This window comes from Hippichthys cyanospilos, chromosome 8, assembly GCF_059441005.1.
Source record: "Hippichthys cyanospilos isolate Australia breed blue-spotted pipefish chromosome 8, RoL_Hcya_1.0, whole genome shotgun sequence".
Lineage (NCBI taxonomy): Eukaryota > Metazoa > Chordata > Actinopteri > Syngnathiformes > Syngnathidae > Hippichthys > Hippichthys cyanospilos.
Genome location: NC_142376.1, coordinates 19,696,647 through 19,818,542, shown reverse-complemented (window position 1 = coordinate 19,818,542; position 121,896 = coordinate 19,696,647). Strand labels below are relative to the sequence as shown.

At 39.2% G+C, this 121,896-nt stretch overlaps 2 protein-coding genes and 1 long non-coding RNA gene across 4 annotated transcripts; 1 reads left to right on the top strand and 2 right to left on the bottom strand.

Moving 5' to 3' along the window:
* Nucleotides 1-1,149: 1,149 nt before the first annotated feature.
* On the bottom strand, nucleotides 1,150-49,262 carry LOC148420483 (cartilage acidic protein 1-like). Of its 2 annotated transcripts, XM_088422070.1 has the most exons (15): nucleotides 49,100-49,262; nucleotides 41,253-41,440; nucleotides 38,936-39,132; nucleotides 35,533-35,669; nucleotides 25,666-25,822; nucleotides 22,269-22,403; nucleotides 18,415-18,557; nucleotides 14,914-15,050; nucleotides 10,426-10,508; nucleotides 10,129-10,229; nucleotides 9,007-9,175; nucleotides 7,342-7,487; nucleotides 7,192-7,234; nucleotides 6,961-7,104; nucleotides 1,150-5,697 (listed from the first exon to the last, which is right to left on the bottom strand). In XM_088422070.1, exons 2-15 carry the CDS (start codon nucleotides 41,432-41,434, stop codon nucleotides 5,570-5,572), a joined length of 1,902 nt encoding a protein of 633 aa, XP_088278196.1. In that variant the 5' UTR covers nucleotides 41,435-41,440; nucleotides 49,100-49,262; the 3' UTR covers nucleotides 1,150-5,569. The 2 variants fall into 2 exon arrangements, with proteins under 2 accessions (XP_088278196.1, XP_088278197.1); XM_088422071.1 differs by lacking the exon at nucleotides 6,961-7,104.
* LOC148420484 (uncharacterized) lies at nucleotides 7,383-11,246 on the top strand. The gene is made up of 3 exons (XR_015866462.1): nucleotides 7,383-7,514; nucleotides 8,416-8,576; nucleotides 11,123-11,246. It is a non-coding gene; the product is annotated as an uncharacterized LOC148420484 (long non-coding RNA).
* A 23,844-nt stretch (nucleotides 49,263-73,106) lies between the features above and the next one.
* Nucleotides 73,107-118,699, bottom strand: loxl4 (lysyl oxidase-like 4). Its single transcript, XM_088421044.1, has 15 exons — nucleotides 118,622-118,699; nucleotides 115,107-115,433; nucleotides 112,270-112,574; nucleotides 111,977-112,191; nucleotides 101,688-101,726; nucleotides 99,210-99,423; nucleotides 98,948-99,125; nucleotides 91,879-92,033; nucleotides 91,630-91,797; nucleotides 91,202-91,364; nucleotides 89,637-89,880; nucleotides 87,162-87,277; nucleotides 86,733-86,869; nucleotides 77,085-77,196; nucleotides 73,107-77,012 (listed from the first exon to the last, which is right to left on the bottom strand). The coding sequence occupies exons 2-15, from the start codon at nucleotides 115,411-115,413 to the stop codon at nucleotides 76,942-76,944; spliced, it is 2,424 nt and encodes an 807-aa protein (XP_088277170.1). The 5' UTR covers nucleotides 115,414-115,433; nucleotides 118,622-118,699; the 3' UTR covers nucleotides 73,107-76,941.
* Nucleotides 118,700-121,896: the final 3,197 nt, after the last annotated feature.

Below are 121,896 nucleotides of genomic sequence, written 5' to 3'. Positions count from 1 at the left end.
AGCTAAATTATAAATGGATTAAAATACACAAAAAAAAAGATTGTGTATTTTATCTTTAAAGGTTTACAATACAATTACAGATTCAATGATTTGTACTGGTTTTAGGCTTAGGCCAACTTTTCAGTGGATGTGTAATGAGCTGCATTTAGAATGGCAAATGTATATTTCCAGTTATGGTGGTGTGAGTAATATAAAGGTAATGCAATAGCAGTGTAATTACTTTGAAATGACAGTAATCAGTAATAAATAGTAATCCGTAATAAATAATGCATTACAGTTTTGAAATAACTTGCCCAACACTGAGTATACATATGTACCTAAGCTCATTTTCAAATCAAAATAAACCCTTAGACTACAGCTACAAATGCAATGTAAACATACCAAAAGTTCTGGTTCTATTTATTCTTTAACATATCCACTTGAGCTCATTTCCTTTCAGGAAAATCATCAGTGTACTATACTACATTGCCACCTGTATTGCTGTACTCTTGTGGTTTTCAGTACTGAAGTTGAATGTTGGCATTGTGTGCTAAATTGTGATTAAATGCTAAGACGATTTGTGATTAAAAGCATGCAGGTTGTTTGACACAAACTTGGACATTGTGTTGCAATGTTGTTTAAGTTTGCACATAGAAGCAGCTTGTTTCATCATGAGGGCATATAAAGAGGCACACACACACACACACACACATGCACGCACACCTACACACACTTTCAGATAATGGCTCCATTACACAATCCATTTGATAATGTTTTTTTGCAGGATGAAATTCCACTTGAACCATAATGTATCACAGAATTCTCTTATTGCATTGATTGATGATTTTCTGTCATTGTGTATCCATCCACTTGTCCCCTAAACCATATAATCCTTCTTCCAGATTAGTCTAAAGTGGTTGAGCAGAGATATGTGTTGCTATCATTTTCCGCTTTATATTTTCCTTGAGAATTAGCTGGAGGAAAAAAAATACTCTACACTTTGCAAAATAGGACCACTAATTTGACAAGTCTTCTAATGGATTTTCAAAGTTAGTGGCCTTTGCCATGATCCCTGATGGGATGGCTTTATCCAAGGGGAAAAAGTGCATTTAGCTAAATATTGCATTAAGTTACACAGATAATTTTAATGTGCCTTATCCTCTTCACAAATTTAACACACACATACACAAATGCCCAGTTTTGTACATAGGGACATACAAAAAAAGTTGTTACAGAATCATGCCTTAAGTAGAGCACACAAATTCCTATTCTTAAACTCTTGAGAAGACCCCATAAATGACAAGAAAAATAAAGTGGTGCTTCTTCTTCCTGCTCTCAAAATGCATTGGTGAGATGACACCAAATTCCGCTAGTTTTGCCTGATCGCAAATTTGACTTTTGTCCCACTTTGCGTCGCAACAGCCAATATGCTTCAGAAACATTCAACGTCTCACACAGGGGGCAGGAATGAATTATGGCGGTCGGTTTGCAGACAACCAAAGCTTTACAACACGGCCAGCTGAGCTTTCAATACAAAAACAGAGCCAAGAAAGCAATCACCGGGCTTGTCGAATGGCGGAGGGGGAACTTGGGACACTGGGAATGTGCAGTATTTACATTTATTTTTTAACAGCTGTTGAACTGTAGTTACTGTGCCAAGTGCAACAGTAGCAGCACATTAGTACAGTATCGGCCACTTGATTGTGACATAGAATTTGTATTTTTTTTTTTTTTCCGTCAGATGTGTTTTGCTGCAAAGCGAGGGACACTCAAGATAAAAAGGAATCAAAAGAATGGTGCTGTAGAAAAAAAGACTGGTTACGGTACATCTCTGAAAAGAAGTGGTTCACAGTGGTTCTCACTCTTTCCCGATCCACTGTAAACTGCAAGACAACCCCACCCCTGCCCCTCGCGTGAATATGTGTATAAGCCTAACGGCAGCAGTTTACACCAGGCGACCGAAAGCCGAATGAGCCCAACAAAGGGATTTTTCACTTTTGGCGAGAATACAGCATTAGCTTATCTAGGAACTACATTGTGGACTCTGAATGATCAGAGTGGTAAAACGCTCAAACTAGATTCTATTACTGACTGGGAGGAGACAATGAGGAGAGCAGAAAAACCCATATGGATTCAAAACATTGGTAATGTGGTTTGTTTTATTGCCTACTTTATTAATTTGCTTGATTATGGAATGTAGTCTGCTTGGAGAAGTGAACAGAATAAGAATTTCATTGTGTGGTATTACTGTGCATATGACAATAAAACTCTTGAATCTTAAGAACTGACATTTAAAACCAATAGAGATTTTTATTGCGCAGGCAAGAGAAACTGAACACAAATGACAGGAAAAAAAAAGATTCAGTGAAACCGTTCAGTCGCAAATGAGCAAAATATGTAAAATACTGGATTTGATTGAATGTAATCTGCACGGCCCAGCTGCTTACACTCTCTGTAACAGTTCCTTGGCTTGCAGACCCCATGACACCATTGCAGTTCTATCCAGCATCCTCTGTGTGAGACTTAAATTGTTTCAGTGCCATTTAGTTGTCATTAAAAACATCTGTGATCTCTCTTTTTATACATATATTTACAGGTGTTTTTTGTGGTTTGGATCTAGTGAGTTAACACACAAATTGATTATTTCATGCCCAGCTTTGTTAACTTTGATAAAATATGTGACGCTTTTGACAAAAGTGCACAAAATATTTAAGATGTCCATGAATCACACAATCTCATACATTTTCCTGAAGGACCTTTTTTCAAATCTTGACCAAAAACACATGACAAAGCTCTGTGATGATGGCAAAGGCAGTCATTTGCATGAAAATTGTGGGTATTCCAAGGAGATTCACCCTTGGAGAAAGTTTTGGAAATTTTAGGGAACACACCATCAACCGCTTAATCTTTTCGTCATAGTAGGAGCCAAACTAGTTATTCAGACTGTTTTAACAATCATGCAGCTATGAAGGATAGTTTCTCTTCTTGTGCTATGAATTCTAATCTTGTACTGTTAGGGGATGGGCAAACATATGTGCTCAAGGACCAGATTTGAAGAGTTAAATATATATAAAATATTTCAAATGTATTGTACTGTACTGTATTACAGTGGTACCTTAAATTAATCATTCATTGTAGCAGTTGACAATATGAAAGCACTTCACTTGTTTGCCTTGAGATGGTGCTGTTGTGCTGGTGATTAGTACAGAGAGAGCTACATTTTTAAGTCGTTTAATTTGTAAGTTTTTGGACTTGGAATCAGTTACAAGTCCACGGGAGATTTAATTTGGGAGTATTTTGTGCATGTACGTTTACTTAAGTTTAGTTTGGGGTCATGCGAAGTGCTTCATGTGAGATGTCATTGTTAAAGTGGTAACAACACGCTAACAACACTAACGTCAGACGCGACACCCCAAAGTTGTATGTTACATGTGAGTTTTTTTGTGAATATGTACTGTGGCTGATGTCAATATTATGTTCGTTCGTTCTTCGGTGTAAATTGTTCGTGGGAAGAGTGGATGACATGAGTAAAGATGAAAAGTGTAAGACCACAGTAAAAATCAGTGCAAAAAAAATCTAGTTTCTCGTTTGTGGGCAGGCTGTCCTATTAATAAATACTAAAAATACATCACATACTGTAACAAATATGGAATACATCACTGGGTTGTGATAACATATTACATTACAGTCATGTTGGCGTGAGCGCTAGTGTCTCATTTCTCATATTACATGACAACAATGTCCCCTTTTGTATCTTGAATTTTCTCTTGTTACTGGAGACAATATTTTTCCACCGAGGTGTTTCATAACCTGAATTTTTCGTAACAAGAAAGTAAAGGTGCCATTGTATTTTGAATCAATCTAATTGACTGGCCAATTATTTAATGAAAGTTACAACACTACGTGTGTTTATTTCATGAATAGTCTTAATATTTCTATGTACACAAATAAAACTTTCATTGAATGTTTTTTAAATTAATACACTTTTTTTTTTTTTAAATTTACCATTATGTTCTAGTTTGTCAAGCCAGTTTCCCGTATGTTGCCACTTTCCAACATAGCACCCACCATTCGCGTGCGCAGCAGAACATTTTGGGCACCATTCGGTATTTTGCACACTGGGTAGAAGAGAGATGTAAACACTTGAGAGACGTAAACACTTTATTTGCAAAATGAGTCGCGAATACGATCATGTTCAATTATATAGATATTGAAACGATGTGTTAATTATGTAATGTAACCCTGGAGCATAAAGCATGTGTACAGATGGTTAATCATAAGATATTAATCTTTCAAAGAGAATATTTTGTGAATTGAGTGCCAACAATTAATTACAGTCCTTTTTGTGACCATATTCTGCGACCGTTCCTCAACTAGTTTTAAAAGTGCACATTTCATGTGTATCGTTTATGCTGTCGTCATGACCTTTGTGAAATGGGCAGGAAAATTCTCCCGGGCAACATTAAATGGTCACTTTGCCTTGATTTGATTTCCAAGGAGATTTTACTTTGGGAAATAATGTTGCTTAGTAAAAAAAATAAATAAATAAAAAAAAAAAAAGAATATTATCCTTGAAAGTAATGTCTTTGAAAGTCACTCGGTGAACTATGTAAAATGATTTCAAGACGGCCATGAGGATTTCTCAAAGCAAATGACTTTTATAGTAATACTTTGCTAAATATAGAGTAGTTCTAATGGGTATGTTCAACATGCGTATAGTTGGGCTTTAGTGAATGATTCTAATGAAAGCATTTTATGCCCAAACTAACTTTCAAATACTAACAACTGTTAAATTATATCAAAATGATAATATAGTATTTCATGAAAAAAAAAAAAAGGTTGGAATTAAATTGCATGGCTGCCATGTTTTGATTTAAATGTTAAATCTATTCTAAGACATGCAGGGAGCAGCAAGAGATATAGTGAAGCTCATGTTGATGGAATTAAATATAATAAAGTGCTTAGGGTTTTTTGTGCGGTGTCATGTGGATTCTCGTAAATAAAATTCAACCTCGTGCCAACACACAACAAGAAAGTGTTCATCTTCGAATTATTAATAGTTAATGAAACGTAACCCACCACCAATGACAGATGGTCTGGCATATGTTCCCTAGCACACCCACACACACACACCCACACACAAACACTGTACACTCACACCCTCACAACTTGTAGCTCGGAGACCTGGTGTTCCTCAGCACCCCAATAAGCCCAAACGCAGAATGAGCGCGGCTTTGTGAACATACGTACAAACGGCAGCCTCAGTGTCCCTAATGAATGTGGCCGATGGAGCCGGTGGGTTTAGTGCAGCGGTTTTTAATTTGCCGCAGCCACCACTTATTGACTTGGACTCCGCTCAAATCCCACTCAGATAAATACCAGGTGATGACAAGAGTGATATACGGCTCGAACACATTTAGTTCTAGCATGCTCCCTGTAAGTTCCCGTCGAGTCCCAAAAGTGACGCATGGTTGAAAAGACGACTGAGATCACTGATCCACAGAGCTTGTTTTAGGGTGAAGAGGAGGAGGATAGAATGTTTTCTTCGAGAGTTTCTGTACATCCTTGTCAAAGCGGAGAAAGGAGGTGCTTACAGTAGTCCACTCTGGAGACGGTTCCAGATGAGAAGAAGAACGGCGATGGGTGAAAGCCATAGAGAAACGGGTGTCCATGTGCGTTCCGCAGAAGACCGCGTCTTCCCAAAGTAAGCCACCTGGGCTGCAGAGAGAGAAAAATTGGCCAACATCTGTGCCTTTATGGCTGACAACGGAATCACATGGGGCGGAAGGATTAGTCATGCAAGACGGTGGGGTGCAAAGCTCAGACCGGGCCAGAGATGTTAACACAGTTGACACCAATCCAGTATTGAGGAACCCTTGAGGTTGAAGGCCACTCATTATGGGACTCTGGCAGGCCTCTGATTTGTTTTTCACTTTTCTGCTTACTTTTTTAAAGTTGTAATACTACAAGGAGAGGGTCCAGGTGAGAAATAAAGGAGAGTTTAACGACTGGAACATTTTGAAGAGCTGTCGTTTGGTACATCTATATGAATGCTATTCTTACATTACTTAATGACTCTGTACCTACAGTATGCGTTATGTCCTAAATGTTGTTTTTGTTATAGTGGCTTGTGGCTGTAACTAAATACAATTGTGCAATAAAGACGATTCTGAGTCTGAGATTGTGGATATCTGAGAGGCTGTTGGCAATGCTTATGCCGTTCATGTGTGAATTTCGACAAGGTTTGCGTTTTTAGCCACGGATAGTCATATTTGTATCTTGCTCCGACCGGATCTCGCTTCATTCCCAGAAATGAAATATTTGCTAGGAAAGCTTTAAAGACACCGCATAGCATTTTTGTTTCACTGTTACATCTGTGACATTTCAACACAGTTCACATGCAACTTGGAATCGCAACAGAGCTAGTTACTTGGAATTGTGGTATCAGTCTAGGCCAGATTGACCTCATGCACATGCACTCAGGTCTTGTCCAGGTGTCTTTTATTTTTTTATATCAATTAAGCACTCACTCACATTTGCCGTTGACTCAAGGTGCATTCACTGAACACATCTCCAATATTATAGAAATATTCATTCAATCCATCAAACAGCAATGGCTAGTACATACGCATTGTGAGGGGTATGTATTAACACCTTATAAGTTATGTGATTTGCAAAAATCAGATCAGATCAGAAAAATATTTATTTATTTATTTTTTGCATACATTTGAAATAGGCTTTCTTAGAAAATGTTCTTTCTAGAAGGGGTCCCTTACTCCAAAATGTTTGAGAACCCCTCAGCTAAAGTATGAACACAACCACCCGTTACCATATTGACTAGCTGTTACATTTGTTCGAAATAGGTCCTGGTGAGAATTCATTATACAGCGCAGATAATATTTAGCTAAATCGTAGTGTCATGGTCTTTAATTTTGAACATCTAGTCACCCTGCTTAGGTGGGACACGCCTTGTTCACTCACCCACACATGCAGAGCCATCATCGTTGGGCTCGAAGCCCTGGTTGCATCTTCTCTTGGCACGGCATTTAAAGCTGCCATAGGTGTTGGTGCAAATGGGGCGGTCAGAGGGGCACACAGAGGGAAACTGGGTACATTCATCTTTATCTGAGGCGGAAAAAGTGGAGGGAAAGACTCTGGTCTTGATGATTTGGACACATGACCACCATAAGTAGCAGAAAGTTTTCAACTTACCGATGCAGCGTCCATTTTCATTCAGTGTAAAGCCAGGACCACACTGCAAAAGAAACTCTGTTACCCCGATGTGTAGAAAAAAAAGCAATGGAATGTGTTTTTATGCTTTAATGATGCGGGGGTTGATGTGACCATGTGGGACCACTGTACCTCTATTTCCACAGTGGGGGTGACCTCATCATCATCTCTTGGATAGTGGATCTCGAGCACAGAGTTGATCTCTGACGGTTCCAAGGGTCGAGCAACTGAGACGCCATCTGGCCAATACACTTCGACGTTTGTGGCCACATCTTTGCCTTATATGGATAAGCGCAGATCATATGGTAATCTTATATGTACTTAAGGGTAACTGAATGCTACATAGATTTGATAGCAGGTATAAACTTAATTTATGTACAGGTTCTCAGCGTTTCTATTTGGATTACAACTGTGTTTTTCCTTATCGAGAATCATTGTATATAAACGGTAAACCATGACTGTTACATACAACACTCCTATTTGTTGTTCTTGTACAACTACATATCAGTTTACATGCAGTATACCCACAAATATCACATTTGTCACGCCTGATGAAAATGTATCAAGATACTCTATGTATCGAATCGCTTTATATGAAAGGCACGTACAGTGTAGGGTTTCTTCCAAAGTCATAATGCTCTGAAATTAGTATAAAGCTTTTTTAGCTTTTTATTGTTTAGTTTATTTACAGTATGCCCACAACCAATTTAAAAGGGTGGCACATTGATGAATTTTGTAGAACTCTATGTTGATATCATCTGGCGTTTCCATTTTTCTGGGATAACAGCGAGTAAAATGGATACAAACACAACTGAACATCAAATTGCTGACTGCAACTGAATGGCATTGGCTTTGAAAGCCATGTATCGTTTCCATAGTTAGGGATTTACATCTTTGTCAGAGAGGTTGATTTTTGCACTGTCCTGTATTATGTTTTCATAAGCAGCCATATTTTCAACGGAAGGCTCTCTTCTTCCGCAAGAACGTTAATTCAAGCGACAGTTGTAGTGTAAACACAGGTTATCTTGTCAGACAGCAATCTAGCCAGCAGGTATGGCTAAAAAATATTTCAACTTTCCTTGCTCCCATATGTCACTCTGTGGTTGAGAGGTGGAGAGTGACTGATGCCTTTAGCAAGTGTGCACTTCTCTTGTGAGTTCAGGATGGTGCCAAAAGACTGCTGTTGTGGTTTGTGTTTGTATTTAGGGCCTTCCGGGGGAGGCCTTGGAGAGACGATCTGGTCTTGGGTGGGCCGAAGTGAACGCCAGTACGTCACAGAACAGGCTAGCTTCCAGCGCCAGCACCTGTCCTCCCCAATCCCAAGAAGAGATACCTCACTTTCCCTTGGGTGTCCAATCACGCTGGAGGTAAAAACCCGATGCTTTACACAGTACAAGTTGTACTTCCTGACTGCTTATTCTATTTCTCACCATCTGCACGTCATCACTGGATATGTCATCCATTTTAATAATCAACTGACTTGTTCCTGTAGGATTACATGTTTACATTTTGCCTCACTGTTAATCAGGCAGTGATGAGCTATATATTTATGCAATTAATGTTTTTCAGTTGTAGCAAGAGCAGAAACCAAGCACATGTTGTGTGAAAGTGGTTGGACACATGGCCATGAAATGGAGGACACCATAGGTCCTCAATATGCAGCTTCTGTCATTGTCAGGTGACGGGTGATGAGTCAGAACCCAGACACAATTTGAGTGACATTTAACTCATCTCGGCATGCCTTTACATATATTTTACAGCCAAATCACACTCACTTGGCAAGATCTTTCTTCTTACCGAGTCCGAAGTGTGCTACAGGCTCCATTTCACAGAGGTACCCTGACCCTCCATCGATGATACGTGTGTGTGGACCACTTCTCTTTGTGTACACCACCACTTTAGCCCCTCTGGCGAAAGAACCAAACTTGCTCCGGGGAATCACACGCAGCCATGAGTTTGTGGTTCCCTTTAGGACACACACCAGTTAGGAGGACTCTCAAAAGATTCTTGAGACATTGTGTGCCATTCAGTGTGTTATTCAAGATATTTTGGCGCTATTGACTGAACAAACTAAAATATTTTGAGTATTGATTGTAATACGTTTACTGTTTGCTAGGGCTGGACAATTAATCGAATTTTAATCACGATCATGATATTGGCTGCCACGATTAATTAAGCTGCTCCTCTGCAATATTAACATTTAAATAGCCTGCTACCTACATGTCAAATCAAACTTTCAATTGAGACCATTTTGAAAATTACGATTGGCATATATTTGGAATAAATTTGGTTTGAGATGACCAAAGATTACATTTTAACTGCTAATTGATTAAAATCCTCTTAAAAGTAAATAATGTTCTTGGTTCTAACAAGGCTTAATTCATTCGTTTTCACTCGGCAAGTAAGTTAGCTGTGTGCCGAGTTTATTATGAGTTTATTATCAATTATTATATGGGTTTTTTTATTTATTTATTTTAATTTTTAAGGCTTGTAGCCTTGGTATGTGCTGCTTGTTTAAAAAATAGACATGTTTGACCAAACATGATGAATAATCGTGTTTTTAATATCGATCAAAATAATCGCGATTATTTTTTTGGGCATGATTGTGCAGCCCTACTGTTTGCATTTGTTTTGTAAATCAGCCTAAAATGCCACAAATGCCAGCTCTTCAATTGAGCAAAAACGGAGCTTCAAACAGGGCCGTTGGGTCAAAAATAAATAACCACAACATGTATAAACGTATCCCCACCTCTACCGAACCAGGGGGTTAAGAAATAAAATAAGACACACGCATACGGACTCATATACTGAACACACATAAAATCAGAGTGTCAAAAGAATATTTGAGGGTTGATTTCCCTTTTGTATTAACGCTCACCAGATTGACTTTATAGATAGAAAGTAGTTGCGCACGCTCACCAGATTGACTTTGTAGATAGAAAGTGGTTGCGCTGCACTTTCACCATGAGAGACCAGCAGCTCTAAACGACCATCTCCATCAAAGTCTGTGGCTACAGCTCCTGCAGAAGCATCGGCATAACGACTGAACATTAATGGACAATTCACCGACCTGTCCAGGCTGAGGAAAATGGTCATGAAGTGTTATTGCCATCTAGTGGCACATGAAAGAACCGCATTTTTTTTTTTCCAAACTAAACTGCATTTGGACTACATCATCTCCCAGATGGAGCAGGACAACAATTTCTCCCGACTCACCAGTTCCGCGTCCTTCTGGCTCGGAAGCTTCACCTACATTCAGCTCCTCGATCTGGGGGTCTCCATGCTCTCTTCTGCTCACCCTGCCATGACATAAATGAGCATGCTTTTAGTGTGCTGTTGAGTGTCCCTTATTCACCGACCACTCCATCGGGGGCACCTTAGAAATTGAAGTTAGGAATACAGCAATTTCAGATTTTTCAAATTGAGAACGAGATCTGAGTCTTGGCTGATAACAATGTTGGATAGTGCAAAAACATTTAGTCAGTAAATTATGTTTTATTTGAATAAAAATGTTTAAAAACATGAAACACAAATGTTTCTTGAATATGATGTGTTTCACCAAAATGTAACACGTTTTTAGAGTAAAGACTTCATTTAACAACAGTATGTTTTTCTAACCATATTACTTAGATATAGTTTGTCACACAATGTATTTCAGTTATGGAGAGTCTATATTTGAACTCAATGATGTTTCAGTGTCAAAGTACAAACATCATACTTGCCAGGCAAAGTTCATCATCAATTTTGCAGTACAGTATATGATTTGCAGTCAGCTAAAAATGTTATGTTCCAGATAACATGGCTCGGTCGCAGAGGTTATACAGTAGCTATCTCATTTACCATAATCTAAATCGATTAAATATGTCCCCAAAACGATATTGAAGATACAACAATATCAATCTTCTCCTGACAGCTCCTGCATCGAAAGTGCGCTGTGCAATGACGTCACCCGTGGCACGTTTTGGAAAATCAAGCATGGGCCCGAATGCACAAAACCAAACAATAGAGGAAATTCAACCACCCTGTCCTCATTGAGAGCGGTCTTGTGGTGTTTTTCAAACTAGTGCGATGCACGAAAGCCACACGGCTCTGAATGTGAGTGTAAAGTTTCACTGTGATGCTAACAAATGGAGTTTGATCATCACGGACCGTTTAAGTCAGGGGTGTCCAGATCCGGTCCTCAAGGGCCGCTGTCCTGCATGTTTTCCAGGTTTCTTGCCCCGTCAGACCTGATTCAAATGATCATCTCATCAACACGCTCAGCAGAAACGTGATAATGATTCTGATTATTTGAATCAGGTGTGTGAGGGAAGAAACCTGGAAAACATGCAGGACACCGGCCCTTGAAGATCGAGTTTGGACACCCCTGGTTTAAGTATTAAAAGTGGCTTTTCTCTTATTGCAGATCCCGATCATGTTGAAGCCGTGATAAGTATTTCTACTACGTTCCAAATATGTAGATCAACAGCAACTGTCATGGTTTGTTGGATTTTGAGGTTGTGGGTTTATTTTGAGGGGTTCTGTTCCTTTCTGTTTACGTATATAGTTCCTGTTTCTGCTCCTCTCGTTTCTCCCTGCGTTAGTTCTGATTTAGTCCACCTGTCCGCGTTACCTGCCCCTCGTGTCCTGCATTCCGCTCCCTTTGCCTGTTGTCCCTGCCCGGTTGCCGTGTGTTTGTCTGATTAGAGTTGAATGTATTTAAACCTGGTTTTTGTTACAGCCCGTGTCGGATCATTGCCATATTGTCTCTGTCGCATTTTCGTAGTCGTCTTGTAGTCCCGTCTCGCCGATCGTCCCTCAGCTCCGTGTTTTTCTGCCGCCCGTCCGTTTGTGTTTTGTTTTCTGTTTTTGCCAGCCTGCCTGCGCCCTTAGTTCCGAGTTTTTGCCGTCCTGTTTTCTCCCGCTTTTGTTCCCGTTCGTTGTGTTAATAAATATGGATTACATCAAGCCCCTATCTCGACGCCCTCCTGCTTTTGGGTCCTCCTCCTCCGCAACCACGCCGGCCCTCATACCCGCCGTGCGCCCCGTGACAGAAACAGGAATAGCGTTTCGTCATGTCACCAAGACTATCCACACGGTCTCGCACTGAATTAAATGAACTAACTCGGGAAAAATATTCTAATTGAACCCAAAGCAAATGGTCCATAATCAACACAACACAAAACAAGATCAAATGCAAAACAATGAATGCAAACTCCAAAATAATTCACAAACACATACAGTATTACACACATGTATATGTAAATGAATGAAAATGCTCTCTATATTGTCCCAGATAATATATTACAATTGTGACTGATAACGCTTCCGATATGCTCAGATAAACAAACTGGCACATGTTTCATGCTTTGCCCACACTCTTAATTTAGCTGCTCACTTGAAAAAGTTTCCATACATTGTTTTTCATAAATGTACTGAAAAATATTCATATTTTTATATGAATGGGCAACAGTTTTTCATATAAAATTTGGTACTACAATTTCCTGTGAAATGACAATGTATCTAGTTCTACCTTTTTGGAATTTTTGTTTCATCTTATTTTACACTATAACAGCTAGACGATTTATAGCTAGCGTCAAAAAGTAGCAGTTGTTCGCATGCTATTTTTGTGGGAAAAGTCACGCTCCTTACAAATCAGAACTTAATATTAATGTGGAAAAAAAAAAGCAAACACAAATGACACTTTGTTGTTATTTGGTCTTGCAAAGCAGACTGAACTTGTAAGATGATTCTTTGCGCATCCATAGACTGAAACAGAAACCTATAATTAGTTGAATTGAATTGCTATGAGTTAAAACTCGTTTTGAATCAAAAATCAATTCAGAATCAAAGTGGGGATCTCAAAATTAGAATCCATTCGAATCGTGAACTCAAATATTCCCACCCCGCTCATGAAATAGTCTCAATCTCCTAGAGTATTGGATTACTATGAGCACTAGTACGACCAAACAATATTGGTTCATCCTTAGTTGCACTGGTGTCATTTTTCACTGGATCGTACTGACAAACAGGTGTAACATTGTTGCGTCTGTAGAACCTGAAATAACAACCTGACAATACAGTAAGTTGCTCTGTACATCATTTTATTTTGGGACTATAACTTCCAGTGATAACCTTAGTTGGCTTTTGTTATGGCTTTTGACCTAAAAAGCACTGTCCATTTCTCTTTGTAAAACGCAGCATTTCCATATGGAATGCACACAGTATAATTTAATAATCTATGAGGCTGAGCCAGATATTGATGGTCATATCATAGATTAATTAGCCCGGGCAAAATATGAGCTTGTTTTTTTTTTTCATGGGCTAAGAGCAGAGTTAAATGAGTTGCTTCATCTTCATAACAAACGACGAGGTAGCCAAGTGCTCCTGAGCGGTGACCCCCGTCGGAACATCACCGCATCCAAAAAGACAAATTCTCCCTCAGCGACCTGGCAAGCATGCGTGTTTTGATCCAGAAAACTGCTGGGGCTTAAACTGATTATTGATATTCCACATGTTTTGGATTCATCCGCTAATAGCAACATTCATCAGATGCTTCATTCAAGCTGCTTGGGTTTATGCTACAAAGTAAGCTCTTAACAACTCGATATGCATCTTAAGATTGTGTTCACAGGGCTCTGTTCATTAATATTATCTAGCGAGGAAGCCCAACCTAAAACTGTCTTTAATGAAAGAGTCACCCATGTGTGCAGGAGGTAGGATGCTGGATAAGGATCCTTGGCTGCAAATTCCTACTGGCTTCAAATTGAATATAATAAACATAGTCAGAGGCCACAATTTTAGGTACACCTGTAAAATCAACTTTAAAAAAAATCTATTTACAAAGATAAAAATGTTCAATGCGGACACTCTTTTAACAATCCGTCCATGTTTTTGCATATTGTTTGTGGTCTTGAACTACACTGAATTATAACTGTAATAATAATAATAATAATAATAATATGTAGTAACATTTTAAACTTCTGTTTCATTGTATATAAACATTGTGTATTGCGTATGAAGACAATGTACAAACAAACAAACAAATGTAAATAGTTGAAAGTAAAACAATTATTTATTTCTGTACTCAAAAGGAAAGCGATAATGACAGTATTTAGCCATTATCAGCAATTAAAAGCTGGTCCTTTCTCTACAATAGATTTGATGACTGAATTATATTTTATGTATAATTAGTACTTTTGAAACACATTTTGGCACCTTATCAATTTAAAATGACGTCATAAACTCTGTGCTTAGGTAGCAATTACCAGTAATCACAGCTCAGTTTACAAACATCATATGACCAAAAGCAGATAACAGGGGAAGCGAGATTGGTTGTTACCTAAGCCCCCTGAGCAAGTGATGACATTTTCAGTCAAGAAAAATTGGGAAAAATGTGGTTTTACAGGTATTAATTATTCATAAAAATGATGAAGTTATCTATTTATAGATGAAGTATTCACTTTTTATTCCTGAAAGTGGCTAAGTAAATTATGCATTTCTTTTAATCATGGGGCCATTGAGAAAAAAATCATTTTGTGGTAACGTCAAACAAATCAAGTGACTAACTAAGAGTTAGGGTTAAGACTAAAAAAACCAACAACAAAAAAGAGACAAAAAAAATCCCTTTATGTACTGTACGTGGGTACCTTTGCACCTAATTACTGTTATCACTGATCAGGGTGTAAATTTGATCAGCTTGATAAGAAATGTCTGGAAGTTTACCTAAAAAGTCTGTTGGCTGAAGGCCCCCTGTAAGCGATGTTGTTGAAGAAGACCTCCAGCTCATTGTCGTTGTCAAAGTCGGCAGCAATAACGGTGCGGACCGGGGAGGGCATAGAAAATTTCTGCGAGGCTATGTCCTGGGAAGACAACACCAGTACAACAGGACAGGAAATTAAAAGGACCGACTGAACTGATTTTTTTTTCTTCTTCATAGCGAATTTTAGAGTTTGTTGCAGCCCGATGGCTTTGATCCTGTAATGTCAATTATTTCAAATAGAAGTGTGCACTCAGCTCATTCCATAACCTTGCGCCTGCAAGGTTATTTTGCTCAGCAGACAGCATTAATAATCCAGGTCTAGGCCTTGACTCAAACACTAATCTTTCAAATGATCACTCCCCCTCTGTAAAGATTAGTTTAAGGTGGACAGGTTGGATACACAGGGGGAGTAAACTGTATCGCCCGAAAAAAAATAAAAAAATAAAAATAAACCACAAAAAATCTCATCAGTGTTTTTGGACGTGAAAGTAACAGATGTCTTCCTGCTTCACTGATGCAGTGATAAGTCGGGAAAGAATTATAGAGCAGCCCTTCAGTACCTCCGGTATTTACACCGTGTTTTAATTATAAGGCTCATAAAGCTGCCGGGGGGGTTGACCTTCTTGCTTTTTAAGGTGAAGGAGAAGCAATGGCCGACGGAGGCCATGAAGTAGGGGGAGAGGGTGGGGGGCTTTGGGCATTCAGGTAGGGGGATGATAGATGACAAAGACCCACTTTACTACCTCAAATGTGCCGCAGAAAAGATATGCAAGGATGTCATGTGTTTGATACGGTCAAGGAATATATCCATACATATCCATACAACTTGTTTCTTTCTAACTGGAGACACAGAAAAAAAAATGTCTGTTGTTTTATTTAGTTTTACTAAATTTGCATTAAGGGTAATTCAAGGATGAACTAGCTCTAGAGAAAAGGGTCTTCGGAGTCCTCATTACAATCATCATGAAAATTATGTAGGATAGTGAAGCTCCAAGATCTTACCATAAGTGGCCTTACATTTGAACACATACCAGTGTAACTGTAGATCCACTTTCTTATTAAATATAAGTTTTATGGTAGTAATATTTCTAACCAGGAAGTAAAACACCCTGTCCGCAGACATCGCACCTCTTAACGTGTGGCCGCCTCGCCCCCTTAATGACGTTGTTCAATGCTGGCCTGCCACGGAACTTGCATCCGTTCATCATCTTGAGACTATTCCAACAACGTAAATAACGGGGCCAAAAACAAACATTTTATTGACATTAAAATGTAAAACAACGTCAATACATCGCTATCACTAACACACATTCCTCCTCTCAAATCAGTTCCCGTGGGAACTCGGTATTCTTAACAATAGTTCCACCCGCAGGTGAGTATTTACTACTGACTGTCTGACTGGCTATGTGCTCCCAAACACATATTTTCGCCACTTTGGAATTTTCTATAGTAAAATGTTGTAGCTAAGAAGCTCAGCTCTGGAACCAAAATGAAGCTGTACTATAAAGTTGGCATGTGTTTAATTTTGCATAGGTGGTATGAGAGGTGGAAGGGGGGGATAGAAAATGCTTCTTTTGTCATATTAAGTTTTTTCAACTCACTCATTTATCTGCTTGGGTGGGGCTGGTGTGAGAGTGCACAATATATAAGGAATACTTAGAAATGCATCACATAACACTTTATGGGTATTTAGGGTGAGAAATCAACAATGGTTAAAAGCTCCAAAATGTTGACTTTTCACAAGACTTCAAAAATAAATGAATAAATAAAATTCATATCAGGAATTGGATTTGAGTAGTTTTGAAAATGCACTCAGCTTACCGAAAAATGTTATCAGGGACTGTTTAACTCCTTAGTCAACAAGAGAGGAGGGGGCAATTATATTTTCACAAGAGTTCAGGTAGCTTTGAACATATATTTTACAAGTTTAATAGATGAAAATAAAAAAAATAAATCACCATTTAAAAACCGCTTTCTTTCTTTCCTTAGTTATCTTCATCTGATGTCTTCGTGTGGTCTTAAACATTAGTGGGGGAAACTTGGCGCACGTGTGACTGATTGTGTTTGCGTGCGTGTGTGTGCGTGTGCATCTTTGTGTGTTTGAACAATTACAAAGAAAAGCGCAGTAATAGATTTTAATTAAAACCCAAACAGGCCTAATCTGCACTTTCCACTGCGGTGGCAAGCTGCTGTTTCAGCCCAATTTAATTAGCGGTTTACTGGAGTGATACAACAGCTTCATTATGCAAGCCAAAGGTCAGCACAGCATGCAGGAAAGTCAGTCCGGGTGGCTGAGAGCCATCTTAAATTTGTTGTGGCCTTCTGATTTAACAAGCTTTGTACGAAGAGGAAGATGAGGGGGAAAAAAAAGGAAAACATTGGGCAGCTTATCCAATTTGTCTTGTCAATATGTGTGTGTTTATGAGAACATGTATAAATGGTGGGTGTAATGTTGAGAGAATTATCTTCATGCAATGGGTCCCCTTCTTCGAACTCCATAAAAAGATCTCTGCAGACATTTACTGTATCTCCTCTATAAAGGATGTCTCTGCCAATTCAAACCACCTCATGCATCGCATACGCAATACACACACAGCTGACCATCACTTGAGCGGATGTCAATAGAATCTTTGGTCAACTATTCACACCCTCTGTCTGTATCATAAAGGTGTGTTAACTTGATATTGATTCTGGCAGCAGAACAAACGCTTACATCAGCAACTTAGGTCGATTATTCGCTGCAATGACCGCGCTTGATCACTTCAAAATAATTGCTCAGCACTCTTAATTAATTACGTAAATATCAACATGCTCGTTACATTCAATTTCAGTAACCTTTGGATCATTTTGGAGGGTTTGTCTCATGTGTATGGGTTATATTAATGACTATCAAATATAATTGTTTCCCAATATTTTGAACATGGTATTAAATATCTCAGCCAAACTGCCTAAGACATTTGTAGTTGAAACAACTTACAAAAACAAGAATGAGGAATAGAGGAATAATTTATCTTTGGAAACAAAGTACAAAACATTCGGTACAAAAAAATATGTACCAATTTAAGTTTGAATAATTAAATGTTAATTTGTTTTATGATTTGATTCCATATTGTGTCCCAACAATGGTGGGGTACTTTTTTTTTTTTTTTTTTTTTAGGGCAATGCATATTAATCAGGGCAAATGACATCCATGTTTGCAGTGTTTCTTTTCTCTTGCTTCCTCCTTCCTTGTAAGTTACTTGGAGGCAATGAACATCATGGAAGCGGCTCATTTACTTAGCTGCAAGCAGCAAATTCCCCTACTTAGGTATCCTTTCCAAAAAGAAAAGAGGAGCTCACTAGGTCTCACAGCCCGCATTGGCGGTTGTTGAAACCTTGAAGTTTTAAGACCATCATAAGCCGTCAAACTAGTAATTGGCCCATGCATGGAATATGGATGCATACGCAAAAAAGCGCGGTCTCACCTTGAACCTCTGCTTACGGTTGTTAAGTTGCATGTAAAGACGATGAGGTCCGTTCCAGTTGCCATAAACGATGTCCGTCTTTCCGTCACGGTTGAAGTCTGCAAGGGCAACGCCTCTGCCATGCTGCATTGGGTCCTCCACTCCTAACAGAACATGTACACATTGATTAAGTATTGTTCAAGTTTCTTATGACAGAATAACAATTACAAACATGGAGGCAGACTGGGATAAATACAGTACAAATATCTGGGAGGGACCTATTTGTGGAGTTAAGGCTATAATCTTCTTTACCAGAACAAGTTCTATGCTTTCCTGCAAGTCCAAACACAATTAAGCAGCAAAATCGACCTAATTTTATCCATCTTGGGAAGTGGACATTTTGTTACTGCTGCCAAAGAAAAATGACATCACAGTTGCTAAGGGCTCAGGTAATCACAGCTCAGGTAATCACAGCTCAGCTTACAAATATCAACTGACTAAAACCCTGAAAACAAGTGAACCAACTGTGATATCATTTTCACTAAAACAAATGACAAAATAGCCATCCCTGGAGGTGGATAAAAACAGTTGCAATTTTGCTGCTTAATTCATATTCCCCAAATGTAATATTTTATTGAGATTATTTATTTATTTATTTTTGACTAGCATGGGTGTGTAGAACATATTTTTGTGAAGAGCATTTTTTTGACTTGATTTCTATCATAAGCATTCTACGATAATTTAGATGCCCTTTCTATGTACCTTAAGGATTATCTTTAATACTCTGCAGCAGGCACTAAAATTCCAATCTCCAATTAATCTGAGAAAATGATCTTCACCTTTTTCCTATGCTCAATGAGCCTTTGCGTGAATAGAGGGGAGTAACTTCCGGTGAGGACCCGTGTTTGTTTACAAGGCAACTGTTTTATACAAGCCCACTTTAGATCACAATTACAAACTTAAAACAAAGTGAGAAGGCCAGTTAAATGTTGGTGCTAAAAGAGAAAATATTTTCATCCTAGTGATGTGTGTGGTAGGGGGAGGATGACAAAAAGAGACAAGCAACATCGCTAGTTCCTGAACTCTCAATTCAGATGTGAGACACTGCGCAATCTCAAAACCACTGAGGTGTGTCAGTATCTCCAGAGTAATAAAGCTGGTTGCATTTTGTTCAAAGAGGTTCAACACAGTCTTATTTAGCCCAAGGAAGATGTAGGAGCAAGCCAAAGCCATTACTTCCAACTGCACTGGGACAATTCAGGTTAATAAACAAGCTTCATGAAACGCCATGTGATAAAAATGCAATGAATCTTCAACAAAGTTTAGAAACATCTTTAAATCTGTTTGGCAACCTAGAACCCTAACATTTTGAATTACATGAGAATTACGCCTTCCGCTCTCATTCACTACGTCTTAGTGACTGAAAAGTGGCTCCAAGATGTGAGTGGCACACTTAAATGTGGTGCAAGATTTGCCGCTCATGTCCTCAGCTAGCAGACAAAACTGATGCGTTTTATACAGGGTCAAAAATGTTCAGAGAACCTTTTTGTATGAAAGTAAGAATTATGAAAAGCGCACATGAATGTAGCGCAAATTATTAACAAACAAGCTAGTCGAGAATCAATAGCTGTTTGCCCTCTTGCTAGGTGGCAAGACAAACTGCAAGAGCAACCAAGCTCTGTGTAATATCTTAATTCCCTAACTTTGAGATGCACCTGTGTACAAGACACACCCTTAATTTTGGGGTCAAACTCTGGTATTTTCTATGTTACCTGATATAAGATGCACCAAGATTTTAGAAAAAACGTAAAAACTATAGCAAAACAAAATAAATCCAATCTCCCTAAACTTCATATTGTCTTGTGTTCATATCCATAAGTCATATATTTGTTGCACGTTACATGTGATTCAGATTTCCCTCATTGACAGTGAACAGTGATCGTCTCGCCAGTGTAACTGAATGCGCTCAAAGCACTTGTTTTTCCTTTTTCCTTCGTTTTACCATTAATACCCAAAGTTGTGCAGCATCTGTGTTTCACAAAGTTTATGATTGTGTGCATATGCCAAAAGGCCGCAAATAACTCTTTCAGTGCCAAGTGTTGTTGGAAATGGAAACCGATAGAGGACCAGTATTTTTAGCATTTTCACTCACCTTTCAAGGCCAACCGAATATTACTGTATGTGCTATGCAAATATGTGTGGTATCATATGAAATATTGTCTTCCATTCTTTAATTTGAATTTCACGTAGATAATAGCTGTGTTATAAGTGTGGAAGCACTGCCATCCAAGGGTCACAATTATTACTAAAGTGCTCAATTGGCTTATATTAGGCAAGCATTAGTCAAAGGTGACAGCTCCTCTCAAAAAAAAAAGAAAAACTTTTTTGACCAGAATTGTATGATTTAGTTATTAATGTTATTACTGTTTTAAAAGATGAGAATTCTCATCCTTGGCCCTAACTGAGGTAATAAACGAGTCAAATGGAATACATTTCCGCGTTCTCTAACCAAAGTACTCAACTGCATACCTTGCCACTCTTCGTTGAATCAGCTTGAGACATTATAACTTCTGCATGATCCTCTCTGTTTTTGCAATATTTCTGTGCGTGAACACGGGTGAACTTGGGTGGTGGTTCAGTCTGCTCGCTTCTGTTATTGAAAACAATGCCATAACAACCTCATTTAACACGAGCTGCTGTTAGCTGCAACAGGCACTCACTGCTAACAGTAACCTGCCATTCGCCCTTGAGCTCGTCCTGTTTCGGTAATTATTCTAAGTAAGAATACGTCCGAAATATAAATGCACATTTGTGCATCAAAACTCGGTTTATGTGGCTGATGATCAATCTTCCTCAAATGGTGTCAATTAAAAAAAATACATCAAAAAATCTAATTTTCAAGTTACCGTTTATAGGACGCACGCTTACTTTTGGCCTTCATTTTTTGAAAAAAAAAAAAGTGCATCTTATATTTGGAGAATTACGGTAGTTTTCTCCTTGCCTTTCATAAAGCTAAGAAGAATGTGCATCCCTGATACAGTTTTCGGTGAATCTCTGGTGGTTTGTTGCAGTGCAAGCACATTAGCAAAAGTAGCAAGGTATGTGGCGCTGTGCTTATGGTCCAAAAAATCAGAGGGGGCCCACATAATACGTAACATTGAAGCGGTCTGGTTTGTATTGTTTTTTTTTCAAACAAAGATCCTCTGACTAATTATTTTATGATCTTCATCCCATCCAATTGGATGTTGTGCTATTAACTGCCATGATTGTCATTCAGAGTGAAAAAAATTGGTCTTGTAGACTCAAATTCAACATTTTCTGCTTGTTAGTACAAAGTGCAACAAGTTCCAAAGTCGTGTCAGATATATTTAAATGCAAAAAAAAAAGAAATGCAAAGGATGGCTTAAGAAAAATACATAAATAAAACCCTCCCTGTAAAACAAAACCCAACGCAACTAATAGAAATTGACAGCCAGAGGTTTGATATTCAAAGACCTACCCTTTATCATTCGACCATGATGGCCCTCAGGAACAAAGTGGATATTTACTTAACTATTCAGTGATGTTGATGAAGGTATGTTATAACAGTTACTTTTTTGCAATGAAATGTATTAGTGAAGCAAAGAGAACAACTCACACAAGTGTCTCAAATCTGAAGTCAACAGTGCGCAAAAAAATTACTTTTACATCCTTTAGCCATCAGTTCACTTAACATTATTTGCATATTAATAGCATTTGGAATTTTCCAAAGAATGAGATATAGGAGGAATTTTGACAGCTTCATTTATTTATTTTGGAAAAAAAAAAAAAAAACCTCATAGACAAGTTATTATTCCAAGTCTGTCAGGATCTTTAAACCGTTACTTCTCTCTTACCGGCCTGCTGCGCCACGTCAGTAAAAGTTCCATCGCCGTTGTTTCGGAAGAGGAAGTTGGGTCCATACTCGTTGTCACAAAACACATCAGAGTAGCTCTGACTGACGATAGGCCCAACGACCACACCTCGGCCTCCTGTGTGGATAATTACAAGAGACCAACACAAAATAAACAGCAGCTCTTAAACACTGATGAGCTCAAACATGCTGACTGCGGTTTGCCGCTTCAAGACACGTTCAAGAGCAGAGCCGTATTTCCCAGTGACATTAGTGAGGTGACTGCCCTGCCATTTTGATACACAACTGTCCCCTCCTGAAAACAGTGTGATGAAAAAGTCATCTAGTGTACTGTATATCAATCACAACTGTTTTGGCACAGCTCCTGCAGCCCGCTTCTGATGACATCTTGCTTGTAAAAATGAATGTGATGAAGATTGATTTGTAAACACACCATCGCTGAAAACTTACTTGGATGAATTTTAAGGACTTCCCAATGACGGCCTACAACAAACTGCAATTTAATTCCCAAGTGGGTCGCTTATCAAAGACAGAAATCATGGGCAAAACGGTCCACGTTGTCATTTATTGTGCAATCTTTGCAACAAAGCAAGTATCCATCAGACGCTTTCTTTGTCCTGGCAGGTGTGAGCGGTTTGTTCAAAGTGAGAGGGGAGTGAGTTAGAGGTTGTGATATAGAGAAATGGTTTCAAGGGTAAGCGCTTCTTTGAAAAGCCGTGTGTATGTAGCAGCTTTTATGACCAAGACTTAAAACAAAAAAATATATACTTTTTGTTCCTGGTATTATGGCTACACTGAAATGAAAAGAAACATAACCCAAATTGAGGAATATTCGAAGAATACATTATCAACTTGACAGCATCTTTCCTAAAATTAATAGCCATGTCTGATAAATCCGTTTCTCAATTAGTCACCAAGCGAATCATTCACGTGTGCGTTATTAATTGAATGTATTACTGTTATTATTGCACTCATGCGGTTCAATGACACCCTCTGCTTCTTACCCACTGGTACATACGGATTTATAAATATCATTGATGATCATTGTAAAAGACAAAATATATGCAGTATATGGCCAATTTATTGATAAAGCTTGATGCTGGGCCCAGGAGCCTTTTTGGTTTGATGTTACATTTGCGATGATGAGATGCCATTCTGTTTTGATGTGACTCAAAATTTAAATTGCAGCAAATCTAGTGGCTGATAAGACATATTAAGACACAAAGAACCACTTCCCTTATCGCAGCATGAAAAATAGCAGCCGATAGCAACTAATGACCACCGACAAATATTAAAGGGGCTTAGAACGTTCAAGTCCATTGCTAACCAGAGTATCTGAAGGAAACAATGCTGGTAAAATGCGTCTCAGGTAAAACTAATTAACTAAACTAATGTCATATCAAGTTACCTCCCAGTATTGCATCAATCTTAAGTTTTGTGGACACGGCATTGTTAATGATGAATTTGAGTTTTAGTAGCCTGCCGTATGATAATTGTGTTTTTAATTATTCATTCAATATTATGTATTGGATTATCCCACTCTGCCTCGGTTTTGCTGTTTTCACTATAAACTTGTTCTCATTTTTTTGTTGTTTTCACTACGACAGCTACTAACCACATTTTGCATCGATGTACATATTTCAGTCATACGGTTTAGTGTTTTGTACAAATAAAGGCCTCCTGCAAATAGCAATAGCCGTCTGCAGTAAAGCAATCAAACAACCTTTGCCGTCTTTTGCAGAAATATTCTTGATATATATAATGCTGCCTCTTGTCCCATCTGACATGTTTTATATGACTGACTGTTTGTAATTGGACTGACTAAAGGAGTCAGACATAAAATACACAGTAGAGTGAACTGCTAAGATGCCAGCTGAGGTGATGGATGTCGTCTCAGTTCGTACGTGCCGCCCTTCCCCTTCGCCTCTTCTGACTTTGACCGGAGTAAACAGCTGACGAAGAGCCGACGGACATCCTCCTCCTCTTCTTTTTCTACTCCGATTAATCACAAACATCACAGTTTATTTTTCCTTCTTACCTGGCACCAATTCAACTCTTTCATCCTTTCTTACTTCGTGGGTACAACAAGCACATGCTCCTCTGCACACGTCTGTGTAAATCACAATATGACTATTGAGGGACTGGATGATCCTCTATGCATCCATCCATTTTTTGCTTATTTGGTGTTGGATCATAGGGACAGCAGCCTCAGCAGGGAAACCACCACCTCGGTCTGCCAATCCAGAGGCTTTGTCCCCGATGTCCGCGCGATGTTTTAGAGACGTGTCAACCAGGACAGCCTTATTACATTCAGGGCCTTTACGAATCCCGGGCAGATCTCATTCATCCCAGAGGCCTTGCGACCAAGAGTTTTTTGACCACCTCGTGACTTCAATGTTAAATGGTAAATGTACTTACACATTTGTAGCTCTTAGGTACTTAATGCCCTTTACACTGACAACTCAGTTTACCAACTGATGATGCAGCAGGATGTGAAACAAGGACTCGACCACTGAGATATGCCACAACAGTTACAGGAAAGCCCACCTCTGGAAGGTTTTCTCACAGGAGGACGCGTGGTGGAATTGAGGAGGTTTACAACCACCTTACGGCAACCACTCTGGTCAGCCACATCGACAAAGGAGGCGTGGAACACATTCCACTCTGACTTAATGTCCCCCTCTTCTCCCGGAACCTGTGAGAAATTCTGGCCTGAGGTGGGAGTTGAAACTCTTTCTGACAGGGGACTCTGCTGGACATTCCCAGCAGACCCTTGCATTATGTTTGGGGCTTCCAGGTCTGACCGGCATCCTCTCCCATCATTGGAGCCAACAAACCACCCCCTGCTCCACCCCTTCTCTTTACCTGGTCCAAAACCTGCATGCAAATCCGATGACACGACCACAAAGTCAATCATCAATCTGTGGCCTCGGGTGACCTGCGGCCACATTAATGTTGAACATGGTGAACCCCAATATACAGTTGCCAAGCTAGGGGGACAAGACGTATGCCCACTCCTGCTTTGCACCTCTCTCAATGAGCAACTCCAGAGCTGTTTATCTGTATACATTTCTAACTTGCCATGTTTAGCATGATGGTGCCCACCACAGCTGCCGTCTTCTGTTCGCTGAGGTGAACAGTTTAAGAATTTCATTGTGTGATTTCGTGCTATACATGCGACAATAATTCTCTACAATCTACAATGAATGACGTGTGTGGAGGCAAGTCCTACTAAGTCTAGTCTGAAATATTCTACCTCGCACACCAGGTCAGGTTCCTTTCCTGCCAAAGAGCTGGCATTCCATGTTCCTGGATGATCCTAAAAGTCTTTATTACACACACAAATGAGCAAATATACACTCAAACACACATTCACCCACCAGTGAACTTGTTGACTCCTGCCTGCTCGGCCACATTCGAGAGTGCGATGACGCCTTGTGAAAGGTCACTTGCCGCCTCATCCATTTCTATAAGCGCGTGTGGGCCCACCGTGCCGCTGGCATAGTTAGCTATGTAGATTGCATAACGGCCCGTACCCTGCATGGGAAAAAAAACATGTTTACATTTGATAACATAGGTACAGCTGGTGTGTCAGTAAATAATACTACAAATGAGAATTTTGTATCATATGCTCCTGTGCTAGAACTTGTAATGTATGCTTGTTTGATGATGAAAAAAATAGTGGTTTAAGCATTCTACTCTGACAATAAGCAACCCAATAAGAAAATTAAAAAAATAAATAAAAAGATCTAGGAGCCATTTTTGGGTCCAGACCATATGTCTGGGAAGCGCTTCAGGATTTATTGTCTGTCTGTAGATGTTCTTTGCCAGACCCCTACCAGTGACAAAGACAAAGCAATTTTGTGATATCATTGCACTGAAAACTTCAATTTCTTTAACATTGCACACCAAAAACAATTTCCTGTTTGTGCTTGACCTCAACAATTTTCATTAGTTTTCTTCAAGGAAATAGCCCAAACAAAAAGTTCACTGAAAGGCGAACATGTGCAACTTTTGACCCTGCATCAATTTGAGCTCAATCAAACCTTGAACATCCAATGTCACTGAAGTCTGTCACAGCAAATCAAGACTACTTTGTTGAGTGAAACTGAGTGAAAGATTCCGCCTGTCTGGCTTGACTAAACTGATTATCAAAAGTCTAACTTTTAATGTTTGACATTGTTTCTATTGTTGTCATTTCCTCATGACAACAGTGGTACAGTTACTCTTCAGTTTTGAACTTCAGTTTTGAACTGTAAAATAAGTGACCACTAATCAGTGGAACATTTGAAAGTGGTCTGAAACAAAACAATGAAACTGTCAAAAACAAAGACAGATATCGCATATTTCCTTCTAGACACTGATGATGGTCGTCTCAGAAAATGGAAAACATGCTCATGCGTATTAAAGTGATCAAACGTTACAGCTCAGTTGAAACAAATCTCCTTCTGCCTTGTCATTACTTTCCTCTGCTGACAGTTTTGTCTCATCAGCTTGCACTTCAGTATGTTCAGCCAATCGGTTTCCAATTTTAACATGTGTTTCACTCAGCTGTGTCTTGTGTTTGTTATTTCACCAACAGAAAAATACCCAAATCACAAATTGTAGACCAACCGCAATGTTGTGTGTGTTAGCATTTACGAAGAAATCAGTCATCTTAAAAGCATTTTACATTTTTTGGAGTCCATCCTACTCTAATTCTAAACCAAAAGAATAAAAAAACATTTTCAATCAACCCCTTTACCCCCTCCCCCGGTTGCCGCCTTCCTTTGGAGATTAATTTCACACTCCATTATCAGTCAGAGCCCCTGCAGACACAAACGGAACCACACTAATAGACCACACACTTGATTTCAATGAGTTTTCCCACCAGGCCGAAACATATTTCAGTCAATGAGAACGCATGCATATGAGAAAACACACTCACAGTTTTACCATTTGTGACAAACCTATAAGGTATTTTTATTGTACAGTATTTTTTTTTAATATATATTTCAAAAGTACGCTACAAAAAAAAATACTCTGACTCTGCTGGATGGTTTTGGTGAGAGGCATCGGCTACACTATGAGGCACACACAAACACGCACACGCATGCCCTTACAGCGAGAAAAATGAGACTGAACTGCAATGAAAGACCTGAAGGCCTTTGGCAGTTACTTTACAAACCTAAAAGTCAATGATTTTTCAATAAGTCTTTGCCCAAGGCTAATTTCTGTCAGTGCAATTGCCAGTGTGATGGGCGTGACATGCAGCTTTGCCAAGACCATATTGGCTTTTGGCTTATGTAGCTCCTATATCACACTTCTTTAAAAGGGCTCAAAAGATGATGGCACCGTATTGACATAATTTGTATTTAATTGTAGTGATATGGTTCATCCGGTGGAAACAAAACAAAATAACAAACTATGACACACTTTCATAAAGGGTGAAACAAAATCACTTTTAAGAAACCAAATTAAAAAAAATATGAAAAAAATTTATATTTACATCTCAGAAAAAAAATACATTAACAGAAGCTGAAACAAGATCAATTTCAGAAGACAAATTACAAAAGGCGGGAAAAAAACATTACTGTTAGGAAAAGAAATGAAGTAAACCCAAAACACATTTTGATACATTATATTATCTCAAAATACATTTGAGATAAGGATATTAATAAACGCCAAAACAAATTACAATGCGCCAAACCGGAAAGAGAATGAACCATGTTGCTGATTGAAAGGATGAGACCAGATGTCATGGCCGAACTGAGAGTGTGCCGCTTTGAGCTACTGGATATAGGGTTCAGCTCATGTCTTTTAATTGCAAAATTTGTAGCTCCTCACGCCTCAAAACATTGAACGCGACCTATAAATTGATTTCACACTGCCTCAAATGTGCAATGAGGTGCAAAGATCAAGCCTCATGGAGCTACCACAGGCTAGCTTAAATTGAGGGAATCAGTTTTTACATCTACGAAGTTGTCAGGCAGTGTTGATATTTGACTTTATTTTCCATGTGGAAACATAAAGCAGGCAGGGACATTTATCAGTAAGTGCACATTTGTGGCGATGGTAATAATTCTTACACGTAAGCACCGGTACATTTGCGACACAGGTCAAATGTGTGTTATCATCAGTGTTGAGCAAGTTACTTCAAAACTGTAATGCATTATCTATTGCTGTCATTTCAAAATAATTAGTTACATTACAATATTTGAAATGTAAGGCATTACACTACTATTGTATTACTTTTGTATTACTCTCTCTCACCAACATAACTGGAAATATGGATTTGCCATTTGAAATGTAGCTCATTACACTCACTACGCACCCAGTGGAAGGTTGCCTTGAGTCTAAAAATAGTACAAATGAAGTAGTCTGTACTGTAAACCAGCGGTCCCCAACCTTTTTATTACCACGGACTGTTCAACGCTTGGAATTTATATTGCGGACTGGGTGCGCGTCACCGACTGACTTCTCACAAAAGCACATCATCCTTCTCTCTATGTAATATCAACAGCAGCCAGAAGTGGCGGCAAAAAACAAAGATCATGCCAAACAAAGCACATATGAATGAACTGTTAAACTAAATCTGGTCCAGAACATTATTTCGGGTGCGCCCATGCAGCCCGGTACCAGTTGATCCACGGACCGGCGGTTGGGGACCACTCCTGCAAACCTTTAAAGGCATGACAAGATACAATTTTTTTTTTTTTTTGGTATTTTTAATCCCTTTATTACTTTGCTTCACAGCATAGTGATGCATTGTTTATCATTTAGACAGAAACAGTGCATTGTACAATTTCAATGTTGGTATTCAAATTCAGTCAGCTAGGTTAGGGACAGACGTTTCAAAAATAGATGGTTTCAGCAGGGGTAACGTCAGAAACTACATCATCGTTTTTGTGTTTCATCTTGATACACATTGACCACAATTATTTATAGACTATTATTAATAGCAATTGTACAGTGAAAATGAATGTTAGATTACCTTGTCATTATTGCTTGTTGTTTAGCTGACAAGATTTCCAAATGCTGGCGAATCCACTGTGGAAAGCGGCAGCATATCTTCTACGTACGACATACTGTGCCACGAGTCTCCTAACATCTTAAGCGATAGAGCGCTAATTTTGCCTGCTTTGTTTCATCCCTACCCTCAATCCTGCCTGTCAGCCTCACGTGCCACTCGTTGGTGGGAAAAGTACAAGAGCCAGAGTCACAAGTGGAGATCCTGAACGTGAAGAAACCAGGTATTGAACTGCTGAAATGGCGACCACTGTACAATTAACTTCCCTGTAGGCGTTTGACTTTTCTCATCCAGCAGAATGACCAAAGTGGATAGGAAGATTTGAAAGGTTCTGTATTGCAACGGCCTTGGACAGCAAAACGGAGGAATATCAATATGCTATGGGAGATGCTGCTGAATACGTTTTAGCTGATTTGCCCTTAACTGATGAAAATAAAAAGCATCATTTAAACACCACTGTGGGACATCATTTTTGAACGAGCCCATTACAACTCCAGACGACAACAAGACGGTGAGAGTGCTGAATCGTTTATCACAGCTGTACACACACTTGCTGAAAAGTGTGGATTCAGAATGCTTAAAGAAGAACTTATAAGAGACAGAATTGTAGTTGGAATATAGGACAAAAGACTCAGCACAGCTACAAATGGACTTTGAAGTAATATAGCAATATGGAAAGTCAGGCAGTGTGAAAAGGTGAGGCTGCAGCAAACAATTCTACACAGCGATTCTGCAGAGGACAGTAAACTGATGTGGACACTATAAAAGCAAACATGAAGAAAAAAAACCTCAATCATTGCAATCATCAATAAAAGGACAAAAGTCCGGAAAGCAATTAGAAAAAGAGTGTGGCCGGTGTGGCCACGTGAATAAACATTCATGGAAAGATTGAACAACTTATGAGGTCCAGTGTAGGAAATGTCAGGTAAAGGACATTTTGCTGTAGTGTGTCACAGTGGTGATGCTGTAAAAGTAAGAGGAGTCACAAAAAAACAAAATGTTACAGACAATGAGGAATGTGTGTTTTGGGGAGAAATTGATGCTGTGAAGTCAGAAACTTGGGTTGAACACGTCATGTTAAATAAAGAAACCATCCGGTTTAATCTTGCCCAAGAAGAAACTACCAGTACTTGAACCGGCTAGTTACCCACTTACAGCAAAAAGTTACTTTCAGTCACAGTTGTCAGCAAGAGGATGCTGCACAACAAAAGATGTCTACCTTGTTGCAGGGTTAGTTCAGCCACTGTTAAGTAGACCAGCTTGTGAAGCATTGAGGTTGGTTAACAGAGTGGACACTGTCAAAGACACAGAGACAGATTTCAAAGCAACGTATTCAAGCGTGTTCTGCAAGTTTAAAGCGCCTTATCGTACTGAGATGGAGCAGGGCGCTATACCTGTAGGACTTTCCGTCCCACGTGTTCCACTCCTCAGAGAAGCAGTCAAGGAAGAGTTAATGAGGATGGAAGAGATGGGGTTTATTTTGAAAGTCACTGAGCCTCGGCATTGTTGTTGTTCCCAGACCAACAAACAGGCACACACGCTTGAACACAGCGATGAAATGAGAACGACATATTCTTCCTGCAGTGGATTAGCCACTCGCAATGATGAAAGATGCAAAAGTCTTCGCAAAGTTAGATACTCGCTCTGGATTTTGGCAAGTCCCGCTTGCTCAGGAGTCACGGCTCCTCACAACCATTATTATGCCTTTTGGGAGGTACCAGTTCAACTGCCTTCCCGTTGGCATAGAATCGGTGCACGAGCATTTCCAAAGAAGAATGTCGCAGATGCTAGAACATTTTGAGGGTGTAATCTGTCATGCTGATGACGTGCTTGTATATGGCAGAGATTGACAGGAATATGATCAGAGGATGCATGGCGTGCTCTGAAAGTACCAAAAAGAGGCCTTCACTCTGAACAAGAACTGTGAATTTGCTAAGAATGAGATCATGTTTGTGGGACATAAAGTTTCAGACAAAGGCATCGAGGCTGACCTGAATAAGGTAAGGTTTTTCAGCAGCTGCCACAGCCAAAATATGTGGAGGAAGTACGTCATGTTATGGGCATAGCTAACTCCCTTGCCAAGTTTATGCCACAACTGGCTACTATGACAACGTCAATTAAAGATCTGCAAAAGGAAAGAAATGAGTGGATATGGGCAGAGCCACAGCAAAAAGCATTCAAGAAACTGAAGAAGATACTAAGCTCTCATGAGAGTAGCTGCAGATACATCGCCATATGGTGTTGGAGCAGTTCTCACTCGAAACTCTTGTCACGACTGACACATTGTCACGCGCTCCAGTGGGAGGTCCTTCTATGAAACCTCTGCTGCTGGAGAAAGACATATAGGTTTTCGTAAGCACTGTTGTATCCTGTTTTCTGGCTACAGACAAAAGGCTGGAGGAGATCAGGTCAGCAGAGGAAAAAGATGAGCTGAGCAAGAAAGTAAAGGACTGTTTTCTTAAAGGTTGGCCAGAAAAATGCATGCTACACCCAAATATCAAGGCATACTGACAATACAGGATGGATTTAAATGTACGTAAGGAGCTTCTATTGAAGGAAGAAAGAGTGATGATACCATCATCTTTGAGAACAGACATTTTTCAACGTCTGCATGAAGGCCATGAAGGGATTCCCAAGTGCAGAGCAAAAGGAATCTGTGTGGTGGCCAGGCATCTCTACACAGATAGACAATGTGGTGGTCAAATGTGAAACGTGAAATGTGTCAAAAATGTGTCAAAAATACACATCACAGAAACGTGAACCAATGTTGTCTACTCCACTTCCAGACCGTCCTTGGCAGATGGTTGGAATAGACTTGTATGAGTGGTGAAAGAAAATGTACATTGTCATTGTTGACTATGTTTCAAGATACATTAGAAGGAGCACATTTCAAATACACAACAGCAGTAGTCACTGTCAAAGCTGTCAAGAAGACCTTTGCTCAAAATGGAACTTCAGAGACTATGGTATCGGACAATGGACCGCAGGTGTCGTCGGAAACGTTCAAACTGTTCACGAGGGAGTACCAGTTCACACATGTCACGAGCAGTCCCAGGTATCTGCAAGTCAATGAGGAGGCTGAATGCAGTTCGTACCATCAAAGACCTGTGGAAAAAAGACATCAACCTGAATAGAGCGCTGCTGACATACAGAGCTACACCATTAGAATATGGATTCTCGCCAGCTGAGCTCGTAATGGGATGAAACCTGCGCACGTCCCTGCCTCAAGTCACAACCGAGTTAAATCCTAGGTGGTCGGACTTGCTTGCCTTTGGAAGGAAGGAGGAGGATGGAAGGCGTGAGCAGGAAAAACATTACAATCAGACACACAAGGCAAAACCTCGACCACAACTTGCAACTGGACAGAAAGTTGGGATTACAACTGAAGAGTCAAAAGGAGAAGTACTCAAACTTGCCAAAACTCCTGGAGTCTAAATTATAGAGACTGACAAGAGGGTTCTGAGGAAAAACAGGAGGCACCTTCGACCGATAGGGACTGTTACGAGGCCCGGCCGAGTATTGAAGCCTCGGGAACGATTGGCTTGTGAATGATGTTGAGTGTTCAGTTAAAGAGAAAGCCACATTCCTAATTTTTATGAAAAAAAAAAAGTATAACTTGAGCTAAAAGGAGGTGCAATAGTAGGTTTGAAGAACTACATGTACCACAATGCTTGGTAAAGTTGTGGGATGCAGACTTCCGGTTTAGATTTAAGTACAAGTGTGAACGACAGCTCACCGTGTCGGGTGTCGTTATTATACAGATGGATTTACTCCATTTGTTTTCTTAAATGAAAATTTGTTTTGAATATTTGTCAGTTGTTTTCGAATATCGGTCATTTGTTTTCCGTAATGTAATTTTGTTTTCACAGTTTTTTTTTTCACAGTAATTTGTTTTTGAAATGTAAATTTGATTTGGCTTTAGTTAACCACTGGGTGTACGGGGATTTTTCACTACCCTGGCCAACTCAGGCTGACTTTGAAAGGGTCATAACATTGTCAAATCTAAATATATTTTACCTTTCAACCCCTCAAATTGTTCAATGTCATCAGCCCTATCTATATATATATGTAGATTTTATTATATTATATGTTATGTTTATTTATATATATATATATATATATATATATATATATATATATATATATATATATATATATATATATATATATATTCCAAGGCTGTTCTGTTTTGAAGAAATTTAATTTTGTGAGAAGAAAAAAGTTAACAGCTATTCAATGCTTTAGATTTCACAGATAGGAATATACATACAGATTTAATGTTGTTATACTTTGCAAAAAATAACATGCTTCCGTGCAGCAAGATGAAAGCTTTCCTGTAACATTTAGTTCTTGGATCGAAGTATTTTGTAAACTACAAGTCCAACAATGCATAGCAAGATAGCAAACATAGCAAGTTTGCTTTATGGAAGTCAGACTAAGCCAATCAATGAAGTCATTGAAAGTCCTACAAATGTGAAAAATTGTCAGCTTGTTCTCCCCTCCCCCCATGATAAATCAATGGGCTTTCAATATGTCGACAATATTTTCCATTTTTAATGGCAGTAAATGAGCCCCACATGGGATACATTTGACATCTGCAGGGTGTATCTCTCGACCTTCTGTTTGCAAGCATTTAGATGGGACGGCATGTTTAAAGTCGACATGTTTTGACAATCTATGCAATAGTTTAGCCTCCTGGAATTTTGTGTGTGCCTTTCCTTTGATGTCACTAAAAGCCAGTGTTGGGTCAAAACTTATCCCAGGGGTAAATGTGTTTTCTGAAATGTAAATTTGTTCCTTGAAAGTGTAAATTTGTTTTCTGAAAATTTGTTTTTTCTTTTTGTAACCTTTTTGTAAATGTGAATGTGTTTTGAGTATTGGCCATCGGTTTTCCGAAATGTAGATTTGGTTTCCACATTTTGTCAGTTATTTTCTTAAACATGAATTTCTTTCGGCCTTTGTTATTGTGTTTTCTGAAAAGTTAATTTGAACTTTAAATGTGTTTTGGCTTTTGTTAGTTAGGTCTGTGAAATTAAAAATAATTCCATGCAGTTTAAAAGTGGTTGAAAGTTGGTTGCTGTTTTGTTTTGCACTTTCCAGCCACCGTAGTTTTATAATCATGATTGAGATTATTATTTTATTAGTACTGTATGACCAATCAATGGCAGTAGTCCCTCTTATGTATCAATTTTATATTGGAACTTAAGTGAAACACAATCTATCTCTGTTTCTCTCTCCAATAAGAGAATCCAATTTTATACATGTAGTATATGTTACAATAATATAAATGTTCAGCATTGATAATAGCTCATAAAAAGGTTAACACACTATCTTTGTTTTCAAAATGTATATTGCTTTTAACCCCAGTAGGCACTTGTCTCTCTCATGTATCAATGTTATATTGAACCTTGAGAACTGAATTTATTTTATTTATTATCTTTAATATTATTATAATAAAATTGCAAAGCGATAACTCATAACCAAGCAATGTATAAGACCTAAGATATAAAGTAGTACCTAATGGTTGCTTTGAGACCAAAAAAGACCACATGCATGCATTAGTCATCCACTACTTAACATGGCCTCACCTTTTGTTGTCAGTTTGAATATAATTTAATGAATGCATGTTCGCCATCAGCCTTCTGGAACCGCCACGGAAGAACACACACCAAGCCATTTTTGCTGGCTCTTAAAGTATTATGCTATTATACGTGGATATCTTTCCAATCGGAATGGCAGACGCACAACCCATCAGTAGTACTCAGCGAGATGGGACTGCGGGTTGGAAGGGAAAAAATAAGTATTGCGAACCCAACTGTCCTCTCTCGACTATTAGCTTCTTTATCCCTAGATTGGAAGTCAGCGTGCGATAAGAGACAAAGAAAGACTCCGTCACAGAAAGTAAAAGAGGCGGAAAAGAAATGAAAAAGGGTCGAAATGGAAAAATAGAGAAAATGATACTGGGCAAAGAGCAGTCATCACTCATCCCCTTGTACGATGTTCTATAAAACAAACGAGCGCCGGCCTCTGTAATTACACTGCTTGGCGATGGACAGAGGAGAGAAAATGGCCCAACATTCTCCCCAAATGAAGTGTCATAGCACAAGCTGAGGAGGGCAGTGCAGGCGGGGCATGAATTATCACTGGTAAACAAACAGCAGCAACCATGCATGTACACAGATGACACGTGAATCTAATCTTTGCGTGTGTGTGCTTTTGTGCACGTGTGTGTGTTTACCTTTCTGTCCACACAGGCCACTGAGCGTCCAGCCATTCGATTGGCCACGTCCCTGTGTTCGTTAATGTCATCGTTGAGCAGATCCTCGAATCGTCCATTTCGGAACTTGAACAGTTTGTCGGTATATGTCGCACGTCCTTAACGCAAATGTAAGGAATGTCAAACCAGAATGCATATATTCACCCAATCAATTTGTGTTAGAACTAGCAGAGTCACTTCATCCGCTAGTTCAGTGGTTCTCAAAACCCCAGGGGTCTTTTTGCCTGACTGCAGGGGGTCCATGAAATAATTTGACTGTTTTGCAACTGATTTAGTTTGTCTTATTACAGTTACAGATTTGTGCCTTGGGGTCGCCACAAAATCAAGGGCACTTACGATTCTCAAGGCTCAAAAGAAGTGGTTTTGCATCATTGTTTGCGATATAAATTTTGGACTTTATGCCTTATGAGCTTTCGCTGTAGGAGGAGGAGGAAGAGGAGTCATGTCAAATGATCATGCAAGTCGCAAGTATGGGATGATTTTGGCAAGTTGAAACGAGTACTTAAATTTTATATTCCTACTTTTATGTCTATTTGATGCACATTGACAAAACAACTCCAAAATAAACACACCAAATAATTCATGGATGTCAATGCAATATAGCCTTAGCAAACTTTTATTGTTATTGTTTTTTTTTTCCTATGAGCGGTGGTTATTATTATTGCTGACAAATATTCGTGACTATATGATTTCAAAATATCCCCATTATATTAATTAGCTACTAACATGAAAAAAACGTGATCAAGGAAACTAAGAAACTGCTCATCAGTTACACTTTAATGTAATGTTGCAGTTGTGGTCCCCAGCATTTTTCTGCGTTGGTTGAGGCACGCATTTTCCTTCCACAGATTGGCAACTGCGGTGAGGGTCATTTAATAAACACAGTCACTTAATAAAAACGGACACCTCAGGAACAATAAAAATGCCTTAAAATGTGAATGTAGGTGGCTCATGGCACAGTGGTTAGCACAGCCGTCTCACAGTTCAGGGACATAAGTTGAAATCCACCTCGCCTTCCTGTGTGAAGTTTACATGTTCTCCCCGAGCCTGCATCGGTCCTGTTTGGGCACTCCGGCTTCCTCCCGCACTCCAAAAAATATGCATGCTAAATTGTCCTTGGGTGTGATTGGGTGCGTGAATGGCTGTCCGAACCAGCAAGCCTGCGACCCATGTGAGGATAAGCAGCTATTAAAAATGGATTGTCTAGATGGATGTATAATGTAAAAAAAAGAAGATTTTTTTTTGTTTTTTTTAATTATTCTAAGCGATGAAAAGGAACTTTTGTCAAAATAGCCTCATCTAGCTGTATGTTCGGCTCAGTCCGTTGTAACGACTATGTTCTGTGTAGTGTTTCTTCTTTCATTTACTGGTGGAACCTGTGTAATTCTAATTGCAAACCAAAGTTAGGAGGAAATTCTGGACTGATTGACCTAAGTCACGCACATTTCCACAATGTCTGAGTGGGTTGAAATGTTCGCAGCTGGCAGCAGGTCACATACTATCATGGTTCTCAGTCATGTTGTCACCCAGGCCTACTAATATCACCCATAGGAAGGTAATTGACAGGGGAGGACTGGTGTAGGGTTGATGTATATGCACCAAAATTGTATTTTATTTTATTTTTAAAAATTTTGTTCAGTTTCATTGTGCCCATTGTTCCCAAAGGTACAGTACCTGTACCAGGCCGCGAACCAGTGATTGGGGGTCATTGTGATATGGCACAAATCTCCACATTTAAATGTAGTTGGACATTTCAAACTCAGCTAACATTATTAAATGTAATAATAATAATAATAATAATAATAACAATAATAATAATAATAACAATAATAATAGTTAATAATGTCATAAGAATATTGTTGCAATGGTGTGTAGGTCATGAATTTTTTTACAGTTATATAGATGCATATAAATTACAATTGGCACATTATATGTGCTTCGCCCCTTTTATGATGTCATTCAATGCGGTCAGCCAGGAAATATCCATCCAGCCATCATTTTGACCTCTTATCCACAGGGTCAAGGAGGAGACAAAAACATAAATTTTACTGACTGAAATGTGAAACACTGTGGATAGATCACATTCACTGACACACGTTTCACCTATCAAATTGGTCCCCATGGGAACCCAGTATTCTTAATAAAAGTTGCAGATGACTGACATTGAATATCCCCAAACAAACATTGTAACTAATAAAGGAAAGATTCCTGTTTACTTGGCTGACGGTGCAAAATCTCTCCTATATGTTTAGGTCTGCATGTAAGGTGTAAGTCAAGGTTATCTGGTTGAGAGGGGTTAAAGTTCCAAAAAACTTGACTTTTCTTGAAAGGGCTACTAAAATGCGGCCAAAGCAAATGGTGCATTATCATGCAGTTGCACATTTCAAACGCAGAGAGGAAAAAAAAAAGCCATCACTGCATTAAACATGAATAATTGTAATAATATAATAATAATAATAATGATAATAGTAATAATTGTTAATAATGGCATAATATTATTGTTTAATTAGAAAAAACTTGCAAGAAAGTGCTGCACAAAATTAAAAAAATGCTCCTCAGATTCAGTCAATGATTCACAAAACCACCCAACAAAAAAGTGATTTTGAGCCCTGTTAATTGTAACTAACTAGTTAGTAAAGCCGGGAGAAGAAAATGTAAACAATGAATAATGTGTGAAGTATGTGAAGTACCTGAAAAAACTCACAAGCATGAGGAGAACATACAAACACCACACAGGAAGACTAGAGACAAGGTCAAATCCCAAGCTTTACAACCGTGAGGCAGATGTACAGACCGCTCAGTCATCAAGATGCACTTATAAATTCAATCTCGTTTAAAAGAACAAGTTTAGTGCTTAATTGAAGCTTTGACTCAACTGGATGCGGCTGTTGCTTCGAAACTTGACCATTAAAACTGTGGGACAGACTTACGAGCCACAATCCCTATCCATATCTCAATCCTGTCCAAAAGTTTGACCACATTTTCTAAAGACATTTTTCACTAACTTTAGTTTTCATGACTCATATTGCTTTCCTATTGTTGCAGTGAGTGGTTAAAATTATCTTTCTATTTACAAGTGGTATGCCGGAGTACACTTCAGAAGTTCAGAAAATGTATCGACTTTTTGCACAATGTAATTTGTTTTCCAATATACGTAGGTCTTTAAAACCTAGAAATGCTTATTGTTCCATTTGTATACAAAAGAAACACGTAACAAAAAATATAATGGTAAAAAGCTGAAGCAAACACACTGCAGGTCTTCAATTGACAAACACTTAAAGCAGCAAAACTTTCCTGGCACATGACTGGAAATACTACTTAAAGGGTATTTTTTTTCTTTTTCAGGTGTTAAAATTACTTTTACCCGAAAAGGCGTTATTGGTGTTGAGTACGTAAATCTCCTCCCGGCCGTCTCCATCAATATCACACGCTGTTACCCCAATAGCGTTGCCTTGGCGGTCTCTCAGGGCGTAAAACGGGGAGGTGCGATTGTCCACGGCAATGTTGACTAGCCTCCTTCTCTGCTTGTCGAACTTCAGAACCAGGTTGGGACCATTGTAACTGCCAACATGGACACAGGGAAATATGTTCCATCACCTTTTAGCACTGTTTTATTTTATTCTATTTTTTGCTGAAAATCAGACGAGTTTTGTTCTTTTCTTGGCATATTGAACTCTTGTTGTAAAGAGACTAAAAAATATCACTTTTGAACGATAGCTGATTTATTTAAAAGGACTGATAATGGAAGATTGCCTTTGTAATTACTTCTAGATTCAAGATTCAAGATTTGCATTACTTGCATGGGAAAAGAACAAATTGGCAGCATTTTGCAATAAAACTCTTGCTTTGCTACTTTTGCTACCTTGTCTACCGCCACTTATATAAAGACTATATGAAATAAAAGCAATTTTAAAAAAGGTATATGGAGCAGGGTCCACCGTGTGCCTGCCTATCAAATGTGCACGTACAGTACATATACGATACCATAAGGACAGATCACCACGCTAAATAAGACACAAATCCCATGAGACATGATGTCTCACATAATTGAGTCCACAAAAATGAGACGAGACAAAATTCAAACAATTTTTAACATTTGTAATAATGCCTAATCAAAATGTTTCCTTTTAATTGAGCAGACTAGGAGAAAAGTATCGATCCAAAAGGTCAGTCTCCTTTTCCAGCTGTAGCTGAGATAGTTCCTCTTTCTGAATAGTTAAACCAAATGCATAGAGCTTGTGTTAGATGGAGCACATGACATTATTTATTTATTTGTTTGTTTTGTTTTGTATTTTTCAAAATGTCTGTCTTACCTGCGAATATTTTACCATCCTTTTCTTGTTCTGGAAAACCAAAATTTTACCACACAGGTGATTTGAAAGTAGAAGTTTTTTTTTTTTGTTTTACCTCATTTTTAACCCCCATATTGGGGGCGTTGACTAATATCTGCATAAATCAAAACCAGACCAAATTCCTAAACATATCTGTGTTTGAATAACTTATAATTGAAATGCAAAATAAGTAATATTTTGAAAAAAATTTTGAGTAAGTAAAAGGCTTAAAATGATTATATAAACCAGTAATTCGATGTAGTATGTTTTAGCGCGTTTGCAAATGCACTTTTGTCAAGCGCGGCCTTATTGCCTCTTTGTTGTCAATAGTGAGGCTGCGTGGATAATTTGTCCGGCCTACTTTGACCCATTATGAAAATGAATAGAAGGCTTGGTTTGTCTGTTCAAGACAAAAATGAAAGAGTGATGGCATGGGATGCATGGATGTCAGCAGGCGGGGGGGGTTGGGAAAAGCAAAGAGCAACCCATCCACGCTCTGGTCTTGCCACGGTCGTCACTTGGGTAAAGAAGGCTTCAGCAAAGCATTTCTGGAGACCTCCATTTCAAATTGGACAAGTCAGAAGATGACTACACGTGGAAGAGTAACCACAATGTATGGGCAAATGAAGAGCAGGAAGGAGAGGACGTCCCTGATTTAAATGGAAGAGCTATTTGGCGGGGTTTTCGACAAATTCATATTCAAATGTGTCCCTCGCTTCCCATAACAGCAACCGCATATAATTTATTGGAGTAACATCTTTTTTTTTTTTTTTTTTAGTTAAATATAAAGTATGAGATTTTAAAAAGTTCTTTCCCCATTAATTTTGGTCAAAAGTACTGAGTGAGGAACATTGTCAACTTTGCCACTGAAGGTCATGATGTCAACGCCAGCATACAAATGAAGACTGTGATGATGTTCTTCTAATGTGATGCCCTCTCTCTCTCAGAATGGCTGCTGAATGGGACATCTTTGCAGAAAAGACATTTATGAGGCGCGGCCATTTGCATCCATCTATCTACAGCCTGTGAGGGATTCATCGCCGCTTCATTGGTTAGAAGCAAGCTTGCCAAAGCATCTCCATCAGTGGCGGTCTGTCCAATCTCATCCATTATCATCACATGAGTGAGCTCCAAGTCTTTTTAAGTCTTTTGCCTTTGTCTTCAACCTTTAGCTCAGAAAATGAAGTGCACCTCCAATCCTCACTTCGATAGCTATCACTCACAAGTTCAATCATCTGTTCAAATTTGTGTAATGGATGAAATTAAACAATGTTGGCGCCACTGTGAGAGAAGCATTAAAGCTGGAATCGTTTCCCTAAGTAGCCCACTAATTTTTACAGAGTCACTTACCCTGCAACAAACACCTCTAGGTCTCCGTCCCCATCCACATCGGTGACGGCCACGCCATAGTTGAGCTGAGTGGGGTTGTTGTCATAGTCAGGAGGAAGCACGGTCTTGGTTATGGCTGAAAACATCGGCTCTGAACGCTGGCTCCAGCAAAGTGCAGGAAGGAATAAAAGAAATCCCAACATCGTCACCTGAAGAGAGGAACAGATTTAGGTTACCAATAACGTCATTGTTTTAAGAAGCTTTACAGAAGTCTAGAAATAGAAATTGCAAATTGCACAACAAGCCGAATCAATTTCCCCAAACAGGTCGCTGCCAATTATTTAGTCAAAAACAGCATATTAAAATAAAGTGCCTCTTTAGCTTTGCCGGCTTCATCGCCTTGTTAGCAAGCAATTGTAGACACAAAATGCATTTTGACAAATTTCAAAATGATTAAATTTTGAAAAATACAGAAAACTGGTTGAATTGATTGCTTTATTGAAGAGTCATGAATGCTTTCCCAGTTTAATATTAACTGAAATGAGGACCACCGGTATAACTTACACAAGCTGAGCATTTATTGGTTAGGACTTGAGTCTTGAGCACATGTGATGTAATTTTAAGTCAGCAGCAAGTGGAATCATGTGTTTTTCAAGGTATTACTTACACAAAAAAATAATTTGGTTATCAAATGAATCATTGACAAAATAATAAAGTTTTTACTGCTAAAAAATTATAAATTCCAAAAGTACCATTTTATGGTTTGGGAATATGTCAAATAACCAGGAAATATCCTAAAGTTTAGGTTGTATCATTCAGGTTAACAATGTTTGCCCCTTTCTGGGGTGTTGCTGAATGTTATTTACATTATTTTTATTAGTCCTGTGAATGTGATTTTACCTCCGTTAATCATGATGATGTCAATGAGCCCTACCATCCCAACAGTTATAATGATGCCATCAAGTAGCATGCTAACAAAGAACAACTGGACTGACAAAGACAACAACAACAACAACTTCAGCTTATGTTAAGAATTCTCTGCGCTAGGGATTGACAGTGTAGTTGTAGCAATGTGACAAGAGCACTCCTAATGGTATCGTAAGCACAGTGCTGTTTGAGATTTGACTGTGGTAGGCATCTCAATGCCAATTTTGTAATTGCCAAAGTCAGTGTTGTGCGCAACATCTCACCGCTATTGAGCCATAATGTTCACTTTTCTCACTCGGCGCTCATTTGCATCACCTTGTATTGGAGCTCCAAAGTTCTTTCCTCTCAAATGACTTATGCCAATGGTATCTCTATGTGCTCATTATGAACGACAACATATTTCTCTGAGCAGCTCGGGCAAATGAGAATCGTACAATAACAGTAAATCGTGTGTTTGCAAATGACAACGCGCGGCCCGTGTCGCTAATTCTCCAAATCTATTATTGTGAGTCGAGCAGCGGCACATTTTTGGCCGGGCTTTTTGCTGCGCTCAGACATAAAGATGAAGATATAGCACCGCACTCAGCCGCATTCTGCAGACTTAGAAAGTGAACAACCCATCACGTGAAGACAGGCTGAGGAATTGCAGGACAGAAAATCCATACAGGGAGCAGCGTCGCAGCCAGGGGCCGAGCGGGAACACAGGGGAAACTCGTATGACCCGACACAAAAGACCGAAGGTGTTGTTTCCCTAGGGGGGTGCCGGCCCTTAAATTGGGAAGTCGTCATGGGATAACGGGACACCGTGAGGTATAAGAGTCCTATTAGTGGTCACCAGACAAAAGGAGGACTTGAACCAATTGGCTTGTAAAGTTAAGGTAGGATTAAAAAAAAAAAGTTGGGAAAGTAAACAAGCGTCCCTGTTGGGCAAAAATGGAAAGCAGAAGGTCACCTCCTTAAAGTTGAAATAAAACTCACATCAAACACACACACACACACACACACACATGCACACACACTAAGTGGCGTTTACAAGCCGACAGCTTGATTCGCCCAGCCTGCGGATTTATGCAGGCAGCCTTCGTCATCGTTCCATGGCTGCTTTACTGCTGGAGCTTCACCCTCGAAGCTCGCGTGCAGCCGCCGCGTGATTGATGTCTCTTTAACATCGGCCTCAACCATTCAATTTGAGATAAAAAAAAAAAGGAAAAAAAAAACAAATTGCACTTTGAGTAATACTCTCAAAAGCCCATCAGCCGTGAGAGGAAGCACCTCTGCTGACAGGCGCAGAACAATCACAATGGCCAACAATGCTCAGCTGTCCTTAGTCCTCGCTAGTGGCGGTGTAGCCTGTAGCTGTTAGCAAGTTAATTAACGACAATGGAGTTTCTAGATAAGGTAAGTTTCTCTCCATTAGACCAGAAGGTGATGATAAATGAGTGGGTCAATTCAAAACCATATCGGAGCATTTCATTGTCTGGCTACTAAGAGGAGGTGTGAATTAAAAAAGCATTATCAAAGTGTACATATGCTCATTCACTGTATTATTGGAGAACTTAATGCCAGCTCTGCCTGGCCCAGCTCAATTGTGTTCCGCTCACTTTTCCTCTTCATTATAGCACTGCAAGAAACTGAAAACCTTACCACCATGACTATTAGGCGTGTGCCAAAAAATCGGTTTTCATCAGAATCACAATTCTCATTTACTACAATTTGAATCGATCGCTCTTAAAAATTAAAAAGAAATTGATGTGCATCCTGTTGGCTTCCGTATTACGTGCAGTGCCATGATGTCACCACGAGATTGGCAAGCTTGCGCTGCTTGAAAGGAGTCTTTTCACTTTTACACAGCCATGAGTTTTAATGTTTCTGGGTCATTCCAGAGGACATTTGGGCTCCAAAATTCTTAAAAAATAAACTTTCACTTTTCTCATTTTCAGCTAAATAGTCATTAATAATAAGTAATAAAATATCATAGGCTTGATTAGCGTAACTTTCAATCGTGTAATTTTTATTACATGATTTATTCAGTGTTTACAATACTTGGTGCAACACTGTTTCCAACACTGAGCTACCTGAAAAAAGGACATATTTGATTTACGAAAAATACTTCCTTTTTCATTACCCAAATAAAGTACCATCCTGTCTGAATAACCATTCAATTTCACATAAATTAGTTTAAACACATTTCAAAAGGTGTCTTACTTAAATTTTCAAAAAGAACATTATATGTTTTACTTTGTCAATTTCAGTATTTATTGTACACTGTTTTGCATATGATTGCCCTTTAAAGTAAAATAGGTCTAATCCCTAAGAGCTAAGAAAAGAATTTAAGATCATTTTAAATTGTAATAATATGGTAACAGGGTTGCATCAATTAAGTAGAATAACTAACTACATTATTTTTGATTATCGATCAAAGTGACACAAAATAAAAGACTAACACACCAAAGTGTTCTTTGAATAACTTTTAATAGCTTCTGTCACATCGTCCCTAAAAAACACCCGAAAAATAGGGGCCTCCCTAAAGGGGTGTGATGATGACCTAAGGGAACAAGGTTTTGTTTCTGTCATGCAAAGTTTAATTGCAATAAAATAAGAATTTTTTTTTAATAAGAATTAAAAAAGAACTTTTTTTTTTTTTTCAAGTTTCAAGCACTTTGATGCGCTTGGTTATTTTTTCACACTGTGAGAAAAAAACAGTCATCTAAGTTAGTTTGTGTCACCTATTATGAATTGTATCTCGTCGTTTGAATAGTTGAAACATTTTAGCAGTATGCGGGGGAAACTAAATTATATCTAATATCATGTACATTTGTTAATTGAATTACAAACAATAGTTTCTAAAGCCTTCTAAAGCCTTCTAAACCCTTTTTCTCATATCAGAGAAACAGGGTTTCAAATCTACACTAATGTTAGCTTTTTCTCAGGAGTGGAAACTAGCTGTTTAGCGAGCTGTTATTGCTGGCCAGGAGGACAATCTTATTTATATAAATAAGAAAGAACATGATTTAAAAACCATTTTCTTATTCTGATTACCGGTATATGCATGACAACAGGATAATAGGGTTGCATGCAGTAAAGTGAGGCATTCAAGTGAGGCCCGCTCTTTTATAAGAATCTGAAAAATAGAAGAGAGGGCGTAATCTTGCTCTAGCCATTCTTTTGGAAAACTGTTTGATGATGTCAAGTCCAACATTTTATGTGATTTATTGATTTATTTTTCTTCTGCCATGCTAAAAAAGTTATGGTAACAGGGTTGTGTGCATGTTGCGGAACACACATCCCATGTATGTAATTATTATATGAAACGTTCTGTTTACTAAAACAAATGTTCCCACAGTAGCAAGAGACGGCAATGAAACAAGTAATACAAAAAGATCAAATTTGAATTCCAGTTGAACTCTTTCATTTGAGATTCACTTAGGTCATTACAGGGTTTGGGACAAGACAAAAACATAATTTTAGAAGTACTCCAGATGTATTCAGTATTTTTTAAACTATTTCCAAGCACACTTTTCTTTTAGTTTTTTTTTTTTTTTTTTCAATTTGGTCTCAGAATAAGTACATTTATTCGGAAACTGCGTGTTTCAGTATTTTTCATTTGGATTATTTAAAATTGGATGGGTGGGACTACAAATGTCCTCTAATTTTGGAATGAAAGTTTCAGTGAATTTGTACTTATTCTTGTTTTGAAACAATGCTTTTATTTTGCCACAAGCTGTGTAAACAGGAAGTGTGGTGAGCTTGCAAGCGTAGATGTGACACACTTGGGGAAGAGGGAAAAGAATGCTTCACATCCCTGCCCAGCAGGATGTGAAAACTCCTAAAGGGGCAACGCCTGTATATATAATGTTGTTTGTGAAATTCTTAAGAAGATATTTTAAAGCTAAAGTGATGTATGATGTTAATTTTTACGGTTGTTGCTGTCAAATTGTCAGCTAATTTAAGTTTCTCTTTTTTTTCAAGTCTTTTTAATTCACTCTTTTAAAAGTTTCTCTTTGTTCTGAATGTGTGCTGTCGAAGAACATGGCTGATTTGAGTTACCTTTTTCATTTTTAGCTTCTCTCTGCTGATGTTGATGCCAAGATGTGCATTCAAAGCTACAAACTACAAAGAGGATGTCTTGCGTCATCACATCAGAGTTTAGCGCGCTAACTCAAACTAAGCTTATGCTTTCCTCATACTATCAATTTAGCAGCTCACTTGAAAAAGTTCATTTCATATCTTGTTTTTCATAAATGTACACATAATATTTTACTGCAATTTCCTATGACATGACAACGTATCTTGTTTTACCTTTTTTGAGGAAAAAACGATTAATCAATATCTAATTGATTTTCCTTTCCATAGCCTGATATCAATCGTCAAACCATGAATTGTTATGTTTTCTTTCCTCATGAATTTGTGAGATTTATCATGTCATGCGATATCTCATCACTGCACAAGAGTAGCAATCAAAACATCATAGCGAAAGCACTCAAGTCACCAATCTTAGACATATGTCTGAAAAACAGCAATGAAGTGCATGTGGTACAGTCACAGGGATGTTAATCTCACAGTTTTACAGTATGTTTTGACACTATATATGTTTTGACACAATACTGTACTTAGATACAGTAAGTGTTACACTTAGACTTAGTAAGCCTTCTTTCATCTGATCCTTGCTGATGTCAATGTTTGTGTGACACTTAAGTGATTTTTACCTGTCTTACTTTCACTCTTATTGCCTGTGCATAGTTTGGTTTGAAATGGGATGTTGTGGAATTTTAAGAAGAATTAAGAAGAATTGATGTTCCATACATATATGTATATTATTCGATATTAGATTGAACTGAATCAGATAAAAAAATAATAAGAATAGTCAAATTGAACTCACGGGGTAGAGTGGTCGGTTCACTTGCGGCTCTGGCCTTTTTGGTTGGAGTTCTCGCATGTTTTTTTTGTGGGTTTTCTTTGAGAACTTCGATATCATATCACATTTAAAAAACATGCAAGGTATACCTTCTTTGCATGGGACACCGTATATTGTCCATGAGGGTGTTTGTGAGTGTGAATGGCTGTTTGTGTTTGTGTGCCCTGCAAATGTCTGACAACCAGTTCTGGGTGTACCCCACCTATTTTCTCAGAGACAGCTGGGATACCGCGACCCTCGTGATGATAAGAAGTATAGATAATCGATGGATGAACTCTCGTGAATCAAAATTGAATTAATTCAGGAAATGAGTATTGGTATCCACCTCTTTGAAGTACTAGGTACTATTTCTTATGTGAAAACTCATCAATGGCAAGAAAAGCAAGAGCAAGTGAAAAATAGACATTTTGGGGCAAGGCTGTTTCTAATGTTGTGGCAAAGTTTTCCCTCAAGGATGGAAATTCTTCCCTTTTCACTTAGTGTGAGTGTGCCAAAATGTTAATTAAGTGCAGAAACACAAACAGTTTTGGACTTTAATTTTGAAGTCAGACAGAGGTTGTATTTTACATTATGTCCATCCTTAGAAAAGTGTCCCCCATAATTTAGTGAATGTCCAATAGAAGAGAAAGTAAGTTTGGACAGGTGAGAATGTGAAACCACAGGAGACAGCATTGATAAAATGGTAGGGTGAAGCGTTTTCCAGTCAAGGACGCTCAGCCTGCATTCAGAACACTAAATCTCAATTTTTAGAGTTAAGTCACAGCAGGACTTTTTTTTTTTTACAAAGTACAAGAAGTCCTGGACAGTTAAGTGCACTCAGTTGTTTTTCAGGATATAACGCGTGCTTAACTGTTATCTGCCTCACATTGTGTGCAAACAAGAAGCTTTTTCTTTTTTTCTTCTTTTCTTTTTTTTAAAGAAAAGCAGTGAAAAAGCATGAAATAGCCTCGGGAAAATGTGTCGTCTCAGGCCCGAGAAATGTTTTCACTTTGTGTTATTTATACTGGCATTAAGAGGCCATTACAGCAGCGTGCAGCATCAGCATGTGCCTCGTGGAGCGTTCATGCTCAGCTCTCATCCTGATAACACTGCGACAAAGAGCCAGTGAAGATGTTCACTTTCAAAACACGCTCACAGGAATCTCTTCGCTGTGAAGGACACCCCAGCTGCAGAGCACGCACGCAGGCACGCGCACACGCACGCACGCGCATATACACACACATATACACAAGGGATTTGGACTCGTCCCATCAAATAACATTTGACTTTCATTCAGAGAAATCAACGGTCACCATTAAAATTAACGTCTAATTTATCCACCCAGGATTTAAGTGGCCCCCAGCACTTTCAAAACGTGACTGAGAAAATACTGACTAGACAATTCATTTTATTCATGATAAACTGTAATATGTAATACGTTTCAGTGACTTTTGATCGTGAATGTTATATTAGTTAAAAAAAAATCTACAATTATTTTAAAGTGTATGGAAAATATAAGTAAACTTTATGTAAAACGTTTACACAAAATCATAAGCCTAATTGAAGATTGTGTGCTGCCAGTATGCTCTTACTCGTTCAAAATAAGTATTAGCGGTAGGCTGAGTAATATCTGCCCTTTGTGCTTTTCTATATTGATGCGAATATCATGTTTTATAATTAAAGCAAACATCGTGACTTTCAAGCAAAGTTTTAAAAAGTACTTAAAAATGTTCAACCCCAACATCAAAAGAATATTTACTTTACGTATAAATCTACTATATTGATATTGAAACGGAGTTATTTAGATGTTATAGCAATATTTAACGAACACCTCTCCTTGAAATTTGCTTGCATATTTTATTCTGTGGAATAATTCTGATAGAAGCAACTTTCCTACAAAACCATTCACCGAATATTTTGATTCAACAGATTCTTAGTGATGATTGTGCATTCAGACACGTAAACTTGTTGCTTCGAGTTCAACTTTGCATTTCTGTAAGTATTCTGCATTATGTGAAAGGCAACGGCAACTGAATGAGGTACTCACGGATGAAGAGGGGAGGGGTGAAAACTCCGATAAAACCCTTCAGCAAGAGTCACTATCCTGTCTCTATTCTCCGCTGGATTCCGCTGTTAGCACGCAAGTCTTTTTCTCTCGCTACTTATTCCCTTTACTCAACTTCGAAAGGTTTTGCTTCATGAAATTTGTGGAGAGGCAGTCGGAGCCAACTAGCAAGAAGCACGGAGAATATTTAAGTAGACAGCCAATGGAAAGGCGGGGTTTATGTGGTGGGCGTGTCCTCAGGTGTGGACGGAGATGCTGTGAGCGGGGATCGGCTAGGAGGAGGTGCTCGTCCTCTTCGTTGAGCGTGTTTCAACCATGTGAGGCATACCATCATTTTTTAATTCTACTCCTCACTTACACTTGATTTAGTGAAGTAACAGGGTAATGACATGTAGTTATATGCAAACTAAACTACCTAGTCTGTCAATTTTCAGATTAGAGAAGCATTAACTGTCTTCATGAGTGATAGATAGATAGATAGATAGATAGATAGATAGATAGATAGATAGATAGATAGATAGATAGATAGATAGATAGATAGATAGATAGATAGATAGATAGATAGATAGATAGATAGATAGATAGATAGACAGACAGGCTGATTGATTGATTGATTGATTGATTGATTTGCATTGGGAGATACCAATTGAGATACTGTGGTGTGGCCTTAGTATTTTATACATCCTTGTGTGTCGTCTCAGTGTGATAATAATGTTAGTATGACAAAATGAAATTGTTGTGAGTTTTAAATATGCAGAAAACACAGAAATTCAGAAGGGGGTAAATACTTTTTCACAGCACTATACTATTTACTCTGTGAATAGGACAGAGGATAATTTGGATTGGGCAAGGATGAAATAAACGGATATGCACAAATAGTTACTATCACATATTAATTGGTTCATATTTGCTTTGAAGGCTGGATGAGAAGCAGAATTGGAGGAGAATAAGGAACAATTCCACTAGTTGGAATGTATGATCTGTGTTTAATATGACCGTTTGGCCAAAAAGAAATCAGCATGGGACTTGTTTATTACATCATACTTCAAAAGTGCATCATTTTTAAACCAGTGAGTACCCTTTTGCCAGAGTCAGTCAAACACATATTTGAGCATTTTGTAGACACCCGATCAAATGAGTGGTACCAAGAGTCAAGAGGAACTTGACCAAAATCAAGTAAAGTAAAGCATTTTTTAATACAAAAAATGAATATAAAAGGACCCAATGAAAAAGTAACTGATAGTTAAGCATGCCTTTTGCCTCATTTTCTTGCACTGCATAAACTAAATAGATGTGTGCCATTTGTAACATCAAAACATTGTATGTCAGTGATGTCATAAAATCATGACCCCCATCATTTTTTACGAACTGTACATGGCACACCTTGATAGATTTTGGAGCCTTGACCCACCAGCTCTAAATTACTGCTCAGGAAGATCTTGTGTTGTTCCACCTAAAGTATGACCTCCCTAGTCAACATCTTCTTAAATTTATCTTGTTGAACATTATTATGATTGTAAAAGCAAATTTGTCGGTCAACACTTAATGGATATTGATACGTTAATGAAGTGTCTTGAGTGTGGACAGTGGATTGTGTCATCAAGAGAAGGCCGGTCAAAAAAAAAAAAAGCCTTTGCACAATGTTCTATATTACAAATCTCGTCCACTTTTAGCCTTTACAGAGTTCCCATTTCATCGCATAATTAAGTAAATCATCGGAGTTTTTACAGAAGGATAACTAAAGTGCAGATTCACAGTTGCCGATCATATTTTCCTTATGTCATGCTCCACCAAGTACACGCTGCAGTGTGTACGGTATGTTTGTGAGTGCGCATGTCAGACCAAGCCCCCTGAAAATGAGATGTTGAGATCCCAAGGACATTTCCCACCATAATTTAAAAGTGGCCGGTGCTGGAAGGCTTCAAACTGAAAGTGCTGAGGTCATAAAAACAACGCTCCTCTATCTCCACTGTTATTGTAGATCTATTGGTCTAAATCTCAGGCTGGTGCCCGTGACTCATAAAGTGCAAACACTGAAATGTCAGTTTGATGTCACCATGTAAGGATTTCACACTCTGGCTGCAAGCTGTAAAATGAAGTTAAACACCCAAAGTTGACAGACTTTGTACTTGTACTTGTCTATTTTTCCTTGTTATTTGTAGGTCTCCTGTCTTTTTGGTATGGTCGCACAATATATTGAACCTTTAGAAAGAACACTGGTGCGTGAGGCCATCAGTAACACTGGAATCGCAAAAGATGTTATTGCACATTGGGAACTCCTAACTTCCTCAACAGTCTGGTATGATTGATTTGTGGTCTGTCTCACATTTATGGAGTTTCTAATCTTTGACACACTCACTCATGACACGAGAAACAGCGAGTGAAATACTTGAAATGGATTATATTTCTAGCCCACCATTGGAAAAGATGAAAAAACATACTGCTGAAGGAATCCTACTGTTGTATATGGCATGTTACCATGCTTGTTAGAACTGTCCCTTCTTGTAGTATACTGTACATGTCTCCAAAAAAAAAAAGAGAAACGAGCCATTGTGAAACATGTTATGTTATGCTATGAACCATGCATGTCTTTGAAATTCAAGTTTTCCTTGTTTGCTGTTAATGTGATGCTCCACATGGCTGACATTTGTGCATCTAATGTGGGATCTCTTTCAATAGCTTCTGTGTTGTGATATCAGTTGCTGTGCAGGTGCTATGGTCATGCTTCTGTCACTTAATGTCATTTTTATGTATTCATCACCCACGTCATATACTGTCGTATTTAGTTCTTCAGCTTCACTCCGTCATGTTAAGCTGTCTACCTTGTTTCTTTCCAAGTCTAGTTTCCAAGACTTTTTTTCAAGTTCCCTTTTAAAGTTTAGGTTATGAGTCTAGTTTCTGAGTCATTTTTTCAAAATTGAGTTTGCAATACTCAGTACTGTTATGTTGGATTTTCTGTTGAAAGACGTCCTAATTCGGTGTCCTGTCTGCTTCTCAGACCAAGCACTCTTCCTCCCGTAACGTTTATAAATGTGAGTTGTTATTGGTCTTGCCATATTTATTTGAAGTTTTATTTATCCAGATAATACACTGAAAAACGGTTTCTTATTTAAATTGTTGATCAAGTCTGGGCATGCCCCTTGATTAACAGGTGATTAATCATGGTTGTTGAATGCCTTTCAGTCAGCTGGGATAGCAGCGGTGCTCTGACCCTGAGCAGGATGAGCAATAGAAAACAACCTCTATTGGACTCTAATGGACATCCCTCAACAGAGGACACTAACCAGTGACAGTGCTATGTGTGACTATCAGGCACATAGTAGGTCGTATTGCTTTCCTGGGGGGGGGATTCTGAGATTCTGACTGTCTGACTTTTTCACCTTCTACCTTTACCTTACCATTCAGTTGTGGCTTCCTCCTTCATCCTAAAATAGAACTTCTTGGACTGAAGATGAGGAATGAATAAGGGTCAGTGGAAGAACACTAATGGGGAAATGGTGGGCCTCCAACCCCTCTCCCCTATAAAAGCCATTGAAAAATGTTTAGCACAGACAGCTTGATGAATACCCTCTGTGGCGCATTGGGAGAACTCTCCTTATATCATTAAGCTTCAGTAATGGTCCCCATGCCACACGTTTTGCTGGCAGGATTGCCCCGTGTTCACTCTCCAGGCTAACAGGTATCCTGGCTTGCCTCAGAGCAGACTGGCAGTGACGCACCTTGTTAGAGGAGCTAGCTGAAGCAGGACATTTCTTTTAGGCGGGAGCTATTGTTATGCGAAACACGTACCAGCTAAAATATTTGCTCATTTAAGCAATCCAATGATATTATATGATGGTATTCTGCGATGCAGTTGGACACAACTTTCAAGAGAACTACTATGCTCGTCTCATGTAACAAAACTATTCAATGCAACTCTGCCTCAGAACGCAATTTTGACAAATTCTGTTATATGATGCTAATTCTCAGCTCTGGTCCATATTTTGATTATTCCCTATTCATATTTATGTCTGATGGCACTGTGTGACCTCTGAGTGTTTGGTGTTTGATAAACACACACATCGAACATATATGAGCATATACAAATCCTAAACACATTTGACACCAAATGTCATCTGAGGAGCGGAGTTTGGACCCAGAGACAGGAAGGAAAAAAAATGAAAGCTTGAACAATTGACTTGATGATCTCACAACTCACAGTTTAAACACTGCCACACGTAAATCCAATGTGACATAATAAAGCAAACTACAGAACTATAGGGAACTATATGGGAACAACTAACACAGGACCCTACAAAACAAAGTGATCAATACAAAAAAATGACAAAATAACTGCAAACCCAACCGATATCAGAACACCAAATTCCTGAAGATTGGGGTCGCAAAGGTTCACCGGATCCCTTACCTTCTAATATTTCATTGATGCGGCAAAGTGTCAACCCTACCTGAAGCACCCTTCAGTGCATCCATCCATTCATTTTCTGTAGCCACTTAACCTCACAAGGGTCGCAGGCTTGCTGGTGCCTATCCCAGCTGATTTTGGGCAACAGGGACACCCTCAACTGGTTGCCAGCCAATTGCAGGGCACACAGAGACGGATAACCATTCACACATCCAATCACACAAAGGACAACTTAGTGCGTCCAATTAATTTGCCGAGCATGTTTTTGGAATGTGGGAGGAGGCTGGAGCCAGCTGGATTCAAACTCGGATCCCTTAACTGTGAGACGAACGTGCCAACCACTCCACCACTGAGCCGCCCCTTAAGTTCAATCAACTCAAATTTAAATACTGAATTTAAAATGCCTCAAGTGATGTAAGATGCATCTCGTATAATTTGCCGTGTCCACTCGTGTGTCTCCAAATATAACTTATGAACAATTTCCATGCAAGTTACGCGGTCTTATGCAGATGAGCTTGTTTACAGCATAGTTTTTGTTTTTTGTTTTTCCCCCATAATTCTCAGTTGTATCAAATCCTCTGTATATACATACATAAAAGAACATTTGATTTTCCGAGTGGATGAGCTCCAGTTCGCATCTTTGAACCTGTGCAGCCTGTACTCAAGCCTCCGGGGGTGCGAGCGCATGTGTTGCAGCGTGCGCTTGTGTGACTGCGGCACTTGAATACACAGCGCACACACATGCTTAAATATAGATTGAGCCAACAGGGTCCTCAATAGATCAGACTTTCCCTGACAGTTCTCTTAAATGTCCTTGGCAGCACCCCTTCCCCCTTTCCTGCACACCTTTTCCACTCTGCCCCATCTGATGCTGCAATATTTCTCTTCTGGAAGGCTCCCATCACCACTGTGCCCTGTAATGCATGACACAATCTGGCCATATCCCATAGGGTGTCACTTAGCCAAAGAGCCCACTCCTGCATTCTGCACTGAATGACATGCGGAGGCTCAAAGAGCGACAAACAATTGTTAGCCTTCTCGTCCTCGAGTCTGGCGAAAATTTTCATCATTTGCATCATAGTGTTTCCAGAATTTCAATTCTCTCCAAGCCAAAGCAACAAATCTGCCGGTGTTAGACGTCTTCAGAGGACTTTGAAGAATTGCAGCAATAAAACATTGTTTTCACAGTCCCTGACAAATATAACACGCTCCCCACATTACTATCAATCAAAATTTTTAATTTAATGTATGAATATGTGATTTATCTCGCCCGTGCCGACGTTGTAAATCTATTTTGCGTGGAGAGGCGAGCTCAGAGCGCTGATGTTTCCTTATTGATTGGCTGGCTTAATGGTGTTTGTTCTTTATAGCTGATCTCAGGAAATAAAGCAAATAAATAGCTGCGAACGAGTGCGGTCGTTGGGATACTGTGAAGGGGAGATGACAGTGGAAAAAGAATGCTTTGGGGCAAAGAGCAGGAAATACAGAAATGTGTTTGATTGATGGCAAAAGGCATGAGAATCAATTCCCTTCGCTTTTTGCAGATATGACTGTGAAATCAGGACGTTGCGTCACATTATCTTTACATCACTGGCTCTGGAATCACAAGTGAAGCAAAAGATGCCTCCAGGTATCACTGTTGTGTTCTACACGGTAACCCTTATTGACAACTTGCCACAAGTGCAAGCGCACGTCCACATTTTGTCTGCTAATGTTGAGTGACAGGCCTTCATTTGCTTTCAGACTATTTTGATAATTCACAGAGGATTTGTCAAATGGATTTGGAAACATAACCTTTGGAAAAAGGATGGATTGAGGGATGAAATGTGTCAAGTTAGAGAAAAGTACCTTGGGTCAAATGCTTTCCAAAACAAACACTGTTGGACTTCTATATTACATTTTCAAGCAAAAGTTAAAATACCTTTGCCTGATATGATATGCATTATTTAAAAAAATAACACTTTTTTTTTCTATACTGTTGGGGATCAGTTTTAGTCCAAGTTCTGGTTTCAAATCTTAGCTCTAGCCCTCTTGTGTGGAATTTGTGTACCCTGCTTCCTCCCGCTTTCCAAAAGTGCATGACAAGTCATTGAAGACTCTATCTTATCCATAGATCCAAGTGTACTGTATTCCATAATATATGCACTGTGATTATATGGCAATTAGTCAATGACAAGTGGACAAAAGCTCAACTACGAAGTTAAACTTAGTAAAACCAAGTTAAAAATTAAATGTAAGCAATTGTGACTCAGGCTTGGAAACTAAACTTGGAAAGGAGAAACTAGGAAGACAATGTGACACATTGAGAGCTTGAATAGGCTTGTCATTCTGACAATATGTCACTAAGAATGTATGTGCATAAGTACTGTCAGACATCGATTCTATATGACATAATAAAGGAAACTAAAAGCCCTTTAGTAACTGAATGGAAACATATATAGGACACTATGGCTATGTTCACACTGCAGCTAAATTCAGTTTTTTCACACATATGCAACGTCAGATCGTTTCCCCTCTTAATGTGGTCAGTACAGGCCCCCCCCCAAAATCTGACCTGGGCTTCTTTTGTATGTGGATATGAATTAGTATATGTATCTGATGCGTCTCCAGTATGAACTAATTCACATATGCATTACCACAAGCCCAATATGCACTCCACAATGGTGGGAGAGCGTACTCAGGAGACTTCTAACAATAGTTTGTGAATCTACATAGTAGTTTGGCATAACTTGTTATGGCACATTCGGCTCTTTTAAAGATAACTATTTACAAAAAAGAGACGTTTGAAAGACTGGCTCTTTATGGTATTTTTTGGTAAATTTTAAAACTCTTTATTAATTAAAAAATTGTCTTCTTCCAAAATATTGTCTGGGGTAAGTACATGTTGAGACTAGGGCCAAACATTTTGACAGAAAAGTCTAAAAAAAAAAACCCATTCAATAATGTTTTTTCCTCTTAGGAACATACAGTAACAGAAACATAAAAACTTTACAGACATTGACTAGCACACACAGGTGTGAAGTGCACTTCAAGTGAATGAAAACTCAATCAGGAGTTTTCTGGCAGCTGCTGCACTCCATCTATCTTCCCTCTCTTCTTGGTCCCCTCATGTTTTTGGCGCTTGCTCCGCAGCAAAAGACCAACTTACAACTATATGGCACTAATATGCTATGATGACATGCCCTCCAGAAATGAAAGTGGTGGGCGGTTTGGGTGGAACGAATGACTGGAGTCACATCGTTCATAGAGAAGAGCCATTCAAAAGACTCGATTTTTTTGTAAATGTCACATCCCTACGGTGTAACCGTGTTGACTTTAATTTGGAACATTGCAACATGAAGCATCAAGTTGACATTTGTGTTGATAGTAGTATTTCGACCACATAGACGGTTGATTTATCATGTGTAGCAATTACACGGCCTCTATATTAGTAGACTTCTCCATGAAATAAAACGATCGAGAAGCAATACCTACAGCCTTCTTCCACCAGGATCGCCACTCTGGTGATATGAAATGATAATCTGAGACCTCCCCCCTCCTTCTTTTCTCACTCGACGTCATGATTTGTGCACATGCATGTCACATCCACAATGCATGTGCACACAAGAAGTTGCTTTTTTTGTTATTTGAATTGGCACAAGATTGGATATAACAGAAATCGGAATTGGGGCATAACACCCTTCAATGTCAAAGTACGCTACATGAATAAGCTAATAAACACTGTGTGATTTAAAAAAGAAGAAAAAAAAATAAGATCTTTAGGTCAACAAGTAACAATCAGCACCAAAACAGTTGACATCAGCCATAATACAAAGTCCAGTTTAGCTCTCTTTTCATTCTTGTATGGTACATAGTTAAGCAACTGCTAAATTTTACTTGCTAATGATTGTTTGTTTGATTATAGCAACATACGAACTTTGGAACAGGTTTATTTATTTTTCTGTAGTTCTATGTAGAAAAAAGTATTGATTGTTTATCTCAGCTTGCAACGAGAGCTCCATATAGGTCAGGCTGTTTTGGTGTTTTTTAAAGTCAGGTTATTATTATTATTATTTGTGTGTCCTCTCTTAGAGGAGGAGAGCAGGGTATTAATCCAGCAAGTTAGGACTCAGGTCTCTTTAGTGACAGTTGCCGCCTCCTGGCTTGTGTTTTGGGAGATGAAGAAGCCTGTCAAGCCACCTCAGGCCCGTCACCCTCCCTTTACGATTCTCCAACACTAATAGCAAAATCGATTAAAAATGAGGGACGAGGGATACATGGAGGAAATAAAGTATTTGTCCATCTCCGGTAGAAGGATCGTGAAAGGGCAGGCTTGTTTGTAAAACCTCATTTAAAGACATCTCTCCACATTTTTTTTATCCTTAACATGCGCACTGGACATTCCATTCTTATTGTCTTTATCTATATCTCTACAGTGGTGTGATTATATAGTACATTCCAACATATTGTTGACAGGAATGATTACTTTTCATATCATCAGTGCCTCACATTGAGCTCAGAGTACATTACATCATCTGCTGAACTGGTCAGTGGTTGTTACATTACGTGGCCATGAATACCTGTGTACTTGCAACATGTTAGATAATAGGTCCAAATCTTCTCCATTGACTCCATATGGCCTTTGATGCGTTCAAAGTGAACATCAGCTTATTTAAAATGTCATCTCACAGCCGGCTAGTCAACCCCGAAGTACTGCAGCCTCCAATTCCCTCGTATTCCTGTTGTTCTCTCCTCAAGTAATCAGCCGTTCCCCAGCAAGGTAATTTCTGCTCAGGCACGCATGTGGTCGACACTGCGGAAATTCATTTTTTGCTTTAATTTCAGGCTCATTGATCGAGGAGCGCTGTACGGGCGCATGACATCCATAATCACAACAATGGCATGACAGTGCGTATAAATAATGTGGAAGGATGTAAGAATAATAAAAAAAAAGGGGCGAGGGGGGTGTAGTCGAGAAGAGCTTAGCTCCATCTCTTACTGCACTCTGTAATTATTCCCAACCCTTCCACTCAGAGGCCATATATTAATTTTTTTCCCAAACTTATCTGAAATCTGTTTGTTTAAGCATCCATTACTGAGGAGGCAACGCCTCCTCACTAACTATCCAGACTACCTTACGTTTCTAATGATGCTTCGCTGAATGGAGCTCAGTTATAGAAGACATAGGTGGCACTGCTATGTTATAGAAGACGGTTGATAAAAAGTGAAAAACAAAGAGCATCACAGCAAATGTTTTAGAATGTGAAAAAGCAGTAGAACATCAAATAGTAATAGTAATAGATGTAATCGTAAATACATCCAATGCCTTAAGTGACTCAGGATTAACTGTTTAGATATAAAGGTGAAACATGAAGGGGATGTGCGTAGCATTTTTGTCATGCCTCTAGTGGTAAAAGAAAGATAACCAAAAACAAAAAAAATCCAATACAACAATAAATTAAATAATAATTAAAAAAATACAAATTGATGACCAACAAAGTTTATAAACATATTATTATAAATGATAAATGAATGTTATTGATTTATAATAGAATTAATTTATAATAATGTTATAAACATCCATCCATCCATCCATTTTCTATAGCCGCTTATCCCCACAGGGGTCACAGGCTTGCTGGCGCCTATCTCAGTGGGCTACGGGCAGTAGGCGGGGGACACCTTGAACTGGTTGCCAGCCAATCGCAGGGCACACAGAGACGAATGACCAATCACACCTAAGGACCATTTAGTATGTCCAATTCACCTGCCATGCATGTTTTTGGGGAGTGGGAGAAAGCCGGAGTGCCCGGAGAGAACCCACGTGGGCTCGGGGAAAACATGCAAACTCCACACAGGAAGGCCGGAGCCAGGTGGATTTGAACTGGAACCTCTGAGCTGTGAGGCGGACGCGCTAATCACTGCGCCACCGATCCGCCACTGATAAACATATTATTATAAATTATAAATCAGTTACTAATTCATAATATAATTCATTTATAATAATATGTTTATAAAACTATAATACAATTAATGTTAATTATGAATTATTCAATTATTAGTAAGTTATCATATACAATTATTATAATAATGAAAATAATATAAAAACAATACAAAGTTGAACACCGTCCAGCACTGAAAATGAAGCGACACACATTAAACACATTAACATTCAAATTCACAAAATGGGAGTCAACACAAACACTTGCCATCATTTTAAGCGCTTCTTATTAAACCCCAAATGAAGTGAAGCAGTTCCAATTGGCTTTTCTAACATTTTTCCTTCTAGCAGAAGCCTGAAGATTGTATCCTAAAACTGACTGCTATATTGAACCGTTCATAATTCCCTTCACCTTATACTGTCTAAGGACCCTGATTCAGCTGAAGAATGAAGAGCTCCAAAGCATGATGTTGCCACCACCATGCTTCCCTGGTTTCCGTAAGACCATAAATCTCAAACACCTGGGTAAATGTGCATCTAAGATTATTTAAGTTATTTGTACTTCTTTTCTTGATATGATGTTAAGGATACAACAAATAGTTATAGGGGAAATTTTTGACCCAGCTTGGGCTTTTAGATTTTTGATATCTAAGGAAATTCACACACACAAAAAAAAAAAAAAAAAAAACACTGGGAGGCAAATATATTGCTTGGATTTTCAAAATATGTTGACTTTCAATATGCCATCCTGCCCTCCCTTCTAAATGTTTACAAACAGGAGGTAGAGAAATACATCCTGCAGATGTCAAATTTAGCCCACGTCGGGCTCATTTACTGCCATTTAAAATGGGAAATACAGAGGGCCCCCGTGTTACGAACGTAATCCGTTCAGCAGCTATCCTCGTAACTCGAGTTGCTCGTATGACGGGCAATCCAAACCTATGTTACTTAGTGAATGCGTGTAACGCATGCAAAAACCTTAGGTAAAAACATCACGACTTTATACACATATTAAAAATTAGTAACATAATCTGCTGTACAGTTAAATTAAATAACATAAATATACAAAGGAAAAATGGCATTTACCTTTGGGTCGACGTGACTTGAGCTGGTGGTGCGTGGAGGCGGAGGGGAGCAGAGACGAACCCGCAGAATTTATTTATTTATTTTCTTAAACGAGAACTTTTCTCAAACGAGAACATATCACTGGCAATTTCCTTCTCTGTAATCAGTAATAGAAGAAGCCTCTCCATTTTGTTGGTGACCGAGGTCCGTCCTCTGGCAAGGAAAGTCTTGCCCTTAGAAGAGTTGCTTGCTTTCATAGCTTCCTTGTTATTGAGAATTGCAGCGATCGTCAAGCGGTTACGGCCATACTCACGAGCAAGGTTAACAATGCGTGCGCCTCCTTTGTATTTTTTTATTATCTCCTGCTTGGTTTCTATTGTCATCATCCTCTTACTTCTTCCTTTACCGCCACTTGCCATTTTAGAAGCCATGTCTAACAGATAAAGTTTGCAAAGTCTTCACAACACACCGACCAGCTGTGCCATCAAGCTAGATGAAGGCGTTCGGCCAATAGCATATCGGCATTTCTGTGATTGACGTGACGCCGGCCAATAGCATATCGGCATCTCCGTGACTGAGACTGTGACTGTAACCTTAATCGACCAATAGCATATCGGCATCTCTGTGACTGACACCGTGACTGTAACCTTAATCGACCAATAGCATATCAGCATCTCCGTGACTGTGTTACGGCGGGACGAGAGAGGACCCAAGAGCACGCACGCACTGGTAAGGGCAATGGCAGAGTGTTTATTGAATAGAAGGTGCGGGTAGTCGTGGGAGCTGACGGGAGCGTGGCACAGACGTCTGGGGGGTTCTGGAGTCGGGAGAGCTGGGGTTTGGCTGGGAGTCGGGCAAAGGGAGCGAGACGGGAGGGGGGCTCGGGCATACAGGTAAAGACGGCAGGCTAGCGGGTGGTCAGAGGCAGGCAAGGTCGAAATACCAAGGATCCAGTCAATTCGGCAGGCAATCGGGAGGTCAAGGGCGAACAGGGTCGGACAACAGGCAGGCTGGCAGGAGGAATTGCTGGAAAGCTCGGCGTAGCGCATAGAGACGATCTGGCGGGTTGTGGAGGGAAGTGACCGGGCTTTATACTGAGCGGGTAAATGGTTGCAGGTGTTGGTGTTCGAGGCTGATTAGAAGGAGGGCTGAGCGGGTGTGGTGAAGCTGGAAGTGAGGTGGCTGAAATGGTGGACTGTGACAGACTGAGACCGTGACTGTGACTTTATAAGACCAATAGCATATCGGCGTTTCAGTGACATGCGAGAATAGTTGATGCAGCAAAGCAAAAAAAATAGTGCGGACACATTGACCAGCATGTTGGATTGTTCGTAAGACGAAAGGTTTGTGCGTAAGAGGGGGACATAAAACGCCACGGTCCACGCCGTAAGATGAAAAATTCGTACAACAGGGAGTTCGTAAACCGGAAGCCCACTGTACTGTCAATTTTTTAAATACTGGAAACCCAATGTTTTTTTCATCACTTTCCCGTGATTTTTGCATTAATCCTTTCAACAGCAGCTCGTGAACGAGTGCAAAAGAAATGTTTGTGTTTAGTCCTTAAAACCACCAGGAAACATTAGCAGACAACTTATACATTTGCGGACAACGTATGACATTTGCCTTTCAATGACTTCATTGGGTGCCTTAGCCTGATTCCCATATTGCAAAAGTCTTGCTAGGCATGGTGGGACTTGTAGTCGACAAAAGGCTTCGATCAAGGAGTGTGGCGACTTTTTCAATTGTGTCAACTGGATTTAATCTTCCAAAGAATGATTAATAATTATCACCAGTGACCGTGGGGCCTAGGTTCAACACCCCCCAACAACCCGTGTGTGCTTACTGTGATGGATTAAATGCAGATGTCAAATTCTGTGCACTGCATGTAAGAATGGTGATGTCAATAAAAGCATCTTTGAAGTGTCCTTCACAGACACACAGCTGTTTGATTGATGCTAACCTTTGTAGGAAGAATCACACACATCCCTGACATTTCTCTTCAGTAAGCATGACAGAGCAACATTAAGTCAGAGAATCTGTACTCGTGTGTGACAAACATTAGCACATGCTTAGTTAAATCTCAAGTCCTGTGCTTTAACAACACTGAGAGTGGCACCTCAGTACAAAATAGATATGACAAAGTGCAGTGCAACAGCTGACCTTTTTTTGCTGCGTGTTAAATAATAAGGGATGTGCACTAGTGCATAAAGCACGGGAGCTTGTTTTGTGTGTTTGGGAGGGGGCTTAGTATTTGTTTATCATGCAGTTGTTCTCAATTTGTACAAGTTGTATGAGAAAGGGTCATTTCCTCATGGGGATGTTTATACAAATAGCCATTGTTGAAAATCCAAATTGGCAAACAGAGATGTAAAATATTCACTCACTTTTGTTGTCTGTTTTTAAGCCAAGTAGGAACAAAGCATTCTCAATATGCATCTTGACCATATTAAGATAGCAAGTGAAACATTAAACCAAGACTCCAATAGGTGATCAGCATTATTTGTGATTTGTACCTGAGTTAACAGCCATTACGCTGTGTCTTTACGAAAAGCTAGTCACCCTTTCGTGGACATCGAGTTAAGCAGCTTCTTATCTGCATGCCCTTGGAGTACAAGCCCATTGATATGCTATCTTCTTGCCAAAATGCTTCCAATTATGCGAGCCGCTGGAGTGAGGTGGAGCGTGCTTTTTTTTTTCCGTACAATGGAAAGTGTTCTATTGGTTAATGTGATTTTTTTTTTTTTTTTTTTTTTAAACCGCCCTCAGCAGGAACGGCCAGTGGATCCATAGCGGACTTCCCACTTTTTCCACAGTGTCTTGACAGATCAATTTAGTACAAGGCTCATCACGAGGCCTGCGTACTGGCACCGATTGAAACCAGCACCTCAATACATCACAGGAGGGGAATTCTGCAGTGACGTGACTTCCTGTGTTATAAATCCTTCCACGGAAGAGAAGAGTACTCAAGGAGGATCTGAGTGACAGCAAGTGGAAGAGATGGATGCATTGAAGTGGCTGTGAAAGTTATATCATGGACATTACATTTTTGACCACTTTCTACAACCCTTCCAGCCATTCATTTTTTAGAGCCGCTTATCCTCACGCAGGCTTGCTGGTGCCTTTCTAAGCAGTGGGCGGGGGACACCGAACTGAACTGGTGCCAAGCAATTGCAGGGCACCCAGAAATGAGCGAACATTCACACACCCAATCACTATTTAGTATGTCCGATACAGCTGCCATGCATGTTTTTGGAGTGTGGGAGGAAGCCGGAGCACCTGGAGAGAACAAGCAAAGCAAAGTCCACACGGGAATTCTGGCGCAAGGTAGTTTTGAAATCGGGTCCCTGACCTGTGAGGCAGACGTGCTATCCACTGTTCCTCCGATCCGTCTTAGCTACAACCATAAATGTAAATATACCAAGCTTGTTGTAAGGGTACAGCATGTATTTGTCACCTTTTTATATTCTTGTAAATATCTCTTTGGTAACATAAGGCCATGTATTTATTGTTGCCATCCTGTTGGTAGCCTATGCTCCATTAGTTTGCTTTATTATGTCATATAGAATCGTGTTTAAGCTCTATATTCTCAGTGACATATTGTCAGAGTGTCTTCTTAGTCTCTTTCTGAGTCTAGTTTTAAGAGTCTCTTCATTCCAAGCCAAGTTTCCATGTTTTTCTGAGTTTGGTATTCAGAGTCTAGTTTCTGATGCTCGTTGTGGCTATCTTGGATTTTTTTGTTTAAATATTTTATTTAAACCTTGCTCACTCTGTTTGTGGGTTCATATTCTGCTGCTCCTCAAATGACAGTATTAATAGGTTGGAGTCAAATAACACATTAATACACATTTAATCAATTCCTCAAAAAAGAACACTTGACCAACTTAACCCAGTTCTACCCTGCCCAGAACATGTCAACACCCTGGCAGGTATTGTAAACGGCACACAGTTCATCAAGTTCTCCTCTTTTCCAGAAGAGGGCAGCATATCTTAATGCAACTGAACCAAACTGTTCTGTCATCTGAAGCTCATCTGTCTAGTTTCTTAAAAAACACACAAGACAGACGTCATCATCATTTGTGATTTTCAGCAAAAAAAAGTCACCCATGCATGCTCGCAGCCTTTTAATTGAATCATGCCCCTCTTTACTTTTTCTAAAAAGAAACTATTGGGGCTCAAATCTGCTATATGCAAATATGCTGTGATTTATGAGGTGAAACAATTTACTGCACAATACTCTCACTCCCTCTTGTCATTCTCATCATCAATCCCTTCTTCTTCCTGGCTTAATTTCTCTCTATCTCACTTTTTGTCCCCTCTTTCTCAACTACTTTGCTGCTGCTCCACCCTGTAATCAGGCCAGCTCGCGGCTCCTCTTTGGGCTGGTATATATAGCAGTAATTGTCAGGGTGCAGCACGAAAACAGGGCAGCACATGTGTGTACTACTCACACAAGGCTGTTTGCAACAAACCGTTTTGATGGGGGACGGGGGAAAGGTGTTTTCTTTCGGAGGCAAACAATGAACAAATCCTTTAATGCAACAAGAATGGGAGCACCTTTCAAGGATCATTCGCATTTGATATCAGGTGTAGGGAATTCTGGTTCTTTCAGAGCCTTATTCTGCCTGTTTTTTTTTGTTTTGTTATTTTTTATGTCTCGCTATGTCAGCTCAACCAATTCAAATGATTAGTATCGTTAAAAGGCTTTGTTTACTGGTGTGTTTCAACAGAAAATAAACATCAAAAGCAAGCAGGATTTGGCTCTTGAGGTACTGGAGTTTCCAATCATGTTCATGGCTGCAATTGGCTGGCAACCAGTTCAGGGTGGCCCCCGCCTACTGCCCGCAGACAATTGAGATAGCCATCAGCAAGTCTTCTGAAGATGAGCAGCTGGAAGCATGGATGGTTCTATATGTCCATCCATAATTGTGATGTGTAAACTCTTGGATTGACTAAATGCTGAACTATTTCTTAAACCTGACTTAAACAATCACTTTTTTTTACATATTAGGTGTATAGGTTAGGTGATAAAGCAAAGTCATAGATTTTCAAGAATTTTAGAATAGTCACCCCTCATCAGAAGCAGCACTAATGTGATTCACACTATGATTGCTGCTGTAACGGAATTTAGAATTAAGTAATGAACAGACATGTTGCATATATTTAAGCATGTTTGCATTCTTCACACCACACTCTAACACCAATGTACTCCTATTAGTAGCAGAAAATGACACAGGCCATATTTCTTCTACTCTTTGGGTCAATACAAAAAAATGCAACAGGGCATATGTGTCCTTCAGTACATATGGTAGGCATTCCCCATATATGGCCATGAGTGTTTTCTTCAAACAGTGTTACATGACATATAGAATAAAAGTGCATCATAATAAACTTTTAGGATGAGAGGTTTTTGCAAATACACGCGTCACCACACATTAACAGTTGCAGGAGATTGGGCCCGATTTGTCTTCAGTTGGCCAGCTTTTGGTCCGTAAAGCAGGCCTGCATAGCGTGCAAATGGAAAACAAGCAAAACTGGCGAACAGTCACACATTCCCATCAGCGCTTCATCAGCCTGAACAGGATTGAAGTGAACGTGAGAAGCTGAAATGCGTTCAAGTGAAGGCAGCAATCTGTTTAATCACAAACTGTGCCCCTCTGATCCCCCTACTCCCAAATGCCTGTGTGGCATACCAAGCATGGAACACTGCCTCTGAAAGAGATGACGGCAAAAACGTGCTGCGGAGCCCATTTGTTTGTATGACAGGGTGGAGGTTGTTGGGAGCTTGTATGGACAGGTCTGTCATTCACAGCATGCACAGTCCTCACATTGTGGAGCTGTCTGTGGTCCCCATCGAGCAGGTCAGGGTGGGGTTAGCTGACGGGGCCTCCTGAATAAAAACATTTGCTGCAAACAGGAAGTGGGATAAAAAGGTTTGGTCGAAGCAGAGTGTTTATGTGTGCAGGTTGTTCATTATGATGCTGTCTTGGATAATTTTTCATCAAGTGGTACAGTTTTAGATCAGATCATTATGACGGTATTATGGTATGTGTGATGAAACTGTCCTGAAACAACAAATCGAGGATATTTGCTGTTATATCCACTGCCCATAGTTGAGATCTTTAGGGACTCTCAAGAGATAGCAATACAAATATTACTTTGGTAATATTTGATTACTTTTGAACTTTGTAGGTTTACTTTTATAGGTTCAATTCACTGAGTTTTTCCTTTTGCATTCTGAAGCATATTCAAAAGTTAACACTGGAAATATCTTTCTGCTTTGCTCCTGATGCAGGTACTAATATGAGTATTCTAGCTAATTCTACTTTGGCCAAGCTCATGTAAAGGTGATTTGTTGATTCAGCACTGTTGAATAATTTAGTATGGGTGTATTATGAGTTCATAATTGTGTACATGATTGATGTATTGTGATGGCGCTTTATGATCCTCTCCATTTTTCTTGGTCAAAATCTCATAGCATCATTTAAAAGATAGATATTTGATTGATTTTTGCTATTTTCCGCTGAACTTGAGCCTTATCCCCCATGAATGGCAGTTGTTTACTGTACTGGTCACCTGTCTCACTCACTTATTAGCATGGTTGAACAGCATCACTGTCAAATACTGAATTATTCAATGCATTTTAAACTTGTTATTGTTCTCAGTGCAGCTCTGCATTGTCCCCTTATTGAAATGAAATAATTAAAGTTTAGTCTGTTCCAATAGATTTAGAGTGCATCAATTAGCCAGACCAATTTGCCTCGAACCAATATGAAATCCCTCTTCAAAATGTCTTTTTTTTTTTTTTAAATATAATGAATTAACATTTTATTTTACCTTGAGCTGTTTTAGATGTTTTTTTTTCTCTCCAATACACCTGTTTCAATGTTTCCATACCAACCGGTTGGGATGGTATTTCTTATCTGCAGCATGTTATATAGTGCTGTCTTGCATGCATTTATCCGTTAGCGTTATTGTTTGTGACAGGTAATAAGTCAATGATTCCTCAATAACAGAACCTCATGAACAGACTAACATAAAAAGGTTGGTGATCTAGGTGTTAGTCTATTCATAAAAGTCTTTCTAGCACCCCCACTCTTTAAGAAGGATTGCTAACCATACTGGCTGGATGTTGACTATTGAGGATCATTTAGTTATTTACTTACTCTTATTTTCAAAGAGAGGAAGCATAACCTCCATGTAGTCGACTCCTAACCCAATGTCATCTTTCAGATCTTTGTACATGTTGTTTTTCAATGTGGCACGCTATGGTCAATAGTAAACAAAATGAAAATTTGGTGATCAGACCGAAAGTGTAAATCAAGCCTTGGCTGGTTGTGCTGTAATTTACTCATTCATATGTTCAGAACTTATTAAACTTTATTGCCAAGTTCCAGACAGTTGTGTTTGGAGATAAGTTTAGCTCATTCCAAGGTGGGGAAATGTAATGAACCAGGTGCTACACTTTCATCCTGTTTACCAAACAGCTGTTTCATCCCGGTCTGGGAGAGACCACTTCACAGACCCTGTTTTATTTCTGGGGCGACTTGTCAACTAAGGGCAAGTCAAACAGTTTGTTATGACATTTCCCTTCCAGCCGCACACTTTCTACCTGGTTTGATGTGCTGCAAGTTTGGTCATCGCTTCCAGGACACTCTGTGTGTTTGCGTTACTCAAATAGTTTGGCTAGTTGTCTTGGAAAGGAAAGAGAAGGTGCATTTTGCAAAGGATGAATTCTAAAGCAAGTCCAACAGCTTGAAGGTACACTGTACACTTGTATACTGTACACTTGTAACTTACTTCCAGTCATCTTTCTGTGGCTCCAAAACAGCACACTAAGGTTAGATGGGCTGCAGGTGGAATGCAAATGTTAGTCAACATTCATTTGTCAGAGGTGGGCACTTTATCAATCAAATTCAATCAATCAAAATGTGTTTGTATAGCTCTGAATCACCGAAGTCTCAAAGGGCTTCATAGATGAAAAGAGGTCACGTCAAGATTTTTTTCGTTAAAAGAAGTCATACAGAGACATATTTTCGGTGTGAGGTACACACCAGCATCCCCTGTCAAAGCTCCCAGAAAGGGAAGGAAAAACTCAAAAACCCCAATTTGGGTAAATCAGAAACGTTCAGAAGGGACCACAGGTGGGAGGAGCCCCCTTCCAGGCCCACAGTTTGAAGTGTACCAAATACAGACAAATAGATACACATTACAGACAAATACAGGTACAAAATATAGATTACAGCAAGCATATTGTGCTATGTAGTGAAATGATGATTTGACAGCAGGCAAATCCATTGGGCAGGAGCCTTCCCACAGTCCAACCAAGTGGACTGCAGACGGTTGATCTCTTAACCAACAGCCGCGATGGTCGATCAGCGCAGGGCCAAATGGGGGCGGTCAACTCAACCGTCACCATCTAGCTGGCCCCCTCTCCGAGCCGGGAGGAGGGAGCAGGAAAAAAAGAAGAAAGCTGCAGACATGCCCATTAACTAAATGCTTTCAAGTATAAATGTGTTTTTAGTCGGGATTTAAACATTCTTACTGAGGTGGCTGCCCGAACTTTCATAAGTAGGGCATTCCATATTACTGGTGCGCGAATGGAAAAGGCCCTTGATCCTTCTTTTTAGCCCGTGGGGTTGATAACAAACCGGGATTTTGTGACCGAAGTTGTCGGGACGGAATATATGGTGATGCTAAGGCGAAGAGATAGGAAGGAGCTAAACCGTGTAAAATGTTATAAGTAATTAACAACACCTTAAAATCGCATCTCATGTGTATTGGAAGCCAATGCAGGTCAGCTAGAATCGGAGTAATATGATGGAACTTTCTCGTCCTTGTCAATCGTCTCGCTGCTGCATTTTGTACAGATTGCAGGCTTTTGAAGCAGGACATGGGAAGCCCAGAAAACAGAACGTTACAATAGTCTAGGCGCGACGTAACAAATGCATGAATTAATGTTTCAGCATCGCTAGAAGAAAGAATAGGGCAAATTTTAGCTGTATTGCGAAGGTGAAAAAAACACCCTTCTTGTCGTGTTATTAAAAGAGGGAGTTGAGTCAAATATCATGCCAAGGTTTTTTGCAAAACTCCTTTGGGAAATGTTACAGTTATCCAGGTGCAACGTGGTATTCTTAATCAAGTGCTGATGATGAGCAGGGCCAATAATTAACATCTCTGTTTTACTAGGGTTAAGAAGCAGAAAATTGGAAGAGATTCATTGTTTTATCACACTTGCATGGATCTGTTATTTATAAAGGCATGTATAGTTGGGTATCATCTGCATAACAATGAAAACTTATAGCACGTATAATATTGCCAAGAGGAATCATGTCGATGTTGAAGAGTAAGGGACCAAGTACTGACCCCTGCGGGACACCACATGAGACGGAGAAAGTTTCGTAGATTGCATTGCCATAAGAGACACTATGTGTCCTTCCCAGGGTGTAAGATCTGAACTAAGAAAGTGCAGATCCCGAGATACCAACACACGATTTAAGACTTTCTATAAGAATATGATGATCAATAGTGTGGAATGCGGCACTAAGGTCAACCAATAATAATATTGATGAGACGGTGGAATCCATGGTTAAGAGAAGATCATTTGTCACTATTACAAGGGCTGTCTCAGTTGAGTGGTTGGCCCTAAAACCTGACTGAAGGAGTTCAAATCCATTCATATCTATCATGAAACGCTAAGCTGTTGTGCAACAACTTTCTCAAAAATGTTGTCAATAAATGGAAGATGTGACTCTGGTCTATAGTTAGAGAGATTTTCAGGATCTAGGTGACGTTTCTTCTTTATATTTCAGCAAGCTATCGCACCAAGCCTGACAAAAACCTCGAGTTTAGTTGTTCGCCATTTACGTTCAAATTGTCTACTTAACAATCTAAACGTACACGTTTCATCTGTAAACAACGGAGTGTGCCGCATCGGTCAAGTTTTAAGTCTTAACAGCTCTATAGAGTTTAGGGAATTCAAAAGAACCATTTTGTCAGCATTGACGGTCTGTCTGTCAATCCGTCAGATGCACTCTGTTTTGGCGATAGAAATACCATTAGAATTAATTGATGTAATGTAGTTCAAGCTTGATCACACATAAAATGTCCGTCATCCATCATATTCCAACGTACAAGCATTTCCGTCAGCATACCACGCCATTTTAGATTTGCTGATTCATATTTCAAACATTTGCTGATTCATATTTCAGTGAGAGTTTCAACTGTCTTTATTCAGCACCAACAAGGTGTAAAGATGTTTATTCTACACCATTTCTAGATGTCATTTACGTCCCCAACACAGTGGCTTTTACTGGAAATTTATTTGTAGTTTTTTTTTCCTTTTTTAGTCCTGGTTTTTAAAAAAGAAAAAGTCATACTGTACACACTTTTGCCAACCAAAAAAATGAAAGTAATGTTTACAATTAAGTGTTCAGAGATTTGTTTGTGTTATTTTGCTTTTTAAATGTTTTTCATATTGACATTGCCTGCTGAATAGAGCATTCTGGGATGTCTTTCCACTTGCCTGGCTTTAAAGTAACAAATGGATCTGCACCCAAATTTGCATTATTTCTCTGATTAGCTCTTGACCAGGAAATGCAAGGTAGACGTTGTTTAATTCCCTAATTGAAGATGTTTTTTTTTGTTTGTTTGTTTTTTTGTTTTAGTAAAATGAACCTCAGCAATAATTTGTTTCACTTGTAGTTTGTTTGACAGTTGAAATGTAGGCAAATGTTTAAACCGTCTTCTATAGTTGTAGGGCAAGCAGATATAAAAATGAACTGACATTCACCATGTAGATTGCATGAAAAGAATAATAATGGTCATAAGAATACATGGTCATGAGTGAACGTGGATTAATAATCTTGATTGATGGATTGTGGTCTGAATACAAAACCTATAGCTAGTTTCGATTTTGTTATACACTAATATTACTGTGTTGTGATCCAATTGCGGTGAGACTACAATCACCGGCAGTCAATTGTCAATTGTCACCCCCAAGTGGTGGCATAAGGTTGGGCAAAAAATACACCAACAGACTGACAGATCGACGCCTGCATTTATGCCTGGCTTGAAAAAACGATGGAACGACGATGACGGAAAGGGGGCAGGGCTCTGACGAATGTCGGACAGGCAAAAAAATGTAAGTTTGTCTTGTTCAATTAGGAGAAAGGTAAACATCCAAATATGCTGCATAAATTAAGAGAAACAAAAGGACAACTCAGTGGACAGAAGTTTGGTTGATTGAAGTCGTGACGAACGCTGATTTAAAGTGGTTCAATCACCGTTTGGCTAAATGGATTTTCAGATTTTTTTCGATTACTTACAATGTTTTTGCTTGATAGCTTATTTGCCTGTGTCATATTTAAAGGTTTTCAGCAAAGTAGGAGAGTCAATTTGTCTCAATTCCAACACAACAAAAAAAACACAATTTGAAATACTGCTGCTTCCATGCATTCTCTTAATGCTTATCCTCACGAGGGTCGCGTGCATGCTGCAGCCTAACCCAGCTGTCTTAAGCCAGTGGGCAGGGAACACCTTAAACCTGTGGCCACCCAATCGCAGGGCTGGATCCTACCCACAAAGAGGTTTTATGTGGTCCACAAGATGAAGCAAAAAAAATAAAATAAATGGGATAAAATCAATTAAGTCTGCTGTACATAATGAATGGACAAAAATTCTTTCTTTTACAAGCAATGCCTAGATGAGTACTGCAACTTGCAAGCCAAAGTGAACAGTTGCCATCCTTGTGCGAAACCGCTTGCTGATCGCTTCAGTGACAGAAATTGGAACACATCACTAGCATTCACGTTAGCAATAGTATTTAACCATCATGCTTCTGCTCAGCGCAGGTAATGTCTGTGGAACGTCTGGGCAATTACCATTCCATTTTAGTCTATACTGTATTAGAAACAATAAGTCTTGTATTTCTTTTTAACACTACTTTATTTACAGCTCTGTATTTAGCACACGGTGCTTCTGTATTTGATGTGGCATTGTGACTTCTTTGTGAGTTTTCAACTAATTTTTATGGATGCCATTATGTGGATGTCACCCAGTGTCCAAAGTGAGACACTACAGCACCTTTTTATTCTGTTCAATTTTCATTTCACTGTACTCCTTGAAAATGACTTGTACAACCACTAATTTTGATTGAGGCATTGTCCATCCACTGGATATTTGTGTTTCACTGTTTGTTTATTTATTGTTCATTTTGTCCGTTCTCTACAAAGTATGTGTTTTATAAACACATGAAAAAAGAACAGTCCATAGTGAAGTGTTGGGCCAGAGGCAAGCCCACGACCTCCGCATGTAAGGCAGACGGGCTAACCAGTCTGCCAGCATGTCGCCTCGTATAACCTTTCATGTTTACTTTTATTTTTCCTGTCATATTGTAACTTGTAAAACCGACTATTTCTTGTGGTAACTTTTTGTCGTTAAAAACAATTACAAATGTCTCAAATGTAAGTCGTTACTCTTGAGTTTGGATTTATAATCCTTAAAAATGCATACTTTCTCCTGAGTATGTTAAATTGTGATATTTGTCTGAAAAAAAAAACTGGGTTACATATTCAGCAGAAATCAAGAAGAGAGAGACAGCAACTTAGTAGTGTGTGACATTGAAGATTTATTAATTCACAGTTAGGATGAACAAACGGATGACGATTTGTGAGTTAGCCAGTGTTTTACCCACACCTATCCACTGTTTCTGCAAGCACAAATAGTATACAATGGTCAGCATCATCCATTTGCACCAGAGAAAGCAAACGTGGAGTCCAGATGGTGATAATTGTGTGTGTCTGTGCACAATATATGTATGCATCACAGCAAAAAGCAAGGAATCACATGGACTCATGTTAAATGAGGTCTAAGTCCCTGAGAGCTCAGCTTTCTATGACAGAAGATTTTAAAGAAGCACCAAACACTCTAACATCATAGTGTTGCTACACTTATAGTGGGGGTACACAAAGTCATGTGATGAATATGAACCCACGTGATCTACAGAGCTGCATACAGTTTGAAATAACACTGAGACTAGATTATAAACATAGCAATTGTACAAAAGCACAAAGCCACAGCAAAGTCTCCTTTCATGTCTGCTAGTTTGCAATGTCGCTGTCTTTTAAATGCTCACAAATTAAGGGTGATTTTAGAAAACCAATAAAAGATAAGAATGAGTGCTACAAAAACTACTTCTCTTAAACCAGTAGGATTTATTTTTTAATGAAGAGCACTGGAATGAGTAGAAACTTGACAAATGTTTGGAATACAGTACTTGTTTTTTCTTTGTTTCATTCATGGTGACAAATGTGGTTCATGCATTTTAAAATTCCTTTGTAAAAGTTTGGACGGCTCTTACTAATAATTTCCATGGTTATTACAGTTGTGCTCATATTTACCATAAATGCAGTTGTGCTCATAAGTTCATACGAGTAAATTTTAGAGCACAACTGTATGCAATGAGTTAAACACCAAATAATTTAGCAATTTGCTGTTAAACGACTTAAGTTTGAAAGTACAGTGGACCCCCAGTTTACAACGTCCCTGGGCTACGTTTTTTTCACATCATGAAATGGAATACAAATTTTTGTTGTCCCCTTTACGACATTTTTACCGCTTTACGGTATCAACAACAATTACAAAATTCAAATTTGGCGGTCAGTGTGTGTGCGTATGACCGTGCAAAGTCACACCATGCTCATGTCACTACATGCGTCAATGCATACGTCACACAAATGCTGGTCTGCTATTGGTCGGCGCCGCTAAGATGCTCGTCTGCTATTGGCTGGTGTCACAGCATCATTAAGATGCTGGTCTGTTATTGGTCAGCGTCACTAAGATGCTGATCTGCTATTTGTTGGCGTTGCAGCGTCACTCAGTGTGAGTGCTTATATTATATTGTATTTATTGTGCATTTTAGTGCTTAATTCAAACTTGAATTGGTTAGCCATAGGTCCCATGATTGCTAGTGATGTTAAAGGGAGAATACGAAGATGATTACTATGCAAATGAAGCTGGAGATAATTATGAAATACAAAGAAAGCACGGCCTTCGACGGAAGGGAATATGGCCATAACTAGCTTAAAGGGATACTGTGTATATTTTCATATGCGCCTGTGGGAGCTCGACGGGCATTATGGTAAATGCAGGACCTGTTTCTGTCCGTAGCTATAACAGACATGGCAACCTCCGGAGGAGTGCAACCCCCCATGTACTATAATTTCATGATAACTAGACCTATGACTATATTTAAAACAAACTGTTCATCGTTAAGAACACATTTATTTGCAAGTTTCTGGAATGTATAATAATTTAATTTATTCATCTAAATCATAGACAGTCTCTCTTTAAGTCATGTCACTCCAAAGGTAAATAAAATGTTCCTTTATGTAACTTTTATTCATGATGCTATTTATTTATATGCATGAAGATCATTTATAAGTAGTACTTAGTATACGATTTCATTAATTTGTAATACGTATATAACATTTTGATGATTTTACCTGGGGTATTGCACGCATTATCTAATTACCATTGGTTTCTAATTCCAGCCTTACGACGATTTCGCCTAACAACTCCCAAAACGATGCATTTTGTTTGCTGGGGGTCCACTGTAAGAACAAATTCTACAGCCGCCGTGAAATTAACAATCGCTCATTTGAACTATGATGAAAAATAGGTTGTATATTTTAGAGAAAAAAAAGTAGTTGGCAGTCAACATTTATTTTTCAAAATGCATTTAGAAAAAAAAATGTTTTGTTCAAAAAAATCCATTACTCATGACTTCTTATAAAATTGTGGCAGTGACTTTTTATTGCTCAGGATAGTTCAAAAATTACATTTTTTTCTGATAGTATAGGCTATGTGTATTTTTTTGTGAAAACAAGAGTATTTTTTAATAATTTGACTTTATTTCATAATACTTGGACTTAAATCTTATAAAACTAGTTTTTTTTTTGTTTTATTTGTGTTTTAAATTTAAACTGCTAAACCGTGGGTCCCAAATACACATTCATATAAAATACAGGTATGAGCAAAACATATCAAAATGTGAAGTGAGATTAGTGATCATTTATCTCGGCCCCCCAAAAAAAAAACTCTGTTTACAACATCGATGTGTTTGTCTCATAGGCAAACATGGTATTCTCTTTTTGGACAGTGCACCCGTCAGCTGTAGGGCTTGCCCCCAAAACATCAATCCATCCACCCATCCATTTTCCATTGCTGCTTACCCTAACTAGGATTGCTGGCTTGTTGGTGCCGATCGCAGCCGTCTTTGGGCTCCTTTGGTCATTTAAAAAGTATATCTGCATTTGGCATTGTCATTTCTAAAAATGAAATCATCCATTTTCTTTTCTAAATCAGACCTGACAGCGGCTGTTGTTTTGCTTGTGACATTTCTGAACATACAGTTTTGAGTTTTTCCCGAAATTCTATCGGCGGCTGTTCCACAGTGTGCATAAAAGCGCACAGAATAGTCTTAAGCCTAACCTTAAAACTAATCCAAACAGGCATAATTAAAAGGCTTTTTGATATATGTATACATTTATATTTATACATATATGCTCTCGCTGACATGCCCGCCACAAATGTGGTTGTGTGACGCAGTTGTTCCCTCCCATCCATAAAGCTGGGAGAGAAAATCCTTACAGTTGCAGTTTAATAACCATATTTTAAAAGGAATAACTCATCTGTATCTTGCCGTATGGTGGAAGGATAAAATGGAAAAAGAAAATCTCTATCTTGAAAATGAATACGTTGTGTGAATCCTCTGAATAAATTAAATATCAGCATAAATAGTACACGTCATCTGAAAAAAAACAGTTTTATATTTCACTGCAATTATAAAAAAAAACAACTATAAAGCATATATGTACTGGGTAGGTTTGTATGGTAGCTAACTGAAAAGAAGATAACAAGAATACTGATGTAAAAAATATAAAGTGCTTTGTTACATAAAATTCTAACTATTGAGATAATTGTTCTGCTGTAAGTAATAAATTAAAATGAGTGTCCCAGTCCACTGTTTCGAATAAAAAAGTTTAACTCTCCAGCATTGTCTGATATACTGATGTAAAAATCCCAAAAGTATTTCTAAAATTCCTCATAGATTTTGATATAAACTTTCCCCAAGTACTCAAGAGATGTATTACTATTAAATGTGTGCACCTTTTGAAAATCAAAGTAGTCCACATCCACGTAAAAAAAAAAAAAAAAAAAAAAAGCAATGTGTTAATAACATACCTAACTAGGCTAATGACAACCAAAATCTGCGTAAGTCGCTCTCCGCGCTTGTGGTTGTCTGGTCTAGATGAGTCTCATTGATGTGACGTTTGTTCCACTGAGAAGCCAGGCTGCTTTGTCCGTGTTTTCTTTTCAGTTGTAGGTGCTACTGTGAGCTTCCCGAGTGCCCTGGAGCTGTCAACCTCTGCCCACCATCTCTTACACAAAGTTGTTGGTTATTTGCCTCTGGTGCTCGAACAGGTCTTCGATCTCTGCACTGTATGCGTCTCCTTGAAGGAAGAAAAGATGGTCAGGCGAGATGGTTGAAGGAAGGGAAAACAGTGGAGGAACTTGGTGCTAACCTGCATGACAGCCGTACATAAAAGCTCTGTGGCCGTCGTACTTGCAGCGGCAACGCATGACGTTATTCATGAAGTCAGACTCGGCCATATCCATGGAGGGGTTGACTTCCACCTGACAGACAAACAAAAGGACCATCAGTCTAGACTGCTTCAATCTGGTGTTGTACAGTTTGACCTTGTTTTGAATTCTGAAGGAATTACTGATAAGATGACCATGAATCCAATCCAATCCAGTGTTATTTGCTAAGTACTTCAAAACAACCACAGCTGACCAAAGTGCTGTACAGAAAAATAAAAACATCGTAAAAACAAACACAACAACTCAAAGACATAAATGCTAAATCTGATAAGACAAATGAGTAAGGGTCAAAAATAGAATAAAATGAAGGATAAAAAGAATAAAATAGCGAATAAAAATGATAGGGATACAAGAATAAAGGAATAAAAGAAAATAAAAGTAAAAATCCACTGTCTTACTAAGTGTTAAACGAGAAGATGGCATCTGTGTCCGAGTTCTTCTGTCCAGCTTTTGGCGTTCATCATCATAATAGTTGGAGCTAACCAGCAATCAGTCAGGCATTTCCCTAGGTTTCTGATTTTCTATCTTCTGATTTTTTTTCCCATTGATTTTGGCTTCACACTTAGTATAGTTGTATTTAAAAGCATACCACAGTGATCCCTCGCTACTTCACCCCTTCTCTCAGTGTGTCGAAGATGTTTTTTTCTCATGAAAAAGAAAAGACTGCTGCAGAGAGACACGCTGTGAAGATTCCCTGCACGTCAGATAGGCAAGTTAACTGTAAATGTGAAGTCACGGGCACTAAAAAAAAATAGTACTGTTCTCAGACTGGGCAGGCAATCTGTCAGTTAGCGATTGGCTCCTGGCGCGACAATCGACCAATGAGGGCAGGAGTTGTAACCCGGTCAGAAGTTGAAATAGAGTCCTTTAAATTGTTGCCAACACAGTTAGTTAAGATTTTATGATGTACTCTGGAAGAAATCAGTCCCATACTTTATTGATGCTCATAATTTCTAAATTTGACAAGTTGCACAAAGTGTGTTGTTGTCAAATGAGGGATCCCTGTAAACAGTATCTCAAGCAAGTAAAACTCCGTTTTCCAAGCCATTTTTGAGATGAAGCAAACCTAAAAGATTCATTTAATTAGCCTAATAGCATGATTGCCAAAAGCCATCTTGAACCTCCTGCCACAGTATCAAAAATACTATGCGTGATAGTGTTTCACATACGATTATGTAAAGTCTCAGTCATCCAGGTTAAGGTAATCACCTGTTTCATTTTTTTTACTTTTGAAAAATGGCAATTACACTCAAATGATTGTTTTTAGCTTTGCAGTCAAAACATTGGAAGTTATTCCAACCAAAGCATTTTTCATGCTTTTGCACTGTGCATTTAAATAACTGTCATTTGCAGCACAAGTCTTGAACTGCTGATACGACCTCTTTACGTGACAACGGTAACAAGTCATTTACAGTAATAGCTGTTCTGTAAAAATGCTCCACCCACTTTAAACACTGGTTACACACAGTTAAAGGCAGGACGGCGGTAAACTACAAGACAGAATTCAAGGCCACCGGATTTGCAATAAAACTGGAAAGAATTTCATTTTGGTTTTCATCCCTTAAACAGTTGACAGTGATCAAACGATCCCATGCAGTTCACTTGGACTTGCAAAAATGCTTTTATTTGAATACCAGGCAAATACTTTTGCAAAGAAATATTGCACAAACCTTGCTGTATGCAAGTGATGCGCCTCAGCTGGATGGAAATTCACATTTAAGGAAATTATAAAGGTTCCTGCGGTTTACCATTGCTGGTTTGATGGCAGAAACTTACCATGCATTCGTAAAACCATTTGTCATTCAACAACTTTCAAGTTATTTCAGTTTGAACCGTTTGAAAAGTATGACGGCGAATTATTAAGATCTTCCACTGCTGTCCTTGTACTTTTGGTCTTGAGCACGAATCTTTTTGATTCACTGGCAAAATGATATTAAGACAAAACCAACTCCAAACGCATTTTAAGACCGGTTGTAAAAGGATGTTTTACAATTACTTCTTACTCAACAACCGCCTCTTAATTGCCCTTGTAAATTAGCGAATTCAAAACTGTGCGTGAGTGGCTTTAACATGCTGTTGTGTTGATTCACTGAAAAGAGTGTTTAGCTTGGCTATAAGTGGCTATAAAAGTTTGAAAAAAAATTGCAGGAAATCCTTAGCGGCAAATTAGCAATGTCAAAGGGGAGGGAGTGGGAGGCATAGAGGGAGCTTCAGGACCAGTGAGGTAATCGTTAAACTTAGGTAATTGGGGTAAATGGGACAAGACATGAGACGAAATGAGATTTTTGCAAAAATTGTAATATAAAATAACGCCTAACATAAATTTTCCAATTTTCAAAATGTTTTCTTTTCCTGAGCAGACTGTAAAAAAAAATAACAATCTTGGTCTAAACATTTCCAAATACTGAATACTTTTAGCAAAGAGAATACAGCTCCTGTTATTTGACATCCTTTTTTTCGAATGGAAATCCAAAACATCATCACAGGGGATTTGAAGGTGATTATGGCATCCTGTATTTTTCCCGTAGGGCTGCAGATATTGAGACTATGTATTAATTAAATTAATACTTCAAAAAAAACAGATGAAGACACAGAAGACCAAATAGCACATTTCCACTCAATTATGAATGACCAACATTTCTAATTGTTTTCATGATTGTTTTTTTAGTTTAAAGTAAGTAAGTAGTTTATAGTAATATAAACTAAGAATTTAAACAACCTCCACATAAAATTGGTCGAGATGAAGTGTCAAAAACAGGGAACTCACATTTTTCGGCCTTGTCTAGATGTAACTGGCTGATTTAAACCTGCATTTTCTCCCCTTGTTGTTTATTTAAAGAAAGCGCATCAATACGAATCTGGCACAGTGTCGTTTCATTTTTCTGCATGCATGCCGATTTCCTGGGCGACATTAGTGTCGCCAAATTCTGCCCAATCAGAAAGAACTTTCGCCTCTGATGTGTCGAATCAGAAAGAACTTCCTTCTCTGACGTCACCATTATCTGCGTCTTTGGTGGAAAACAGAGTATCGTGATGATGCAAATCTCCAGTTCAAACTGCTTATACGCAACAGCGAAACCGGGGGATAGGCCAAATTCCTATTTTGGCCGGTGGTTTGAAAAGAATCGGTTTTGATGACAAAAATATATCGATGAAAAAAAATTGAAAGGTAATCTGAAAGCTCTCGAGAGCCGATTCAGACTGAGTGCTACTTAGCGAATATTTCATTGAATAGGAGGGTTAGACAAGTCCAGTCCGTTAAAGCCGCGCCTGTTTTTGATGTTTCCCCTCAACCACCACACAAACGATTACCTCACCATCAGCATGCTTTTCAGAATCCTGCACGATATACGACCCTGATTTGAATTAGGTGTGTTTGTTGAAGGGAAACATTGAAAACAGGCTGGATTATGGCTCTTTGAGAGCTGGATTTTGCTACGCCTGTGCTAGATGCTGGCAACTATCGTAAAATAGCAGTGCAATTGTACGTACGTAAAATGGCACTGCGACTGTCTCAGTCGGTCGCAGTGCCCTGAATTGGCGATTGAATGTGTTCAGAAAAAAGTTTTTGTTTTTTGTAATGCGTTATGGCTCTTATGACTCAGCAACAGGTTATAGCGTATAAAGTAAGCCAAAAATAAAAGACTTTGTGCCAAAAACAAGCGTTTGACCGTCCGTCCATACATTATTTGTCATCATTATACATTATTATGAAAACGTTTATTTTGTTTCTCCCACTTTTGGCTGTGTGTTTTACTGCATTTAACAAGAATTCTTGTGTATACTCCATTGCTATTGCTGAAAAACCAGCCAAAAGAAAAAACACTCATGCTGTACAAAGGATGAGAAAACTTGTGCTGTTTTAATCCCATGAGATCTTATTCCACCCCTAGCAATTGGTGTCTTTCATTAGCACAGGGTAGCTAATCTGTGCTCAAAAACCAGAAATGTCAATTTAGCTATGTTGAATACTCCAATGTTAAATAGCCTAATTTGCCTAGTCACCTCATGATTTCTCCTGAAGACTAAATTCTTAGAACTGAATCTCTTAGCTTAATTTCTATGCACCACATAGATCATAAAACTATATAATTTGCCCCCAAAACACTCAGCCAGCCCTAAAAAAAGGTGATGTGAGGATTACACATACATTAAGTAAATGTTGCTCCAACAGACAAGTGTAATTACAATGAGTGAATGTCTCAGACAAACATTAGTAATTAGTAGCAGCCAAGACACGACTGCAAAAAATATATGGGATGGGTACGTCAGCGAGAGCGAGATGGAGGATAATGACGAGCTGCACTCCTTGATGTGTTTTACTCGGATGACCGCAGACCTGATGGACTGGCTGAGGCTCAAGTAATGACAGAGAGAGAGAGGATGGTTGCGCTAGATTGGGAGGTCAGGAAGTTAACAACAAAAATATATGCACAGTTTTTAACCAGCAACCGAATAAGAGAATGTAGTAAATAGCTTGTGAGAAAGGCTAAGCATGAAATGTCACAATACAACAGTATTTGCTGTGCTCTCTCAATGGGGCAAGTTACATTTTAAAATATCGAATTTATAGTTATGTTGTGACTAGGCATGGGCAAAAATATTACAGCAGCACAATACCGTCGTATTCAAATTGCTCTAAAGTATATAAAAAAAATGTTTATTTTGCATATATTGGCCAAGATCAAACGGGAGTAAGTGAATCACTTTGCGATATGCCCATTGGTTACTTGAATGAAAAGGCATCCCAGATTGTTTTGCTCAACTTTGTACAAGGAATTTATTTATTCAAATCATATTTTACATAACAGCAAGTGTCTTAATACTTAATTCTAAAAATTGCTTTTTACTTTAGGTCTGTGCAATGAATGGGCAGAGCAGTATGCAGTTCAGTTCTTAAAACCATGACTCTGAAACACAGTGCAACTATTGACATCCCAGCCTTGCTGGTTACCATCAATGAGGAGAAAGTGTTACTCAGTGGAATACATTAAGGGTTCTCAATAGTACCAGGTACCCAATTACTGGTCCGTGGCCCTGTACTGGTCTGTGGATCAGTTGCTGCGGCTCTAATACTCAGCTAATTGTTTCTGGGTCCATGTATGTATGCTTGTTGCCAATTTAGACGGTATTCGGAGTGTCCAATATACCTATTATGCATTTTTTTGGGAATGTGGGAGGATACTGGAGTGCCTGGAGAAAACCCATGTGAGCATGGGAGGAACAAGTAAAGTCCACACAGGAAGGCCCAGGCAAGCTGGACTCGAATCCAGGTTGCCAGTTTTGAGCCTTATGTGTCGAATTGTACCGGCCCCAATTGCCAGCCCCAAATCTGAACTATGAGGAAGACGTGCTAACGAGTCTTCCATCGTGCCCATTCCCATTCCCAACTATAGGGCAGTTTACACGTTTCTCTGAAATTTAGAAGATTTAACTGGGTGAGGTGACAAACCGTTGCCAACAGTGACAGGCGACACAGGTGGTACCAATTCCAATGATGGATGAAAATGACAGACCAAATCTATTGTTCTGTCGGTTTTAGTCCATCATCAAAAAAATGTCTCATCCTCCGGTGATCCGGTGGTAAAACAAATTTGTCAGTATCGATAAACTTCCTCACCTCTGCCCCTTAATATTATTAGTTTCACCACTAGACACTACTAGTTTATAGCTAGTCGCAATATTCATTTTAAGGCATGTAGTTATAGTTATGTGTTGAATTGGTCAAGTGGTGGTGATTTCTTAAATGCCACATTGTGTTCAAGGTATTCCCTCCTTAGGCAAACACTGTTTTGCAGAAATATTAGAGGGTGGGATAGCCTTTTCCCAAGCTGCCATGGTCAGCCGCACTTTGGCGAAAGCTGAAGAATTCCCAAACAGTTGATTTAGTTTGTTTGGACAGGGGAAAAAGTTTGAATGGTTGGGTCCTTCCACTATCCTCCAGCTTGCTTATCGCTTGTGTCCTATGTACTCATATCTCGAGCAACTGACATGAAACGCTTTAAAGACACGCTACTCTCGATAGTTAGCTACACCACAGTAGCGAGGTTATTATTTATTGGTCCAGATTCAGAATCCCACAAAGTCGGAAGTGGACAACCCCAGCTGTCATGTTGGTTGACAGCTGCAGCGGAGGAGGACTCACATGAGATACACAAATTATGATGCTGCGGCTGCACACTGCAGTTGCCTGTAAAGGCTGACAAGTCAGGGGGAAAAAGAACTTAGCAATTTTGGATGGTTTAAAACAATCATGAGTCTTCCAACCCATGGTATATCATCAACACAGTTATCGGGCCATGCCTAGCTGTGACATTGGTAATATATTAGTAGTTGTAGCAGACGAAGAAGAAGAAGAATGCAGAGGAGAGGAAATGAAGAAAAAATAGTCGGCTCTGCCTCGTCAGCAAGAAATCTATCAGGTATCAAACAAACTCTAAGATCTTATTGTGATGTTGAAATTGTGAGGAAATCAAAAATACTCCATTTGTAGCATACTTGGTCTGATCAATTGTCAAACAAACATGAAAATATGGCTGTCAACCGCAACAGTAAAGAGTATTTACTTTTTTGTTTGAATGAATCGATTGATTTTTTTTAATACACTCTATACTGATACCAGGTTCAAATAAAATATTCTGAACGAGAATGACTTGCTGCTTCCATGTCTATCTTTGGAAATGTACGCAGACTTTAGCCTGATGAGTTTCTTATGACACAGTTCCAATGTAGGACCTCAAAAGAAAGAACACTACTCACTCACACAGTTGACTGTAAGTGGGTTCAAAGACCACTCACACAGGGACATCTCATACTGTATATCTATAGAACTACTCATTCAATGCACCATTCAGCATTGACTGATATGTGAGCACATTGCAGAGCCGCATATCAACACAGGCCAAACGATGAATTGCATTTCCATTATAATTGCGATGTGATACAACATGAAATCTTCACAACAAAATCTGTGATTTAAATGGTCTGCTTGGAGATGCTTATTAGACAAAAGGAGGATAGAGGCATCAGACTGGGCCAGCAGGTAGAGATACGTCATCTCTCAGGAAACATTGCACCGAAGTGAATTTTCTTTCTCAGTGTTCGATTTTTTTTTGCGATGCAAGGTAAAACAAAAAATAACTTCACTGTGCGGTTGCCATAATGTGCATGGTGGAGTGCCTGTATGCGTAATCAAGTGTCTGGCTTATGACTGTCGTGAGGCTCCACAATGGGCTGACTCTGCACATGTAAAATAAAATGAAAGAGTTGACTTTGACTTGACTGATTTGACGTGTCTGATTATTGCGATCAGGCGCTACTGAATTGTAACACCTCCGATCAAATGATGTAAAAATGTACACATACTGCTTAGTTGTCATACATTTTGAGTTCATGAAGAAAAATTATGAAATCATTGAAATCATTATTGATACTTGGGATTTTATCAATGAGGTGCTGATGATCCTGCCACTCTTAATGCATGCTGCTGGTTTACGATGAGTGAAAAATATTTGGTCATAAAAGTATGTTTGTCTTGACCCTTTAGCATGTGTGATGTTACTGACTGGAGCTTACTAAGTTTATTTTATAGGCCAGGGGTGTCAAACTCATTCTTTTCGAGGGCCACGTTGCAGTTACAGTTTCTGTCGGAGGGCCGGGATGACTGTGATAAAATACATTTTGGGTGTATTTGTCACACTTCCAACTAGTTTTGAAATCAGAAAGAGGGTGAGGGCAAAAAACCCTTCCTTTTTCCTCCAAACAATTTCAAATTGACTTACAGATGTGATATTCTGCCCGGAAACTTGAATTGGAAAGGGCGTTTTGCGGGCCTCGTGAAATGATGTGGCGGGCCGGATCTGGCCCCCGGGCCTTGAGTTTGACACCAGCGTTATAGGCTATGCACATTGTATTGATTTATTGATCTAAATAAGTGAGTGTTTAAGAAGTAGAGCCCTCTTAATGTTTAGAATGTTTGTAATGTTTCATACAAAAGTGGATATATTGATGGATTAAAGCCACAAATTGGTTTTCGTTTTTGTTACAATCTTCCTCTGACAGATTCCCAATGAAGTATATGTGTATTTGAAATGTTTACGTCACACATATGTGTCACAGTTATGTTGTGATGGTGACACGCTCACAACTACTCATCAAAATTATTTTAAAACAGTAAATCTGAACCTGCAATTGTAAAAAAAAACTATAACTATTTAAGTTAATATATGCTTTTTTGGACACAAGTTTTAATATACTATCATCTATAATAGATCAAATATTGATTATTGTGACAGATTTATTAATTGCTGATTTGACTAAAAGAAAAAAAAACCTGGGAAAACAAAAGATTGCATACATCACAATCACAAATTTTACTTTAGTGGCATAACAACGGCACCGAAAAAAAAAAAAAAAGATTGGATACTGGTAGCTTGTTTAGTGCCGCTGTTTTAGCATGGATATACTGTAGAAATGTAACTCCATTATGGTTATTATATACCAGATTTTTTGGACTATAAGCCGCGACTTTTTCCTCATGCTTTGAGCCCTGCAGTTTATAGTCCAGTGCGGCTTATCTGTCTAAATTGAATAAGATTATTCTGCCCTTCAAAATGCAGTACCACCTTTGTTGTTTATGATTTGCACATACTTCGAAATTTTGTTTTTCTCAGTAGACGTGTTATCCAATGTGGCTGCACGCAAAGACGACAGGTTAATGTTCGAGGATTGCTGATCTTATTTCTTTTGCCTTGGACGACAATTGTCCGTAAGTACACAAGTTGTCAAAATTATGACACTGTTCATCTGTTTCATTTATCGTTAGAGACGTTCGAAATAAGAGTATTTTTTTGTTGTACAGCTTGCTTGTTAGCTTGAGTGGTGCTATGTATCATTAGCTGATTACGTGTTTTATTTTTCTAGTTTTACGGCGACCTCAAGAGGGGAATGGTCAATGGCCATTGTTCAAATAAAGCAGAGCAAAAGGAAAGACAGTCTGGTTGTTTGAAACGTCGTTATCCAGCTGTCTAGCTGGCGAAAAACCAGACGCTTCGGAGTAAGGACGGGATAAAGATATTGTATAAAAGTTTGTGTTTGATATACAGTATACAGTCTCTATGATTGTATTTATAATATTATGTTTGTTTTTATTATTTATGGGCAGTGTGTGCAATGTTCACTAAATTAATCTATCAATTAAACAATGGGAGACAGAATGCTGTTAAAGAGAGGATGTTGCAGTTGGTAGACGATTTTTAAAAATAAATATAAAAAAACAAAAAACAAATTAAAACTTTCATATACCATCTTTTTGCATAAATATCTGATGTTATGACCAGCAGTTTATAGTCCAGTGTGGTTTATCCGTGCCAAATTTTTTTTTTTTTTGGTCAATTTTTGCTGCTGCGGCTTATATACCGGTGTGGCTTATAGTCCGGAAAATACGGTAATTACAATCATATAATACTGTACATCATATTTCAGAATCTCAAGTTAACGAACATTTTACACTAACCCGAGCTTAGACTATGTTTAGAGCTGAAGAAGCATGTAAAAAGGGGACTACTAACTTGAAAGATGTAATCTCCAGGCCGGACGTCTGTCACATCAACCCATTGACAGTCAATATCATGGCGGTAGGTATCCCAGCAGCCTACAGAGATACCCTGATCCCCCATGTTGTAACATGAAAAGCGCTTTTGGGCACCTAAAACATAGAACAAAAAATAAATAAATAAATAATTAAGCATCATGTAAGTTAGCTTAATATCTGTTGCTTTGTGAATAACATTTTGTTATGTATGCTGCTTTTTCACACAAACTATTTCATGCATGATATAACAACCAAATGGAGAGTGAACAAACAAGAACAGTGGCGATCTAATACATTAACCACAAAAAAATCTCCAAACAGCTGCTTAAATATTAATATTAATGTTTTAATATTAATGGAAAAAGTGCTGATTTTTTTTTTTTTGGTGCACAGTGTTGAAAATTACCATCAGGGCAAAAGGTGTCCTCTAGACAAAAACTGGCCTTATGGCCCTCAGCAACCCTGGTGCCATTGAGAGTCAGCAGGTCATAATGTGTGAAAACTTCAATGCTGTGATAATGCCTGGAATAAGAGAGAAAGATGGAGAGACCATGTAAGAAAGAGAAAGTGTGTCCCCATAGTATTACTTACACTGTAAAAATGACTTAAAATGCTAAATTAGTAATGATACAAACTAAAAAAATAAAATACACCTCATGAGTATATATATATATTAGCATTTTAATTAGTCAACAAGTCAGCTTTACAACTCAATATCAAGGTTTTAAGCATGAAGTCATCTACATCGCTCATCACATTCTCAACATCCTCTTTTCCAATCAGCCAATTTAGTACTTTTGACCTGTAAAAAATAACCTGTAAGCTGCCGTGCTGAACTTAAGCGCTCCGTTGAGCAAACGTCCAGCCAAGAATGTGATACATAAATACTGTACAACTCAGCTCCACGAGTACAAAAACCAGGTAAATTATAAACCCTTGGCTTTTTTCAAATCATGTCTGGTTTGACAAAGAAGTACTACAATATCTGTTTTCAAATACAAGGAACAAAAGCAAAAGGACTTCAGAAAAATAAATATGCATGTATATAAACCTGAAAAATCTACTCCCAGTAAATACATTAACCAAGTATTTGTAGTTCATTACTTCCCACCACTTAGCATGCATTTCTGTTTGCCCCGATTGACATAGTATGAACACTGTGGCCCTATGGCGTGTAGCCTCATGACCTCATCACTTGAACATGAGCAAGGGTGTCACCATAACACCTTTCACAGAAGCTTTTTTTAGTGCCAGCGTCGTGTGGCCTGTTTACCCGTGCTTGCTGAATGGAGGTCTTTGAACGGCACGTCCGTGGCACTAATGTGTCGTTGAAATAACCCACAGCCACGTTCGCTGTCCTTTGTACCCCTCATGACTTTGCTAAATGGATCACTTCACACGTGCATGAACACGACAGGCGTTTCATGTTGGAGATATGACCACGTACATATTCTCTAAGGTCAAAGTCAAGTATTTTCTATGTTTTCTATGGAGCTGTTCAAGGTTATATGGACAATGCATCGGGAAAGTATTCACAGCGCTTCAGTTTTTCAACATTTGTCATCTTACAGCCTCATTCCAAATTTTATTTTACCGAAAAAATATATACATAATACCTCATTATGACAATGTGAAAAAAATGAATGTGGAACAGGAGAAAATCTTTATGAACAAAAATCAAAGGTAACCTCTCACCATGTGCCTGCCACACCCCCTTCATGACATTGTTTATTGCTGGTCGGCCACAAAATATCCATTTATTCAACATCTTGACCACTTATCCTCATGAGGGTCGCTAAAGCCTATCGCAGCCGAGTAGATGAAGGAACCAAAGTAGACGTTTTACTGATGTTAAAATGTAAAACAGTGTCAAGTGAATGCACTCACTAAGAGCCGTTCCTCCTATCAAGTTGATTCCCCTGGGAAACCAGTATTCATAACGAAAGTTCTGCCTGCAGGAGAATTATTTACTACAAACTTTTGCACAAATTTTTGCCGCTTTGGCATTTTCAACAGTAAAATAATGTAACTAATAAATGAATCGTTGCTGTTTATTCGGTGCAAGATCTCTCCTGAGTCCCGGAACCAAAGTTAAAACATGTGGTAAAAGCTGGCGTGTATTTACTCCTGCACGGGTGGTATGAGGTCTCAGTATCCTCATCAGGCTTCTTGTAAGTCATGTTTATCTGCTCGGGTGGGGCCGGTGCTGAGAGCGCAAAATAAACAAGAAGAAATACATAACATTTTGGGTTGTTTAGTATGAGAAATCTCCAAAATGTTTAACTCCTATGCTGCAGGCCCTTGAAAGACTTATATCCAATATCAATACCATATGACAAAATAGAGCAAACTACAGGACCATGGCAAATACTTAGCAACTTATACATATGATAACACTACCCATATGTCAAAGGTGATAGATAAAAATGACAACGGTGGCACATACATGACAACTGATGTCAGTTGCTTCTGCTTCTCTCTTAAACCCAGTGTTACCCAATGGATACAGAGCTTGCCGAGTGTGCCAGTGGAATGACGTTCACCAAAACTGGCAACCACTCTTCATCTTTTCACAGCAGCTGAATAAGTTAACAAAGATTCTTGTGTGAAACCAGTGGTCTTGCATGCTACCAGCTGATTCCTTGTCATAATCTACTTGTTTTCTTTCCGGCTGGTGATTAAATTAAATATAACTGCAAATTACTCCACATAGAGGCCATTAATGCGTGTTTTCCAAAACCCTCAACTAATCTGTGTCCAGGAGCCTCTAAAATAAATGACCACATGCTTAACCACAACATCACACATATAGTAAAAGGTTCTTTCCACTGCAATAACTCTCTGCAACACTTGCAAATGACCGCTTGCTGTGATGTGGTACCTGTGACACTGATGCCATGTCCAGCTCTCTCTTGTCGCTTTGGGTCGGAAATCCGAGCGTCCCAGGTTCATGATGCGCGAAGAGAAGCGCAACAGCCGTCTGTGGCCATAGGGCCAGTTCATGCGGGCGGCTGAGGAAGATAGACAGTTCTCTTCATTGGCACAGCTCAGCAAGTGGAGCGGTCGGTCTTCCAGGTAGGCCGTCTCCTGGACTAACTGGGCATCCAGAACTAGGTCGGGAGCCGCTAAAGCAGAAGAGAAGAGAGAACATATTTGAATATCATTTATTTCATTTTATTCCATCCATCCACCATTTCAACCACATATCCTCACGAGGGTCAAGAGTGTGCTGGAGCCTATCGCATCTGTCTTCAAGCAGTAGGCAGGGTAAATCCAGAACTGGCTGCCCGCCAATCGCAGGGCACACAAAGACAACCAACCATTCACATACACAAACATATGCAACAGCCCAGAAAAAACCCACACAGGCATGAGGAGAACATGAAGACTCCACATAGAATTGGGCAGAAGCAAACCGGCCTCTGCACCGTGAGCCGTCAGGACCTTAAAGGCCTTCACTGCAGGTCCAAATACTATCAGGCGCACAGACCGACAGGTACAACTTACATGATATTGTAATAATTTATTTCCATCTGTCTTTTGTCTTCATAGCCAAGTCTTGTTTGTGGTGCTTCCACTCCTTTGTAGGTTTATTTGTTTTTTGTTTTTGGTCCAATCAGTTTTCAACTTTGATGTGCTGCCACCCACATTTCCCAACGCCTGCAAAATCTCCAGTGCAGACTTGGATCTCTCAAAAAACAGTGAAATCACTGGGTCTTCTTCAAGCCAATCAGATTTTAGATTCACCCCTGATTTTAGATTCACCTCTCACCGACCAGAGTTTCTCCATCTTCTCATTGGTTCAGCTACACATAGCTTCTGATTGGTTGAGTTCTGGGCCCGTCAAAACGTAATTTACCATGCAGGATGGTAACAGTCCATAATTATAATTTATTTTCAAGGAACACTTTTCAAGAAAAACTTTTGAGGCTATTTCGACTATTTCAGTACAGAAATTTTGTTTTTGGGTTCTTTCAAAGTAGTTACTGTATGTTTGAGTGGAACAATTAACTAACCTACAGACAGACACCATCTGTATTAGCATCTCTGGTGAGTGCAATGTGATTTCTGAGTTTTTATTATGAACCAAATTTGTCTTATCATTGGCCTCTTTCACATGTGTATAGAACTCGGATATTTACTGTACGTTATCAAAAGCCAAACTGTGAGAGAGGTGAGAGCGCTTGGGGTGAAGAGAGTACACTGACATTCGTCCGCGAATCTGCAAAGTTGTTTGTAGTAAGAGTTTAGGAATGCACCCTACAGTGTCGATTTAGTCGTAGTTAAATTCAATTTTTTGTACATCATTATGTGACATGATGCTGTACTGAAGAGAGTGGATTAGGTCACTAAATACGTACTGAAACCCAGGTCTAAAACTTACCACCTTGCCACTGAAATATACCACATACATATGATAAATATTAAATAGATTTCTAGTCATACTCTCTGAGCAGGTGACCCCAGCTGCCTTCGGTCCTCCGCCTCGTGGACAGTGCATGTGGTTGTTACGGCGACATTGTTGAACTGAGAATTCGGTGCCGACACAGTGGGTTCCGCTGAGGATCAGCTCAGCTGCGTTTGGGTCGCTGGACCAGTACCAGGTGTCCTGTCGGAGGCAAGGGGATGCTTGTAACTCATTGTCCATCAGAGAAAATTAAAGGCTGTGACTATAGATTGACCTCCATTTCTTCATTAGTTTATTTGTCTTTCATTAACACCACTGACAGAATAAAGAAGCGCTACAATTCATCAATGAGATGGAAATGGTCATTCAGAGCTGCTTGTATTAAACATCCAAATAATGGAGGCATTCTGTTTTGTTTTGGGAAAATAAAACCTGATGGACTGATGCGGTGTCACTTTCAAGTTACCTGATGTGCACTCGCAGCAAATCCCAGGCCAAGCTGTCTGCACACCACCATGGCCTCATTGATACCCCAGTTTTCACTGCAGACTGAACCCCAACGCTTACGGCCGCCCACTTCCATCAGAACTTCCACTCGGCCCTCTGAGGGAACCCGGCCACCAGCCAGACGTACCTGCAAATATGCTTAAGCTTATTCACATTTGAATTGTGCAGCATGCATGCTAATGGCTTACAGTGTTCGCATCCTTCGTACCGTGTACTCTGTGCCAGTTTTAGGGACGTTACAGCGCACAGAAGCATCCTGACTGTGTTTGAAAGTCCATGGTTGAACCTCCTGGAAAAAGCAGTCGAGGATAGAGCGCTCTGTTCCCGTGCATTGCACACTATTCATATGGATGGGTCCAGTACCTGCACAGGTCAGAGAGGTTTATTTTTTTCATAATTTGCTTCATCTAGTCTAAAACGAGTCAACAGCCATATTGGGCGACAAATAGTAACACTACCAAAAACAGCACTCAGCAAAGTTGGTATTTGTTTGTGATGTTAAATAGTATTTGGACAACATACCACACTGCTGTACACCAACTCATCACTCAACACACAAGGCATAGTAATATTCAAACAAAAGACCTAATTTCCAATAAATCCCCAGTGCAGTTGATTATCAAGAGGCATAACTGAGTGAAAATGAAATGGATCAAATCATTGAGATTTAAGATGTCACAGTGTACTCACTGTCCCGGGCAACCCAATATACTCATTACTTACGCTTATCAGCTAGCATCTGCCTTTTTTTTTTCTTTGAGTGTTCCACCTCAGAAACAATGAAAAGTTCATCTCCATGATGATAAAATCCTATTGCAAGGCAAGGAAGAAGTAGCTGCAGCATCGATTTTCAGGATCTGACATACCTCATTAACAAGCCTCCATTGCTCTAGGCAAAACAACCATTAAAGCATATGCTAATTCCATCAAACAAGTGCAAACAGATGTCAAGACTTCATTTGGTATTTAATGAAAACCAGAGTCTCTGACATGACATGAATCAACTGTAAAGTCAACATAATGACGGCGTTTTACAAAACCGCTCGCCCGGTTACGCTTTAGTGTTTTCTTCATGCATAAGATGTAAACTATGAACCTGGAAATGGACAAGTATTTCAGCGAGTGCGACTTTATCCACAAAAACCAAAGGAAATAGATGAAAATGCCAGATAGACACAGTAAATGAAAAATAGCGGCGACGACGGGACAGAGAATGCAGGCTGGCTGGCTATGTCAGTGTAAGATTGCAGCCCTGCTTCCCCGTTGGTTACGCGTGTGGTGAGAAACGCCGGAAAAACACATATCTGCCCCATTTCTGCTGCTATCGCAATGGTGACTCCCATCAGCTACAGTAGATTTATTGTGAGAAGGGTGTGTAAGTGTTCACATGATGGATTCCCCCTGCTAAAGAAAAAAAAAAAAGAAAAACACACGAGTCACAGCCTGTACTTAAAAAAATGTGTGAAAGAGTAACTGCACATTTCTGATGAACATTCATGGTGTTTTCCTCCCTTGTGTGTGTGTTGAGTAAACTCAAAGCAAACACACACGACGGGGAAAATTGTTAAATAAATACAATAAAAGAAAACTGTTGGTTGAGAAATAGAAATGTCCTTTAATTTAGCTCTATAATTTTGAGATGGGTTGTTCAATGTTCAGAACACCAATTTCCACATCATGGTCAATGTGATTGGCTGGCAATGGGCCACTGGGTGCCCATCCTCTTTCTCAAAGTCATTTACGCATGACTTTAGTAAGGACAAGCACCAGAGAAAAGGAATTAAATGTATGACATTAAAGTAGCCCTTTAAACATTCTACATTTAAACATTCTTCAACCTACCAGAGAAAACGACAGGGTCATCAGACTCTGTTGAATACATTTTGATTGCACTCGTATTGATGTTTAAAAATAACACTGACGCTTCATGAAGCTTCATTTTCCCATCGCTACCAGCCAGCATTCAAACGATTGGTGAGTTTTTACCCACATACACGGGAAATAAATATGCTAATGAGTAGCACTTATGTATATATATATATATATATATATATATATATATATATATATATATATAATGTGAGGAGTCTGATGACCCTGTCGTATATATATATATATATATATATATATATATATATATATATATATATATATATATATATATATATATATATATATATATATATATATATATATATAAAATGTGAGGAGTCTGATGACCCTGTCGTTTTCTCTGGTAGGGGCTGACACTAAGATTGCAGAAATCATCAGGAATCATCAAAAATGGTGGAAAAACACCACTTTGGGGGTGTTTTTGTTGAGGAAATAAAATTCTAACATGTTTAAAAGCGCCGGAAAGTTGAATTTGCATGATACATGCCTGTTGCGGGGCCTACAGTATGTCATGGTATTTTAAGTGTTCCATGGTTTAATATGCATATAAATTAATATTACCTTTGGCACAGTGGAAATTCAATTTCTCATCAAGTAGTTTTTGGTGATGGATTTTTAACTAGGATGTGAAACGGCTTGTTGACTGAAATCTCGCCTCTCAAAGGGGTTGTTGCATCTCACTGTGTGGCTTCTGTACCACTTCATGAAATTATTCTAATCCGAACCGCTATAACGAAAGAACCAACAACAACAAAAGCTAACATTATAGCAATCAGTAATGGGAGTCAGCGGCGGAGTGAACGAAGAGTTCAATATGACCCCGAAGCGTGAATATTTATTCAAAAGTGGTCAAAATCTCAGTTTTCTGATTGGAAACCCACTGAAAAAGTAACAAAAGGAATGCCTAATTTAAACCTGTATGTTATGTTTGTTTTCTGCAATAGTAATAACATAATGGGTCAATTTGACCCTGAGTGATTATCCAAAAGTTTCAAAAACTTTTTTTTGTGTGTGTATAATCCTGCTAACTAACACATCCTGTGATTTCTTTTTTCCACCTAAGAAAAAACAATAATATTTTAGAAACATTTTGACCCATTTTTGGCTTAGCAAAATTCTCAAAATGCATCCTAATGATATTTGGAATGGATAGGTTTATTATATATAAAACATAAGCCAAGCATTCTCATACTGGAAAACGACATCTTACATTTACTTTAACTTTCAAATGGGTCCTCCAGGGATACTCAGGCGTGTCCAAGGTCGTCCCCAGGGCCTTCCCCCAGTGGAACATGCCCAGTACATCTCACACAACCCCAAGGACTTAAGTGGCCCCATAGAGCTTGTTTATTTTAGGTCAAAAAGTTGCTTGTACAGTTAGCTTTGGTATAGTGTGAGTATTCTTACAGGGTGATTTAAAGTGGTAGACGCTGTTATAGGTTTTATCTTATGTGAAAGGTGTCTTTAATGGTTGGAAATTGGGAAACCTTGGCCCCATTCTTGTTGGGAATAGCACAAATAGTTGGTTGTGCTTTCAAGGAAAAGCCTGTTCTTTTCCTCGCTGAAATTACACTCCATTTCAGGCACTGAAATTAATGTGCTGTCCTTTTCCCCCCTTTCCATGAAAGATGTCTGAGTTCGTTTTTCTTAGCCAAGATTGTGTTAGTTGGGTAGTAATCTGCCCTGTCTGCGGCCGGCTAGATCCTACAAAGCACGCCAGAATCATGTTGCTCCACCAGTGAGATTCCAAACATGATTGAACAGCTTGAAGCCAATATGCCACTTTATACAGTGCGATGTTTGTTTGCGTGTGTGTGTGTGTGTGTGTGTGTGTGTGGGCAATATCTGACTGGGCACACTACAATCTATGAGCGTTGAAGCGCATTCTTTATCACATTTGCTCATCATAAACAAGTCAGCCCGGGGGGTCTTGTAGCTGTAGACTCAACTGAAAGCTTGGTTGGAAATGACACAGACACTTGAACATTTGTGTAATAAGTTAACCCCCGTAAAAACAATAAACACGGGCTATCTGAACGGAAAACCCGTGATGACACGCAGCGCTTTGTTTGTCAATCTACTTCCTTCATTCCTTGCGTTCGCCATCTCCAAACGGGTTGCGGTTGCTTCTTTTGGGGCAAGTGATGCAGAAAAAGCCAAAAAAACAAAACAGAATTAAAGATTAAAGTCTCATGAGCTACACTGAGGTGTATATTCCTAAATCATTTTTAGTATCTAGGACACGTGTGACAAAACAAATGCAAAAAAAAAAACAACAAAGAGATCAAAACACACTGAGCTGAACGAAGTCCCACTCGACGTCCAAATTTAAAGATAGCCAGGACCGACGTCTGGATGTTACGTTTCTAGTTTTAGGCTTATCATCAAACTCTGTCTTCTCTTTACCGCAGAAACCATGTGCGAGTTTGGAGGTATATTTTTGGTCAAATTTCAAATTGTACGTCACGAACGTCAGAGGTTCCACTGTATATTATTTCACATAGAAATTAAACATCTACTAATTAAATCTTTATATAACTCTACCCGAAAATCCTTCTTTCTGTACAGAGTGGGAGTTTGTACTCCCTAAAGAGTCTAATTTAGGCGTTTTCAAGCAACGTAAAGGCCTATGGTTATGTGGCACAGCACATGTAAAATTACAGCTTGCAGCCAAACGGCATATAGTGAATGCCATGGAAGAGGGAGCTGTGCTCTGCACTTTCGAGTGCCATCGAGTCGAAGTTCTACGGTACACTGAGACCTGAGAGGGAGAGTGTGCGTGTGTAAGTGCAGGAAGCACGTTTGTGTGTGGCAGTGTAATGTAGACTGCCAAACCTGGCATTTGTCAGGCTTAAACTACAGCCGCAGAGCCACATGTCTCATCTGAAAGAAAGCACTGTACATGCTCAGATGTGAGCCCAGTTAACCACGTATGTGAATGAATGTGCTAAATGAGAGCAGATCATCAAAATGACATCACCAGCAAAGGTTAAAAGGTAAAGGTTGACTGATGTAACACAATCCGTTTAAGCCAGACAAGCAAACGGTCATGCAGCATTTCGCCTTGATCAGCATGAGGGGAGAACACACCCTGGCTTGAAGACTTTTGGGTGGCCGTTCCCACGTCTGCTTAGGGTGGGGATGCCAAGTACGTGCAGCTGGCTAGATTGAACACAGAAGAACTTCTCAAAAGAGCACGTAGTTCTTGCAAAAAGTCGTACAAGTTGTATATAGCAGTGGTGGGCCCTCAGGGCCGGCAAGAACTCTGCTGGCCTAACATAACCTGACATCATTATCCTAATTATAATAAAAGTCCATTTTTTTTTTTAAAAAATTTTATAAAGTATATATAATTATTCTTCATATTCGGTTTTCTTCGTGTCATATCCATTTGGTTACAGTCATTCCAGTGTTGTAGTTTTATCAGAATTTAGCTAACTTGTGTCGCCAGGCTTATGAAACTTGCCCGAGGCCTTCAGAATCAACAGTGCGGGCATCTGTGCACTGGAGATGAATGGACCCATGCAGTTAATAGTTGCGATAACCAATCAGATCACGAGTTAGCTAAGTCCGGCAGTCTGTGATTGGATTTGTGCTATGCAGATCAACCAAGCTACACTATGTAGCTTAGTTGGTCTGCATTAACGGTGTAGCCTACACCAGAGCCAGACGCAGGTACCTTTAGCAAAAAAAAAAATCAAATATATCTACTTGCTTTTTTTAACCCACATTGGCTGCAGGCGAGAAAAATCTCAACCAAGTCTTTGAACTCTTCTTGAAGAAAGAAAGAGACTAAGGTTATGCAACATCTAGTAATGCCTACGTATGCTTTTGTGTATGCCGCCGTGTCATAAATGATGGTATTATGAGGGTTATTTATTTGAGTAGGACATCACTGAAGGCCTAAGTGTGAAAGAAACAGACCAGCACTGGTATATAGGGAGGTATGGGACACAAGCAAGAAGAAAAACTCCACATTGTCCATTTAGGATTGTGTAGTTTCTCTTTTGTTTTTGTCACACCAGTGTAAAATACCCAGAATTTAACAATAATCAAGTAAAGTTTTTGTCATTGTGTGACTGGACCACCGTGAAATAATTCACCTGCTTCATCCAGATCAATCCATTCAGCACCAGTCTTTTACCCAACGGAAAAACTGTGTTCCTATCGAGAGATTTAGGATGTAACTTACAGTATACGGTGCTGTATTCATTTTTATTCGGCTGCAAAAACATGCAACAATTGTCAAGGAAGAAACATACGCATTAGACAAAAAAGCAAGATCCTTGGAAATTTGGGGAGAAACAATCAATCGCCCTATTCACTGACAGCACCGCGTAGCTACAGTAGATGACAGAGACTCACCGCGCTTTGCTTTCAACCCACAGGTAGCGTACTATACATATGGAAACATATTTAGATTGTCTTTTCTTTTTTTTTTGTTTTACCTTGGCTATATTTGAAAATGAAATGTGAACTCGCAAAAGATCGTGGCTTAAGAGATTCATTTGAATTTTAAAAAATTAAAAAAGGTCACATTTTATGTTAAGGCAAGTTCGTTAATCAAAATTACTCATTTTTATATTTAATGGAAATTTTAAAATGTGTTAAATGAGATGATTTTGAGAAGACAAAAACACCTAAATTCAACTTAAATAAAAGTTGGTGGAACTCACAATTTGGCCCGTGCTGTTTATGTGTTTGCGATTTACTTCTTTTACCACTTGCAAGAATGCCGTAAAATGAGGCGCAGCTATACTTGAAATCATCTCATTACTGTCTCAACTTTGTCATTAAAATACAAACTTTCACTTTCATATTTTAACACTTTTATGCGAGTTAAGAATGTGACTTAAAACATTGTATATGCACTCTTTTCTAAAAGGATTTCATGATGGCAACAATTCCAACTACTGACAGTTATTATTATTGGTAATATCATACTTCATTAGAAACAATATAATCTGAGAAAATCTCATCTGTTCTGGCACAAATTGTGGTTTAATTGAAGGACTCCTTTATATTTGACTCAGCGCCTCAAGTGAGCAAATGAAGGGTACTTTTTGCTATTTGAGCCCCCAAAGCTTAAACAAACCAATGCGCCCTAGAGTATTAGACGTCATGTGTACATTTCGCAGAGGATGTGTGTGCATTTGACCACCCTGGATGAGAACACACAGGTGGAGATCCAGCAGCGAAAACACAAGCAGCTTGCTTCAAAGTATCACAAATAGATCTAATCTCATCTGATCTGTCAGGGAAGACTGCTTCTGACTTGAGATAAAACATGTTCTGCAGGTTACCCTATCTCGTCGGAAAATCCATCATGCGTGATCAACATGTTTTACCCGCAGAGCCAAAACATCCTCATTGTTTATTCTCACCTTGACCCATATAGGCCCCTTGCAGTGCATCCTTGGCTGTACCAAAGCCCAGCTCTCTGCACACCACACTGGCCGCCGTCAGCTCCCACATGTGGTCCACAATCGTTCCCCACTTTCCGTCTCGGAGGACCTCCACGCGACCCTCGCCAAGCCTGGGGCCAGCTTTCAGACGCACAGGCTGTGCAGAGGCACAGGAAGGGAAGTCAAAGTGAACACCACATGAAGTCACTCATGTGGTTTGACATATGTAGCGCCTCCTTACCACAATTGGGTACGGGGCTTGAGGTCTTCCCGAGGAAATCCTGGAAAACTGAGGTCCCGGAACACATTTGACCACAGCGTGGCGTCCGTTTTTACAGGGGGTGGGGCTGCGGGGGATTGACAGCTGACCATGGCACTCGGACAAGCAGTTCTCACTGCCCAGGCAGTTGACCTTCTCTATCCAGAAGCCTTTCTTCCTGGACATGAGGCTCAGCCTAAAAGGGATGAGTTGAGGTTCCAAAATTAAATTACCTACAGCTTGTTGTGGTTACGAAATAAGCTGGGTCAAAGTTGACTCATGAATTTCCTGGGTTAAGATGCTTGACTGCCAGGTTAAATTCATTGAAGCTGCTGCGCCATTTCACACTCATTTTTTCCGACTATTTTATGTAAACTGCAGGCATGAATTGAGGGACTAAAGTTGACCTGCACATTTCCTGGGTACAGAGGTATAAGAGTAACGGGCCTGCAGCTATGACGCGCCTTTCACACTGCCTAGAAGAACTGCGGGCCCTAATTTGGTAGACAAGAATCATGCGGTGTTGGGGGAATCGGCACAGGTAGTGCGGATTAAATTTTGGTGGATAAGAAGTAGGTGCAGGTGGACAGAGTCCATGCTCCATGTGTGTATGGATGGCATTGTGGTTAATACACAAATGTATCAACGACATGGAGAAATATATGCAAATCATGTCCCTGAATAAATTATAATCATGATTGAAAACATTTTAATAGCACCCTTGCACAGTGGGGGAAGAAGAGGAGAGCTTGGAGGTGGGTGTACACCATTTGACAACTGCGTGCATCAGTAATCCACTGAATTATTGTGTAAACAATTACATGAATTATAATAGTTATCATTTGATATATTTTCTAAAAACTCGTCATGCAGCCACTGCTTTTGGAGGGCAGGGGAGAGCAAATGGCAAACAATCAATCCTTTCCTATTAATAATTATCCTTAAAATATTGTATTCCATGTACAAGTTTGTTTTTCCCCTTGTTTTCTAACCCCATATTAGAGAGTCAATTTATAAGCGCATAACTCAAAACAGACCAATTTCTTTTACATATCTGTGTTTTGATAACAATAATTTGAATCAACAGTCGTCACTTGGGTAAAGAACATCCCAAGTAAAATGATCAGCAAATCATCTCCGAAGACCTCTATTTCAAACAAATTGGACGGGTCCAAAGATGACTACCCGTGGAAAAGTAACGAGTATGTTTGCGCAAATGACGTGTGGGAAGGAGGGTCGATTTATAAGTGAGGTTGACTTGTACTCAAAGAAATACGGTAACTTCATTAAATGAAGGTTGACAGCTGGTTCTGTCTCATCATGGTGCACAGCAACGCAAATGACCTGTTTCACCCAATTCTACCATGGGCAAAATCTAGCAAATTACCACAAGAGAAAACTCCACCCAGGTGCATTTTATGATTCATATAAATTGGATGAAGCACACTTGTGTCACAAAAATGGCACGTTGGGAATGCTTTTGTACCAGATTGTCAAATGAAAATCTGGAATTAAAAAAAAAAAAAAAAAAACTCACCTTTAAATTGGAATATACCTGTATGATCGTTGTTTTTTAAAATTCCCGTCACTCCCTCCATTTTGTCTTTTACTCAGGGAATCCCCTTCTCTGATTGGCTGACAAGTTTCAGTTAAAAATGTTTACAACTTTTTTGGAGTAGGCCAAATTTGCGAGTAGCTGTGCCAAAATTAATGTCATTTTTCAAACGCAGACATTTGCCCATAAAACTCAACATAACAAGCGTTGATGGCAAATTACCGTTGAGAAACGAAGTGTGGGCAAGAAAAAAGGCTGTGTATGAAAGCAAGCAATTTTTTTGGGCATGTTTATTTGTTATGAGGTATTACAGAATCATTTGAAGTGCTCATTCCATTTTTGGGGGAAAATTCCGCAAAAATGGTGACCACTTGTCACATTGCTAAATAGCCATTTTCACATCTGTATAAGGCTCAATGTAGTCAAGACCAACACAGAAAGAAGTTTCGACCCATAATTTTCCGAGCAATAGAGGTAGTTTTAGGGCCACGCGAGATAGAGGAACTATGTGATAATTGCTCCTTTAGAAGTTGGCAATATTTAGGGCTTTTTTTCATGGACTGCTGTTCTATGTGAACGGCACCAACAAGACTTCAGCAATCCTGTGAATTTTCTGTCTTCTCAGGTAGCAACACAAGTATATGTGATTATTCTGTAGCCTTTTATAAATAGACAATTAAAGTCATTACTGTTGCTTTATAGTCCCCTTTTTTATCCAATTTTCCTGGGCCACTGTTGTGTCCAATCAGTACAAGACATTGAATTAAGACTTTAAGTCGACCCACAAATTTCCCAGTTTTACCAATAGCGTGAGATGCAAAAGACGTGGGATAACACTATTATTATGTCTCTGATGTAGATATTCCGTGTGATCTCTATGTGAAGTAGGTCAAAGTATTACTTACCTGGTTGAAGGATCTGCTACCTTGGTGTCCCATATTTTCCTGTGAAGATACAAAGAGAGGAAATGGTTCGATCAGGAGTGTGCATCGACTGTGGTCTCACACAGACATCAACCTATGAGGGTGACCTCGGTGACCCCCATTTTGATGCAACGTAATAATGACTAAGATATACTGTGTTCTGGCTTCTGCTGTTTGTTTTCTGTGGAACTTGGCCACACATGACCGTGGAGCAAAAGCACACACATGCACATTGCGTGTTCTCATTTGGCAGCCAAAAATATTCACCACTGGCAATGGCTGTTCCAAATATAGCTTTTGTATATTAAACAATGGTTTTCGAGCAAGGTTTAAGTTACGGATAAAAATTGTGCTGGCTGGGAAAAGTTCACTATTCCTTAAGCAGCTATCTCTTCTGTATTGATTTCTTTATGGGCCTTTTCAGAATGTGAACTGACTGTTTTTTATGTTTAACGAGGGAGAGAGATAGCACTGAATTAGAGGTTTCTAGGATGTTAGGTAACAGCACTTTCTGAAATACCGACCTAAGACATAAAAAATAATTATTGCTTTTTCTTTGGCCTTTTTTTTTTTTCAATCCCAAAAAGGACCAGCCCAATGGTGTGTTAAGAAAAGAATGTGAACCTGGGTCATGGTCATTTGTGATTACCTCCATTCATTTTCCGTAGCAGCTTATACTCACTAGGGTCTCTGGTTTGCAAGTGCCTATCCCAGCTGTCTACGGGTAGTAGGCAGGACACATTGAACTGGTTGCCAACTAATTGCAGCGTACATAAGGACGAACAACCACTCACTCACCCAATCACAGCCAAGTACAATTTAGACACGTATCATGCATGTTTTTGGAATGTCGGAGGAAACTGGAGTGCCCGGAGAGAACCCAAACGGGCACAGGGAGACCATGCAAACTCCACACATATTGGCTGAAGCTAGCTGGAATTGAACTTGGAACTCTGTGAGGCGATGCTAACCACTCTTCCACCGTGCGACCCGTATCTCATCCAGCCCAGTTAAAATGAATTTTTGACTTCTGTAGTTGTCAATAGCAGTAAATAAACCACTGCACTAAAGTTGAACTTTATAGCTGTCGTTTGGCACAAATAAGTTTAAGTTCCAGTTGATTAACTGTTTAAATGTTTTACTGTTAATGTACGGTGATTGTTTTATTGTTTTTATATTTTGCAGTTAATGTATGGTATCTTAAGTTTTGATCCAAAAATAAGAAGCTTTATGAAACATAGCAGCATAACACCTTTGTAAATAAAGCTATAAGAATAATTGTCAAAACAGGAAAAAGAAGTGTTTTCAACTTTGGTGGTTCCTCTGTGATTTTTTTAGTCAGCGAAGCCTCCATGTACTGTAAATAAAGCGCAAAATTGCTCAACAGCAGCATTTCTGGGAAAAAACCAAACTGTTTGCTGCCAATTGGAGTTTTATGCAGAGTGTGGCACAGGGTGCAGAGGGAAGCCTTCAACTTACTGGATGAGCATGCCAACATGTCACAAACAGAGTGTGCCGGGAAGGCTTCCAAACCTTGTACGGGCAAACAGAATTACAGACGTTTACATTGATTATGCTATGTAGCAACTTATCTAATCTTGCTACAGCCTGATGGGAAGCTGTTTTAATGCCAGGGGGAAATTTTGACCCAACTTGGGCGTTTTGATGTGTGATATAAAAGGAAAAACAAACGAAAAAAAAAAACCACTAGGAAGCTAAAATATTGCACAGAATGTCAAAACATGACGACTCTCAATATGCCACGCTGCCGTCGCTTCTAAATTCTTGCAAAATGGAGGTTGAGAGGTACACCCTATGGGTGTCAGATTAAGCCCAGGTCGGTCTCGATTGCAGCCATTCAAAATTGGAGATAGTGACAGTTTTGGACCTATTGAAACCTGATGTTTTATCATACATGTCCCCTGATTTTTGCATTAATCCATTAATTAATCAATGTCAACTCATGAAATGTTTGTGTTGACTTCCCAAAACCACCAGGTGGCGCAATCAATTTATGACATTTGCAAGCCTTTCAATGACTTCGATGATTGGTATAGCCTGTAATCCCATATTGCCAAAGTTTTCAAAAGTCATAATACTCGAATTATGACGTAATAAAAATTCCTATTTCAATTTCATAAATATTTAAATATACTGTTTAATTACTTTGCTAATAACACATTTTTACAAATTTTGTACATAAAGGGGGTGCAGGCCCCCCCCAAAAAAACATATATATTTTATATGAATGGATAGGGCTGATGTCACAGAACATTTTGAGGGGTTGAAAGTATGACTAAAACTTTCAGTAAGTTAAAAATCTATATGCCTATGTTCATCCATCCATCCAATCACGATCTTAACAGCTTACCCTCGCAAGTGTCGCGGGTGTGCTGGAGCCGATCCCAGCTGTGGGCAGCTAGCAGCAGGTGGGGGCACACTGAATAGGTTGCCAGCCAATCACAGAGCACACAAAGAGAAGCAACTGTTCATACTCACCTTGGGACAATTTAGAGTGTCCAATACACCTGCCATGCAAGTTTTTGGAGTATGGGAGAAAACTAGAGTACCCAAAGAAAACCCACAGAGGCACAGGGAGAACATACAAATGTCATAACTGGAATGCTGTGGCCAGAAGCAAACCCAAGACCTCTGCACTGTGAGGTGGACACGCTAACTCAGGTGTCAGCAGTCCTCGAGGACCACTATCCTGCATGTGTATGAACCTTCCCGCTCAAACACACCTGATTCAAATTATTAGAAGAACTTTCAAGCTCCCGTAGAGCTTTCTAACAAGCTAATCATTTCACATCAGGTGTTTTGGGGAGAGAAATCCAAAAAACATGCAGCATACCAGCCGTTGAGGACTGGAGTTTGACCCCTATACGCTAACCAGTCTGCCAGCATGCTGCCCTGTATGTTTTCATTTTATTAATTTATCTTGTTAAATATTGGCTGAATTCACTGTAAAAACTAGAAATAGTCATACAATGTGAAAAATAAAATATTTGAACACATCTACAGTTCATAATTTGAAAATGGCTGTTTTACACAAGCGCTGTCATTGGATAGAATCCTTGCATCTCCAAAACCTGGCTTTGCGAAGACGGTTGGGATAGGCACCAGCAAGCCAGCGACCCTAGTTAGATGGTTAGATCCTTTAGAAAATGGATGGATGGATGAATGACTTGACAATTTTGTCCATTTTCAAAATTAGATGTGGCCCTTAAGCACAAGACTGCACTGTAATTTTCTCACTCATAAATAGGCCAACGAAAATGAGCCAATTCGATTCAGATTTGCATGTTGACAGAGACAGGCAAATATTTACACATGCATATTTCAGGCATAAATAATTTATATTTTAGATGTTTTGGTGAGTATGCAATCCTGCTTAATGAAGTCGGCAGGCTCAAATGAAGAGAGGCATTGTTACAGTAGTGACGTTCATGTCGCTGGCAGCTGACACTCCAATTTCCTCAACCGCTCCTCGCGCTGTATTTAAGAAAGACCCTTACACAAATGTTTTTCAAGAATAAAACCTGTTTTGGGGAGAAATGACTTATTACATTCATCACTGCTAATTAGCTTGCAGGGAGAGATGTTTTGCAATTTGCCACTTCTAAATAAAAACACAAAGAGAATGTGTGTAATCACTAAGGCACGCGATGTGATGCAAAAACAAAAGTACACAGTTGACATCACGCTGAACATGCAAATGAAATGATGCCTTTTGCCATAAGCGTCACAAAAGTGTCCACTGATCATGGTATTTAACGCAGCATGTCCTCAATTGCACTTGGAAAATGTGTGAAATGAGTCCATATTATGGCTTTGCATACAGCAACTCATGCAACGATACGTCTTCACCACAGTCTGCATAAACTAACTTCAGACCAACAAAAGACCTTCAGATCAAAATTCTATGGCAATTCTATATTAATATTGCATTTGCTTTGATTCAGTATTTGCGGGTTCCACCAGACACCTGTGTTATTAGTTTCCTCCACATCATTAATCAAAAGGACTTTGAGCAAGCGCAGTTCTTTGGCAATTGTTGAGTCTTGGCGCTAATTATGCGGATGACACCAATGATGGGAAGTTATCTGCCCAAAAATATAGTATTTATAGTAAAAACTATGAATACAGCATGGTGTGAGGTGCCTACCATTTCCTTAATTGAATTTAACAATAACACCTGAAATGCATTTGAGATGGCTATAGTAACGGTTTAATTGTTCATGTGGAATTCTGTGGACTACTTTAGTTCTGTGGAGATGCTTCAAAAGTGCAATGCATTATTTATTACTTATTACTGTCAATTCAAAGTAATAAGTTAAATTACAATATCACTGTATTTGAAATGTAAGGCATTACACTACTATTACATTACTTTGATATTACTTTCAACAACATAACTGAACATATTGATTCGTCCTTCTAAATGTAGCTCATTACGCTTATTACAAATCCTGTGGAAGGTTGGCTTAAGCCTAAAAACAATATAAATCATTCCATCTGTATTGTGATGTGAACCTTTAAAGACATGACAAGTTACAAAATCTTTTTTTTGTATTTTGATCGTTTTATTACTTAGCTTCACAGCATAGTGATGCGATGTTTAAGCTTCAAGCAGAAAAAGTGTATCCCACAATTTCAATATTAATATTTAAATTCAAGTTCACTCGGCTAGGTGAGCAATAGAAATTCCAAAAATGGATGGCTTTGGAGGAGCTAACATTAGCAGCTAGCCTACATTATTGTCATTGAGTTAAACGTACTGTTTAACATGAGTTTTTGGATGCCACATCTTGATACACATTGACACAACTAGTTATAAAAGTTATCAATAGCAATTGTAGAGTGAAAATGGCACCACTTTAAATGATTTGTCAAATTACTGGTGCTATTTGGCGAAGTGGACAGCTCTTTATGTGTCCCACACAAAGTGCACCAATCTATTATTTTCTTCTTGTCTTTATCTCTGTTGAATTGAATGGAATTAGTGTATGTCCATCTTGTGTACATATTGCAAACATTCAACCTGTCTTTTGGTGTTGCCGCACTCATCCAGGCAGTAAATATTTTGCCCCGGACTTTTCTCCTCAGATCAAGTCCTTCCACCTTCATTCTGCCCTATCTAGAACTGGCATGGAAATTGGAAATTGGAGTCCTGAACATTAAAAGACAATTCTTCATTTAATTAAAAATGTTGTATTAAAAGAATAATGAATCCTATGTTTTAATCCATGTTTTTAAGGAAAGCACGCCAAATAGTGTATTTAAAAAAAAAAGGTCTTTCCATCTGTATGTTGCTCACTTGACTACTTAATTGTTTCTGTAGGATGGCAAAAGGCATTATGATCAAGTACTGCAGTAATTACATGTTTCCAATCTTGTTTCAGTGACTCAAACCTTCAAATTGACCAAAATAAAATCTTAAGATTCAAATATTGCTTTAGTTTATATTGAAATTAATGTGGGATTTACTATAAAGGAAGACATTTCTATCACGAGGAAAATGTTGTGTGTTTCTTTGTAGCATTGTCATACTGTAAAGCAAATATCCTCTGTAAATATGACATATTCATTCAAGACAATGGTTCACATAGTTTGAAATAAAAAAATGTTTGGTATTAAATATCCCTATGACAGGGTTAAGGCCATAATTCAAAAGCCAGACCCAAAAAGCTGTTCAAATGCTGATTCAATGTCTCACACAGCAACCATAATTAAAGATATTTCACACAAGCACGTGAAAATTAGATCCAACTGGTGCGGCTTGTTATTTTTTCCCCCCTCCATCTCTGGCAAGACAGTCTTCCTCTCTCACACACATCTTATAATGGAGGGTGTTTTTTCACTTGCAGCGCAAACCCCAGCAAGCCTCATTCCTGACCAACCTGCAATTACAGCATCTTGAGATTCGCATCCAAGACACACAGGCGGCCCCAGAGACACAGCCCGGTTAGGGGTTGCTAAGAATGGCTTTGGAGCAAAGTGGAGTGACACAGGACAGTGTCCCCGATGCTCGAAACCATGCAACATGATCCCATAAGTATTTCTTGGCTTCCCATCCCATGCAGATGTTACAAAAAATGTCAACGTCATATTGTCTGAAAAGGAATTGTTTTGGTTGTTCACACGGAGTAATTACAGTATCTATTTCAGCCTGTGCTTACAATGAGCAAAACAAACCATGCACAGAGAGAACAGGGTTGGTATGTTCTTGGAGATAAACATCCCTGCACCAACACACTAAGAAGTCACTACAAGAGCGATTGGAGTAACTCAAGTAGACAGATGGACTGTCCGCTATGTACAGTAAATGACTGACTGATGCAGTTTTGTCTCGAGAGGATCTAACATACATGTTCTAGGTCAATGTCTGACCGTCTCACTCACAGGAATTTGGTGACTTCTTCTAAGCTCACACGGAATAGATCAAAAGAGGTCCAAACCCTTGTTCGATTACCCTTAATCAAATTCTGAAGCTATTGAGGCAAAATGTAGTTGAATACTTCGCCAGTATTTGAGCTGTTGAATAAGGCTTGACTAATCTGTGAACCAAAGAAGAGCAGGTAAATATGGTCATGCCTATTCTTGATGCCGTAAAGCGGGGAAAATGCCGCGAAGAGGGGACAAAAAAAACTTAGGGACACCGTAACCCAGGGGTCCACTGTTTTCTGAATGTAGTTGCTCAATTGAAAAAGTTTCTTTTCATGGCTTGTTTGTCATACTGGAAATATTACTCTGTCTGGTTTCACAAATGTTGGTAATGCAATTTTCGGTGAAATGACAATTCTTATATTTTATTTTGTACTTTAAAAGCTATACGGTGTGTGGCTCGCTTCAAAGACTAATAGCTGTCCACATCCTGTTTTTGTGAAAAAAGAAAAGGTTCCTTAAAAATCCAAACTTAATTCTGTAAATGTAAAAAAAAAAAAAAAAAAAAGTTTGTCTCTTTTTATTATTCTGTCTTCCAAAGCAGACTGAAGTTTTCTTTGCACGTCTATAGATTGAGGCAGAAATCATTTTTCATTGAATTGAAGCGTAGCAATGAGCGTGAATACTCATAGATGAACGAATGGAAGAGAAACAAAAAAAGACTACCGGTAGGTGTTTTTAGTGTGGGATTAGGGATTAGATTTGCAGGTTAACAGCTGTTAATGAAATAGCTGTCTTGAATTTTTCCTGCTCAACCACTGCTGCGATGCCATTAAAAAAAAACAGTCGTTGCACAACGTCTGCAGTGGACGGTGAACATTTTAAATGCTGATGCATGCTGGTCAAAAACATTTTGAGAATAGAAAAGATCTTCTGTGGAGACAGAAAGGGAAAAAAGGCACTTTTAGACACATCATTATGGTTTAAAGGCTATTACGATACTGAATTCCAATGGGTTTTAGGACACCTAAGGACACCCTATTTTAAGAAGGCCGTAGAGACAGAATCTGACTGATACAATTTGACTGGATGAGGATTGTCAACCTTTTTCCAGCACACACCCCAGGGTGAGGGACAAGTCACGTGACTTGACTCCCCAGTTACCAAATCGCTAAACCAATGTCTACTCTGTCGCCAGCACTAAAGGTCATTATTGAATTCAAGGATTACGTTGTGATGACATGGTAAAAAGAGAAGAGAACTCTAACATATAACTTTATCTGTCACTATAAAATCCACGCTGACATATAAACAATGTCAGCATAGCAAACCATAGCTTTACTAATGTTTATGTTTGGATATTAATAATAGAAAATACACATATACTGTAAATATATATATATATATATATATACAGTATATATATGTACAAAACATGGAAAATGGTTTGAGGCCATTAATTAACATGAAGACATGTTTGTAAATGTCACTAACATGTAAAGCTACTGCGTGCAAAGTGACTAATGTGTGATTATAAAGTAATGTATACAGTACACCCAAATATAGGACCACCGGTGTATGGATGCAACCTTAATTTTAGTGTCAAATTCTGGTATTTTCTATGTTACTCTGTATAGGATGCACCAACTGTTTGGCGACTTGTAAAAACTATAGCAAAGGGTTAGAACAAATCTCAGAACAAATATCATCATGGTAAATTCTTCTAATTTTTTGTGCTCATATTCTTAAATTATATATTTGTTGTCGGTTGAGTTTCAGATTTCCCACACTGTGAGTGGTCAGTGAACACCTCGCCAGTGTAACGTGAATGCACTCAAAGCAGTTGATTTTTCAATGTCTTCGCAACACAACTCGAGTTCTTTTTGCCTTAAATAACTGAAGTTGCGCAGCATTTATCATTCCGTTTTGTCTAAGTGATGCACTCTTAATAGAATCAGTTGGAGACATCATAACCTTTACATGATCCTCTCCATTTTTGTAATATTCCTGTGTGTGAACAAGGATGGACTCAGATGATGGTTCAGTCTGCTCGTTTCTTTTATTGAAAATGATATCATAACAACCTTGGCTATCAGGAGCTCAACTATGAGGCGGATGTGCTAATGACTGCTCCACAGAGCCGCCACGTAACAATATATCAATAAATATTAGGCCCTGGCACTGTCGGCAGAAGATGTAAAAAGTGAAGCGCAGCATCAGTGATTCGAGTGTGCAGATGCTCTACCGCCAATAAAACAGGTGACTTCACGCAAAACAAAAAACCTTCATCTGGCCTCACACCACCATATCGACGGAACAGTTAAAGAACAATCAAGCGGTGATATTACACCTCAGGACAGGAATCCAAAATTAAAAGCATTGTTGTTTGTCTTGGGAGCGGAGATAGCATCAGAGAGCCGCAGAGGCAATGAGGTGCACAGGGGGTGATTTGCCTGGAACGAGGTGGAAAGAAAAGCTTTTTGCAAAAGGACAGAGATGCTGCTTATCATTACCCCAAGGCTGAGGAGAGGAGGGAACCTCTGGTGGAGATGTGGCTGAGGGAAGACGATAAGCGTGAAAGAAAGCTTTTACTTATCCTGCCGCTTAACTGGACGTTGCTTCTTTTTGCTTTTTATTCTTTGCTGACTTTTTAATCATTTATCAGCGTTGCGGTTATCTGTAGACAATATTGACACAGGAATAATGCATAAGGCCTTTTGCTGTACTTAAGTAGTCTAAGATATTATGAGTAATATTTCAGTAACAAGGATGCCGGTGATATTCTCATGCATTTTAAAACCCTGATGAGCACACACTATATTTTGTCCTGGCAGCTTTTATAACCTATTAAAAAACATCTCACACTCCTTTAAATATCTTTCGAAATTCTATTAACTCAGCAAGTACACAGATTACTCCTCACTCTATTGACTCAGGTTTCTGTTTAAGCTTTGCTCCCTTGTGTGCTTGATTGGTTGGCTTTCCTTTCCCTACTGATGTTTGATGCAGAATAAAACTGGATCCTCAACACCTTTTTAATCAAGTTTGGCTTAGCAAGGTGAAATATGTCCAGCTTTACTTTTGAGGCTGCCACCTCAAAATGTACAAATACTGTATGTACACAAATGACATTGATTAAATCAATCATATATCTAAATTACAAACACTATTTATTTCAATATAATGTTAATTAGATGCAAATGATTACTTATCAATGCAGCACCTTTGCATATGCTAATATTATATAACAGGGAATTACCGGGCACAAACAAAAATGCTAACGAGCTAAATGCGTACAAGGCAATACTATATAACATGCTGAAGAAAACTAACATTAGCTAGCTTGTTATCCACAGTCACAAGTTAATGGATCAACAAACAAACTACTTTGGGGTAAAAATATCAGAAGACCAGCATTCTTACAAAAAAAAAGGACAACTCGTGGGCCAGGTTTCACAGCGAGACAGAACAACATATGTGTGAAAGAAAGTGACTGCTCTCACGTAAAGCCACACCATCTTTTCTCACTACAAAATGTAATATCAACAGCAGCCAGGGGCGGCGCCAAAAGTCAAAGATCAAACCAAACAAAGCACAAATGAATGAACTGTTAAAAGATAAACTAAATCAGTTCAAAAACATCATTATTTCAGGTGCGGCCCATTAGGCTCGGTAGCAGTTGATCCACGGACCGTTACCAGGCCGTGGACCTGAGGGATCTCTGACCCACAAGTAGCTCTCAGGTTAGAAAATGTGGTGACTCATGTTGTAAGCAATTCCAAGACCTTATTCTACAAAATAAAAAGACCATATTCTCCGTCATTACAACTTGACCAAACTGCCCATTGCCAGCTGGGAAGTGTTTGGAAATAATGCTTACTCACTTGTACATTTTGAGATTGGGCTGAGCGGCGTCAGGAAAGCCGAGCATCCCGCACACCACTCTGCTGCTGTTCAGACTCCAGCCCATATCGCACACCTGCCGCCATCTTCCTGCATGCCTCACCTCCACCACGCCTTCAGTCACCAAGGTCTTCTTCTTGGTGGACATGAGTATGGGCCTCAGGCGAACTTCCTCAATTCGGACCTTACTGTGACCCTGATGGAAGGAAGTCAAAAATTGGTCATGATAGAATCATCAACAGCTGAGAGGCGCTCGTGTGACCTGTCACCATACCTGGTGAAGTTGCTGCCTCTGGATCCTGGGGACCTCATATGGATGTCCGTTCCCGTAATAGCCGTATCCATCATGCCTACGAGAAGCCACGAGGCCTTGCCACTGGGGCGAGGGATTCCCATTGGGGCTGATGGAGTTGCTGTGATCTCCCGTGCTGGTCGTCTGCTCCCGTCTGCGCTCCGTGGCGCACACCACCCCCATGTCTTCAGAGTGTTTGCAGTCATGCACCCCCCAGCCGTTGTGCTTGCAGTCCTTTAAGTATTTCTCGGAACCGTTGCATCGAACATTGTCCATCCATATGGGACCTTGACGGAGGGGAGTAAGCTGTTATTAAGCACGTTATCCAGCCAAGCTTGGTCTGGAAACAGACCACACAAGCTCTGAAAAGCGGTACTCATATAGGAGTTAAACCGACAGCCTGATTAGGGGGTGCACCTTTGCGGTGTGTTCAGAAGTTGAGTGTTTTATGACAGTGCCTCTCTAATTGATTCCATGTTGTCTTTCATTATGGATTTAAAAGCAGCAGTAAAAATTGTCCTTTAACCGCAGCAAGTATTGCAAACCTGTGGTAAAGTGTTTGCTGTCATTCCTCCAAAACAAATGCCCTCTTTATTTATTATTTTTTTTCCTTCATGCATGAGCTCCTCAAAACTTAAGGAGATGTCATCTTTGTCCTTTTATGATGTCAGCTATTTTGAGTGTCTTAATTACTGTCTTTGGTATTTGGTAAGCCAACATGGTAAGCCAACATGGGACCAACATGAAGCAATAATGATGAATGACTTTTGCCAAGAGCTGTCTAACAATCAATGGCTATTTGAGCCACTTTCCAACCAGGCAGGGCAGCCTGTAAGCACAGTCTGGTGTGCTTTTCCAGCATGGGCGATAGCGACTGCTGTGACATCACGCTGTGTGAACCGCAACAAACACAACAGTGAAAGGAAACATTACAGTCAGGACAATGATGGACGGCTTCCAACATGATTTTTTTTTCTACATGATGTAACTGAAGACATGCTTTTTGGGCAAAGTAATGTTTAGTATTCTTTCAATGAGCTTGTTCAGAATCATAGGGCAGTTCACACTTGATTGAATTTCTACTGTCACTCACTGGAAATCGATCACAGGGAAATCAAGCCATACCCATCCATCCATCCATCCATCCATCCATCCATCCATTTTCCAGGGTCACTATCTTGCTGGTGCCTATTCCAGCTGTCTGAACTGGTTGCCAGTCAATTGCAGAGCATACAGCACATGAACACCCAAGGACAATCACACCTAAGGATAATGTCCTCCGGACGCAACGTTTTTGAAGGGCCGTTGCGAAACAATTGTTTTGCACAAGGCAATTGTCCTGCTCTTGATGTGACTCATACTCTTAGCTTTAGCCAGTCACGTTCACTTCCAGGTTTGTCGGCTGAAAGGGCTAGTGTGTAAGATTTAGACCATTTTTCATTACGAGCAGGAGGAGCTGCTGCAGGTGCTGCGTTTACCAATGTCCATAGCTATAACAAACATGGCCGCAACAAGTGCCACCTTCATGTAATATAATTTAATGATAACTAGACCTATGATTATATTTAAAACATACTTTTGGTCATTAAGAACACATTCACTTGCAAGTTTTGGAAATTTACAATCATTTAATGTATTCCTTTTTAAAGAAAAGCAGTCTAAATCTTACATATTGTCTCTTTAAGTTACTACTCAAATTGTCGCAGCTACATTTATGCTTCTTTCAAGGAGCGCTTTTGATATGGTTCGAGGTAGGACGCTAGCATTATATCAAGCTAAAGTTGGCAAACCAACTGAGCCCCCACCCCCAGTCCAAGCAAACAATGGACAGTCAGTTGTCTAGGAGTTTTTTGGCTTTCGAAAACGAGACTCTCCTCTGCATGAAATGACAGATTCCACATTGTGCTAATTTTAAATACACATAGTAGCTGAACGATTGATTTGAAATGAACAACTATTACTCGATGGCAGTTAATTTCAAATCAGGCATCTTTCAAAATACTGTTGTGCATTTACACCATAAACAAAACTGTTTATATAATCTGGAAAACTGCTATTTACCAACCGACTTTGAAATGATCCATTTTAGAGCTGTAATTTCATTTCCGTCATATTTTTGCTCAAGGTTATCATAGCATCAGATTCTGATATCGTGCCACGCCTGCTCAAATACATTCGAAATAATTAAATAATATATTACAATTATGACTGATAATTCTCCCGATATGCTCAGAGATTAACAAACTGGCACGCGTTTAATGCTTTCCATATACAATACTTAGAAGCTCATTTGAAAAGGTTTATTTTCATCTCTCATTTGTTATAAATGTACACAGAAATATTAATACTTTTCACTTGGGTAACATTTTTTTTTAATTATTTTTGGTCAATCTTATTTTGTAACGTAGAATTTGTAGCTAACTTGAGAGTAGTGGTTGTTCACAAATTAAAATTTAGCATAAAAAAGTTAATTTCCTTTCTTTATTCTGTTTTGCAAAGCAGATTGAAGTTACAGTATGTGATGATTCTTTGCACATCAATAGACTGAAGCAGAAATAATTTTCGATTGAAGGGAATCATTTTGAATCAAAAAACGATTCTGAATTCAATCAAAGACCCCAAGATCAGAATTGAATCATGAGACAGTCAAAGATTCCCGGTCCTGGTTTTTAAATATCAAAATATGAATCATGGCCATTTACTCTTTTATTCAGCAAAACTTAATCACTTACTAACATTTTTTGCAACTTTGTTATTTTTGTACAACTAGCTGTAGGAGTGACGGCAAAATACATTGAAAACCACACAAATTGTCTCACCTTGACCTTCCCCATACTTTGCGCTGTGTGCCCAGGTGATGCCGCCCTGGAAGCCCAGCTCTCGGCACACCACGTTGGCGAGGTTGATGTCTACTTCGTCGTCGCACACAGTGCCCCATGTGTTGTTGTGCAGCACTTCCACGCGACCTTCGTGGGGACCTCGGGCAGAGTTTCCCGCCAGACGCACCTTGGCGGCAGGTGCGCGCACCGCCCTGCGCAGACTGGAAGCGGTGCGCCTCGGCTCGGCAGCCGAGAGCGACGCGAGGAAGAGGAACAGAAAGCAGCTGGAGCAGATTACGTGGGGCATCGTGACGAGCGAGGTGGCGTCTGAGGAAGGTGAAGTAAAACACGTATGTGTTATTTTCAACTATGCTAATTGAAAAAAAATAAATCAATGCTAAGTCTAATCTTCAGTCCAACATGTTAGGTAAAAATAATGCATCATGTGCTTGGTTTTTGTTGTTGTTTTGTTTTGTGAAAGTAGAGCTGGATTAGCTATTTTATTTAATTTGAGTGACTTTCAACACAGCCGTTTTCAAAGTGCACAAATGGCCCCTGATCTGTACTTAACACCGCCACATTGGGGCCTGTTATTTTAGGATCAAATTACTACCTTAAAGAGATCTTTTCACTCAAAGTTTTCTTACAGCATGATTAGAAGTAGCAGATTGCATTCTAAGTTAACTTATTACCTTGTTAAAACAGTTGTGTCAGAAATAACTCAAATATGAGCCAAATATGAGCCGACCCATTAAGGAATATCCCATAAAGTTGCGGTACAAGAATAACCATCGAGGTGAAAAAAATAAAAAGTCTCGAAATGGGTTGTTTTTGATCTAACTATTTCTACAGTGTAGAAAGATTACTTTAACTTCTGTAAACATTTTAGTGAGGTGGGGATTTTAATATTTTTTTGCTGGTCCGTCATTTACAGTCGCGTCAGTACGTGGACCCCCTTCCGTCTTTGTCAAGCCATTGTTTTTTGAAGTTGACCCAAATTGCAATCGTCAGTCCATCATCCAAATGTTAGCGGCACTTTCGTCGCCAAAGTCTGTCCATCCTAGAATAAGAGTCAAAGTTAAACTTCAGTCTTCCTTTCAATCCGCAACGTTTCAATAAACAAAAATGTCCACTCGACAGCATTATTGTGCTTTAGAGAGCTTTCAATCTTTGATGTTATTCTTTCAAAAGACATTTTCAGACATGGTTACATACCGTATTTCTCCGTGTAGAAGTCAACGTCGTGTATAAGTCGACCCCCCTTTTTTCACTTTAATTTGGGTGAATTTTACAAAAACGCGTGTATAAGTCTATCCCTGACATTAGTGGTTAGACATGTCATGGCTGTCTCATTAAGACACATGGTGTGTTATTAAAATGACACAATGACCTTACTTTTAGACACATTTCTTCATCATATATCGAATTAACATACTGTCGCAGTTATGGGGGGAGCGGGTGGGGTGGAAACAGGACAAGTGCGAGGCAATGTACGCACGTGTAGACGTACATGCAGAAACTAATGTTGCTCCAATAAAAAATGATTTGAAGGTTCAACATTTTATTTTTTTGACACGGCTGAATATGAATGTCTTGAAAAGCCCTAAAATTCCTCCCATTGCTCCCATTTAAATCCCAGACAACTTCTCCTTCCTGTTCGTCATTCACGCAAACAGTTTACTCCTACACAGGTAGTCATCTTCGGACCGTCCAATTTGTTTGAAATGGAGGTCCTCGGAAATGATTTGCTGATGATATTACTTGGTATGTTATTTACCCAAGTGACGAAAGTGCATGTTTTTTTGTTCTGTGCAAACGCTCTAAAACAGATGCCTACTATATTGAATTAGACGTATAAAACATTTTAAGCCTTATTTTAACCTATTTAAGATTTAACCTATTTCAAATTTGAATGAATCTTATCCAAACACAGATATGTGAAAAAATTGGTCTTGTTTTGAGCTATGCAGATACAAGTCGACCCCAAATATGCGGGTTGAAAAAGTGGGAAAAAAAACTCAAACTTGTACAAAATTCACATTTGTTGACATTTGTCGTGTTATTTGTCACATACACTAAAAGTAAAAAGCAAGGTTTTATTGAGCTTAATTTACTAGATGATGCTTTTTGGGAGGAAATGTTTAAACTTCTAGCTTGCATTTCCTGGCGGGAAGCCAATTAGAGTGAGACTGTCACTTTGCGATGTGCCCATGATCGGAATGCCGTCACCTCCCATGCATACCAGAATGGTTTGCTCAACTATGTGCAAGCAATTTATTCATTCAAATCCCGCTTAAAAAGCAAATTAAGACAAAGATCTGAAACTCAGATGAATATTGACCTCCCTGTCTAAGAGTTGCTGCATACTAACATTGAAGAGCTTAGTCAATTATTCCCAGATGCATGTGTGTATGTAAGTTCACCGTCTATTTGGACAGTTTTTACACTTCCATCCTCCCAAGTTTATGGAAGTTTAAATTTTTGTCAGATTTTGGAGTTCTGGAAGATTTCATTGGGTGAGGTGTCCCAGGTGGAGACAATTACGACGGCAGATTAAAATGATGGATGCAATGTACTGTTCCGTTGGGCTTAGTCTGTCATTTTAAAATATTTTAGCCATTCAGACCAATGGGCAGTCTGTCAGTGCTAAGTTTGCATGCTCGGAATCGTGAGAGGAACTCATGCCCATAGAAAATCCGTATTGGCACAGGGAAACCACAGCTGAGAATCAAACCCCAAACCTTAGAATTGTGAGTCAGAGATACCACCCAATACTCCACCAGGCAACCTCTCTCAACTCCCACACTAAATATCATTGCATCTAATTAAGCAGTGATTGACTCCTTTTTGTCTTTGCGTGACAGTCAAAATGTTAAAAAGCATGACACATAATATCAAGTCATCTTCTCAAAGTCTTCTTCCCGATGCACTACATTTAAGTATACCCCTTTTTTACACTTAAAAAAATGAAGCCATAATATGCCAACAAAAGACAGTTGATTAAAATTGAAAATTGGGTGAATGATTGACGTTATGTTTCTATCACTGTATAATGTAGATGTAAGAAGAAGCCTATTTTTTTAGTAGTACAACAATGACATCTTCTGGACAATAAAACCAGGTGCTTGGTTTCCGAGTAAAACCAGCCATTGCAATACTGTAAATGTGAATTAAACGCAGTTTTTTTTTTTTTTTTAATTAACGTGCACTTGATTTCAATGTATTTTGACTGCCAGCTCATGCCATCATTCAATGGAGATAGGCTCAGCGGCTGTTTGTGTAGCAAGCCACATGGAAACGCAACAAAAAGGATGTAATTGGACGTTTACAATTGCGGGGACTCTTGTTGTGGCCCCGAACTCCACGAATAAAATGACGACACTGATGATTCAAAGTGTGGGGACAAAAAAAGTTTGAAAACAACTGATACTGTTCACATGCATACAAATGAAACCAACAAAAGAAAAGAAAAATATAAAAGTATCAAGGAAAAGGAAAGGTGAAAGTTCACTAACCTGACAAGCAGCAAAGTGTGTGTGTTTGCAGCCGCGGATGTCTTGAGTGAATGAGTGTTTCTGAAAAAAAAAATCGTCTCTCACTTCAATCCCTCCTTCTCCATATATCTCCTCCCTGACTCCCTCTCTCTCTCCCTCCCACCTATGCCGAAACATCGCTCTCATGCAAAGAACATAAAGCTTGAGATGAGCGTTTATTGACGAGATAAGAGGCCCAATGCCGTGGCTTGCTATGAATAAGAGCACTGGTGAGGCCGCTTAGGTTATTTTTGTGGGTGGCTAATTGTAGTGCAGAGTGAAGTGAATGGAAACGGGTGCGAAATGGAGGAAACAATTCTTTCCAGTCATGTTGCCCAATTGTTTTCACAGCAGCACAATGACTTTTGTCTCAAACGTTAGTAGGGAATGCTGTAGTCTCAATATTGAGATATCACTTTAAGGTTCGGCCTCTGAGTGTGTATGTGCAATAAAATGTACACATCTGTTTAACTTTCAGAGATCTTTCTCATGTGTTTAAAAAAAAAAAAAAAAAGTTTGCACAAGTGTGCACACCCTACCACCCGGGACACTACTGTGCTCAGATTTTACCAATCACAGTCAAAATCATGTTAAATGTTTAAATGTCATCAAACACCTGCCACTATTTAAATTTCCTCTGACTAACCCTTGGCAAATACTGTACTGCCCCTGACCCTTTTGAATTATTTAACAGTGGTTGACTTTTTTATACGTGTATACTTTATGTTATTGTGATTTACACTTCTTTCTGCACTGTTGAAAAAGTTCCTTTGTTATATGCGCTTAAAGCTAGGAGTCTGAGTCTTTACATACACCAATCCAACATAGACCAAATATGACTCAGCTCAACTGTCAGCACTTTGCACTGCAAAAATTATGGCAATACACCACAACGACACTGTGTACCTTCTGCACATGTGCGAGAAATAATCCCCTTCCAGACCATCGCCGGCGGTAGTTACAGTTTCTATTGTTTAAAAAGAAAAAAAGAAAAAAACCTCTTCTCGCTCTTCCGTCTCCACCAGGGATGGGCAATTTCTGTTCTCGAGGGCCGAAAGCCTGCGTGTTTTACATGTTTCCTCTAACATACCTGATTCAAATAATCAGAATCCTTCTCATAGCTCCTGAAAGCATGCTTCGCGCTGAATATTTGAATCTGTGTGTGGAAGGACAAAAACATCTAGAACATGCAAGATAGAGACCCCCGAGGACTGGAGTTGCCCACTCCCGGTCTAGAAGGACAAAGAGCAAAATTAGCTTATTTTCAAGGCTTTCCCTCACTTACTATTCATCCATGGTTCGTCACTTCCGGATCTCGCCCTGTGTACTGATTCACTAGCTAATAGCCAATCACAGAGATTAAATGTCACAATAGGAACATTTGTTTAATACTAAGCAATTCCGAGATCAATTATTCTTTCAATTTCAGAGGGAATCACGTTTTCGTTTACATTATGCAACTTTCTGACTGGACCCTCTACATCTCTTTCTGTAACTGGCTGCCCACACTTTCACACAAGCTATCACGAATAAGTGTGTTACACAAGCACAGGGGAAGCTGAACATGCACGTGACCAACAGGAAGGTCTTGCTTCCAGAATAGATTCAAACATCCAGAGTTGCAAGTGTCTTAAAGACGCTCCCCTTACCGCAGCGTAGATATTTCCTTGTCGAAAGCATCGCAAACCACCGCCGTTGAAAATAGCCCTGCCCTCAAATGCAGCCACGATGAACTGACTGATGAGAAAACGACATTCCACCCTAAGCCAAGATTATGTTACTATTGGCAAACATATCATCACACTACAGGAAACAAAGCCTCATCAGTAGAAACATCAAATGTAATGGAAACGCGTTGCGTTTTTTTCCCCCTCAAAGGGTCACTTAGGCACAACTTGGCAACCATCAAATTTTAATCTGTTTGTTTATTTTTTGGGGAGTCATCTGCAACCAAATTAGCTACATGGTCAAGTTTGGAAATGGGGCGTTGTGTTGATGAACTATTTCAGGTTTCAAGTAAACCTCGGCGGCATCTTTTTAAAGGCGGTCTGGTTTATTCTTAGATGTACTGTATGTCCATGCACAGTTCTACGTTGCTACACCGCATGTGTGACTTTTTGTGCATGCGAGTAAAAAGGCTGTAATTGGAATGTTTATGGTTGTGCACGCCATGATGGGGACTGGGTGGTAGGCCGGTGGTCCCGCCCTGACTGGTAGTCACACAGGAAAAGCAGACCCCCTATTAGAGAGACCAAATCAGAGCAGAAGAAAGTGAGTGCGTTATGGAAATACGGAGAGATAGGAGGCGTTAGGCTTAAGAATGGATGCAGCAACTCACACTCGGTCACACACACTAAGAAGGACACACAATCTTAACAGGCTCGAAACATATTAATGACCAACAGAGAGAGACAGGACGGAAAGGCCTGATGGTACTCATTCAAGCCCATGATCTTAGATGGAAAAAAAACCATGAGGGATATTGGAGGAATAAACAAGACTGGAGCAATTTCCCTCAGTTCCAGACCAACAGAGGTGTTGAGGGAAAGTTGTCTGCTTTGTGTGGGTTTCTGTGGATGTGTGTGGGTTGCAGTGTTGTCAAACTTGAGTTTTATTATTTGACTCTCAACGGGGCCTCAATTAGACGAATTGAATTGGTGAGACGTCACCTTTTCCACATTGACATATGTTTTGTGCAAGAACTCTGCAGTCTCAAGAACTCTGCAGTCGCATCCAATTTCACTCATCGCATGAGTCTGAGTGGTGATTGCTCATCCCTCACCTTTCGTAAAGACCGGCAGGCTGTTCTCCTTTCTAGCCGCGCTCGTCTGGAGAATGTTCCAATTAATCAGAAACCCATCACCTCCAATAAGGAGGATCCCTGTTACCAGGATTCCAATAATGTAGATGTCCTCCACATACATCCCCAACAGACAAGATCAATGGACGCACCATCATGCACGCATTCCAGGAATACATGATGTACACATTTGCAAATGTCCCAGAGCGACAAGAAAGTCCCCCTTTACCTTCTTCTCTCAACGAGAACATTCCGTCAACTGAGTCGAGAGCCCAGCTGACCAATTCCATGGTTAGATTTTTGGAAGAAAAATTGTGCAGGAGGTTAAAACAATAGTTGAGGCAAAAGACACCACTGGACGAATTCAGCAAAGCGAGATTAGGGGAACAACAGAAGCTCTATTGAGAGCCAACACTGTGGAACTCTTATCCTTTGGAACTCTGCTCATCTCCAACGA

What these genes read in the sequence shown, in the direction of transcription:
- LOC148420483 (XM_088422070.1), bottom strand. Translation starts at nt 41,434, where the DNA reads ATGTTGGGATTTCTTTTATTCCTTCCTGCACTTTGCTGGAGCCAGCGT. An exon ending in TGGCCTGTGTGGACAGAAAG is followed by an intron (nt 25,823 to 35,532) that starts GTAAACACACAC and finishes TTTCCCATGCAG; the next exon opens with GGTACGGGCCGTTATGCAAT. An exon ending in GCCAGAAGGACGCGGAACTG is followed by an intron (nt 10,230 to 10,425) that starts GTGAGTCGGGAG and finishes ATGCTTCTGCAG; the next exon opens with GAGCTGTAGCCACAGACTTT.
- loxl4 (XM_088421044.1), bottom strand. Translation starts at nt 115,413, where the DNA reads ATGCCCCACGTAATCTGCTCCAGCTGCTTTCTGTTCCTCTTCCTCGCG. An exon ending in GTAGCAGATCCTTCAACCAG is followed by an intron (nt 99,424 to 101,687) that starts GTAAGTAATACT and finishes CATCCCTTTTAG; the next exon opens with GCTGAGCCTCATGTCCAGGA. An exon ending in AAACTGGCACAGAGTACACG is followed by an intron (nt 91,798 to 91,878) that starts GTACGAAGGATG and finishes GCATATTTGCAG; the next exon opens with GTACGTCTGGCTGGTGGCCG.